The sequence below is a fragment of the Balaenoptera acutorostrata genome, chromosome 13, assembly GCF_949987535.1.
Source record: "Balaenoptera acutorostrata chromosome 13, mBalAcu1.1, whole genome shotgun sequence".
In the NCBI taxonomy this organism is placed as follows: domain Eukaryota; kingdom Metazoa; phylum Chordata; class Mammalia; order Artiodactyla; family Balaenopteridae; genus Balaenoptera; species Balaenoptera acutorostrata.
Genome location: NC_080076.1, coordinates 13,854,300 through 13,991,047, shown reverse-complemented (window position 1 = coordinate 13,991,047; position 136,748 = coordinate 13,854,300). Strand labels below are relative to the sequence as shown.

The following is a 136,748-nucleotide window of genomic DNA, read 5'->3' as shown; positions in this document are numbered from 1 at the left end:
AACAGGTTACCATGCCAGGCATGATTTACCTAATACTGCAGTAGAAGGCAGAAACTACTTTTGATGGTTACTTTGGCCTACTTTAACCACTCCCAGAGTCACTTCACCTAGTGAAGACTAGTAAGGTAAATTTGCTCTTTAGGGACTTCCCTGGCAGTCCAGTGGTTAAGACTCTGTGCTTCCACTGTAGGGGGCACGAGTTCAATCCCTGGTCAGGGAATTAAGCTCCCACGTGCCGTGTGGTGAAGCCAAAAAAAAATTTTTTTTGCTCTTTATTTACTAAAACTTGTGATTAAATTAAAATTTTTTCAAAGACCCAAGTAAATTAGTTTGATAGATTCATTTTCCATTACATAAGTTGTTTAGGTTTTGAAAAAGTTTTACCCTCTTCATCCCCACTGTTGTCTGTTAGTACACATTTGATTCTTATAGCAACTAGCTTTGACATGTAGTTTGAATTTCCAGGCTCCCTGTAACTAAACTTTTCATACTGAGGAAAGCAAAATAAGAACTGGCATTTCTTGAAAATAATAGGCTTCTACTGTTATCTAAGAGAAGGAAATCCTTCAGTTAACCATGGACCAATAAAAAAAAAAAAAGAATTCAGGTTTCTTGCTGAAGCTACGGAGTCTTCATAAGGAGGTAAATGCTACATATCAAATTTGGAGACCATTTTGCTTTCTTTGTCATACTACAGAAACACTTAATATTGTAATCATCCTCAAGAAATTATGAAGAGGTGACAGAAGACTAGAGATGAACAAATGTCCTGATTTTTAAAAATGAGAAGCCAGTAGATTTTATAAAATGTGGATTCCCACATAGTTCTCAATTTATATAAAGCCTCTTCAAGTTGGCCCTTTCTGACCACCCAATTCAAAGTAACCGTTGTAATTCCTTCATCAGCCTGGTTTATCTTTTTCATGATTCTTACCAGCACTCATTTTCTTATTTTTTACTGTCCGTCTCTCTCACTAGACTCAGCTCCATGAGAGAAAATGTTGTCTATCCTTTTCAACCAGTGTCTCTCCAGTACTTGAAGAATGCCTGGTATATGGTTGGTACTCAACAAATATTGATTGAATGAATTAATGGATTGTTGAGCTTGATATCAATTCTATGCAAGTTTTCTAATTAGATTAAAAGAGTGATTATGAGGATAATCAGAAGTCCCCAAAACAGTATGAGTTTACTGAGACTACATTCTGAACTAACCTAATGTCCTTTTCGTAGAGCCATTATATTTTGATCAGGAGAATTGTGTAGTCTTGTGCATTATGAGCTCAGCAAAGTATTTGACTGTTTCTCTTAATGTCTTTATTTATTTCCAATGTAGAAAATATGGGTAAATAAAAGTGCAGATTAAGAGCTGTGCCATGTGCATACGGCCTAAAAAGCTCTCGGAGCTTGTATTCATATCTCTGGCTCCCTGGGCAGCGCCTTTAACAACAAACCTTACCACGTTTCCTAAGTCATTTGTAACTGTAGGGAAACTACCCCTTTCTAAGGATTATAAAGTCATTCACCATTCAACCTGTGTATTATTTTTGGAGTACCTATGTTGTGCTAGGCATGGGATGCAATGAATGAGACCAACAGAGAACAGAGCTTGCAGCCAGGCAAGGAAACAAACAGGTTGAGAGGGAAGGGCTGAGGAGGGCTTACCTTAATTAGGGTGATTACTTTGGAAGGCCTCTCTAAGGTGACATTGAACCTGAAAACTAGGAAGAATGGGCTTTAACTATTTGGAAATAGGAAGAGAAGAAAGAGCAGTATATGCATAAGCCTTGGTGTATTTAAGGCATTGGAAAAAGAAGGCCAGTGTGGCTGGAGCATTTTGAAATGAGATGGAGTATCAAAAGATGAAGTTGGAGAGGGGTATAGCCAGATCACAGAAGGCCTTGAGCACTATGATTAGAAGTTAGAAAGGGAAGCCTTTGCATAGTTGAAGTAGTAGAATGACTTGATCCAATTTGCATTCCGATTAGGTATACTTATGCTTTGTAAGAATGCTTTGGAAAAGGGTATGAGTCGAGGCTACAGACAGAAGCTAATGCAGCAATCTAAGCAAGAGATGATGGCAGCTTGGACAAAAATGGAGGGAAAAAGGCTGATCTGAGATATATATATATATATATATATATATATATATATGTATACTTTTTTGTGTGTGTGTGGCTGTGTTGGGTCTTTGTTGCTGTGTGCGGGCTTTCTTTAGTTGCGGCGAGCAGGGGCTACTCTTCATTGCAGTGCGCGGGCTTCTCATTGCGGTGGCTTCTCTTGTTGCGGAGCACGGGTTCTAGGTGTGTGGGCTTCAGTAGTTGTGGCTCACGGGCTCTAGAGTGCAGGCTCAGTAGTTGTGGCTTGAGGGCTTAGTTGCTCCGCGGCATGTGGGATCTTCCCGGACCAGGGCTCGAACCCATGTCCCCTGCATTGGCAGGCGGATTCTTAACCTCTGCGCCACCAGGGAAGTCCCTGAGATATATTTTGAAAGTAGAATTGGCATGACAGGTTGGGTATGAAGAGTGAGGGAAAGAGAAAAACCGAAGATGTAACTGAGATTTCTGTCTAGAATAACTTGAATAAATAATGAGTGATAACAATAGTAAGGAAGTAAGGTAAAGAACAAGTTTTAGGAGTGAATCTACAATTTTGTTTTAGATGTGTCAAATTCGAGATGTCTGAGAGTTACCTGTCTAAATATCAAGAAGTTAGTTATACAGGTCTGGATCTCAACAGAGGTCAGGATTGAAAATATAGATTATGGAGTCAACAATATTTGACTAAATCCATGGAAGTAAATGAGATGGCCCTGGGGAGAGAGTAACTGTGGAGAAGAGTATCCAAGTCTGGGACACTCCCATATTTGGAAATTCAGCAGAGCAAGAGGAACTACTAAGAGGTTCAAGAGGAGTGAGGTAGGAGGGAAACCAAGAAAGTGTGGCATCTTGGAAGCCAAGAGAAGAGTGTTCCAAGGAGGGTCAATTGCTACTCAGCAGTCAGGATGAGGATGGATCTGAAATCCGGTGGAAGATTAAAGTCACTGATGACTTCAATAGTAGTTTCAGTGGATTGGTGGAAATAGAAGCCTGATTGGAGTGGGCTAAAGAGAGACAATGACTCGAGATGACAGCTCTTTCAAGAAATGTTGCCATAAAGGGGAGCAGAAGTACTGGTAGCTAGAAAGGAACATGAGGTCATGTAGGTACGTTTTTTAACATGAGAAATTAGATCCTGTTCATATGCTGGTGAGAATAAGCCAGTAAATTGAGAGATAGTGATGATGCAACAGCAACAACAGGCAACAACTGCGAGAGTGAAATCCTTGAGAAGGCAAGAGGGGGTGAGATTCAGAGCACAAATGCAGCCTGGCCTCTTTTGTAATTGGAGAGAAAGCAGAGAATAGATACACTTGGAGGTAATTTGGTAGATTTAGTGGTGGGAAGGTTTGGGGGTTTCCATTAATTTCTTCTCAGTGAAGTATGAAGCAAAGATATTAGCTTGGCTGGCATGTGGAAAGTATTGGAGGTTTGAGGAGAAACAAGGTAGAAATGGTTGTCTCCAAGAATGGTAGAGTGAATTATTGAGGGAATTGTAGGATTGCCAAGCAATTTTGAAAGCCCATTTGAGAATACTAATTATGAATTTAAAGAAAGACAGTTAACACAATTGTGGGGTTTTTTTGTTTTTTTTGTTTCTTCCAGACAAAATTAACTGTTCAGGAGCAGATGTGAAGATACACAAAATAAAGTATAACCAGGTCTGGGTTTTTCTAGATGCATAAGAGGAGGAGAAAAGACAAGGACATTAAAGCTCTTGCAAAGAAATGATTATAGTGATGGACCATAGACTAAACTGGGAAAGGGGGAAAATGAGATATTGGAATGAGGGGGGAAATAAATAATCTGAGGGATGGGTCTCAGTAAAGTAAACAACATGTAAGTGAACTGGAAAGATACTTCCTTTGAGAGTAGAAATGGAAAGCAAATAATATACCTGTTCTATCTCCAGCCTTTAAAGTACAGAGGTTTGTGGGAACAAAATTGAAAAGCCTCCACTTTAAAGACTAGCAGGGAAGGTGATGTCTTAGGGGTAGTCAGGTTTCAGTTAGTATAAGATGAACAAGAGACTCTTCAAGAGAAGAGGTTGAGGAGGTAGATAAGAAATCTGAAGGCACCGTGAGTTCCCATGTGCCCAGTGGGTGGTGGGGAAGGGTTAGAGATTAAGTAACTTTAAGGAATGTTCAGAGTAGCTCAGGGGTAAGAGCTCAGATCAGAAAAAGCTTGGGCTTCTGATGAGTGAGGTAAGTGGGTTTGTGAAATGCAGTAGACTGACAGTCTCTGAGAAAATGGGTCCATTGGGCACCTGTACTCTCTGAAAGTCAAAATGTTCCTGATAGTGGCAAAACTTCAAGTTACTCACCATTAAGTATGCTAGCTAGGGTTTTCGTAGATATTCTTTATAAAGTTGAGGATGTTCCTCTTCTATTCCTAGTTTACTGAGTTTTTATCGTAAATAGGTGTTGGATTTTGTCAAGTGTTTTCTTCTGCATTTATTGATATGATCATGTGGTTTTTCTTCTTTAGCCTGTGAATGTGATGGATTTACATAATTGATTTTCAAATGTTGAGTCAGCCTCTCATACCTAAGATGAATCCCACTTGGTTGTGGTGCATAATTCTTTTTATACATTGTTGGATTCCATTTGCTAATATTTTGTTGAGGATTTTTGTGTCTGTGTTCATGAGAGATATTGGTCTGTAGTTTTCTTTTCTTGTAATGTCTTTGTTTAGTTTTGGTATTAGGGTAACATTGGCCTCATAGAATGAGTTAGGAAGTATTCTCTCTGTTTCTATCTTCTGAAAGAGATGGCAGAGAATTGATAGAATATCTTCTTTAAATGTTTGGTAAGAATTCACCAGTGAACCCATGTGGGACTAGTACTTTCTGTTTTGAAAGGTTATTAGCTATTGATTCAGTTTCTTTAATGGATATAGGCCTATTCAGATTGTATCTTGGATGAGTTTTGGCAAATTGTGTCTTTCAAGGAACTGATCCATTTCATCTAGGTTATCAAATTTGTGGGCATAGAGTTGTTCACAGTATTCTTTTATTATCCTTTTAATGTCCATGGGATCTGTAGTGATGTCCCCTCTTTCATTTCTGATAATAGTGATCTGTGTCTTCTCTCTTTCTTTCTCTCTTTCTCTCTTTCCTGGCTAGAGGATTATTGGTTTCATTGATCTTTTCAAAGAATCAGCTTTTGGTTTTGTTGATTTTTCTCTATTGATTTCCTATTTTCAATTTCAATGATTTCAGCTCTCTTTTAATTTCTTTTTTTCTACTTCTTTGGATTGAATTTGCACTTCTTTTTCTAGTTTTCTAAGGTGGAAGCTTAGATGACTGATTTTATATCTTCTTTTCTAATATATGGATTCAAGGTTGTAAGTTTCCCACTTAGCACTGCTTAATGCTGCATCCCACAAATTTTGATAAATTTTATTTTCATTTTCATTTAGTTCAAAATATTTTAAAATTTCTCTTGAGGTTTCTTCTTTGGCCCGTATGTTATTTAGAAGTTGTTTAATCTCCACGTATTTTGGGATTTTCCAGTTGTCTTTCTCTTACTGATTTCTAGATTAATTCCATTGTGCTCTGAGAACAGATACATCTAACTTCTTTAAAATTTGTCAAGATATGTTTTATGTCCCAGAATATGGTCTATCTTGGTGAATGTTCCATGTGAGCTTGAGAAAAATGTGTTTTCTGCTGTTGTTGAATGAAGTAGCCTACAGATGTCAATTATACCCAGTTAATTGATGGTGTTGTTGAGTTCAACCATGCTCTTATTGATTTTTATGCCTCCTAAATCTGTCCATTTTGAGCGAAGTGTGTTGAAGTCTCCAACTATAATAGTGGATTAATCTATTTCTCCTAGCAGTTCTATAAGTTTTTGCCTCATGTATTTTGATGCTCTGTTATTAGGCACATACACTTTAAGGATTGTTATATCTTCTTGGAGAATTGACTCTTTATCATTACGTAATGCCCCTCTTTATCCCAGACAAAGTTTCCTTTGTCTGAAATCTGCTCTGCCTGAAATTAATATAGCTACATTCACTTTCTTTTTATTAGTGTTAACATGGCATATCTTTCTCCATCCATTTACTTTTAATCATATGTGTCTTTATATTTAAAATGGATTTCTTGTAGACAACATATAGTTAGGTCTTGTTTTTTGATCCACTCCGACAATCTCTTTTGATTGGTACCTTTAAACCATTGATGTTTAAAGTGATTATTGAGGGACTTCCCTGGTGGTCCAGTGGGTAAGATTCCGTGCTCCCAATGCAGGGGGCCTGGGTTTGATCCCTGGTCGGGGAACTAGATCCCTCATGCATGCTGCAAGTAAGAGTTCATATGCCGCAACTAAGAGTATGCATGCCACAACTAAGAGTTCACATGCCGCAACTAAGAGTCTGTGGGCTGCAACTAAAGATCCTGCATGCCGCAACAAAGATCCCGCACGCTGCAGCTAAGACCCAGTGCAGCCAAAATAAATAAATAAATAAATAAATAAATAAATAAATAAATAAATATTTTTAAAAACAAAGTGATTATTGATATAATTGGATTAATATCTACCATACTTGTTACTGTTTTCTATTTGTTGTCCTTGTGCTTTGTTCGTAGTTTTGTCTTCCACTCTTTTTCTTCTTTTTGTGGTTTTGATTAAGCATTTTGTATGATTTCATTTTCTTCCCTTTCTTAGCATATCAATTTTACCTCTTTTTTTTAACTTATTTTAGTGGTTTTCCTAGAGTTTCCAGTATACGTTTACAGCTAATCCAAGTCCACTTTCACATAACACTAGAATGCTTCACAGGTAGTGTGGGTCCCTTATATTAACAAAATAATCCTAATTCCTCCCATCCTTTGTATCATTGCTGTCATTCATTTCACTTATATATAAGCATACATAAGCAATATATATAATATATACATAAGCACACATATGTATATGATGTATACATAAGCAAACATTGTTGATATTATTTTGAAAAATCTTTATCTGTTAGATTAAGTATAAGAAAAAAGTTTTTATTTTACCTTCACTTATTATTTCTTCAATGCCTTCCTTTATATAAATCTGAGTTTCTGACCTATGTTACTTTCCTTCTCTCTAAATAACTTCTTTTAACACTTCTTGCAAGGCAGGCCTATGGGCAACAATACCATCACTTTTTGTTTGCCTGAGAAAGTCTTTAATTCTCCTTCACTTTTGAAGGGTAATTTCACTGGTTACACAATCCTAGGTTAGTGAGTTATTTCTCAGCATTTTAAAAATGTCTCTCCACTCTCTTGTTTGCATGATTTCTTAGGAGAAGTCAGATATAATTATTATCTCTGCTTCTCTAAAGAGCAAAGATTTTTTTTTCCTCCAGCTTCTTTCAGGATATTTTTCTTTATTTTTGATTTTCTATAGTTTGAAAATGATAAGCGTATATGTAGTTTTTCTGGCATTTATCCTGATGGGTGTTCTCTGAGCTTCTTGGATCCGTGGTTTGGCATCTGACATTAATTTGGTAAAATCCTCCATCATTATTGGTTCAATTTTTTCTTCTGTTTCTTTCTCTCTTTCTTCTCTCCCGATATTTCCATTATACATATGTTATAACTTTTGTAGTTGGGTGGTTTTTTTTCAGTCTTTTTTCTGTTTGCTCTTCAATTTTGAGGTATCTACTGATATATCCTCAAGTTGAGATTCTTTCCTCAGCCATGTTCAGCCTATTAATAAGCTCATCAAAGGCATTCTTCATTTCTGTACAGTGGTTTTTATCTCTAGCATTTCTTTTTCATTCTTTCCTGGGATTTCTGTCTCTCTGCTTACATTGCCCATCTGTTCTTGCATGCTGTCTACTTTATCCATTAGAGACCTTACCATATTTATCATAGTTGTTTTTAAATTCCTAGTCTGATTATCCCAGCATACCTGCCATGTCTGGTTCTGATGCTTGCTCTGACTCTTCACACTGTGTTTTTTGTCTTTAGTATGCCTTGTGGTTTTTTCCTGATAACCAGACGTGATGTACTAGGTAAGAGCAACTGTTGTAAATAGGCCTTTAGTAATGGAGTGGTAGGTGACAGGGGAAGAGAAACATTCTAGAGTCCTGTGATTAGGTCTTGGTCTTTAGTGAGCCTGTGCCTCTGGACTTCGAACTTCGCAAGTGTTTGTCAGCTTTTTCCTCCCCTCTTAGGTGGGACAGAATGGCAATGGTGGGCTGGAGTTGGGTATTTCCCTTCCCTGGGTTAGGCTCTGATAATACCCAGCAACTTAGGCTCTGAGGTTAACTAGTTTCCTAAGGGCAAGCCTTGTTAGGAAGAACAGAGCACTCTGGTGTATTTCAAAATTGTTTCTTCTCCCCTCCCCCTGCCAGAAGCACAGGAGATTTTTCTCTGACATCTGCTGTGACAACCTGGTCAAGCTCCTGGAGGTAAAACTCACAAAAGAGTAGGGACCCCTCTATGACTGGGTCCCCCTGGAGTTTTTAACTCTCAGACTTATCCACTCTGGGCCTCCAGCAATTGATCAATTACAGTTCTGGTTTTTCTACCCCTGCCCTGGTTCCCACAGAGGTTACAGCTTGTGAGTTTCTGCTCTGGTAACTTGTAATTCTCTGTATTTGCCTGTCAGTCTCTCCAATTTGGGGGGCAGTGGTGTGCCCTGTGACCTCCCTTCTCTTAAATGGATTTAGGAAGATTCACTGATTTTTTCCGTTTGTTCAGCTTTTTACTCATTGGGACAGAGTGGCAACTTCCAAGCTCCCTACATGTGGAACCGGAAACAGGAAGCAGTCCAGATTTTGTTTTTTAATGCAAAACACAGAAAAGAGGGTAAAAGTCATATGGGGCAGAAGGGGAGATGAGAGAGTTTGGGCAGAAATGTTATTTGAAGAGAGAGTGGCCAAAAATTTTCTCAAACTAACAAAAAACATCAAGAAGGACAATGAACTACAAACAGGATAGATTCAAAGAAAACTAAGCCTACATATGTTATAGTAAACCTGCTGGAAAGCAAGTACAAAGAGAAAATCTTAAAAGCAGCAACTGTAAGACTGATAGTTGGCTTATCGACAGAAAACAAAGCAATTATATTTTTTAAATGCTGAAAGAAAATAACTGCCACCCTAGAACTTCAAATGAAGGCAATTTAAGATATTTTTAGACACTGTCCCCCTAGAAAAACGCCCCCAAAACAGAATTTGTTACCAGCAGACTCACACCAAAGAAAAACCAGAAAAAGTTACTCAGGCCAAAGGAAAGTGGTCCTAGGTGGCATCTTAGAGATGCAAAAAGGAATGTGGAGCAATAAAAAAGATAAATATGTGGGCAACTTTTTAAATGTCTTATAGGATTTAAAATATACATACCCAACAAAAAGAGCACAAGGTGGGGACGGGATGTGATTGATGTTAAAGCAGTCTAAGTTTCCTGCATTGCCCAGGAAATAATAAAACTACTACTTTGCATTAGACTTTAACAAGTTAAGGATGCATGTTATAATCTCTAGTTTAAGTAACCATTAAAAGAATGTCAAGCTTGTAGACAGGAAGAATAGAATGATTTTTTTTAATCTTTTTTTTTTCATGTAATGGTTTCAAAATATATTAAGTAAACAATTACAGAACTAAAGGAAAAATCTTCATATAATCATAGTGGAAGTTTTGTATGTTCTTAACCCACTCCTCTCAGAAACTGACAGAACAAGCAGTTTAAAAATCAGGAAGGACATGAAAGATTTGAACAACACAATTATAAATTTGACCTGATCATCTTATGAAGAAGTCTGTTGCAAAAGACTTGCAGTTACAAAATACACATTTATTTTCAAGTGTACATGGAGCATTTAACAAATGACGATATGCTGTGTCACAGAGCAAATCTTCTCAACAAGTTTCAAAGGACTGAAATCCTACAGAATATATTATCTGACCACAGCAGAATTAAGTTATAAATTAATAACAAAAAGGTAACTAGAAAATGCCAAATGTTGAAAATGTAAGCAATGTGCTTTCAAAAGAAACCATAGGTTAAGGAAGAAAGAGTAATGAAAGTTGGAAAACATTTTTATTAAATGATGAAAATTCAAAAATATCAAGCCTGTGAGACAAAACTAAAGCCATGCTTAGAGGGAGCTGTACATAAGCTTTAGATACATAGATTAGAAAAGAAGAAAGGCTTAAGGTCAATTATCTCAATTTCAAGAAGTTTGAAAAGAACTGCAAAGTGGAAGAATCAATAAAGATCAGAAATTAATGAAACAGAAAACTCAAAATACAATAGGGAAGATGAACAAAGCTGAAAATTTGATTCTAATTAATTGAACTCTGATTAAACCCCAGCAAGACTAACCAAGAAAAAGAGAAGGCATAAATTACCAGTATTAGACACTAAAAAGAAGAAACCCCTACAAACACTACATTAAAAATATGAGATTTTATGAATGACTGTATACCAGCAAAGTTAAAAGATTAGATGGAATGAACATATTCCTATTTAAAAACAAACACACATATGAAATACTTACCAAAACCAACACAAAAAGAAATAGAAAATCTCTGTGTTCTATATCTATTAAATACAGTGAACTTGTAGCTTAAAACCATGCCACAAAGAAACCCCAGTGCCCAAATGGCTTCATCGGTGAATTCTACCAAATATTTAAGGAAAAAAATAACACCATTTATACACCCTTTCAAAGTTCTTCCATATACCTCAATCTTATCCAGCAAAACCCTGACACCAAAACTTGACAAGACCCAATTCAGAAAGGGAATGACAGGCCAATCTCTCTCACAAACATAGATATGAAATTTCTTACTATATTTGGGTGTCATTATGGGATAGTACTGCACCTTGATTTATCTGTGAGTGAACACTGATTTATCAATGGTTTACTTTTGTTTAAAAAGTGTTTTATAGGCAAGATGAGTGGAGGAGCAAACCATAACAGGGTAGGTAATAAAAACATTTGTATTTACTAGTAAGCTTTTACTGAAAGATTCGTGGTCTTACGTTTACTTAATAACTTCGCTTTTTAAGTGTTTGCTTTAGCTCTGCCCAGTAACTATTTTGTATCACCACGTGAAAAAAAATTACATAAGCTGATTAATTCTCATTCTTGCAGACATTTATAAGCATTTCATTAACCAGATAGTGTCTATTTTCGGGTGCATAAATAAAGACCATTAAAATGTAATGCTACAAACCATCCACTAGAAACAAAAATGATAGCCACATTTTTATTTTACCTTTTTGATTCTGAAAACTAAACAGTTCCTGCAGAAGTGGGAAGTAGTGGGGATTTCCAGGGTGAGGTGTGCATTATCCATGTAAAATAATTTCAAATAAACCTACAATGCCTGTATTTGCATAATGTGTTTTATTTTTCCCCAGCACAAATAAAACAATTCACTGTCACCTGATTACTTTTTAAAAATTGGAAATGTTTACCTTTAATAAATGTTAAAACATCTATTATTTATTTATTTATTTATTTATTTATTTAAAGTTATACAATTTTTATTTTATTTATTTATTTATTTATGGCTGTGCTGGGTCTTCGTTTCTGTGTGAGGGCCTTCTCTAGTTGCGGCAAGTGGGGGCCACTCTTCATCGCGGTGCGCAGGCCTCTCATTATTGCGGCCTCTCTTGTTGCGGAGCACAGGCTCCAGACGCGCAGGCTCAGTAATTGTGGCTCACGGGCCTAGTTGCTCCGCGGCATGTGGGATCTTCCCAGACCAGGGCTCGAACCCGCGTCCCCTGCACTGGCAGGCAGACTCTCAACCACTGCGCCACCAGGGAAGCCCCTCTATTATTTAAAATGAATTTTACATTTATTACATATAACCAAAATTTAATTGTACATGTGCCTATAAACGTGGGACTTATAAAAATCATAAATAACACTTAGTTTCTGTAAGTGATGAGCAATCTCTTTAGCTATAGTGTATGCATCCTTCACTTGATAGAGGAAGATAGTATTTGATTTAACTTACTTCCATGCTTCTCATAATAATGCTATTCATATAGGAAAGATAATGTCCTCAAGCTCATTTTAATGGATCTTGTTGATGACAAGTGTATTCTACATTAACCTTTATAAAATATTTGAATTATTTGAGTGATAGTTCTGTAAATACAGAAAGAGAGTCTTTAAAATTACTTTCATTTTTTTTCAATTAAACTTGTTTTAGTAGATTTAATATGTTAACATGGGCATTCTGTTGTTCAGAGTGCTTCCAAAACCAGCACACTCACCTCTGGGGCTTTCCAAGCAGAAGTTTTAAGTCCCCTAAACTTTTTTGAAAAAAGAAGGGGTTGATGTTGGAAATGTGCCAGGAGTAACCCTTGGTATTTCTCATAAAGTGCCACAGTGAAAGTACCCTCTCCCACAAGTCAGTTCCTTTTATCAAAATCATAATCTCACACACTACCATTTCCAGAAAGCCTGTGTCCACATTCGAGACAACAGTAGGCCAGATAAATATTTTTTAATCTGTTATTTTTTACCATTCCTGTACTTACTTCATCTGGAGTTTTAACATCTGTTTACCAAATTTACAGACTTGTCAGTTAAAATGTAAAAGTACTTTTTCCTCAGTGTAAATAGCTTAGGAACATCAAAAGTTAAAATTAGCAGTTTCTCCTTTTCCTTTTGGAACTCACCTAATGTTAAAAATTAGGTGCTTTAACCTAAGTGTCCATCAACAGATGAATGGATAAAGAAGATGTGATATATATATTGTATGTATACAGATACATATACATACACACACAATGGAATAGTACCCAGCCATAAAAAATAATGAAATAATGCCATTTGCAGCAACATGGATGGAACTAGAGATTATCATACTAAGTGAAGTTAATCAGACAAAGACAAACATGATATTGCTTATATGTGGAATCTAAAAAAAATGATACAAATGAACTTATTTACAAAACAGAAACAGGGGCTTCCCTGGTGGCGCAGTGGTTGAGAGTCTGCCTGCCGGTGCAGAGGACACGGGTTCGAGCCCTGGTCTGGGAGGATCCCACATGCCGCGGAGCGACTAAGCCTGTGAGCCACAACTACTGAGCCTGCGCATCTGGAGCCTGTGCTCCGCAACAAGAGAGGCTGCGGCAGTGAGAGGCCCATGCACCGCGATGAAGAGTGGCCCCCACTTGCCACAACTAGAGAAAGCCCTCGCACAGAAATGAAGACCCAACACAGCCAAAAATAAATAAATAAATTAATTAATTAATTAAAAAAAAACAAACAGAAACAGACTTACATAGAAAACAAACTTATGGTTACTAAAGGGGAAAGGGGGAGGAGGGATAAATTTTGAGGATGAGATTGACAGATACACACCACTGTATATAAAATAAACAACAAGGATTTACTGTATAGCACAGGGAACTATATTCAACATCTTATAATAACCTATAATGGAAAAGAATCTGAAAAAGAATATATATATAACTGAATCACTTTGTTGTACACCTGAAACTAACAAAATATTGTAAATCAACTACAGTTCAATTTTTAAAAACCTGAAAAATAAATTGGTGCTTAGTAAGGCAGAACTCACACTCCAGAGCCAGATAGCCAGGGCTTGAATCCCAGCTCTCTCACTTTTTGGCAAATGACCCTAGGGCAAGTTATTAACCTCTATGCCTCAGTTTCCTCGTCTGTAGAATGGGACTAATGACAGTATTTCTTACAAAGCTGTTGTGAGGATTCAGTGAATTTGTAAGTGTAAGGATGCTGTTAGTGTTTGATACTATTATTGTCTCTCCAGAAACTTCCTCTGCTTAGGTAAATAAATCATGTTTCTGATTATTGTTTACAACATGGGATGGTATTACTCTGTAACTTGTTTCCTTTACTATGATATGGAATTGCTTTGTCAAAGGATATTTGCACTTTTATTTTTTTTTTAATCAACACTGCCAGACTGCTTTCCAAAAAGCACAAAAGTAACTGGGCAGTGTACCAATCAAGCTGCACGGGAGGGAGTTACAAAGTAAAGCAACTAGCATGATTACAATAGCACAAAGGTGGGAGGGGGAAATGGAAGTATGTCATTCCAAGGTTCTTACAATATACGTGAAGTGGCAGAATTTTATCTGAAGGTAGACTGTGATGTCACAGATACATATTGTAAACCCAGAACTAAAAAGAACAAAACAAGAGGTATATAAAATAAGCTAACAATGGGGAAAAACCAGAATCCTAAAAATACTCAAATCATCCAAAAGAAGGTAAGAAAAGAGGGAAAAAAGGAGCAAAGATGGAACAAACAGAAAACAAATAGCAAGACTTAAGCTTCACCATATCTATAATCACATTAAATGTGAATGGCCTAAACACTCCAATCAAGAGACAGAGATTGTCAAACTGGATAAATTGAAAAAGCAAGACCTAACTACATGCTGTCACTTTAAATAGACATAGATAAGTAAAATGACAGAATTAGATATACCATGTAAATGCTATTCATAAGAAAGGTGAAGGGCTATACACTATCAAAGGTTTCAGAAACCAAAATTTAACCACCGATCAAGGAGGACATGTAATAATGATAAGAGGATCAATTCATCAAAAAGACATAGTAATCCCGAATGTTTATGCCTCTAATCAGAGCTTCAAAAACATGAAATAAGAAAACTGACAGATCAAGAAAAATAGACAAACCCACAGTTTTTGTTGGAAATTTACAGTTTTCTCACAACAAGTAGACAGAAAATCAATATGGGTATTTCAACCAATTTAACCTAATTGACATTTATAAAACACTTCACCAGCCACAGTGAAATACAGTTTTTCCAAGTGCACATGGAATATTCACTAAGATACACCACATGCTAGGCCAAAAGTTGACAAGTTGGTGGTTCTGGAACTCAAAACAATACATTCTATTGACCTGAGGACCAGTTTTCACTCAAAAAAGTTATCTGTGCAAAGGCTTGGGTGTACGTGTGCATCCAGCATCCTCACCTGGCAGGTGAGGGCAGACGTACTCCTAAGCACGTGAGGCGGGGGACAGAGACAGCGTGGCGGCTGACAGCTCGGAGGAGGCAAGAGGAAGTGGCTTCTGGCCGGAAGACCGAACGAGGGATATGATGAAGCGTGCTCGACGGGTTGATCCTTTCACTGAGCCCTGTGGAATCTCCGATGGAGACCCTCTCCTCGTTAACTCTTGGTCGAGGTGCACCTGCTTTGGGAGGCCCCGCCGGGAAGCCTGAGCGCGGGCGCGAGGCGGGCGCGAGGCGGGGGTCAGGCCGCCGGGCTGTCTTCCTTCCCCGGGAATTCGGCCCCGACAGTCCTGGGATGCAGGCCGGCTGCGTCTGTGACCATGAAAGACACCTGAAGGCAGGTCGCAGGCAAACCTGCGTACAGGGGCGCACAGTGCGGCAGAGGACGCGGGCGGCGGGCGCGGAGAGCACCTCAGGTCGCCCCCGCGACCCTCACCTCCCGGCACCCTCACCGTCCCCCCCGCCCCCCACAAGGCGCGGAAAGCGGACACCACCCGCCTCGTTTGGGCCCCACCTGGCGGGCGGGCGGGCGGGAACAGGTGCCCGAGGCGGGGCGGGGCCGGGCGTCGGCGGGGCGGGGCCGGGCGTCGGCGGGGCGGGGCGGGGCGGGGCCCGGCGGCGGCGGGGAGGACCGACAGTGAGGCCCGGGGCTGCTGCGCCGCCTGGGCAGCAGAGGCCGCAGAGCGGGCCGCCCAGCCCGCCCCTCCGCGCCATGGCCCCGCGCGCCCGGCGGCGCCGCCCGCTGCCCGCGCTGCTTGCGCTCTGCGCGCTGCTCGGCCGGCTGCAGGTAAGGAGGGCCGCCCCGGCTACCGCTCCCCGCGCGCCCGGTCCCGCGCCCGACGCCTTCGCGGGAGCTGGGGAAGGACGCGGCGCGGCGGCTGCCAGACGTCCTGAGACCTGGACGGAGCCGCAGGTGCTGAGGATTTGGGGACGGAGAGGGCGGAGAGCTGGGGGTGCTGCGGGGTGGACGGTGGAAGGAGGGAACGGGCGAGTGGAGGGGAACTGGGGTGCAGAACGGGGAGTTGCGGGACCCCAGCACCCGGACACGGGCGCTTCCGAAAGTCCCACTTAGTGGCAGGCTTTGGTGGTGTCGTTTATTCTCTAAACATTTCTGGAGCGTCTACGAGGTGCCCCCGCAGTGTAGCTGCTGCGGAGACAGCGGCGTGGACACAGACCCTTCCCCCGCGAACAGAAGAAGAAGCGAGGGAAAAATTCGGAGCCGCGGACGGTGCCCACGTTAAGTAACCATCCCACATACGATTTCTCCTTTCGGGCCATTTTGAACCCGCCGGAGCTCCCGGTCCTTCCCTCTAACTGGGCTTCACACCCTCTCCCCGCCTCAGCTTCGCTGGTAGTCTGAAGACTAGAGCGATGCTCGCCTCCCGGGCGTGTGGTGAAACAGGGTTTGGTAGTTTCTTCAGAAAGGCTGACATCGGATTTCTTTCTTATGCTCCCCTCTGTTTTATGTCTCCCTTCTCCCCTCCGACTCCTCCCTACAGTTTAAGGTCCACCGGCTCAGGTTCTGGCCCAGAATGACATAGAATCACTTGTTCTCAGAACCCCTCCGATGGTGTTAGGACAAAATAGTGTTCACAGTTGGAGAAACCCAGGTACCTGGGGTGCTTCAAGCCAGTAGGGGAGCCAGAAACAGCCCCGTCCTCCATGCGCTCAGCCGGGCTGGGACGGGGACGGGCCGGCGGGCACAGCGGGCAGTGGTTAGTCTCACTGGGGCCAGGCCCTGCTGGGGCTCCCAACCCAGGAGGCACCCGGGGCTCCCCTGGTGGCCCACAGGGCTGATAAAGGGCGTGAAGAGGTCTGGGGGTGCCAGAACAAGAGCATTTTCCCATGTCCTGTTGTCCTTCCCACCCCAAGTCCTCTCAGAAGAGATTTCTTTACAAGATCATTCGGTACAGTTGCCAAATAAATAAAACCAGTTACTGGTTTTCTGCCCTCCCCAGCGGAGAGCTGTAGTGTAGGAAGCCCAGCACCACAAATACTATGAAAGCCTTGTATACTTGGAAGTCCCTCAGAGGGAAGGGTAAACGTTGGTGGTTTTCTGGGTTTCAGCAGTTTCAGATTTCCCTTCTCTGTAAAGATTGGCTTAGGCTCTTGTTAACAGCTTTCGGGGGAACAGCTCGAAACCCCAAGAAGACAAGGGGAACAGCACTTGGAGAACTGTGTTTGGAGTGAGGAGAAGGGGGAAGCCAGCCTGGGATTAGAGCCTTGACAGAAATAACAGGAACGTGCTGTAAGGCTGGAGCCGACAATTCTCAGGAAGATTCAGTCTATTTCGTTTCTACTGGTATGAGTCTCTAGGAATGGTTGAGGGCAAAGAAGGCGGAAAAGCCTGCTGGAATTTTTCATTTTAAACACTTCAGGTGTTGCTTAATTAAGTGTTCAACAGGTTGGACAGGGTGCTGCCTTATTTGAACCACAGCACTAGGGCTCCAGTGAACAGCTAGCCACCTGAGAAAAACCTGCTCACTACACAGTTTAGAAAAAAGCATCTCACAGTGTTATTGCAAAAACTACATATGTACATATATGTGTAAAATGCAGTACGTTCTAACATGAACTCGTTTGCTATCAAAACATTTATTTCTCAGAGCTATCTTTCAGCAAGTGCTATCTTCCCCCCCACCCCTTTCCCTTTTGGCTACTTATATTATGTGCGTTTTAAAATCATACCTAAACAGGAAACAATCAAATGATATTGGGATAGCTCTAATCAAATGATATAAGTTTGTGCCCAGTCTCCCCAGTGGAAATCCATTAATTCTGAAAGGTGGAGCTAGATGTAATGTTGCAGTATTATCCCCCAAAGATACTGTGGCTACAAGCACTCTGTTCAATTACTGCTTCTTTGGCCAACCTGATCTATTAGTTCAAAGAAAGGCATTGCATTGGCGATTAGTTATCACACACTGGGCAAGGCTTAAAGAACTGTTGAGTGTGGAGGATGGGGGAGGTATTGGTTTTGTAAAATAGTTGGCAAAAACAGCTTCTGGAAAGTGCTTATCTGCAAGTATTGTATTTAGGTTTATTTACATTATATTAAATCGATTTAAACTTACCTGGGGGGCTGTAAGTTTTGCCTTTTAAAACATCTCTGTGATTATATCTCTCTGCGCCTGTGTGAGGGAATCTGAGTTCAGACAGAAGAAGAGTATTTGCCTACCGAAAAAAACATTTAAAATTATGTTGATAGTTCTGCTGTTTATTCCAAGTAAGAAACTAGGCTGTTTTCTTTGAGGTAATTGATCACACAGCCGTGTTTATCCCTAGTTATCCAAGACCTAAGGGCAGATTCACTCGTGCCCAGGCCAGCAAACATATTTGGGATGTAAAACCTTGTGCTGGTGAGAAACAAGGCGAAGACATAGCTGGGTCTTCACAGGTCACAGTCCAGTCGAGAGGACGAGACAGGTGAAGCAGTGATAATAATAACGCAGACTATGATAACGAGAAGCGCAGAGGGTGGTGGAGGGAAGGAGGGAGTATAGTTGGAGGAATCAGGGAGGACTTTTGGAGGAGGGGGCTTCTGAAGCAGTCTTCGGAGGATGGGTAGGAAATCAAGGGTCAGAGAGGGAATGATTCCAAGAGGCTGTTGTGGGGAAGAAAGCTTTCTATCTGAGAGGGTGGCGTCAGTGGTTTAGGCCTAAAGGAATCTTGCCAAAAAGAGAAAACCCACATAGTTTTATGACTTCATCGATAGCACAAAGCTATCTGTACAGCTAGCTTAATTCAAGAAACCCCACGACAGACAGGACATTAAACATTTATAGTTCTTGAGATAACACTTGTATGGCCCTTGTTGAGATGGTAATGTAGACTAATCAGAAACAGATAAGCCGCAGGGCCCTGGAAGGCCTGTGGGGAGACCCCGCAGAGGAAATCCCCTGGGTGGGACTGGGTAGGTGGGTGCCCGCGCCTGCCCCGCCTGTCTTCCTGCCCTGCCAGCCCATCCTAGTGGGAAGGCTTGGCCATAAGTTACTACTTTGTTTGGAGAACCACAGCCTTGGGGATCCGTGTCCTTCTCGTTCATTTTGTTGATAAATATTTCAAATGCCTTCCCTGTCATTTCCTTCCCACCACGTCCCCCGAAAATGGTACATCTGTCACATGGACATATTCTCCGTGTTGATAAGGAGACGTGGGCTTGCTTTTTCAGTTACCTACCAGAAATGCATATGCCAGGAAAACTGAAACAATAGGCATGTCTTTGAAGGTCAATAAATCAGTGTTTTATGAGGCCATGAAAAGGGGAGTTCCAAACCAGGGCCTCCTTTGCAGAGAGTATTGTTTGAAGAAGGTGCCACGTGAACTTTCTCTGCCAGATCAGTATTAAAATTCCCCCCATGCTGCTATTTTCCTATCTTTGAAGCGCATGGAAAAAGATAGTGGTGTTTTTTTCCACATGGTGTGTCCAGAGGATGCTGTCTGGGCCGGTCTCGCTGTGGATGTGGATCTGCATCCCGCCCTGACAGTTGCCCTCTCTACAAATGAGTCACCCCCCCAGGGCATCTCCCCTCGGGCCAGGTGGCCGCCAGGACAGCTGTGGCCTGTCTGCTGTCTCCCTGCAGCGGCCGCACCCCAGCCCGCAAGGGAAGCATACCTGACCCCACCTCCCGGCGCCCAGAGCCGGCGTGGGTGGGATCCGCGCGCCAGGTGATTCTCCCTGCGAGCGCCTGTAAATTCTCCACCTGGTTTGTAGGAAGTCGGGCACCTAATCTTCGTGTTTCCCTCTGGCTGCCACGTGGGAGCTTCCTGTAGGACCCACTGCTAGGAACACAGATTAAGCTCAACTCCTCCTTTCTACCCCCCAAACCCAAGCCCCGAGCCTGAAGAAATCACGAGTGAGACAGTGGACTTCAGCAGAACAGAAGAGCGGGTGGGTCTGAAGTTCTCAGCGCGCTTTTGAGGTTTAACACTGAGTGGGCGGCGGGCGAGGTTACGCACAGCCCAGCGGGTTCCTCTGCCCTGGTTCCGAGAGGCGCCGTCAGGCTGTTTCCTGCCCACGAGCCCGGCGGGCGCGGCTCCCCGGCGCCCTGCCCTCCCTCTCGCCGGGCTCCCTGGCGACCTGCCCTCCCTCTCGTGGGCAGCGGCTGCTGGCCCCGCTCATCGCCCGGCAGCCCCGGCAGCAGTCTCAGCGCGTCCGCGTGCACGTGTGCTAACCCGCTGTCTTTGTCCTGTGCGCCACCGGCGCCCTCCAGCCTCGGATTTGTGTGGGCTGCCACGTCCAGGGCACAGCACTCAACAGTGAGAAAGAGGACTGCGTTTGTGTTAGATGTGCTCGTTTAGCGCAACGAAGCGAGCGCCTCCTCCAGGTGGGCCGCCCTGCAGCAGGCTAAGGAGACGGAGAGCAGGGGCATAGCCCTGGTCTCCGGGAAGCGCCCGGCCTAGGTGCGTGCAGACAGAATGCAGTGGGACACTCGTGCCATCAAGAGGGCTTTCAGAGTGTGGTGGGCGCCCAGGACAAGAGCGCTTTAACCGGCCTGGAAGTGTCGGCGGAAAGTACCCCCTTTTCCTTACCAAAGCACAGAAAGAGGGGCAAGGGGGCAGCATGTGGGCTAGGTGATCAAGACTGGTTTGTGCTCTGCCTGGTGGTGGGAACGGTGGGGAGGCCAGACCGAGGGCAGTGTTCCTGGGCTCCGAGGGCCGGCGGGGGGCGGGAGACGGAGCCAGCACTCGAGGGCCTTCTGTGCAAGGAAGATAGTTTAGATTTTATCTCCATGTACTGTGAGCTGGGGAGGGACGTGATCAGATGTGGAGGTCACGGGGAAGGGTGCCATGGCGCTGGGGGGAGGAGGGGGTCCGGGGCGTGGTAAGGAGGCCACAGACCCTGCTTTGGGGAAGAGCTGGTAAAGGCTTGAATCGGGTCAGGAGGGTGGCAAGAGAAAGAAGCGCAGGAGCGATTTCAGAGCCAGCAGGCTGTGCTGGGCGCCGAAGATACGGGGCAAAGGATGTGGTTGGACCTATTATTTAAAAAAAAAAAAAAAAATGTGGTAGATGTCAGAACAGAACAACTGACCGTTTGATTGTATTGTTTCACGGTTTATTAAGGAAACTTCTGTCTCAGTCCAAATCAGAATCACAGCAGGTTCAGGTTCAAGTAAAGAAGGATTGGTTTTTTTCCCCAAACAAACAATAAAGAAGGTTGCAGTTTAGGATATGGAATCGCATCTGCTTTGGATTATTTTACTGGGAGGCAAAGGTCCTTAGACCCCACTGGGGTAAAAAACAAGCTAAGAGCCCCAAGGCGTTGGCTCTGCAGGAAATTTGTGTGCTCTGGAATTCAGAGCCGTTTCCTGACCTAAAGGTGTCTTTGAATCAGAGGTTCAGGATGTAGGCAGAGTTTTAAAACTCAGGCCTAAAGAGATAAGCAGGCAGTGACCCCCAAAGAGTCCAGCGTCAGAGCTGGTGTGGCCTGCGCCGTGGTCTTCCCACGCTGGCCTCAGATAGGTCACCTGCCCCCAGCAGAAGCAGTGTTTACCTTGGACCCACAGCTCAGCAAAAACTTTTTGCTTGCATGAGACACCTTTTCCTGGTGGCTATTAGTGCCTCAGCTGAGTGTTTCCCTTCCTCTCTGCCCACTCCCCTTCTGCTCCCCACTGCAAAAAGTCCTAGGCTAGCAGGTGACACAGAGGCCCGTCTGGCACAAGCAAAGTCAGAGAGCTGCCAGGTTTCCAAGTGGTAGGAAGAACCGACTGCAAAAACTACCCTTTCAGTTCATCGGAGTAATAATAACTCATTACATTTCCTGTGCAGTGTTGAGAGTACAAGAGCCACTTCCTCCAGCTACCAGAAATTTGAAGACTTTCCATTAAAAATGAGGAAGAAAAACTCTAACTTTTTGTGAATGTGATGGTTAAACCTGGCAAGCAGGGAGAGTGGACATGTGCTGTCGCACAAATCCTATTAGCACTGCAGTGTTTGCCAGCCTGGGTTCTCGTTACCCACCCCCAGAATGGGAAATGAGCCACTTTTCTAAGGTTCTGATTTTTAAAAAATATTTGTTCCTTCTTGGAACATACTTAGCAACTAACTTAGAAGTGTATCCTTAAGTAGCACAAACAGCAGCCAAATTCATATCCAGTTGAAAAAAAATCTGTCAAGGGTTCTCAATTTTGTACCCAAGGTAGGAAAACAGGATCATGTCTGAAACGTTCATGGTAATTGAGAATCTGTTCCATTTTTCAAGCCTAGTAGAGATTATTCACACCCACCCTTGCTATTCCAGTGCATTATTTAACAATTCCCAGTGGCAGGAACTTCCCTATAGCAGAATCTAATACTGTGTCACAATTTGACCCCGTTTCCTCAAATTTGTTCTTTCATGGGGGTAAAGATCAGTTGGCCAACGTCTTCTTTATTTTTGTGTTTCTCTCGTTGAAGATTGTCAGCCCACTACTTCCCCTTGCTCGGGTTATTCATGCTACTTCCTTTAACCTCTCTGTCAGCCTTTTTTCCTTTCAATTCTCTGGACCCTGGTTTTGCACTTCCATAAGACCCTCTGGAAAACATCAGACTTACCCCACAGCCTGTGCCCTGGAGAGTTTCCCCACCTAGTAGGGAAAATAAGACACCCCGTCTTCAGTCCTTGCAGTTAGGTGGCTCTAAAGCTGCCAAGAGCAAGACGCCGCGGGAGCGCAGAGCGCACAGGGTTGCCGTGGAGAGCTGGGCAGGTGGCGCTTGTCTGGGCCTGGAGGGACGGACATGAGTCTGAGGGCAGAGTGAGCAGGGGAAGGGGCAGAGGTGGGACAAGCAGAGCCAAACAGGAGAAATTCAAGTCCTGTCGGGTTGTCTGGAGCCCAGAGCTGGCCAGAGACCAGGAAAGGCCAAGGCCAGTTGGGGACGGGAGGGGTGCTGATTAGTCACGAACAAACCTCAGGAGGGAGTTGGACTCTGCCCTGTGGAGGGGTGGGGGGGCCCTGGACCCAGCGTCCGCAGCTGGGAACTTGTTAGAAATGCATGTTCTCGGGCCCCACCCCAGGCCCACTATATCACACACCGTTTAACCACCTCTGCAGGGGATTCTGACACACACTCGAGTTTGAGAACCATTGCTGTAGACGTGGGATTCCATAAAAAGATTTTGAGCTCAGCTGTAAATTAATATATATGGTTAATGTACTAAAAGCACCTGCCTCTTGCTGAATCCGTCCTGTGTGCCAGGCACATGCTAGGTGCTTTACATAGATTTTCTCCAATCCTCACTCCACCTTGCCAGGGAGATGAGAAATGTGAGGCACAGAGAGGTCCAGTTTGCACAGCTCATAAGTGGCAGAGCTGGAACCCCTCCCAGGTGTCCGCCCCAGTGGCATGGCCTTAACCCCTTAGGGAAACTGCTTATGCAGTCGCCTATCGGACAGGTAAGCAGCAGAGAAAGAAACTTCCAGGACGTGGTGGGGGGCTGGGCAGAAGCAAGCTCTTTTAGCATTTTGGGAAATAGCATAACCAGTTTGCATTCGTGGGGCTCAGCTCAAGGAGGTACATTCATTGAGGCCTTTCTGTTGTTAACTGTCATTGAGCAGAAAGAAGAATACTATGACCTTAAGGCTGAGTTCAAACAGGCACCCTGAGCATTCTCAGCATAGGGTCCAGGTGCCAGTTGCTCCCTGACTCAGGAGGAAAAGAAATGTGACATTTTGAATCATCTCTGCCACTTCCTGAAGCAAAGGCATCTCTGACTCCTCTATGCCACACACACCCCCATCAGAAATAAACTGTACTGTACCACTGACGATAGCCCTGCTCCTGCGTTTGTCAAGACAGTTCACGGGCCATGTTTATCCCACTTCTGCCACCTGCCAGGCTCTGTCCTGGACGGGGTGGGGTGGGGGGAAAGTGCCCCTTCTGATGGGCTTAGGTTTTCTGTGTCCCAGTTGGGATCCCTGTGACCAGGCCATTGAGGTCCTACTTAGGTGTAAAATTACAAATAACCAAAGCACTAGAATGCACAACCAGTCATCTTAACTGCATGGAGCAGTCCTCACGGGCAAGGGAATGCGGGTGTGACCGGCACCCGGCTGCTCTGTGCCTGAACAGCGAGTCCAGGGTCCAGGGTGGCCTGGTGAAAGGAGCCTCATCCAGTGTGAGAGGCATTCTGTTCCCAGCACGAGGGACAGCGTAAGAGGCTGGAGCAGCTGTGTTGTGTGTTGATGAGTCGGACCTGTGTTCTCTCTCCCTATTAGAAAAGACAATTCGAGCCCAGGAAGAGATTTCTGATCTTGATTTTGCAACCCCTTTCCCCCAGGGTGTCTCTAATTTTGCCCCCAACTGGTGCAACCTTTCCAAGTCCATGCTTGGGAGTGTGAATTTGATTCAGAGCTAGTAGGAAACCATCATAGTTTTCTGTAAAGGGAAGTTATAAGATCACAACAGTCCTTCAGGAAAAATTATTCATTAATTTACCTAGAATGCGAGCATTTGCTCTGTGTCTGGCCCTATGCCGGTCGGCTTATCACTAACTGTCTGAACGGGCTGCCTTGTCTCTTTGTGAGGAAGCAGAAATATAAGGAAGGGGGGCTTCCCTGGTGGCGCAGTGGTTGGGAGTCTGCCTGCCAGTGCAGGGGACACGGGTTCGAGCCCTGGTCTGGGAGGATCCCACATGCCGCAGAGCAACTAGGCCCGTGAGCCACAATTACTGAGCCTGCGCATCTGGAGCCTGTGCTCCGCAACAAGAGAGGCCGCGATAGTGAGAGGCCCGCGCACCGCGATGAGGAGTGGCCCCCGCTTGCCACAACTAGAGAAAGCCCTCGCACGGAAACGAAGACCCAACACAGCCAAAAATAAATAAATAAACGAAGTAAACAATGCCTTAAAAAAAAAAAACAAAAAAACAGTGCTCTGGTGTATTTCAAAATGGCTCCTTTAAAAAAAAAAAAAAAAAAAGAAATACAAGGAAGGGAAAGCCTCAAGCGTGGTGCCTGGCACGCAGTAGGCGTTGCACGAGGGCCGGCTCTTTCCCCTCACCCACTCAAGACAAATGGTGTCTGTCTCCAGCGATGGGCGAGGTGGTTCTCAGTGTCCATTATGTAAATGGAGACAACTGTACAGCGTTTGGGAATATGAGAAAGTTCTGGCTCTCGGTCTTTAATGTAATCTCTGACCTTGCTACTCAAAGACCAGCAGTGTCAACATCACCTGGGAGCTTGTTAGAAAATCTGCATTTTAAAAAGATTTCCAGCTGATTCTTTTTCACGGTAAGGATTGAGAGGCACTGCTCTGTGAACATGGCAGTGGAGGAGAGTCAGATTCCCGTACCTGGCACAGTGCAGCGCTTAAAGGTACTGAATAACTTTGGGTGGTTGAGTTCGTTTTTTGTATTTTTAAAATTCTTTATTGGAGTATAATTGCTTTACAATGTTGTGTTAGTTTCTGCTGTATAACAAAGTGAATCAGCTATACATATACATATATCCCCATATCCCCTCCCTCTTGCGTCTCCCTCCCACCCTCCCTATCCCACCCCTCTAGGTGGTCACAAAGCACGGAGCTGATCTCCCTGTGCTGTGCAGCTGCTTCCCACTACCTATTTTACATTTGGTAGTGTATATATGTCCATGCTGCTCTCTCACTTCGTCCCAGCTTACCCTTCCCCCTCCCTGTGTCCTCAAGTCCATTCTCTACGTCTGCGTCTTTATTCCTGTCCTGACCCTAGGTTCATCAGAACCTTTTATTTTTTTTTTTTTAGATTCCATATATATGTGTTAGCATACGGTATTTGTTTTTCTCTTTCTGACTTACTTCACTCTGTATGACAGACTCTAGGTCCCTCCACCTCACTACAAATAACTCAGTTTCATTTCTTTTTATGGCTGAGTAATATTCCATTGTATATATGTGCCACATCTTCTTTATCCATTCATCCGATGATGGACACGTAGGTTGCTTCCATGTCCTGGCTATTGTAAATAGAGCTGCAGTGAAAATTGTGGTACATGACTCTTTTTGAATTATGATTTGTTTTTTTAAAAAGTGTAGGTTAGTTGTGGCTGAGACAAGAGAAGATGAAGCTCAACTGTGTTAAAAAAAAAAAAAAAAAAGGAAGAAGAGGGACGAGTTCGAACAAGTCCAGGGATAGCACTAGGTGTGGGGTTTAAACTCTTGAAAAGCAAGATAGATGAAGGGTGCCGAGCAGGGCAATGATTATTCCAGAGGCCGGGGCAGTGGTGTCTGGTGCCCCAGCCACCTCGATGGGGAGGGTCCCCCTGCTGCATCTCCCCCCAGGTCCAGCATCCTGTGGGCACCTGCTCAGTCGCCAGCACTGGCTTAGTCCTTCCAGGAACTTCAAATCTAGTTGAAGTCCTTGGATGTGGCCCTGTGAGGACATCAGAGGGTGTGAGATGGGGGATACATGAGATACATGGTGGGATACAGGAAGGGTGGAGGGTCTCGTGGGTCAGAGTCCCCGGGCAGGGCTCCCCAGGAGAGGTGGGACGGGCCGAGCCAGGAGGGAGGGCTGGAGTTTGGATTGGTGATAGAGGCGGGGAGAGCCGAACAAAGCATGGGGACAGGGTTGACACAGGAGCAGGCGTGGTTAGTAGAGTGGCGTGTGGGTGGTCAGCAGGCCCGCGGGACACAAAAACAGGTTAGGGGGCTTGGAATGCCGGCAAGTTAACCAAGGATGCTGAGTGGGGGGTGACCCTGAAAGTGGTGTAGGGCCGTCTGTTGAAAAATGCTGGGGACAGGCAAGTGTGGGGAGGGGGCGGTGTGCTGAGGGCCTAGCTGCGAGCTTTCAGTCTACCAGGAGGAGCAGACACACGAAAAACAACCGTAGAGCATCAAAGGGATTGGGACAGGAGACAGTCCTGGTGGATGTGAGACCACCTAGCGCAAGGGGCTAACCAGTCTAGGTGTGAGATCTGAGGTTAAACCAAAGTGGCCAGTGTGGGCGAGTTCGTGTGTCAGACTAGTTGACTCAGGCTCCAGGGTTGAGTAGGATGACACGGGTTGGCTGGACGAAATGGAGCGGGATGGGGGCCAGGGGCCGCAGTGTGTTTTAGGCCTAGGATCCAGGGCAGGGCTGCGAGGAGACAGTAGGAGGAGTGGGTTGAGGTGGGACTGAGCACACGTGCGGGCCCGGGGGGCCTCGCTGAGGAGCCGGACTTCATCTTGGCCTTGAACCATCTCTGACCTTGCCACTCAGCAACCAGCAGCAGTGTGAGCATCACCTGAGAGCTTGTTAGAAATGCAGGGTGAGGCCCCGCCCCAGACCTACCCAATGAGGATCACCTTTTAATGAGATTTCCAGGTGATTCTGTGCACTTTTAAGAGGCGGGCGGGGGCAAGTCTAGTCCCTACCCCGGCCACTTTGGGGGCTAACCACCTTATTAGCTTGGTCCACCCCCAGTATGGAGGCAGAGCCTAGGAGGGTCCTTGGCGTCCAGCAGACCAGCACACGCTTGGAAGCACAGGGGCCATTAGCGCTTACTACAGGAAAGAAGAGAAAGCAGTTCTCATCTCAAATGAATAAAAGTTAAACAAACAAACAAAAAATTCAAGAATGGCAAAAAAAAACATCCTTTCGCACTGGGAGAATAAAGGGGCATTCACTGGAGCCTGTGGGGTGACGATGTGAGGACAAGGCAAACCCATCCTAATTACTGTGTTTAGGAAACTAACCTTCCTTGGGCCTTCATTTCAGGTAGCCCACGGCTGCAGACTTTTCTCACCCTTTATCTCCCCGGAAGACAAAGAAACTCGCAATTAAAGTTTTGAGATGCAAAGTTATTTCTTCATTTTCTCGTAGGCCCTATGTTTTCTTGTCTGGGAGCAGAGATAATAAATACATTGAGAGGAAAGTAAGAAGGAGAGTTGAAGAAAAATCAATAGACCTTTGATATGCTCCTGTCTAAATAAGTGCAGCACTTTTTTTCTTAAAGGAGCTTATCTGGAATCAAGGTGGTCAGAGAAAAAAAATACTGATGGGGCCATAAAAAGCAACTTTCAAGACAGCTCATGAAGTCACCTGTAACGTTTGCTAAATCGAAATGGTGGATATACCAAGACTTCTAATAGGCCACAATTACTCTACATTTTTAAGGGTTTTTTTTTTCCTTTTTTTTTTAATCAAACCTGACCTGAGTCAGATTTTTTTTTCTCTGTATAATATCTATTTTTTAAAAATCTGGTGGCAAAACAGTGAAGACAGTAAATTTTATGTTATGAGTATTTTATCACAAACGTAAAAATTAAAAACTCTTATGACAAATATTGTATTTCCTGCCTGGTGATAAAAATAGTATGAAGTGCTTATTATTTAAAACGTTATGTCCACTACGAACCTAAAGTCAGCATCACACAGTCCTGGAGCTGCAGGTGCATATTAACTCACGATCTGGGTAAATTATGTCATCAGTTGTGTGAGTTTATACTCCAGCCTCTCCTCGCTGCGCTAGTCACACAGGCCTTCCTGCTGTTCCTGGTCAAGCCAGGCACACACCCTCCCGGGACGTTTGCAAATGCTTTTTTGTCCACCTGAACTACTCCTCTACCTGACACTCGCTATTAATTTGGCTTGTTCCCTCACTTCATGCAGGTCTCCACTCAAAAAGTCATCTCATCTGATGAGACTCCCACTCATAATCCCATCACCTCACTTATCCTGTTTTTTTTTTTTTTTTTTATGGCTGTGTTGGGTCTTCGTTTCTGTGTGAGGGCTTTCTCTAGTTGTGGCAAGTGGAGGCCACTCTTCATCGCGGTGCGCGGGCCTCTCACTATCGCGGCCTCTCTTGTTGCGGAGCACAGGCTCCAGACGCGCAGGCTCAGTAATTGTGGCTCACGGGCCTAGTTGCACCGCGGCATGTGGGATCTTCCCAGACCAGGGCTCGAACCCGTGTCCCCTGCACTGGCAGGCAGACTCTCAACCACTGCGCCACCAGGGAAGCCCTATCCTGTTTTATTTTTTTCATCGCAATCATTCCAACCAGATTCCGTTACATGTTTGTTTACTGTCACTCTTCTCCCAAAAAGTACAGTATAAGCAAGGACTCTCTCTGTCTAGTATCTACTGTATCCAAAAAACTTAAAATTGTCTCTGGCACATAGGATGTGTTCAGTTAACCTTTGAGGAGTAAGTGAATGCATATTTAATTTGTTCCACTTTTAGGTTGTAGACTCACTGAGCACGTCTTACTTAAATGCTAAACCTCCTTGATTGTTTTCTAGAGAGCCATGCAGTGATGCTGTTTAGACTGGGAAAGTTCTTCTTAAACAGGAAAATCAAAGATTTCTTTCAAGTTGGTGAAAATGAACCCAAGGGTCCTACAGCCCTCTAATAACCATTCCAGTCCTATATAATAAGTCGATGCTGTTGACAGCTAAATTGAGTCCTGTGAACAGGTCCATGCAAAATGAAATTACCCTATACAAATGGGCAAAGGACTTGAGTGGACATTTCTCCAAAACTGGCCAACAGGCACATAAAAAAGATGTTCAGCATCATTAGTCATTAGGGAAATGCAAATCAAAACCACACTGAGAGACCACTTCATACCCATTAGGATCGCTATTACCAAAAAAATGGAAAATAACAAGTGTTGGTAAGGATGTGGAGAAATTGGAACCCTCCCGCATTTCTGGTGGGAATATATTAAAATAGTGCAGCAACTATGGAAAAAAGTTTGGTAGTTCCTTAAAAAGCTGAACATAGAATGACCATATTTGTGTGCCAGTGTTCACTGCAGCACTACTCACAATAGGGAAAAGGTGGAAACAACCCACGTATCCATCAACAGATGAATGGATAAACAAACTATGATGTATTCATACAATGGAATATCATTCTGCCATAAAAAGGAATGAAGTTCTGATATATGCTACAATATGGATGAACCTTGAAGACCATGCTAAGTGAAATAAGCCAGACACAAACAGACAAATACTGTATGATTCCGCTTATATGGGGTACCTAGAATAGTCAAATTCACAGACACAGAAAGCAGAATAGAGGTTACCAGGGGCTGGAGAAAATGGGGCATTGTTTAACTCCAGGGTTCCCAGGTGGAGGGGAAAATGGGGAGTTACTATGTAATGGTTAAAAGAGTTTCTGTTTGGGGTGATGAAAATGTTCTGCAAAGAGACCATGGTGACGGTTATACAACATCATGAATGTAATTAATGCCACTGAATTGTACACTAAAAAAAATGGTTTAAATGACAAATTTTGTTTTATATATATATATATATATATATATACACATACATATATATATGTATATATATACAAAATTTTTACCCCAATAAAAAACAGTTTTTAATTAAAGTACCCCCAAAGTTTTTTTAAAAAATGGGTTTTCGAAGGACTGGCATAAAAAGACCTAAATTCAGTGTTTCACGATGGAGACAGCCCTTTCTCATCTCCCTGAGATAAGCCACTTTCTTTGCTCCTCCTGCAAGATCCAGACTCCCTACCTTGTTTGTTCATGCCAGCTCTTTACATGGCTATTCCTTCCATAAGACACCAGTCATTCCCTCCATCAGACACTGTTCATTGCCAAAAGGAGTTCGCACCTTCTTATTGGCCCTTCTCATTCCACCACTCTTTGCAATACACTCCATGGCACTGCTAAAAATGACCCCCCCTTTCTTCTACAGCTGCCTCTTCCCAGAGCCCCACTCCCCTGCCTCTGCATCTGCCCCAGGTCTCCCACTGCTCCTCCTCTCCCCCTCCCCCCGCCCAAGCCCCATTCTTCACTCCTCTGCCCTTGCCCCTGCCCTCTGGGCTTTGTGCATCTCCCTCTGTGATTCCTTCCCATGTATCCCAGGCCGGGTTCCCTCCCCTTCCCAGTCCGTGAACAGTGAGGGTTGCATCCAGGGACTTGGTGGAACTTGATCTTTCCAGTGCACCAGGTCTTGTGTTGTCCTGTGGGTCTCTATCTGTTAGTTTTCTCTCCTCTCTATCTGCCTGTGTCCTCTGCTGCTACACACTTTGAGAGGGTAGGGATGGACTCATTCCCTTGTCCTACACAAGCCAATCCCTTGCACAAATACTGATATATGAGAGCTCAGTAAAGACAGCTTTGAAGGTGTGATGATAGCAGAGCTTTTTAAGAGACCGGTGCTTTGTATTATTAAACCCTAGACCAGGCCGAAATTTGTCTTCTGGTCATAATCATATGAAAAGTCATCTTACAAGGTAAGGCAAATGACTCAGGCAAAGGAATGACTGGCCTTACTCTAGTGTCTGCATAGTGAGGAAATCAATTCACAACCCCTTCATGGGGAGTGGTCTGTATGCGGGGAGGGGGTTGATTCATATTAGTGGGTTTTCAACGAGACCAGCAGTAGTTGACCAGCTGTGATGAACGCCTTCAAGTTGGAGTTCTGAATACTCTTTATCACTGGAAACACATTCATAAAATGCATTTTAGAATGCCCCAAATCCCTTAGTAGCAGGTCAATTATTATAATAGTGTTCATGATGGTCATCATTTTCTTCACATTCTTCTCAGACACATCTTTTCATATTGTACCAATCAGAGAACAGTTGAGCCTCACTTTTTTTAATATGTAAATTATTTATTTTTGGCTGCATTGGGTCTTCGTTGCTGCGTGCGGGCTTTCTCTAGTTGTGGTGAGCAGGGGCTACTCTTCATTGCGGTGCGCGGGCTTCTCCTTGCAGTGGCTTCTCTTGTTGCAGAGCACGGGCTTTAGGTGCACTGGCTTCAGTAGTTGTGGCACCAGGGCTCCGTAGTTGTGGCTCTTGGGCTCTAGAGCACAGGCTCAGGCTCAGTAGTTGTGGCACACGGGCTTAGTTGCTCCACGGCCTGTGGGATCTTTCCGGACCAGGGCTCGAACCCATGTCTCCTGCATTGGCAGGCGGATTCTTAACCACTGCACCACCAGGGAAGTCCCGAGCCTCACTTTTAGCAGCAGAATTTTTTTTTCAAGAGCTGTGTGTAAAATATATTTCTGTAAAGTGAATTGTAGTATTTTGGACACTCAGGGAGTTTTCTATTTAAACCCTCTGATTCTCTGTATCCACTTCCATCATGACTTAGACCACATACCTGGCTTGTATAACGTGGGATTTTCACACTCTTAACATGTTCCACAGTTCAGTGTTCTCCAGGAAGTGTGCGTGGTGATCTGCTGGGGTGCACGGGAGATCCCCAAAGCTGCTCCTTTATTTTGTCTCTTTAATTGATAACATACTATCTTCATTGGTGCCTGTGTAATGTTCTGAAGTATGAAATGTGAAGCTTTCGTTTGTGCAAAAGAAAAACAAGTCTGATGTTTTCTCTGTAAACCTGTTAGCTTGAAATTCTGTATGCTTGAAATTCTGAGTTTTTCTAAAATGAAAATGTCTAGAAGGGCATTTGGTCATAACTCGATTCTGTCCCAGTTGACAGAAATCACTGACAGAGTCTAGCAAACGCTTTATCAGCAGAAGCTTTGAGTAAGCTCGCTCCCTCCCCATCCCGGCTTCCGTCCCCATCACCGACTGAAGCTCCAGACAGAAAGCCACTACCATGACTCAGGCCACCTGCCACCATTTCAGTCTCATGAGAAAGCACTTCTTTATGTGAAGTCAAACATGCTTTAAAAAAAAAATAAATCTTTTGGATTAAAAATATGTTTCTCTGGGAATTCCCTGGTGGTTCAGTGGTTAGGACTCCACGCTTCCACTGCAGGGGGCACGAGTTCTATTACCAGTCAGGGAATTAAGATCCCGCAAGCCTCGAGGTACAGCCAAAAAAAACCCCCCAAAGATCATGTTTTTCCAATTGCCCAGCTGAAACACTCTGCTGTCAGCTTTTGTCATCAGAGCCATGTTAAAACTAAATAGGGATGGTACGCTCAGGAAAATTGCCAGGTCTTCAGAATTTTTCTACAAGTCCCTGGTCTCTTTTCCACCCTCTTTCCTTTTTCTGTCACACTCCTTTCCCTCCAGCCCCCCACCAGGGAACGATCTGATAAAAGTAATTGATGTTCACCGGTTCTGCCCAGGTGCCCACAGTAGCATCCCCCCTACCGACCGCCATCCAGGTGCGTGCCCCTGTGCTGAGTGAGTGACACAATTCCCGTCCCACCTCATTCCCCAGCCACCTGCTAGAAAGGTCCTTCGCTTCAGAGTGAGAAAGCAGAGCCTTCATTTTTCCTGAGTATTGCCACTTGCCATTGCTACATCATTTTCCATGAATTATACCATCTCATCCTCACTGCAGTGGGATGGGTGCAATTATTAGCCCCATTTTACAGGTGAAGAGACTGAGGCTTAGAACTGACTTTTTTCCCCCTTGTCCTCAAATTGTAGAAATGTAGACAGTTTTATTAAAGAAATGTCAGGCATTCATCTATCCAGGCCAATCTGGAAGCTCAACTCTAAGAGCTGCCCTGGGTGGAAGAATCCTGTCCTGAAGCCTGCCCTGCCCTAACCAACCAGGGGAGCTACCTGGCCAGGCAGCTTCTTCCATCTTCACCAGCGCGCTGGTACCATGCTCCCTTCTCCCTGTGTCCTTCTGGCCCTGGCCTCTGGTCTGGTAAATCCCTGCATTCTGGCATGTCAGACTTTACTTAAGTTAGTGTTTCATTTCTCCATTTTCTCTAGAAACCTGCCTTATCTGATGTGCAAGCTCAAAATGATTCCTCTATGATATCCACTTCCAGTTCTGAACCGAGAAGCATGACAGTGGATGCTTTCTTTGCAGTAACAGACATATAACTGTGCCATGTTCAAGGGTAGTAAGCCGGATAAAATAGAGCAGGGCCACTGGAAGCTTCTGGAGAAATGGAGCTAAGAAAGGGACCAAACTGAGCAGGTCCCCTAGAACATCTCGGTTGAAAGGGTCTGTGTTTGGATTCACTAACTGAAATGTTTTTTCTGTTTTTTTAATTAATTATTTATTTATTTATTTATGGCTGTGTTGGGTCTTCGTTTCTATGCGAGGGCTTTCTCCAGTTGCGGCAAGCGGGGGCCACTCTTCATCGCGGTGCGCGGGCCTCTCACGGTCGCGGCTTCTCTTGTTGCGGAGCACAGGCTCCAGACGCGCAGGCTCAGTAGTCGTGGCTCACGGGCCTAGTTGCTCCGCGGCACGTGGGATCTTCCCAGACCAGGGCTCGAACCCGTGTCCCCTCCATCGGCAGGCAGATTCTCAACCACTGCGCCACCAGGGAAGCCCCTAACTGAAATGTTTTGAGGGGAGAAACTTAGACCTCGTCTCTGGCCTGACTGCTCAGCCAGCTAATAAAACAGACATTCAAAGAAATGGACAAGGAACAACATTTGTTTTTCGGTTCCTCTGGTCTGTGACTGAGACCTTTTATTTGTTTGTTGTTCATTTATTTCTAAAAACAAGAGGCTTCAGAGAGAAACAATTTCCTGGTGTGAGACCCTCATAGTAAAGCCGCTTTCTTGGTGTTCTAGGGAACACAGGTCACTAGTAATTGATTTCTATTCTATTCTGGATTAGAGCACTTTTCATTCGTGACTTTCTTTAAGGATATTTTTTTCAAGGGCAGCAGAACTATTAGGTGTTATTTTCACATTCAGTAGTTTCTCTCTTAAGAAAAACCACATCTTTCAGTTTGACTGTAACATTCAGAAATTTGATACCATCTTTACTTAATTTACAGCCAAATTCTCAAATATAGTCATGGATGATATTTTATAAAATGAAATCTATGGAAAATCCCTCATTTGTTCTTCTGGGTTGGGTTCTTTTCCCCTTGGTTTGACAGAAGGAGCCAAGCTTCTTTCTGTTTTGTTATATGTCAGCATGAATTTTTAGTAGAGCAGAAAAGTAATTTTAGTATTCATAATGGCTTTCACTACAATTGGGTTGATTAACAGCACGAAAAATAAATATTTAAGTCAACCTTCCCTACAGGATTCTGAATACAGATCCTCCGGTCTCTGCAGCTCAGCTCACAGAAATGTTTTGTTTCTTCAGCTTGGGGTTTCTCAGGGTTAGACCCAACATGGCATTGCATTGGGAAATAAATCCACGGAGCTTTATAAAGACAATTTTGATTTACAATTTATTATCTCCCTCCGGCCTCCCAAAGCCTTGCACAGACTGTGGACATGCTTATTCCAGAAGAGTTTGTCAGCCGTTAAAATTAAATACCAGCCCGTATGCCCTGAAACAAATATACACATGACACAAAACACACAAGAAAGTGAGGCAACAGCTGGCCAATAAATCATATGTATTGTCTTGCCATTTTAACTCCTTTATTTAGACTTTCCAAAGAATTTATATGAGGGGAAAGGAAAGGCAGGGGATGTAAAGGATAATTGCTATAAACAGACTCTAGTGTTTCTTTATACATTCAGGGGAAGTCTGTTAGAAAGCAGAAGTTAGTCGATGTAAACTCTGTGGGCCAAACATTACTTTTGTAGTTTATTGATTAAGAACTGTGGTAGGACATGGCTGGTTTTCTACGAGACTTCTAAGTACCATGCATGAATCAAATCGTATTCCCCAAAAGACAAGTGCTGCAACAGACCTGATTTTGAATGTATGTGACTATATTCTTTATTCAATAAATAGACATTTTAGAAGTGGTTCTGCTTTATTTGCTTAATGAAACCAACAATGGCTCAGAAGCTCTATTGTTTTAGAGGGAAACAGGTCAATCCTGAAGGCAAACTAGACAAAAACGTAGGTAACTCAAGGTTTGTACGTCTCAACTCGGTCACCAAAGGCCTTCTCTTGCTACATCTTGGGCCAAGAGAGGAGACTGGAGGTGGTTTACAAAATCACCCCATGAACCGAAAATCTGCAGCCTTCTGCTGAATCCCCCCATTCCCTGGGAGGTTGCTTCCAAAACACTGAAGCAGGAACATGTTTTTATCAAATTACTGTCTTACTAGGATTGCTACCAATAATAAGAGCTACCACCTCATAACCATTGGGAGCTTGGTCTTGGGGGCTAGAGTCAGGCCCAAATTCTGAGCTGTTGGGAGGGAAGGGCCAGAGGACCAGGAGGGGCTTGAGCAGCCTGGAGGCTCTCCCAGCTGCTGTTGAGATGGGAGATGTCAGAGCTAGAATCTGTAGGAAAAAGAAGGGGTCATACCGTATGCTAACACATATATATATTGAATCTAAAAAAAAAAAAAAAGGTTCTGAAGAACCTAGGGGCAGGACAGGAATAAAGATGCAGACCTAGAGAATGAACTTGAGGACACGGGGAGGGGCAAGGGTAAGCTGGGACGAAGTGAGAGAGTGGCATGGACATATATACACTACCAAATGTAAAATAGATAGCTAGTGGGAAGCAGCCGCATAGCACAGGGAGATCAGCTCAGCTCGGTGCTTTGTGACCACCTAGAGGGGTGGGATAGGGAGGGTGGGAGGGAGACGCAAGAGGGAAGAGCTATGGGGATATGTGTATATGTATAGCTGATTCACTTTGTTATACAGCAGAAACTAACACACCATTGTAAAGCAATTATACTCCAATAAACATGTTAAAAAAGAAAAAGAAGGGGTCAGACTGGGAGGGGCTGAAGGGCATCCGTTCATTCACATCAAAAAAACGCCAGTCTGGGGATGTACTTGGCAGGCTATCCAGACAGAGGGAGGCTGGTGTCAAGGAGATCCAGCTCAGGCTAACCGGAAACCGAGCCCAAGAAGGTTGGACGCGGAGACTTGGGATCGGGGAGGCAGGCAGGCAGAGCCCGTCTGGTCTGTATCATGGAGGGACAAGTGCGCAGGGGATCAGCAAAAGGTGACAGGCCAGGGTGTCCAAGATCTGGATTTCCTAATAGTTACAAATGCGGGGACTGCAGTGCAGAGAGCAAACCACAGGGTTCCTGGACGTGGAGCTTGGGATCAGAGTGAGACCAGCACAGGGCAAGATTTACATGCTGTGTGAGGTCCGGGGAGCTGCACATCCTCTAATAAGAGGGTCATCCTAGAGCTGCAGCTCTGCCAGTGGGGGAAAAGAAGCAGAGAGCTTCTTAGAAGCAGAGAGGCAGGACAAGAGAAGGAAAAAAACAACAAAGGCACATCTTGCCTTCTGAAGGTGTAGGCCTCCTACAGAGAGTTTTCCAGATTCTTATTTACCCACAAACCACATTTCCTTAACCATAACTATATATGTATGTTGCCTTTTGAGTTGTATATTTATTGCCATTTTGAAGGTTTGAAGGTGTACTGCAAAGTATCTGATGTAACTCAAAAATAAAGTAGGGTTCAGTTTAAGCTATACCTTAAATTAGATAAATTCCATAATTTTCTGCCTCACCATAGCCAATTCTCCCAGTAGCAGAATTGCTTATGCATCTTAAAAGATCTGTAATCCTAGAGCTGTGTCAAGCAGACATATCAGTTTTGGAGTGATGAAGGTGTTCTGGCATTAGACAGCAGCGGTGGTTGCACAACTTTGTGAATATACAAAAAAAAAAACACTGAATCGCACCCTTTGAAAGGGTGAGTTTCATGGTATGTGAATTATATCTCCATTTTTTAAAAAAGAAGACACGTCCAGGTGTAAAGGCACAGTAAGCTTAGGAGACAGATGTGGATTCTAAGGAATAATCTGTGAAAATCTGTTTAAGAGCTAGGACATCTGGTCACCTCTGGAATCAGTAGCTCCCCCATTTTTGCTAGGAGGTTTTACGCTCCTGGGTTAGACGGTGGATGGGTTGAATGAATCACTGCCACTCTCCTTAACGTGTAAACAAGTTGTCCACATATTCAGGTCAGTGATGCTCACCAGGTACCAGGATTTGGAGCCCAGGGCACAGCCTGTAGCACCTGACAGAGCAGCTGAGCTGCTGCTTTGGGGGAGTCCTTTTACCAAATTCCCCTAAAAAGAAGCTGTGTGTGTAGTACAGACAAAGTCTGTGCTTATCTTACAGAGACTCTTGCAGCTTTCTTATGGGTCAGAAGCAATCGACCTTTATCTCCAACCACACATTTCTCTTGTTTGCCTTTGTCATCAGCATCGCAGGAGCGCTCACATATCATCAGGCTCAGACAGATCCTGTTTGTGAGACGAAAGTTGCAGTGACCGAATTCAGCTTCACCGTTTTGGCTCTGTGCATCTTTCTTCTGTGTGCACACATTACCGTGCCAGGCGCAGAGAAACAGATTCCTATAAAAACAAAGAGAAAAAGAGACCCGAAAGGAGAGGTGGGGTGCTTTCTGTTACATCATTCTTCCTAATGTTCAGTGGGCTCACTGCACTATCCACCAGACCCCGTCATGTGATGAATGCTCAGGGAACATCAATCCATGTTATCAGGGGTCCACAGAGAGTGTTAGACAGGTCTCGGAAGCAAGTCCAGATACAACCTTCCTGGCACACCTGGCTCCAGAAGCACATCTGACCTTCTCATCAGCCTCAGAGTAACTGTTCCTGGCCCCAGCCCTCCTGGAAGCCCTTTACCTGGCCTGGGGGAGGTCGGAGAGGTCCATACTGGGGGCCTCCTGCACACGCTACTCAGCTAGCCTGGGCTTTTCTGGGTGTGGTGCTCTCTCTGGAAAACTTCCTTCGTAACTGAGGTATTGTGAGGATGCACGGCTTCTTCCAAGCTACACTATTTCTACACCTCCCATCCAAGCTCGTTAATAGGCAGGTGAAGCCCTCTGATTGCTCTGACCGTCCTTGGTCTCGTCTCCCGGGACTCTGCTGATGGTCTCCACTGCCAGCCCCACCCGACATGCCACTTCAGGCCTCAGTATCCCTGTTTGAACATCTCATACTCTGCCGAAGACGGCTTCCTTGCCCTGCCCCCCACTTCCACGGGCCAGTTCCTTTTTCCTCATCTGGCTGAGTTCTTTTTTATCCTGTGAGCCTGTGCTCACTTGTCACACTCCTTGGGACACCTCCCCTGGCCTTCAGCCGAGGGAGGGACCCGCCTGGCTCCGTCATAGCACTCACCCTGGTGCGCGGAAGTCCCTTGAGGGCAAGGTTGTAACCTTGGATCCCTGGGACCCAGCAGGAAGCGGACCCTTGGTATGCACAGTGTGAAGTCTGAGCAGCTGAGCCCAAAGCTTCCACTTCATCGTTCAGTCTGTAACTCCACTGCCTGCCTGTCAACAGGAATGTGTGGGGTTTTTTTCTGACACTGAGAAAGCTGATAAAGAAAAGAGCTTTTCTGTGGCAAACTGATAAGAATCTGAGTGATTGTAGGGGACTTGGCTTTTTGTTTTGCTCTGCTTAGATGAGCAGACTTGGAAATTAATATTGGTATTAGAATCATACAGAAAGGAGACAAGGTTCCAAGAGCTGAAGCAGCTTGTCGGGGATCCCTCAGCCAGCGGGCGGTGGGTCAGGGCTCCTGGCTCTAAGCCAGAAGGCTTCCTGTAACCCCTTGCTATCCCACTTTTTCAGGTTCTCTGCATGTTTAAAATTTTAAAAGGTAAGCGGTATTAAGCATCTTTTTAAAATCAGAGCTAGCTTGTAAGACCACAGCTGGCCTCCCCTGGTATAAGACACGTATTAAGAGGCCCCACTCTGTCCTCCTACAGTTGTATGACCAAAGTGGACTGAGCAAACTGTCCACCATGTGATGACACAGAAGTGGGACCAATTTCGTACGTGGGTTGTGTAAAGCGGTTTTCAACCTCCTGTGTACCATTTGTAAATTTCCCTTTCATCCAGCCTATTACCATGAGCATGACCGAAATTGTTTTAAATGCTTAAATGGATTTTGGTGCCAGAATCATTGGTTTTGTACATTGTTAGGGAGAAATGGGCTAGAATAGGAAAGTGACATCTTTGGGAGGGAGGTGGTATTATCAGGACTGTTTATGGTGATTTCTTACACTTTTCAGAAATGTGAGTCAGTAATTCACTTTTTGTTTTCTCTAGAAAGAACTTGTGCCTAATCTCTACCTGATGCGCATTTTCTCTTTAGGTGACTTTTCAGATCACCTCTCCGTGTGCTAGCGAGAGGCATTACGAGCATCTGGGGCGATGCTGTCGCAAATGTGAACCAGGTTTGTGCTTCGAAACCTCCTGTCATTGTCCTCCAGAAGTGGGTGGGGTTCTTTGTTTAATCTAAGGACCCATTTCTATCCTGCCAGACAAAAAAAAGAAATTGGGTAGGTGTTTTACGGCAGTGACAGGTAGTGGTGTTTGTCACTCTGAAGACAAAAAGTTTTCTCTCAGTAAATGAAATCACTTAAAAATCAAGAGCAATTTCAGAAACTGGTACTTGAGTTAAGTACGTGCTGGACCATGAATTAAGTATCAGCTTTACAAAACGCTGTTTCTTGAGAAGGCAGGATGGTTTTTTTTTTTTAAATTATTTATTTATTTATTATTTATGGCTGTGTTGGGTCTTCGTTTCTGTGCGAGGGCTTTCTCTAGTTGCGGCAAGTGGGGGCCACTCTTCATCGCGGTGCGCGGGCCTCTCACTATCGCAGCCTCTCTTGTTGCGGAGCACAGGCTCCAGACGCGCAGGCTCAGTAGTTGTGGCTCACGGGCCTAGTTGCTCCACGGCATGTGGGATCTTCCCAGACCAGGGCTCGAACCCGTGTCCCCTGCATTGGCAGGCAGATTCTCAACCACTGCGCCACCAGGGAAGCCCCCCAAGATGGTTTTTGAAACTCTGTTTTAGAAGTTTGTGATTCAGACTCTCAAAATATGAGATACAACTCTTATTTTAAAGTATTATTTTGGGAAATTCCCTGGCGGTCCAGTGGTTAGGACTCGGCACTTTCACTGCCAAGGTCCCAGGTTCGATTCCTGGTGGGAGAACTAAGATCCTGCAAGCCATGCGGTGTGGCCAAAAAAAAAAAAAAGTATTATTTTCACAGAAATCAGCAGGGGATGGGGGTGGTAATCTATCCTAGAATCACTGCTAAAAATTGCCGAAACCCTGTTATAACTCCTCCGCACAATACCTGCTGAGGGGTAGATGGTGGACTGGTCACCACTTCCCCAAAGTTGTTCTACCAGAAGGTGACCAGGTGTTTCTATGGCCTCAGTGAAGCCCCACGTCCAGAGGGTCCCCACTCACTCACTGCTCTGGGGAGAGGAGGAGAGCTTTGAGGGAAAGGTGCTTACCTTATAACAAGATCCTTTAGATATTTCAGCTACAAATATTTTGGGGGGTTCGTAGAATGAAGATCCAGTGATTTTCATGCACGCATGTGTGTGTGTGTATGTGTGTGTATATTACTCTCTAATCAAACTAAGTTAACCGTGAGCCCACAGTATACTTGGGACAAAAGAAGTTAACTATCCAGGTTGACAGTAGAGGGGTTTTGAAGATGGGAGGGGAGAGGTGAGAGGAAGTTCCTCTTGCTTAGCCCCCAGGGAACCCCTCAAGTTCTGCAGGCACCAGTTTGAAAACCATAGTTCTTTTCCTTAGTCGGCAGAGATTTGGGTTGGAAGGGGTGATCTTTTACTTAGAAGATCTAAAAGACTGCCATGAACACAGGCACAGCAAACCCAGGAGAGGTTATGTGAGCCAGCCAGGAGGCCTGAGGAGCCCTCACTGTGAGATGTGGTCTTATCTCACGTATCAGTCTACCTTTGGGGGATGTCCTGGGATCATGGTCATGTAAGGGCTCCAGTAGATTGGTGCTCTTTTTTTTTTTTTTTTGGCCACACCCCGTGGCTTGCAGGATCTTACTTCCCTGACCAGGGATTGAGCCTGGGCCCACAGCAGTGAAAGCACGGAGTCCTTACCACTGGACCACCAGGGAATTCCCAGATTGGTGCATTTTTGTTGATTTGTTGGCTTTTTTGGGAGGGAGTATTTTTGATTGGTGCATGTTTCCCCTTCTAATTTAAGGAAAGTTCTTGTCTTCCAAATGCACTGCTACCTCTGAAAGTGTCTGTCTGCCCTGTGGCCCAGATGAATACCTGGACACCTGGAATGAAGAAGATAAATGCTTGCTGCATAAAGTTTGTGATACAGGTGAGTCAGTCATGTTGGGGGCTGTGTGGATAAATGATATTTTTAGATACAGCAATACTGTCTCTTTTAGGGGCCATGGGAAGAAGTTTTGACCACAGAGCCCCAGAAAGATGTGCTTTGGATCCCAGAAGGATTGTGTTAAAATTCTTCATGTAGAACTTCTGTTCTGGAATAGTTTTGTTTTGTTTTTATTGAAGTATAGGTGATTTACAGTGTTGTGTTAGTTTCAGCTATACAGCAAAGTGATTCAGATATGTATATATATCTGAATATTTATATCTCCGATATTTCCTGTAAAGGGGTTATTAGAAGGCTGATCAGAATCTGGGTTTTTCTGCTTGTTTTTGACAAAACTCCTTAAAAGGTGAGCATAATGTGGTGATGTCAGTACTCACAAAGTAGCTGCTTCTCTCTCTTTTGGGTGATATTAGCAGCTGTTGATGATCATGGCCTAGATCCATTTTCATTAGGGGCTGCAGAAAGGTGATGTTCTAATTCCATCATCCCTTCTTCCTTTATTGGCTGGAATGCTTTCTAAAGAGAAACTTCCCTCATCAACAGGTTGTTACCCTGAAGTACAGTATATACAGGAAAGGCAGAATGACTGCTTGTAACTTTATTTACCACTTTTCAAAATAATGACTCGATCACCAAGTCGTCTCCAAAGGATTTGTATGAATATTATGAACTCATGCATTTACGTATTTGAGGTGTTTTAATCTGTTGCGGTTACTGGTTTTACTGGTGCTTGGATTATCTCACCTCTCCCAGGTGGCCCCCAAGTCTTTCGATGTGGCCCCCGGTGTCTTTCTGAGCTCTCTTGCTCCCAGCCTCATCTTGGCTGTTTCCTGCCCTGAAGCTGGAATCAGCCATTTCTCCAAGGATTTCTCCTTGCTTTCAGCAGAACATCTTATTTAGCAACTTCAGTCTGGGTGCTGGGAAGGCTCATTGCTACTGGATTGATCCTTGTATATAGGTTTGTTTTTTTTTTTTTTTCAGTAGACAGAACTAGGAAATAAGCATTTTTCTAAACATCGTAATTTTTCTAAAGTGTTAGAGATAGCTGGCAGATTTTGTCCAGAGAAGGTAACATGGAAACTCCATTGAGCAGAAGCATCTGATCAAGTCTTTTTTCTTTCCCACTGCTTAGTAATGAGCTTGACTCATTGCTGTCTCTTGGAAAGAAAGATTCACTCTGTCTACTGCCAAAATTGATTAAAGCCCCAAACCTAGTGCATTAAGATATTTAAAAATATGTCAAAATTGTTCATAACCACCCAGGCTTATATGCACTTACTTTTATATATATATATATACATAAATTTATTTATTTTATTTACTTATTTTTGGCTGTGTTGGGTCTTCGTTGCTTCATGCAAGCTTTCTCTAGTTGTGGCGAGCAGGGGCTACTCTTCGTTGGGATTCGCGGGCTTCTCATTGTGGTGGCTTCTCTTGTTGTGGAGCATGGGCTCTAGGCGCAAGGGCTTCAGTAGTTGTGGCTCGCGGGCTGTAGAGGACAGGTTCAGTAGTTGTGGCGCACAGACTTAGTTGCTCCCCGGCACGTGGGATCTTCCTGGACCAGGGCTCGAACCCGTGTCCCCTGCATTAGCAGGAGGATTCTTAACCACTGCGCCACCAGGGAAGTCCACATGCACTTACTTTTGAGTGGGATACTGGAATTCAAATTTTCCAAGGAAAATGACACTTGTCCGTATGTTCCAGACAGTATGTCCATGTTTATGCAAGTTGGTCTTGGTGCTTCAGAGCTGACCTGGGCCTCGGAGAGTGGACACAGAAGGGAGTGGAGACTTCTCAGGTTCACCCAGCTCTGGTCTGAAAAGAATGGGAACAGGAAGCATTCCCTCCCTGCTGGTTATAACTTGAGACAGTGAAGGAGGGAACAGGTTTCTGGTTTCTTTGTTTTCTCTTGGAACTCTGTCCTAGGCAGTTCAGGCTGCTATAACAGAATACCACAGACTCAGTGGCTTAAACAACAAATATATATACCGAACAGTTCTGGAGGCTGGAAGTCTGGGATAAGGGTGCCAGCATGGCGGGGTTCTTGGTGTGTTCCCTATTCCTTGTTTCAAGACAGCCACTTTCTCGTGTCCTCACATGGTGGTGAACAGAGAGAGAGCGGAAGCAAGCTTTGTGCCATCTCTTATTATAAGGGCACTAATCCCATTCATGGGGGGGCTCCACCCTCATGACCTAATCACCTCCCAAAGCCCCCACCTCCTAATATCATCACGCTGTGGGGGGGGGCGGTTTTAGGATTTCAACATATGAATTTTGAGGGGACACAAACATCAGTCCATAACAAACTCTGATAAGTATTCAGAAATATAAAGTACAAGGGCTGTTTGGACAATCCAGGTGAGATGGGGATGTATAGGAGGAGTAGGAGGTCTGTTTTAAATAAATGTTATTGTGTTGTTTCATGTATGCATGTGTGTGTGCAGGTGATTCTTGTTATTCACGGTAGTTATGTTCTATAAAGTCACCACAAACACTGAGCTAGCAAATACTGAACCACCACTCCTGGGTGGGTGAGCATAACCTCATTTTGTATGTGTTTCTGTTTAAAGACACCTTATTTAAGAAATATTTTGATTCATTAACAATGAACTCACAATAAACAGCCTTGAACAAAGTTTATCTAATGTATGGATTTTCTCCAGAAGACACATCATCGCCTTCTTGGACTTAGAAACACTCGACAGCACTTCAGCCCTATGCTTGGGGGCCATTTTAAACAGTGAACTCACCAATAAAAAAACACAAAAATGCCCAAAATAGGACACTAAATAGACCACAAAAAGGACTCTGATTTCCAGTGTGAGAGCTAAAACTAGAAGGCAGTGTCACCCCGTTTGCCCTTGGCGGGGGACATGCATGTCCAGCCAGTGACTCAAAATTTTCGCTGTTCTGCATGTGTCGGAGAATAACTGCAAAAGCGCCAGGAGTTATTGATTTGGGGGTTACGATTAAATTTTAACCAGTAGGCGAAATTGCCAGTATGAACCAGCGAATAATGAGGGTCGACTGTGTGTGAGCATTTACCTCTATTCCACAAAAACTGGAAAGGGCCAGGAGGTTTGAGATAAGGAGAGAGCGCTTTGCTATGTGTTGTGAGAAAAGAGACAACGAACGTGTTATCCTTAGTTTGGGGGGAGAGATTAATTTCCAAGTATGTCGCCAGGCCCAACCTCCTTACTTTGCCCGTATCTAATCCCACAGTGACGCCTGTTTTCAGGACTGAATAATCCTGCGGCCCTGCAGGATCCCAGGATGAATCCCCAGTCTCCAGAAACCCAATTCTCTTAGGTCTGATCTAGCATTGGTGTTAAGAATGTTTATCACATTTGAATTTACTAAAACTCGAGAAGCTGTGAAGTCGACTATTTTGCATTCGTCAAAATAGTCAATGATCAGAAACTCCCCAGGCCTTAATCTTCCTACCAACATGAAAACTGACTTTTCAAAAACCACAAGACTCTTAATTATTGAGAGAGAGAGAAAAAAAAAAACACAACAAAACCTTCTGGGATGTTTTAGTGCCAGCACAGGAAGTGTGAGGGGGAACTTGGGAGTTCCTGAATCCCGGCGTGCTGAGTGATTCATCCGTGCGCTGCGTCCGTGGGGTCTGGGTGGTTTGGGGCTGGTGGTGCTGGAGAGCGAGTGGCACGAGGTGGAAGGTGTGTATCCGCCCTTGCTCCCGCTGCCTCACCGCCCCGTCTTTCTCTCCCGCAGGCAAGGCCCTGGTGGCCGTGGAGCCCGGCAACCGGACGGCTCCGCGGCGCTGCGCCTGCACCGCCGGGTACCACTGGAGCGAGGACTGCCGCTGCTGCCGCCGCAACGCCGAGTGCGCGCCCGGCTTCGGCGCCCGGCTCCCGGGTACGAGCCGGGGTCCCGCGTCTGGCGGCGCTCCCCAAAGCCGTGCAAGTACCCCCAGGCCAAAGCGGCCTCTCAGACGGCTTCCCTGAGTCATCACACTCTGCGGGACCAGGGGGCGCTGGAGGGGGCTGAGGGTTCCCTGGGAACGGACCCCCGGTTGTGCGCCTCCAGGGGAATGTGAGAGCTCGGCCCACGCGCTCTGCTCAAGGCTTCTCCTTCTGAACCTTTCCATGCCCACTAAGGGGGGAACCGGATCATGTAGGGGTCCCCAAACTTTTTTTAAATCATGTGCACCCTCTTTGGAGAATTTTGAAAAGCCGTGCACCTCCTGCCAAAATTTTAAATAGACAGCTAAACATTTTTATTACAAATTGAAAGAGTCGCTTAAGGATTTAGTTTCCAGGGAATTGGAACAGCAGTAAGTTACACTTTCTAAAATATTCAGCGGAATCAAAACATGGGATAGCAACTGAATAGCCATCATCATCCATTTAAAAATGCACGGATCGTCTTTAACTGTTGGAAATTTTATATAGTTCTTTTCTCTCCTTTGATTTGTATCCATTTCACCTTCCCCACAGAGTTTTATCCTAATGTATTTTTAAGCTCGGGGGGTTTATACTAATCACCTTTTCATACTCTTTGACATGAAAAAAAATGCACCTATTTGAAATTTTAATTTTTAAAAATTTCTTGTGACTCAGGGTTCTAACCTTAAAAACATTTCTTCTGGACTGAGTTGTTACTACAGTTATTATTATACACAGTTGGTCCAAAAGATGAATATATTATATTTTGCTATACTATAATTATAAAAGTAAAACACAGGGTTGGGAGAATTAAAAATATTATTCATTTCATTTCGTATGGAGGAAAATGTCCATCACAGAGTCTGACACAGTCAGTCCTTCAATTAAACCAGACAGGCTTTCTCGTGGGAAGAAGTCTGACGATTTTTTAATTACTAAAATAAATCTCCCTATGACAGCCTGCTCCCTTCTGAATTCTGGTTCTGAGATATAGGCAAGACCCAGAGCCTTTCCAAAGGTTTGTTAGCTGCATGAAGAAAGGTGCTGGTCCCTTTCTGCTTTTTTTTTTAATTTCTGGTCAGTGTTCTCTCTGCTTTGCTCCTTTGGAAATGGTGCATTCTTCAGCAATTGGTGGAGGGTAGAGGGGGTGACGTGGATGACTGAAAATTTTACCCCTGCCTTGCAGTATATTTGAACTCGGAACAACCGAACCTGATCCCAAATACCCCATATCTGTTGTCACACCCTTGCCTTTAATAGATAGGGAAAGGCAGAAGCTGTAATGAGGCGCTCTGAATGCAGGAGCTTTCCATCACCAATATTTTGACTTGTTGCTTTGTTTGGCATCTCAGAAGTTTGGCACTATGGTAGGATTTGGAGAAGGTATGAAGTGTGCCTTCTTTTGTAAAGTGGGAGTGTGATTGTGAAAGGAAAAAAGAGAAAGGAGAATGTGCAGGATGCCCCCAGCAGGTCAGTGTTACGAAGAGCAGACATGAAAGCCGTGTCCCTTCAAGCTCTTCGTGCCTTGCAGCCCCTTTAGGAAGTCGCTTTGTTTTTAAGGGTTACTCTTCCAGAGGGTGTTTATCTTTTTAAAAGCTGTTTGAATTAATACGAGTGACTAGATGTTAAATGCACCTTTGTTGATATCATTTCAAGGCAAATCAAATTGCTAGAGTAAGGGGTGGGTACCCTACTTATTGAGGCAATTGCAGAAATCAAGAATGTACTTCCCACTTGACTTTGGACAAAGAAAATGTAATTCCTTATTTTAGGGTTTTATTCATGAAAATAAACCACAGAAGTGCTACTAATTTCAAGAGTAATTTGTGGTTTTGGCACAAGCCAGTTGCTTATTATGATATCACATGGTAGCCAATGTCCTTCTTTACTGGAATTACCAAAGGGTCATCATGTGTCAATTGCAGTAAAGGTAATAGACATAGGAAATCTGAGACATTTCCTATTTTGATAACGTAGTTAATGCGGAATATGAGGGAGGTGAAGACAGCTTACTAACCAGGATCAATTCCCGCTTGCAGTGCTATGGCTTAAGGCGGGGGTCCAAAATCCATCCCACCACTTGTGTTTGTGTAAATAGGATGTTATTGGAACACAGCCCCATCCATTTTTTTTTACTCATTATCTGTGACTTCTTTCACACTACAAGTAATTTGCAGAGACCAGAAGGCCTGCAAAGCCTAAGATATTTATTGTATGGCTCTTTATAGAAAACTGTTACTACCAGCCCTTGGTTTAACAGAAAGAGACCTATAGTGTAGGTTGGTTCGTTTTTTTCTTTTTTCTTTTTTTTGAAAACTTTGTCACACTCTGATACTTAGACTGGTGAGAGTATTGATCAGAAAGGGTCAAGACAAGAAGTTTCCTTTAAAAGCGGTAAACGGGCTGCCATTCTCTGTACCCAAAGCCTGGTGTAAGCCCCAAAGGGGAGACAGGGGAGAACAGACAGGTGCTTGATTAAAACAAAACAGATAGCAGGCTCCCTGGCCAGGAAACAAAGGATCAGTGACCAGGACGGTGGCTCTGACCGTCAGAGGGTCCGGACCAGAGAGCTGGATCTAATTCAGATCTAATTCAGATCTGGCGTTGGCGCCCTGACACTGAGCCAGTTCCCCTCTGGACACAGTGCTGTCACCTGCTGTGGGGTCTCGGGCCCTCTGAAGTCTGTGAGGACTTCAGCCACCAGCTGCAGGTGGTGAGGGTGGGAATGGGGAGGCAAGAGGTGGGGGGGCGCTTCTGATCTCTGGTCCTCTGGACCATCCTCCTGGCCGATCTCTAAGTGTCCTCGTTTGTCTTGTGTTCTTTTGTCCGTTGGTCTTTTTGACAGTGCAGCTCAACAAGGACACGGTGTGCGAGCCCTGCCTCACAGGCTACTTCTCTGACGCCTCTTCCTCCACAGAAAAGTGCAAACCCTGGACCAAGTAAGTGACAACGAAGGAACCCGGAGGGTTTGTTGATTTTAAACCCAACTCAGCCTCTGCTGTCTCATCTGTTTTGAAAACAGACTGATTCAGTTTGATGAGGCTTCCTCTGGAAGCCAGGTTCACAACAGGAAAAGTCTGTCAATTGGGCGTGAGGGAAATAAACCAGTGCAGCCAATCTTCACCCTGATGTGTGACAGGAGTTGTGTATTGCTTGTTAGATTCAGTTTGACTGAAGCTTTGACTTATAGTTGCAGCTGCTTTTTCCCTTTTTCTAACCTTATTTAGTTGCAAATTACTTAGGATGCATGCATATTATCGCTCACCAGTCCCACTTTTCCCAGCTTCCCAGCATCACTGGTTTACTTGTACAAAGATGTGTGTGTGTGGTGTATGTGCAAATAGAAGCCTCCTGTTTAAATAAATGTTTACACACTTGAGGGTTTTTTTTTCCGCATAATATATCCTGAAGGAAGTTCATTCCATATTAGTTCACTTAGATCTTTGTGGCTTTTTACAGCTACATAGTATGTCATCATAGAGATGTACCATAATTTATTTAATAAGCTCTCTATTGATAGTCATTTAAGTGGTTTGCAGTCTTTTGCAGTAGTAAATGAGTTTGCAATGAATCATCTTTTCTATATACTATCTCATGCTTATGTGAGTATATCCAGAGTGAAATTCCTGAGTCCTTTCATGGCATGCTTGTTGTTGAATACTCATAATCAATGTCATGATTCTTTCAGTTCCCAATAAATTAATTCTCGTAAAATATTTATTTTCTGATCCACTTATCCAAGTTTTATTTTGAAAAGATTTTCTGTGTTTTCAGCTTCGAAAGGGTATTCATCCAAAGTTTATCACTTAGCTATGGTAATTGAATTTGGAATCTTCTTTACTGAAGACACCAATCTTTTCTCTTTTGGACCATGCTCTCAGAGTAGTTCTTAGAGAACACTGGCAGTAGTAACTATTGCCTTTGTCCACCTTAATGATGTGTGGATAGACACTGGGGATTCAAACATCCACAAAGACCTGGTTCCTCTCCTGAATGAGCTTGCAATCGAAAGGGATAGAATCTTTTGTAGCTTTTTTTTTTTTTTTAATAAGACTATAAAACCAAAGCACTTACCTACCTTTCCCCTCACAGCTGTACCATTCTTGGAGAGACAGAAGCACTTCACGGGACCGATAAATCAGATGTGGTTTGTAGTTCTCTTCCACCTACAAAACCACCAAATGGTATGTTGAATAGAGCAGGTTGGTTGGGTAGACGTGCCCCAGTCTAGTCAGCTCTTCTAGATTTCTCCCGAATTACATGCTGTATCCAGAGGCGTCCATTTCTCCCTTTTCATCTCGTCCTATCCGTGGTCAGCTCAGTATTTCATTTTTATTAGTATTTTAATTCCAGATATGTTGTTTATTTGATAATTTTCTACTGTGGAATGGATAACTAGTAATTTATTCGTATATGCCAAAAAAAGAAAGAAAACTGAGGTGCAAACATAAATTAAAATGCCCAAATGTGATAGGATGGTGGTGGTCACAGTGGTCAGAGTAGGGTACCTATGGGAGATTTTGGTCACCAGCCAGAGTTAGCAACTTGTTAGAAGATAGTTATCATTATTTCTGGAACATCCTGTGGATCAAATCAATCTCAAGTACAGTTTCATTGATTGACAGAAAGTTGACAGTTAATGGCGGAAGCTGCTTACCCAGGTGAGTGAGATGCTGTGAAGGTGGGTCCAGGTATCACAGCACAGGAGGAGGCATAAGTGGCAAGAAAACCTTTCTAGTGAGGCAAGAGAACCTAGGCCACAGAGCGATGGGGTTGATGAACATTGACTAAGAAAATCAAGGCCTTAGCTTTGACATTTTGGCAAACAGGAGAACATGAAAGCGTTCTGGATAAGGAATTGCACAGTCAGAGCATCATTTTAAAAAGGCCATTAAGAGAACATTAAAAATAACTGAGGGAATAAAAAATTGTCTTAAAAAAGACAGAAGGAGAGGACTTCCCTGGTGGCGCAGTGGTTGAGAATCCTCCTGCCAACGCAGGGGACATGGGTTCAAGCCCTGGTTCAGGACGATCCCACATGCCACGGAGCAACTAAGCCCATGCACCACAACTACTGAGCCTGAACTCTAGAGCCCGTGAGCCACAGCTACTGAACCCGTGTGCCACAACTACTGAAGCCTGTGCACCTAGAGCCCAAGCTCTGCAACAAGAGAAGCCACGGCAATGAGAAACCCACGCACCACAACGAAGAGTAGCCCCCGCTCGCCGCAACTAGAGAAAGCCCGCGTGCAGCAGCAAAGACCCAATGCAGCCAAAAAAAAAAAAAAAAGGAGAGGAAAGGCAAGAGTCCAGAAACCAGGTCATGATGTAAACCAAGAGCTTACAGTATAAAGGTACTAGCATTTAAGTGATCAAGGGAGGGATGAAAAAAATGGTTGAGTCCACATTGTGTTGTAGATGAAGTACCAGAAACACTTCGCAGGATGGCTGTGGCTCTGTTCTCATGACCAGCAAAACCTTGGTGCCATGTTGTTATTTGGAGAGAGATTTGATAAGGGGCTTCCTTTTGCCTCCAGAGCCCGTCCCTGGAGAGAGTGAAGTGTTCTGTAGGTAAGCAAAGATGACGGATGGTGTGGTCATCCCTATTAGAGTTATTCTAAAGTAGAAGCATTGAAGTACGGTCCTGGGCTGGCCCCTCAGAGCTCTGGCAGCCGGCAGGGCTGGGCTGCATTGTCCACGTCAGCCTTCGGAACGGGAGCGCTCCCTGGCAAACCTACAGTCAGGGTCGGGGACCTTCCTATTGCTCGTATTCCACGCCAACATCCTTGATTCTGGGGTTTGACTGAAAGGGTTATGTTTTTAAATGGAGAAAGTAAAAGTAAACAATCTTTAATGCCGTTTTTCTCATTTTCTTCCAACACAGAACCCCAGATTTACTTGCCCAGTTTAATTATTCTGCTTCTCTTCATATCTGTGGCATTAGTTGCTGCTCTCATCTTTGGTGTTTACTATAGGAAAAAAGGGAAAGCACTAACAGGTACTGTGTCTATGGTGGGTTTTGAAAATGAATCTTAAAGCCAATAGATATATTTCTAGATGTATGCTTTGAAGAGGCGTATATTGCCCTCTGACTGCCTCTGGTGATCTGTTTAAACTAAGGTGGCACACACTTTATACCTAATTCATTGTTCTCTGGCAAAACAAACAAACGAACGAACGAACAAAAATCCAGTGTGCCTGTTTACGTATATGCAAACAAAAATATTCTAGGTGCAGGAAACCAATGACTGTTGTATAGATTATATAGTGTCAGATATACAGAGGTTGCATTTATCCTAGAATACAAACATTTTTAATTACTTAAATTTAATTAATTACTTAATTAAGACAGAGACAAAATGTTCAGGTAAATGGCAGATGGAAAGTTTTGACTGGGGTGTTACCCTGATAGGTGAATTTAAAATGCTGAAAATAAGTGGTCTTATATTCAGTAAAATGCAGGTGCTCATTCTTAGAATGAATAATCAAGTGTCGTCTTGTTTATTGGGAATAGTTTTTCCACAAAAAAAAATTGTTTGATAGTGTCTTTTAACATCACATCCTGTTTGACTTTTATACTACAAAGCTAAAAAGTATAATTCTTAAGAAAGTGTTCAAGGCTTCACTAGGTTTCCTAAACCTAGTGCACATCATTGTCTTTTGAAGCACCTGTGGTCTCACCATCCTTTCCCATCTTCAGTTGCTCACTTGTTTTGTCCGCCTTTGCTTTGCTGTGATTCCATCAGTTCTCTCACAGCCACATCCATAGACTTCATGAAATCCTGCATCTCTTACTATTTCCATTAACATTCCATCGCCTAATGTAACACTGGGCAACCAAAAGATTAAAGAGGGAAGATGGTGACTGACGATGCCAGTGTTAAGCAGAGAGTATTTGAAGAGGAAAAGTTGGAATTAACTTTTTAAAAAGTCTATCATTATTGAATATTGTTATTTAATGCAACTTCACCTCCCCAACATCGGAACTGGGGATTTGAATAATGCATGTTCAGAGATGCTGATGGATTGCTCACTCATATAGCCATGGTTTCATGAGATAAACAGACTCCCAGTGTTTTATTCTTTAGTTTTTTTCTCTGTGATAATCTCTTTTGGCCATATCTTACCAATGCCAAAGGCAATGGACCTGCCCATCACTGAGTCGGGATGTGGGACTGTCAGCTTTCTCTTCATCCCTTCATTCAACACATATTTTTTGGCCACCAGGGACTGGACAGACACTGGGGTCTCAATACTGAGCAACACAAACAGAGCCAGTGCCCTCATGGAAGAAGCTTCTCTGTGAGCAAGGCAGGGATTGGCCCATAGAATGAGGCTGAGTGAGGAAAGGGAGGTGCAAGAGCTCCAGGGGGTGACAGAGTTGTCTGTCCAGCCTCGGGGTTGGCCAGGGCCTCCCAGGGCAGAGGCAGGGGACCTGAGATCTGAAAGACAAGTTGGAATGAACTAGCCCAAGGGGAGCTAAGGAGAATCAAAAGCATTCCATGCAAAGAGAATTGCATGATTGGAGGGAGCAGAGCAAGTTGGGGGTATTGGAAGGTTAGCGCAGCTGGAGCAGGAAGTCAGAACCAGTGTGACGTGAAACTGCTAAGAAGTGTGCTCCCATCCTGAGCAGAGGGAGGCAAAACAACCCTGTGGTTTTAGTATTTGGCTATTTTAGTAGTTAAAGCAAATTTGGGGGTACAGAAAGAGTGGATGCAGACCCACCAGTAAGGAGGGCTTTTGCAGTCAACCAGGAGAGAGATTATCATAGTAGTTATGAGTAATTACCACCTCTGTGTACAAATGTTATTTTTAGTGTCATCTGTAACTGTCTAGTCCGGATCCCTAAAAGGAAAGAGCTGCAACTTTCCTTTTATTTGGAGTATCTTTAGTTTTATATAATTTTAAAGTGATAGAAAATAAGCACGAATAATAATGACGATGATAGTCGTAACTGACATATTAAATATTTATCATGTACCAACACTGCTCTACACATTTTACGTGTCCTAAGTCTCCACAACAGCACTGAGAGGGAGGCATTATTATTTCCCCCATTTTATGATGCAGAAACTGAGGCTCAGAGAGGTTAAATAGACCAGGCAAAGTCACATAAGAGGTATCATTACCGATTATGATGACGTCATTATCTTCCAGTGGAGAATGGACAACCTCTTAGCTTTAGTCTTTATAGTGAATTCAACATCAAATATTCAGTGGAGGTGGGATAAAATTTTATCTTTGTATTATATACATTCATAGATTTTTTTTAATTCATAGATTTGACCTTTTAAGCTTCATCAGTTCTATTTTAAAAAGTTAAGGAAGATATACTTTGTACACGCCACAGAACATATTCTTTCTTCTGAGAAGCAGCAGGGTGTAGGGGAAAAGGATTCGGGGCCTGCTGGAATTCAGTGGAGCCTGACACAGCCTTCTGGCATGCACTTTACTTTTATCATACATATATTTGTGCTAAGTCCTCTAGACCCACGTCACCTTTTTTCCCCTACAATACCTAACAGGGTCCATAAGAGTCAAAGAAAAATTGCTAGGGGCATGAGAATGTCTGTAGTCAGAACAGCAGCTCTGACAGCCCTCAGATGTGCCTGAAGGTATTCGATGGAACATTAGGGCATCATATTTGTCTTTACATAGATCAAAAAGTTCTGTTTTTGATAGGAGGAGGAAGATGCCTTCATAGTCTTTAAGTTGGTTGATTTTCTTTTAAATGTTTCACTCTCAGATTTGCAGACGATTGTGTTTAAAGACAATATTGATCTGACATAGTGGTCAATAATACTGAATTAGAAATAGGAAATAATAATATGAAGCGCTTATCCTTACTTTGTTTTTCTAGCTAATTTGTGGCACTGGGTCAATGAAGCTTGCGGCCGCCTAAGTGGAAATAAGGTAAATATAAAAGTCTTAAGTGCCTCCTTTAAGTACTGTTAACAATTTGGGGGAATTCCCTGATGGTCCAGTGGTTAGGACTCGGCGCTTTCACCGTCAGGGCCCGGGTTCCATGCCTGGTCGGGGAACTAAGATCCCACAAAGCCAAGTGCACGAGACCAAAAAAAAAAAAAAAAAAAAATTGGCTGATATAACTATTATTAGTCAAATAGTGAATGGGTACTTCCTTGAGAGGATGGAACCTCAAATCCCAGGATTGATCCCCACAGAGTAACCCAAAGCCCAAGTCAGTGCTCATCCTAAATGCTGTTTTCTTTGTATTGCATTCCATTTCTGTCATCTCTGTGCCCATGTACTTTTTATATTATTATTTTAGTGCCAATCTCTATTGCCTAGGACAGATTCCTAGGAGGGAAGAACGGTCACATTCCTGTATTCTGTAGTTATTTTGGTGGCTTTTAATTTTGGTATAACTTCAAAATTGTTGGAAAGCAGTGAGATAGTACAAAAACTTCCACCTGCCCTATACTCAGATCCACCGATTGTTTATATTTTCACATTGCTTTATTATTTGCAATCTGTACGTTTGTATATGCATATGTATATTTTTTCTCTTGAACCATTTTTTAAAAATTTATTTATTTAATTAATTTATTTTTGGCTGCATTGGGTCTTTGTTGCTGCATGCGGCTTTCTCTAGTTGTGGCTAGCAGGGGCTACTCTTTGTTGCGGTGCGCGGCCTTCTCATTGCGGTGGATTCTCCTGTTGCAGAGCACAGGCTCTAGGCATGCGGGCTTCAGTAGCTGTGGCTCGCGGGCTCTAGAGCACAGTCTCAGTAGTTGTGGCACATGGACTTAGTTGCTCCCGGCATGTGGGATCTTCCCGGACCAGGGCTCGAACCTGTGTCCCCTGCATTGGCAGGTGGATTCTTAACCACTGTGCTACCAGGGAAGCCCTCTTGAACCATTTTAGAGTGTGTGGCAGACATCATGTTCCTCTACCCTTAAATACTCCCATGTGAATTTCTTGAGAACAAGGACATTCTCTTATATAACCATAGTACCTTTATCAAAATCAAAAAATTTAGTAGTGGTACAATACTATTATATATCAATAATTTACATTTGATCTTAAAATTTCATTAATTATCCCATTATATCCTTTAGGTCTAGGTTCTTAGGTATAAAGATATATAAATTTTTTTAAAATTAATTTATTTTTGGCTGCATTGGGTCTTCGTTGCTGTGTGCAAGCTTTCTCTAGTTGCAGCGAGCGGGGGCTACTCTTCGTTGGGGTGCTCGGGCTTCTCATTGCGGTGGCTTCTCTTGTTGCGGAGCACAGGCTCTAGGCACGCGAGCTTCAGTAGTTGTGGCTTGTGACCTCAGTAGTTGTGTCACATGGGCTTAGTTGCTCCGTGGCATGTGGGATCTTCCCGGCCCAGGGCTCAAACCTGTGTCCGCTGCATTGGCAGGCGGATTCTTAACCACTGTGCCACCAGGGAAGTCCCTAAAGATATATACACTTTAAACCTTGAGTTCATACTGATTTCTCCAATTCTGGTCCCAACACTACAGGATTTATTGTAGTCTTTCTGTAGCTGTATTTGAATCTTCCCTTCTCCAACAATAAGAAACCCAGCTCCTATTATTCTCAGTATATTTACTCATTTACTCAGTTCCAGAATACACAGAAAGTAGTTTCAGAATCACTAAGCCATATCACAGCAAAAAGCAAAGCTACTAACCAGAGTTCCATATTTGTTTACAGGGTTTTTTAAAAATTTAGATTGAGGGTATAGACAAAATCCTGTGTTCTAAAGTTATTTGGGTCAGCTCTCCCCCTTGCTTCAGTGTAAACATGCTATCCCATTGGAAATGCAGTTAGACTCATCTGATTCTGGTGGTACTCTATCTGAGGGTTCTCCCCACCCCCTAAACTTAAATAACCCAAATAAAGCGACATAGTGAGTATTCCGTCTGTACTTGTTATGGTGGAAATAATTACTATAAACACCATTTTCAGCCACGTTTAGCAGACCCATGTTCTGACATCGCTGGTATTAATGCTCTGCCTTCTGAATTTAAATCAGCAGGAGTCCTCAGGCAGCAATCTTAGCTGCACTCGTGTGGAAGCCCCGAGTCAGCGTGAAATCTGTGAGGGTGTCTTACTGCTGACTCTGGAACAGAAGATGTTTTCTGAAGATACGTGCTGTCCTGACAGTGGAGGTGCGTGTGCAGGTGGCGGTCCCTGTGCGCCGGGAGAAGACGCCGGGATGCTCACCCTGGTCAGCGAGATTGAGGGGGACCCCTTCAGGCAGATTCCCACGGAAGACGAATACGTGGACAGGCCCCCCCGGACCCCAGACTCTATATTGTTCCTCACTCAGCCTGGAAGCACATCCACACCGCCTTTCCCTGAACCCCTGGAGGTGGGAGAGAATGACAGTCTAAGCCAGTGCTTCACTGGGACAGAGAGCTTCGTGGATTCCGAAAGCTGCCACTTCGCCGAGCCTCCGTGCAGGACTGACTGGATTCCTATGTCCTCCGAAAAGTACTTGCAAAGAGAAGTGGAAGGTGGCAATTGCCCCCACTGGGCAGCTAGCTCCAACTCTGCAGATGGCTGTGCAGGCTGCAGGAACCCCGCTGGGGAGGACCGGGAACCCCTGATGGGTTGCCCCCAAAGTGGACCCTTGCCCCAGAGCGCCTATGGCATGGGCCTTCCGCCCGAAGCGGCTGATGGGGCAGAGGCGGGAGGCCAGCCCATGGATGGGGCTGATGCACGGCTTCCCAGCTCGATGAGGGGAGGTCCTGGCTCTGGAGGCCCTGCCAGTGACCAGCCACCTGCATCAGGTAAGTGACTTTGCTAGTTTCTCCCTTCTGAGCAAAAAAGCCTGGTCTCTGTGCAGTATGTGGGGACAAGTGTCACATGCCGTTCAGGAAAGAGGGACGCTAACATGGGAAAAGTTCAGCTCGAGCATTTTCTCCTGATAAGCCTCTTTACAGGCTGGGTTTTGAGTCAGTCCACATGTTGGGTTTGTGGATTGTACCCCTGGGGCTCTCTCTCTTGGTTTATATGTGCCCCATGCGCTTTTCCATTCAGGCTTCTCACAATGGGATTAGACCTCAAATCCCAGCATTGACCCCTGAAAACAATGCCAACATTGACCGCAGGACTGGCTGAAGTCAAGGCATTGCCTCAGATTTCTGGGTTTGGCTGCAAAAGCGATCTAGGCCTCAAATTTCTTTAAAGCGACCTAGGCCTCAAATTTCCCCCAAAAAAAGCTCTTATAAGTTTCAGGACAACAAACAAAATTGTTTAGTTAATCGTTGATTAATTAATATTTATTGAGTGTAGCTTGTTGATTCCGGGCCAAATTAATGGGGCAGTGGCTGTCCTTTGATGCTTTTTATGAGAAGCCCCTTTTATAAACACTGCATAGGATATATTTATGGAACCAGGAGGATGGTTTTACAATTTAAAATCATTATAGAGATTTATTGCTGCACCACTGCTTGAGTGTGAATAGGCCACCAGTTGTAATATTATAACTTTTTTCTGAGAAGGTAAAACATCCTCTGTTTTATTATGTAGTTACAGGGAACTTTTCTGCTGATGGTGAGGGCTTCCTCTGGTTCCGGGGATTGTTTGCTGTATTATGGGAAGGGGTGGTCAGGGATCTCTGAGAATTTTCTGAAAGCTATAGACCCTCTCTCCAGAAAAATGAATATATGCATATGTACTATTTAAGGGGCTTCACAGAATCCTCCCACTCTCCAAAACCACAAAGCCCGTTCATGGACCACCTTTATCCTGGGATGCTTTTTCTTTTTCTTTCCTGCCTCTTTATTTAGACTGCCACTGGGTCTAGCAGCTGGTCTTTGAATTATTTTATAACTATGAGGTAGCTCAATCGGGCCCTAAATGGAGACTGTTTTGCCCCATGCTGATAATGGCTCCTGGCTTATTGGGTAGAACAATGAATTTGAATCTGTTCTCCAAGGTTTGTGGTTTTGCTGCAACTACACAGATTCACTGATGGGTAAATTCTCTATCAGTTCTCAGTCAAACTGAAAGGAGGAGATAGGCCTGGGGATATTTTTCAAAGAACTGATATGTTTTTCCTCCAGAAGACCTCAACTTTTTTTTTCAAAGATTTTAAGTAATTTCCGTGTCTAAAAGTTTGGCTCTGGTTCGTTTGCATTGGTCTCTTTCTTTTCTACAGGTTAATTTTCTTCCCAATGGTTGCACACACAGAGAGAACACGAGTATTTGGGGGTGTGGGGAGGAAGGAGGCGGAACCTCAGTGTGGCAGCTGCCACGTCTTGTGACACTGCCAGGGGACAGACCTGTTTTTCAGTTGCTAACATCAGGAAGGTGATGTTTGCTGCTGTGTGAAAAGCAGCAGCAGTTCTTGGAAGAACAGCACTGGCCAAAGTGAAAGAGATCAATTTTTTCGTAGTGTCATGAAACCAAAAATGCGGATCCGAGCTCTCCTATAAGGAGTTAAAGCAGTGCCCATCTCTGCTTTTTTTATCTTTTTTTTTCTCCAGCACTAAACATCTAGGCGTGGAAAGAAGGAAAAAAAAAAAAAAGTGTGTTATCAACTAAGTGGTATTAATTTGCAAAAAGTTTACACTGCTTTTTCTGTCTTAATCTGGTGCTCAGCCATATAAAACATCCATAGAGAGTTGCCAGCAAGTGGGCCAAATTCATGTTCGCCTGAGGAGAAGTAGCAGCCAGATTGATTTTTGAGGCTGTGCAGGTCTCTCCATAATTACTTCTACATAAACAGGCCTTCTGATTCCTGGTCAAAATAGCACTTTCTCATTATTGCTTTTTTTTAATTGTCATAGTTTATCTTCTATAAAATGTGTGAAAGAGGATGGAGCTTGGGTGAACGTTATAGGTGGGGTTCATCCTACACGATCTCCTGAAAGCCACTGTGCTCTCAGGACTTGAGGGAGGTGACCTTTTTATTGGCTTTTGGATTTTTATATGTGAGTATTTAAGAAGAAAAAAACTTACAACCAAATCAAGTGGTTTCTGCAGAAATGACAGGGTTGGGCGCCACCTAAGTAGGGAAAAGTATCTCCTTTACACCCAGCTTCCTTTTGAAGAGGATGATTGTTCTTCAAACAGCTCCACAAGCCTATCTTTCAAAAATAATACCCGACGGTAAGTCTGTGTTAGCAGTGTCACAGCTCTAAAGCACAAGGAGAGTTATCAGCAAAAACCAATGAAAGGGGAAAACATACTTGTGGTTTTGTTTTGCGTAACCATGTCTTGATTTACGTCTTAAATTATCCTGATGACATGACGGTGGTTACCTTGGTTACAAGCCCTTTCACCTGGAGTTTGGAGAATTCTGTGTCTAGAAAATGATGTCATGTGAAAGAACAACTTCTTATGATTAATGTGTCACTAGTTGGCCTGTGACTTGCTTCTGGCTCCTGAGATCACTTAATTGGTTCAGACACTTCTGAACTGGAGAGAGGTGTTTGTTCCCAGGGCCCACAACAACTCTTCATGAGCACCAGCTACATGATTCTCTATCACATCTTTACTGAGGTTCCACTGAGACACGGAGACTTGGAAAAGCTTGGAAAACAAGTAGGGATTGGTGCTAGGGAATGGACAACACAAAGAGAATCAATAATTTGAGAAGGCAAGGCCCTCCATGGCCAGCCCCCCTAACCTGCAGCCTGTTGGTGCTCTTCACCTGCTCACCCACCTAAGTTTGGCCAACGCCAGCCTCAGCCATTTTTAGTGGGAATCTCTCACTTTCCTGCTTCTGCATTGTAACAGGCCTCCCCTAGTGTGGCCACTCTGTCCCCACACGGTCCCCTTTTCCAGAGCACCCAGCTCCTCCTGACCTTCAAGCCCCAGCTCAAATGCTGCTTCCTAAACCAGGGATGCACGTTAGCTGCCTGGGTGGCCACGCTCCCCTTCCGTGCCCTCGGCAGCCCCTCGTAATTCGTCTTGGCATCTTTCTCACCGAGCCCAGCACGCTCATACCTTTATCAACAGCCGTCTCTAGGCAGCCACGAACAGTTAGTTGGTAGGAACTGCTGTGACCTTCACCACTCCCGATCTTCCTCGTCTCTCCCATGGCAGCTTACTCACAGTGTAAGTGAATAAATGTTCATAAGCTCATTCATTCATTCATTCATTCCTCCATCCATCCAGTCATGAATAACTAAAGGAATAAGAGCCCATAGCTTCCTGTTTGTTCCCTGACTCACTCTCAGCCTCCTACCTCTTCGGTCTGTTCAGGGGAGCAGGGGGCCAGGCAGGGGATGGAAGGATGGCCGCTAGCTGTCCTGGGCAGACTTAGGTGTCCTGGGCAGAGGAGGCAGAGATGGCAGAAACAAGGATGCGCTGGTCCATCCAAGTGGCATAGACACACCTAGGCTAATGCCTGGGAGCCAAGGGCACTGGAGGATGAGGGTACACGCCTGACTCCATTGTCCCTCATCCTTGGTCTCCCATCCCTGGGCCCCACCCCGTCCTGAAATGACTATTCTTGACCATCCACTTCCATCCTGAAAGACAGATAAACATTCTCTTACCCCAGTTTTCTTCCCCTTCCTCCCCTCTCCCTGAGCAAAGGACAGTCCTCTGTTTCTAACTTTCTTCTCTCTCCTGTTGCAATGCCATCCACTAACTTGTGTTTGACTTTTAGCTAAGTATCGTAAGGGCAGGTATTAGCTCACTGATTCTATAAGTTAAAACTCTTTTTTAATTCAGTTATTTGGTAATAAAATTCAGCATTCATTGATGCTAAAGGTCAATGCATTATTTCAAAATATAAGAAAAATTTGTTCACTGTATCTTTTAGTGTAGCCCTACTTCCCTTCCTTCTATTCTAATGGGGCTCATTTTGGAAGGGTTTCGTTTGTGAGCCATTCTAAGTAATTTTCAAGCATGATTCAGAATGGAACTATTAAATACTGTTTCCCTTCCCATATCATCATAGACCCAGTTTCTTCCAAATGCCTGAAACAGATCTTGCATTTCCATAAAAAGGAAAATCACATGAGAAGCATATGGGTTAAATATAAAATAAGTTTTTAAAAAATTCCAAAAGAACCCAATATAGCCTGGGTAATTTGAGTGGATTTGTGTATATTTTTAGTTCTTTTCCTTGGAAGAAAATCTACATGACAATTGGGTGATATTATTTGCTATAGTTCTTGTGATTTAATATTCATACGTTATGCATTTTAAACAACATAATAAGCCTTTGAGAAGACAAGTATGCATTACCTTGCTTAAAAAATGTAAATTGTGTCAAGGATTGAGTTCTTAAAAGGAATTTTGTTCTCTCTGCCGGAGAAATAGGGATTCCACGGGGTCTGCTATGCAAAGCAGGGGCTTAGCAAACTATAAACATCTTTCTGGTCATGATGAGACACTTCATTTATTCATTGTTTCTGTTGACTTAAAATGCTATTTTTTTTTTAAAGGATTTTCTTATTTATTTATTTATTTATTTATTTATTTTATTTTTGGCTGTGTTGGGTCTTCGGTTCGTGCGAGGGTTTTCTCCAGTTGCGGCAAGCGGGGGCCACTCTTCATCGCGGTGCGGGGACCGCTCTTCATCGCGGTGCGCGGGCCCTTCTCTATCGCGGCCCCTCCCGTCGCGGGGCACAGGCTCCAGACGCGCAGGCTCAGCAATTGTGGCTCACGGGCCCAGCCGCTCCGCGGCATGTGGGATCCTCCCAGGCCAGGGCTCGAACCCGCGTCCCCTGCATTAGCAGGCAGACTCTCAACCACTGCGCCACCAGGGAAGCCCCTAAAATGCTATTTTTAACTCTCTCAAGTGACCTGAAAATTTTTCTAGCTAAGTGACATTAAATATTAATGTTAAGCCAACCAACCCATTTTAAATGTTAGAAACTCTTCAGGTGTTCTAATTTAATAAAAACCCTCATGTCATGCTAGTTCTCAAATCATCCTTTTGGGTAGCCTTCACATAGAAGTCTATCAATCCCCTTGTGTTCAGAGGCACATTAAGCCTGTTCTGACATCCTGAAGGTTGCATTTTTATCAGTGACATTATAGGTATTAGTTACCAGGTGCTGGCTAAGTGCTTCGTGTAGGTATTACCTTCCCACTTCCTCACAGGAATCCTGTGGGCAAGGTCCTCGCCCAGGACCACAGAGCAAGTCAGCGATGAAACCATGACTCAACTATCTGATTCTGAAGCCTATGCCTTCAACCATGGCACTGTCTCCCCATAAATCAGTGCCAATGTTACTGATTTCATTTGTTTACCGTGCACTGGAGAATCCTCACTGTGCTGTAGAATAAGGGCAAACTCGGGCTGGGATCATTGGCTACTCAGGCTGAGCACAGGGCAGTGGCCAGGCCAGGCCCAGAAGGTTCCATGGGAAGGGGCGCTAGTGTCTGTGCAGGAGGTGATGGCTACTTTGGCCTCTGAGTCCCCTTTCTTCTGCCAATTGTCTCAGGAAGTTACTGTTTTCACTATCACCGATTCTTTTGGGAGGAAAGCTCTTTCTTCCACGTGCCTCCAACCCCATCTTTTTTTGAAAGTAAAGTAAAATTAAAATAAATGCCAGAGGCAGCTTGCTGGGGAAAGCTGGTGGAAAGACAGCTTCGGAGAGTAGGGAAGAGGGAAGTGATGGGCCTGGCTTTGCTCGTATTCCCATAGGTCTGTGGACTAATGGGACCTATGAAAGCCTTAAGCCTTCTTAAGGCATCTTGGACAAGCCTCATGCACCCCATCCCTCCCTTTCCACATTCCCCCCTTAACCAGCCACCAGCAAGGGAGAAGGTCTCCCCTGACATCAGAACGTCCTGGGGTTTCCTTGGCTGTCAGTGGAGAGGGCTACCCCTTCCGGGCATGTACCAGCTGCGGAACCCCCGGCAACCATGCTCATGAGGGGGCCCGCAGCACCCACCTTGCTGACATGGGGTCCTTTTGACTCGCCATCCCTGGGCCTTGCCCTCTCAGGTCCGTTCACACAACCGTGTAAAACCCTCTGAAAGGCAGAAAGCTGATTTCAAGGAACGATTGCTTGTAAACAAGGACAGTTCAGGACTGAGGCGTAACACAGGATAAGGATATTACCAACTCATTCAAAACCTTGACCTACTCTAGTGCTACATTCAACTAGCTGCTGACTTGCATGATGAGAAATGAGATGGTGGGGGATTTGTGTAGAATTACATAGATGAGTGTTCAAACCGGAGACAGTCAGAATGATGGATTATTTCAGCAAAGAAAATAAAAGTTGGTTAGATTGCTAGAGGTAAGTGCCCTTTCAGTCTTCAAGGTATTTTGAAGTCCTTCAACAAGACAGGGATGGAAACATAACATGACCGCTCAGTACATTTCCCGAATCTCGTTTCCTGGGGAGTTCCATGAGCACAAACATTACATTCTGGGAGTAATGATGCCAGCATTGCAACTGTGAGAAATTCTGTGCTATTTCCCAAGCATTTTCAAATCCATCGTCTTGTTTGACCCTATGCCATCCTGCTGGCTATTCACGCATTCATTTATTCATTCATTTAACATTTATCATATGCCTGCTCTGGGCGGCTTCACGCTGCCAGGCTAGCTGGGCTTGAAAACTGATGCTCGTTTCATAAAGAGCAGACCGAGTTGTTAGGTAGTTTGTCCCAATTCCACAGCTAGTGGATGCCGAGCCAGGGCAGGACCAGAGCTTTCAGGGTCCTGCACTCTCCTCTGTCCCAACCCCATTTCTGTCCCTCCTGTACTCGGGCCGCCACTGAAACCACCACCCTTTTAGTCACCAGTCATGTTCTTCTTTTTTTTTTAACATCTTTATTGGAGTATAATTGCTTTACAATGGTGTGTTAGTTTCTGCTTTATAACAAAGTGAATCAGTTATACATATACATATGTTCCCATTTCTCTTCCCTCTTGCATCTCCCTCCCTCCCACCCTCCCCATCCCACCCCTCTAGGTGATCATAAAGCAACCGAGCTGATCTCCCTGTGCTATGCGGCTGCTTCCCACTAGCTATCTATTTTACGTTTGGTAGTGTATATATGTCCATGCCACTCTCTCACTTTGTCACAGCTTACCCTTCCCCCTCCCCATATCCTCAAGTCCATTCTCTAGTAGGTCTGTGTCTTTATTCCTGTCTTGCCCCTAGGTTCTTCATGACCTTTTTTTTTTTTTTTTTTCTTCAATACGACCCAGCAATCCCACTACTGGGCATATACCCTGAGAAAACCATAATTCAAAAACAGTCATGGGGCTTCCCTGGTGGCGCAGTGGTTGAGAATCTGCCTGCCAATGCAGGGGACACGGGTTCGAGCCCTGGTCTGGGAAGATCCCACATGCCGCGGAGCGGCTGGGCCCGTGAGCCACAACTACTGAGCCTACGCGTCTGGAGCCTGTGCTCCGCAACAAGAGAGGCCACGATAGTGAGAGGCCTGCGCACCGCGATGAAGAGTGGCCCCTGCTCGCCGCAACTAGAGAAAGCCCTGGCACAGAAACGAAGACCCAACACAGCCAAAAATAAATAAATAAATAAATATATTTAAAAAAAAACAAAAAAACAAAAAACAGTCATGTACCAAAATGTTCATTGCAGCTCTATTTACAATAGCCAGGACATGGAAGCAACCTAAGTGTCCATCGACAGACGAATGGATAAAGAAGATGTGGCGCATATATACAATGGAATATTACTCAGCCATAAAAAGGAACAAAATTGAGTTATTTGTAGTGAGGTGGATGGACCTAGAGGCTGTCATACAGAGTGAAGTAAGTCAGAAAGAGAAAAACAACTACCGTCTGCTAACACATACATATGGAACCAGTCATGCTCTTAAGAGAGTGAAACACCACTCTAAGCTGCTAAAAGCTCTTTGCTGTTGAAGTTGAGACAGGTGAGACTAGGATGCCACGGATGTTAGTAGATTACTTGCAGGTGAGTCTGCATTGTGATGAGGCTGGAGAAAGAAGACTGTTAGGCAGTTTTCATCCCTGAAGCCATGTCAGTCATAGAGGGGGGAAAAGAAGCAAGCCTGGAATGCTCACATGAGGAGGAACTGGGAGCTGGTGTTTGTAATGCAGCCAGCCTGGCACAGAGGGAGCATGCAGTAAATTCCGGATTTGAGGTGTTCCATCACTATTAGTATTGTAATAGTGACCTAGCTTAATCTTAATCTAGCTTCACTTAACCATAGATTAGCCCACATCCTCCTAACCTCTGTAGAGTGGCCTGACGGAAGCCGACAGCACACTGATTACTCACAGCTAATGGGTCACTCTAGGACACCCCAGACCTTCTGCTGCCGCCCAGAGAATGGCCACGCTTACTAAAATCCACAGGTCTGCCCAGTCCTATGAGCGTGAGTTGATCCTGTTGTAATTTAAAACTTTAACTGTTGCATTAACTGGTTAAAAAAAAAAAATGAAGTTGATAAGCATGAGAATTATTTCAATGAAAACTATTAAGTGCTTCAGGAAGATTCAAAGAATGAGCTGCTAAAATCTTTGTGCTGTTGAAGTTGAGAGGGTGAGGTGATAAAAGGCTGAGGCAATAAAACTCTAGAAGGATTCTGCACTTAGACTGCTTGGCAGCTGGCTTGGTTCTCATTTCACTTTAAAGAAACCAAAATGAGATCGGAGGCAAAGCCTGACAGGTATAATTGACACAGTCAGCAGACCTTTTCTCAAAGGGACAAGCCTCAGTTCTCTATCAGAAAGTGGGTGTTGAAAGTTTTATAGCGGGTGGCAAGTGGCTTGAACACCAGGGAAACATATCATAGAGTCCACATTTTAGGAGCACCGGTGGGTAGCCTCTGCAACTCAGAGTTTTACCGAACGTTGAGTTCTTTATCAATAGAGAAAATTAGATCGGCAAATGTGTCTGCAATATTGAAACATGTCCAACTTATAAGATGTTACCTCCAAAAAGAGTAACATTAAATTAGAGCATCAGTGAGGAGGGAGGGGGAAACAGAGCAGCACTCCTTATAGCTGTCTGCCACCTGCTACAAAGTTTCCAGAGCCCAGTGAAAAGTGCATATATGAAGCCCGTTGTGCAAAAATTAGTAAGAATTTCAAGATGGGGCTTCCCTGGTGGCGCAGTGGTTGAGAATCTGCCTGCCAATGCAGGGGACACGCGTTCGAGCCCTGGTCTGGGAAGATCCCACATGCCGCGGAGCAACTAGGCCTATGAGCCACAACTACTGAGCCTGCGCGTCTGGAGCCTGTGCTCCGCAACAAGAGAGGCTGCAATAGTGAGAGGCCTGCGCACCGCGATGAAGAGTGGCCCCCGCTCGCCGCAACTGGAGAAAGCCCTCACACAGAAACGAAGACCCAACACAGCCATAAATAAATACATAAATAAATTTAAAAAAAAAAAAAAAAAAAGAATTTCAAGATGATGACAACAGAACATTAAACAAGCACGGGGCCCTTCTGAGCACAGGGCCCTGTGCGACTGCACAAGTCACATGCCCCTGAAGATGGCTCTGCTGTCACTAACTGTTACTGGCAAATAAGTAGAGCTTTTTAAAGTTTAGTCTGTACCAGTTTACTACTCTCATAAAAGTCAGTGTGAATGGAACAGACTTGGACTTGATCGAAGGTAGTTTTTGTCATTAATTGTACTTTCGATGAAGAAACACATGAAGAATAAAATTGTTTGAGAATCTCATACTCTTTCTAGGTAGCTTTTCTTTACATCCTAATCGTTCAGGAGTTTAAAGGCCTTTTTTTGGTTCTCCCCTCCCTACTGTGCCCCCCACAAGAATAATATTCTTGATCCAGTCTATGGATCGAAGAATTACGAAATGTTTCAATATATTTCTTAGGAAAAAGGGTTTGAGTTCCATTTGGAAAAAAATATAGAAAATAAGGATATCGATCCTATAGAATATATCAAAAATATATTGTTGACCATGAGGCAAAGGCATGGAATGACTTTTTTTTTTTTTTTGGTTTTTTGGCTGCATGGCATGTGGGATCTTAGTTCCCTGACCAGGGATCAAACCCGTGCCCCTTATGTTGGAAGCGTGGAGTCTTAACCACTGGACCGCCAGGGAAGTCCCCTGGAATGAAATTCTTAAGAAGAAAAGTTTAACACAAAATCTTGATGTGTAAGGTAATGGTTAAAAAAAAAAATAGGTTTTTATCTGAGTTCAGACAAACTGAAGATTCTGACGAGGAAGGTAAACAACAATGGAGTCATGATGATGATTTGTTGGAAAATAAAATTTTAAATGATGGAGAAATTATATATACCATGACATAAACAGATAAATCCATATGAAGAGGACAAAATAGATATTAAATTCAAGACCATAGATCAATCACGCAGTGGCTAGCACTGCCCTGTGTGTAGGTTTACATGATCTTGAAGAACAACAGAATCATGATGTTCTTCAATGTTGTAATAATAAAAAGCTAAAGGAATTATACCAAGAAAAAAATCATACTTTAAAGCAACTTAAATTTGCTGCTCTTACTAAATAATCATGGTATTCTATTTTTTATTTTTATATTTTTTATTTTTTTATTTTTAAACAGTACATTTTAAATTAGAATATGGTTTATGGTATACACATATTATTTTTGATTTCTCACTTTGACTTTTCCTGTTAACTAGTGATCCCTCAACTAGGAAGACTTCTGTGTTATTATGCTCATTCATGCTGCTGCTGCTACAGTAGAGACCTTATATCAGCTCTCAGCTAGTAGTTGTTGAGTTACTTGAAAAAGTCATCTACAACTTCACCTCTTCAACATCTTTTTAAACTTAAAACATATAACTTGCATTCACACACTGATTTTTTAGTATAGCGACATATGTGTTGGCTGTATATATAGTTTCCTGAGCCTTTTTCACGTTAACCACACCATCTTAATTTCCAGGCATAACAAGTCTGACTGCAAACTCCTTCTGCATTTTTAAAGTCTCTTTTTCATTTTTTCTTTTAACAGCTGCCTTGTCCCCGCCACCACACACCAGTTCAGCAGCTTGCTGATGCCTTTTGTTTTGCGTTTAGTGGCTCACATTTATTTGGGTCCTTGCAAAGCATTCACTTTAGTTTTCTTAGAAACATTTGCCTTTTTTTCACACTTACATTTCACACCTTTACATAAAGATACAGACAGACCTTGGAGATACTGCAGGTTCAGTTCCAGGCCACCGCAATAAAGCAAACACCACAATAAAGTGAGTCACACGAATTTTTTTGGTTTCCCAGTGCATATAAAGTTATGTTTACACTATACTGTAGTCTATTAAGTGTGCAATGGCATGTCTAAAAAAATAATGTACATACTCAGTTTAAAAATACTTATTGCCAAAAATGCTAACCATCATCTGACAATGCAGGGTTGCCACAGACTTTCAACTTGTAAAAAACGCAGTATTTTCAAAGCACAGTAAACCCAAGAGCAAGAAAACGAGGTACACTTGTATTTCATTACATTTCCTAATAGGTTCAACTAGTTAAAAGCAGACTTAAGAACTAACTTGGTAGCTGGTGAGAGCAGAAAGACATAGGCATAATAGAGAGTAGACCTGTAGCGTAAAGTACGCTTGATGTTATGAGCACCTGTCTATGTTTCTTTTTAATTTTTATTTTATATTGGAGGATAGTTGATTCAGTGTTGTGTTAGTTTCAGGTGTACAGCAAAGCGATTCAGTTATGCATATACATATATCTATTCTTTTTCAAATTCTTTCCCAATTTAGGTTATTGCGAACATTGAGTAGAGTTACGTATGCTATACAGTAGGTCTCTGTTGGTTATCTATTTTAAATATAGTAGTGTGTATATGTCAATCCCAAACCCCCAATTTATCCTCCCCCTCCACCTTTCCCCTTTGGTAACCATAAGTTTGTTTTCTAAGTCTATGAGTCTGTTTCTGTTTTGTAAACAAGTTCATTTGTATCATTTTTTTTAGATTCCACATTTAAGTGATATCATATGATGTTTGTCTTTCTCTGTCTGACTTAACTTCACTTAGTATGATAATCTCTAGGTCCATCCATGTTGCTGCAAATGGCATTATTTCATTCTTTTTAATGGCTGAGTAATATTCCATTGTATATACGTACCACAATGGATTCTCTTTATCCATTCATCTGTTGATAGACATTTAGGTTGTTTCCATGTCTTGGCTCTTGTAAACAGCACTGCAGTGAACATTGGGGTGCATGTATCCTTTCCAACAATAGTTTTCTCTGGATATATGCCCAGGAGTGGGATTGCTGGATCATGTCTGTGTATTTTAGAGGTAATGGAGAACATGGGTCAATCTGCCTAGTTGGTGAATGGAATACTAGCTGTACTTGCCCAAGTCGCTTGGGAGAATTAACAGGCAAATAAATCCCTGCCACCACCCATCTAGGAACATCCCCAATACAACTGCCAACGGGAGAAAGAGCGTGAGTCACAAATCCTTCCTTGTGACTTTCAATTTGTTGCTCATATTTGAAATCTCTGTTTTCATTGAAATCCCCGTAATGGGCCACTGTGCCTGTCTCAGGATCTCTGAAGGTACCCTGTGGGTGGAGGGAAGGCTCCTGGTATTTCCTGAATGCTGTTGGTATTTCAGTCAGACCATCCAAAATATGCCTTCCACATTTGGGAGAAATCTCTTCATGGAGAGTAATGACAGAAACGATTTTATTTGTGTAATTATTATTAAGCTTTGTCACAACACAGAAGAAAAAAAAAAAAGATGAGGTTAATAGTGAGGCACTGTTTTTATGTTCGCCTTCCCTGGTCAGGCTGAAAGATTCTGCTTGTGATGCTGAGTGTTGGGGCATTACTGCATCTGCTTGGTTTGTGGCATTTATTTTCACCTGGGTCATTTGTAGAGCATCAGTCTTTAACATAGGAGAATAAGAGGTAGTAGGTTTCCTAACAGTTGTTGAACTTTCTATTTGTTTTTCAAAAGGCCCACTAATTAAAGACTGGCTAAATCCAGTCACCCACAAAAAGTGATGATAGAACCCCCTGAGGACAAAACACCTCCCAGGGATCAGAAGGAAAGAGTGATTTGTAAGATTGTTTTTGTTTGGTTGGTTGGCTTTTCTCCATTTTAGTCTTGTGAATCTCTTTTTTTTCTAGGAGTTTAAAAAAATGTTAAGGAAATTAATTTCTGCTAAATACTGAGCCCGGGTGGCCCCATGGCCCTCCAGGGCTGAGCTTAGGGACCTCTCCAGGGAGGGTGAAAAGATGCGAAAGAGTCTGGTCAGAGAGGAGGCTGGGCTGCGGTGGCCTCCAGGGTCCTAACGGGCAGCAACCTTCGCTGCAGCCTTTGCTTCCCTTCCTGATGCATTTGACCATTGCTGAGCCATTGGCTGTGTTTGCTGTGTATCCATCACGTGCGCACACCCTTTTGCAACATCTGAATCCCGTCTGTGATTCTGCAATGCGGGCGGGCTCTCCTGCCAGTGTCCCCCGAGGTCAATGTGGCCAACGACAAAACTTGAGGATGGCCCACTGTCGTGCTTCTCTTCCCTCGTCTTCTTTCTCTCTCCCTCCCTTCTTCCTTCCTCCACCTCCGTCAGGCCGGGTGAGACGGCAAAGGAAGGAACCCCGGGGAGCGCCCCATGCATTTTAGGAGACGGGTGGGTGAGGAGGGGCCGCCCGTGAGAGGGCTGGGGCGCCAGCGCCCCTCCATTCATTGGGAAACTTTCCTCTCACAAGACCAAGTTCTCGCCCAGAACTGATGATGACTCACCCTCTGCGTGTTCTCTCTTCCTCTCCCCTTGTAGGAAATGTGACTGGAAACAGTAACTCCACGTTTATTTCCAGCGGGCAGGTGATGAATTTCAAGGGCGACATCATCGTGGTCTACGTCAGTCAGAACTCGCAGGAGGGGCCGGCGGGGCCGGGCGGCGGCGCGGGGGAGCCGGTGGGCCGCCCGGTGCAGGAGGAGAGCCCGCCGTGCTGCGACTCGTTCGCCGGCCTCGGGCCGCGCTTCCCGGACACGTGCGCCGGCCTCGAGGTGGGCCCGGGGCTGCAGGAGCGAGGCGCCCCCGGGCCCGACAAGGCCTCGCGGCCGGTGCAGGAGCAGGGGGAGGCCGAGGCCGGCGCGCCCGAGACGCGGCGCTGAGCAGCCGAGAACCCGCTGCGATTCGCAGCGCCCCTCGGAGCCGCGATGCAGCCGGGCGGGCGCGGAGCTGCGGGCCTTCCATCCCGCCCTCTGCGCCGCGCACGTCGGGAGCCGCGTCCCCACCTGACGACGCTGCCGCGCACCCGCGCCTGGGCGGGGCTGAGGGCGGGGCCTGGGATGGGGCGGGGCCGTGGCCCCAGAGGTGTGCCTTGCCGCCCCTCCGTTCGGTACACCTGCGTCAAATGACCGGACGTTCTTTATCCATTTTGTTCTAAATAGAATCGGGGACTTTAAAAACAAACAAGCAAACAAAAGTACATTTGTTATTACTACTCACTTCCATCCACAGTCACGTGGCAACTAATTGCACAGGTACACGTTGCTCTCCTCGGTTACTCCACTTTTTATCTCCTTCTATAGTTTTTCTTCTTCTACTTCCAGCTCCCATTGTTAGTTCATCAGTAGTTTGTCTCTTTATGGCATCTGTTTTTATGGCTGTCCTGTTCTATTTGGGTCTGTATCCCTCCCCCCACCCCGTCCTCCATATTTGATATTTGTATTTCACTGTCTCTCATAACGTTTCTCTTGATACTGTCCGCCCTTTTTTCTTTTTACTATTTAACAATTTTCTTGAAAAGTCTCCTAAGGGTGATGGTCTTCTTTATACGTTTTCTTTTGGTCCCTTCTCACGAGTAGATGCCTGTGTTTGGGTGACGGCGAGAGTGGGGAGAGGTGAGGAATCTGCACTAAGCACTTTTGGAAGAAGGCTGGAAATGTGAAGCCTGGGGGAGGCTCAGAGAGCAAGAGGAGGGACTTTTAGCGTTCGGAAACTTTTCTGAGTTCTCAGTTTTCTAAACGAAGGAAAAGGGGAAACCCCATTTTCCCCCTGAATGTTTTTTAAGTTTGTGTCAATTTCTAGGCAGCACTAAGTTGCAATTCGTGTCTGCCTCCTTTACTCCATCTCAAAATGGTTCATTCCCCCCGGGTGAATGCAGTACCCTTCCCAGCAGAGGCAATCAGGTACTTGGGAAACTAAATCTCTAAATCCAAGTTGCTGCACTTGGCATTCTTATTCTTGATGTCTCCCTGGAAAAGATGTGGAAAATGAGTAGGACATGGGATGGCCTGCACACACGGTGAAAGGAAGGTGCCAGGAAAGTTCAAGAAAGGAAGAATAAAGTTGTGCATTTGTTTTCTTTCTAAACAAGAATAGCATAAATGTGTTTAGGCAGTAGGCACCATTTTCTTCCTAAAAAATCGTGTATCTGTAATTTAGCCTTGTAGAAGTGGAAAACATTATTTTCCATGCGTTTACATTAAAAACCAAATCCTTATATTGTGAATTTAAGAAAACTTATCATAGAGGTGCTTTTCTCTTAGCATCAGTGCTCTTGTGAGGAAACATACAATGTGAGTCAGATTGAAAGGAATTACCTAGGATGTTTCATCTGTTGTGGCCAGTGAGCATTTGTTCTCCTCAAATACTAAAATTAAAATATCTAAGCACATTAAAATTAATTTTGCAGATCTGGTTGGTTTTAAGAGTGCTGATAGTGGTCACTGCCCAGACTTTAATGGCCACAAATGCCCAGCTGAAGGGAATGATCGTTGATCACTGGTTTCTCCCTGTTGGTTGCAGGTCTCTTGGAAATGCTAGAATAGTAACCATCAATTATGACTTTTAATGGAGAAGCGGAGGTGGTTCTATAATTTATGGGGCTTCTTAGCGGACATGAAAAACTGCAGGAAATAACTGTGTTGCCAGGATGATCCATTGGTGGGAATTTACTGTCTGTGCTGCCCTTTTAGTTCACATCCATCCAAAGAGAGATGTTATAAAAATGGAAGAAACCATTAAAACTTTTGACATGTTAAACAAAGTATAGTTCACAAAGGAGAAGGCTGAGCTAAAGACCCAAGTTTCTGCTGTGACTGTCATCATCTCACTGATACTTTCCTTTTTTTTCCTATAAAAAGGCACTAATTTTTGACATTTTCCCAAACTAGAGATAACATAAGGATGCTACAGTGAATGTTAAAGTATCTTGAGCTCCTTAAATAAAAGGTGCTAAATAAATACATAAGAATCTACTTTCAGAAAAAGGTAGTATTCTTTCCCACGCTGATCCCTACTGATTCTATATTGATCCAAAGACAATTAAATGATAGGAGGTATATAGCAAATATAGGTCTGTGTCTGTGTATTATAGAGATGTATATGACAAATGTAAACAGAATGAAATGAAGACAATAATGAAAAACTGGGGAATGTGATAAAGAGATTATTAAACTTATATTTGATGATAAAAATTTTTTTTCATGGCTTGTTTAAACAAAGCTTTTTGTGAAATAATGATCTGACGTCTTTCTGATCTCTATGATGTGCTGTGGTATCAAATGTTAGTTATATGGTGTCATTGGTAGAAACCTCAACAAGAGTTGGGACAGAAAGTGCCTTGTTTTAATAATATATCTACCATTGATCTCATAAGTAAAATTCTTTAAAATGTAGGTTGGCTAGGCAGTGAAAGAGTTGAAACGGAAATGGAGTCTCGTGTTTTCTACCCACACCTAATTCAGCTATCAGAAGTAGGAAGAATTAATTTCTTCTCTCTACCTGCAAGCACAAAGAGTAGTTTGAATGTGAGGTATTGGAACCTTCCTATGGCAAGGGAAAAGAGGGCTCTTGCTGTGTAACAAGCTACCCCAAAACTTAGTGGTTTAAAACAACCACCATTGATCTAGCTCCCAGCCCTGTGGGTTGGCTCAGCTCGGTTGGTTCATGAGGCCTGGACGAGCCCAGCTGGGCTTGCTGACCTGCGTGCGGCTTGCAGGCTGACTGGCTGGGGGAAGGCTGGCCGGACTGAGCCCTGTCCACGCGGTCCCTCGTCCTCCCAGCAGGCTGCCCTGGCCTTCTTCTCATGGTGGTGCCTGGGTTCCGAGAGCAAACAAAACCATATCAGGCTTTTTGAGACCTAGGCTTGAACTGGTGTGCTATCACTTCTGCCACATTCTGTTGGCCAAAGTAAGACACAGGGTAGCCAGATTGAAGGGGTGAGGACACAGAGTTGCAGGGTGACACTGAGAGAGTGGTAGATACAAGGAGGGGAGAATGGGGCCCTTTCGCCATCTCTACCACGGGAACATTGTTCATAATCAGATGGTGCTGGGGAGAGTGCCGCTGGGAGCAGGAGAGGAACGTTTCCCAGCCCCCAATAAGTGATTCTTTCTCTGGTGACCAGATTCCTTTGATACAGAGTACAGTCAATTCCTACAAATGAGAGACTCCTACGTTCATATTTAAGTATTGAGATTCCTTCCAAAGCCAAATATCCATGATGAGGGAACTGGGTCTATGGTACTACTGCATTCCATTGGCACAGATCGTGGAAAAGTGACGATTTGTAAAGTCAAGAAAACTGGTGAGATCCTTTGGGTAGAAGAACCTGCTACATAAACAGATAAACGATGTCCTGTTCACCCTTTAGGCTGATTCAACAAACAAACTCTTTATGGTTAGGTACTGGGCAAAAGGGTGAGCTTGAGCAGAAGTAGTGTCTTCAGTGGAAGAGGCATAATTTTGAAATGTTTGCTCTTTGACAGTCTCTGATGGCACATGACTCTCCTTGGCCATCTGCTTTGGGGAGCTCTGGGGTGCTCTGGGCATGAGTTGCATAACCTCTTTTTGCGAGAAAGGATAAATCATTCAAAGGCCTAAACATTCGGTTGGTGAGTCATCATTTTTATTTAATGTGCTTTTGATGCTTGGGCCCCGAGCATCCCTGAGAAAGGAGATGAAGATAGCTGCAGAGTTCCAAGGAGTCTGGGATGTCCTAGATTTCTGGGGAAGACATATTGCTGTGCTCCAGGGCACAAGGAGGGGTTATCTGTGGAATTCCTGACTCCCCAGGGCTATGCTGGTGAACAGACTACTTTGCAACTACTAAAGCCTTTCCAAAAATAGGTGGGTAGGACTTCCCTGGTATCACAGTGGTTAAGAATCTGCCTGCCAATGCAGGGGACATGGGTTCAAGTCCTGGTCCGGGAAGATCCCACATGCTGCGGTGCAGCTAAGCCCGTGCACCACAACTACTGAGCCTGCGCTCTACAGCTCGCAAGCCACAACTACTGAACCCACGTGCCACAACTACTGAGCCCGTGTGCCACAACAACTGAAACCTGTGCACCTAGAGCCCATGCTCCGCAACAAGAGAAGCCACTGCAATGAGAAGCCCGTGCACCGCAACGAAGAGTAGCCCCCACTCGCCATAACTAGACAAAGCCCACGTGCAGCAACAAAGACCCAATGCAGCCAAAAGTAAATAAATAAATAAATAAATTTATTAAAAAAAAATACGTGGGTACCTGAAATTGGGCAGGGGTGGGGTCAGCAGTGGGCACAAGCATGTAAGGTGGAATCACTGAAGCCAAGCTCAGAAGTGCAGGGGGGCCACAGATTCTGGAAACCCTGGACCAATGCTCCCATGGCAGCCCCTGCTAAGGAGCTGAATTAATATAATGAAATGGGTTATTCCTTCCTTCATAACTTTATTCTATTTAATTTAAAAGAATTCCTTAACCCTTTCAGCCTACATTATGGCTTGATATCACTGTTTATAGTGAAAATTTCTCTAAGAAACTTTTTGTATAGAAATAGTTATATTTATAATTTAGACTCTTCAAATATTATAGCATAATACCCTTGAGATCCATCCAAGTTATTGGGTACATCAGCAGTTAGTTCATTTTTATTGCTGAGTAGTATTCTGTTGTATGGATTCTTATTCACCCACACTTGGATTCTTTCCGGCTTAGGGCAATTACAAATAAAGCTGCTATAATAATTTGTGTGGACATGTGTTTTCATTTCTCTTGGGTAAATACCCAGGTGTGGAATTGTGGGATCATATGGTAAATATATATTTAACTCTATAAGAAACTGTGAAATTGTTTTCCAAAGTGGCTGTACCATTTTACATTCCCTTCATTTCATCAGCAGTGAAGGAGAGTTCCAGTTGCTCCGTATCCTCACCAGCACTCGGTAGCATCAGTTGTTGGTTTATTTTAATTTTAGCCATTCTAATAGATGTCACTGTGACTTTAATTTAATTTACATTTTCAGCCCATGACTGAGCATCTTTTCATATGTTTATTTGGCCATCTTTATCTCTTATTTGGTGAAGTGTGTGTTCGAATCTTTTGCCTATTTTTTAATTGGGTTGTTTATTTTCTTATTGTGTTTTGAAAGTTCTTTATATATTCCGGAGATGAGAATATATAGGTTTTTAGGACCTTTTATTTCAATGACAAAGAAACCATGGAAAAATACATATTTAAAGCTTTTAGAGCATTCTGAAAGTATTTAATACCGTTAGTAAAAAAGTAAAGATGTCGCAATTTTTCATTTTATTAAAAAATTAAGGTTCAGGATATGTATAGCAGTAACATTTTTTCAGAGTAAATGTTTCTACAATAAAACCTCTTTTCACAGTGGGACTCGCAGTGTCAGGGCCCAGAGCCGTCGCTTGCTCTGTGGGCTGCTATGTCCTATAAGGCTTTATGGAATGCATCAGTCACGCTTCTAGGGAGCACATTCACCCATGGAAACTGTGAGTTTTGTGTTTTACATGCTGGTATAAATGTCTTTATTTGGTTGGAAACGTGGAATGTTTTTCTGTTGATATTTTCTGATTTCATTATTTTATATATTAATAATAATATTATAATAATGAGGTGCTGGGAGAGGGAAACCATGAAAACAAACTCCAAATGCCGCTGTCACCTATGTCTGGAAATGGAGCTGGTAGCCATGGGATAGATTTTGTTATCATGGGAAAGGTGGTCTGGTCTTATGAAGTTAAGGCCAGTTGGTATCTGTTGGCTGGAGTGTAATGGGATCCGTTGTGCCCTGACAAAAATGCTCCACAGTTGCCCTTGGTCTGCAGAGCTAGTGGAGGGGAGGGCAGTAAGGCCGGGCTGCATGGAGGCCCAGCAACCTCCTGAGACGTTCCACACTCAGGAGCTTCGTGAAGGGTTAAGAGCATCCATGTGAGGTCCCCTGGGAGAAAGGACACCAGGCGTTCTTAGGAGCACTGGGCTGGTGCTGAACTGTTGGGGCTGACCGGTGGACACTCCTGCAGGCCCAGCCACGTCCCACTCAGCTCTGGGGACAGTGGCTGAGCATGAGCGAGGTAAGTCCAGCATTATCCCTGGAGGCTCTCCTCCCCTCAACAGCACACAAGTATCTATATGTGTGGGACAGTGCTCGACAGTGACCAGAGGCCGTGACAGACCACAGCTGAGCTCACTAGCTTTTCTCATCTTCTCTGGGGTATTTGGAAGGAGAACATTTCCCCTTGGGAACAAGTAAGACCTTGGGGTTCTTGGATGCCTGGAGGGGGAGGCTTTAGATGTGAGCTGTTTGACATATGGGGGCTCCAGCAATTAATAGGAAAAAGAAAAGAGGTGCAGCTGTATTTATACTTGCAGCTGGTGAAGCAGGCATGCCAGAGATGGACAGATAATAGAAAAGAGGAATCAGGACTTTATGAATTTGACCACAACTACCCCAAAGAGATCAAAACCTTTCACATGGACTCCACGGCCCCCAGCCCTCCAGGTTCATCCCACACCACCCTCCTCCATTCCAGCTGCACTGGTCTCCCAGGGCACATGCTGCACAATGGTGCAGTCAGAGAAAAGAGCATGTGCGAAGGGGTAGGATGTGTGTTCCCCTGGTCCTGACTTCTTCCCTCTGAGATAGACTGGGATGGTATTAGTAGCTCTTTTTTTAACCAATCAGAAAACAAGGACAATCTAGATGGGGAGAGGCCATGCCATGGAGCAGGGGTCACCGATGAGAATGTGTCAGAACCAGGGAGTCTTGTCTCTCTGTGTGTCTGCCCCCCATCCTCCTGCACTCTTCCTTTCCAACTTCCCTGACCTCTTCTCTGTCCCCTCGTTCTGTGTCGCTTTCTCCCTCTTTTCCTGTTGCTCAAGCCATTCTCTGTCACTCTCTTAGAATGTGACTTTTTCTTGGAAATTACCCTGTTTATTCGTCTTGCACCGGTGAGCATATTGCTTTCATGTCAAGGCAAAGTCCAGATCCCATCTTCCTTAGGAAAGGACCCCTCAGACACAAAGGTGGGGTTTGGACTCGAATCTCACCATTTCAACCTCTGGCTGCATGTATGGATCCATAGCATTGTGTTTTATTTATGTTTTTAATTAATTAGTTTATTTTTGGCTGTGTTGGGTCTTCGTTGCTGCGCGCAGGCTTTCTCTAGTTGCGGTGCGCGGGGGCTACTCTTCGTTGCGGTGGGCGGGCTTCTCATTGTGGTGGCTTCTCTTGTTGCGGAGCACGGGCTCTAGGTGCACAGACTCAGTAGTTGTGGGTTGTGGGCTCTAGCACAGGCTCGGTAGTTGTGGCGCACGGGCTTAGTTGCTCCGCGGCACGTGGGATCTTCCCGGACCAGGGCTGGAACCCGTGTCCCCTGCATCGGCAGGCGGATTCTTAACCACTGCCCCACCAGGGAAGCCCAGCATTGTGTTTTAAATGGTTGTTTAAACCCTTAAAGCCTGCTCAGTGGTAGTTGAAACCAACAACTATTTCTGACTGCCTCAAAGTCAAGCTTGCACAAAGGAACCCACTGTGGTGAAATCAGGTCAATTCAGGGAGGGATTTCAAAAATGAACCTTAGATGTTGGAAGCGCAGGAAGGAGGCAGCTCCAGAGACAGCCCCTCTGTTCTTGCCCCCTCACGTTCCCCCTCAGACTCAGTTTCTCTCTGTCTCCCTCGTAGCTTTGCTATGCGTGGTGCAGGTAATAGCTGCTCTCTTCCCAAATCTTCAGCACCCAAATCCTTTCATTTCCAGTGTCCACTACCCACTGGCCAGATGTATTTGTGTGTATGTGTATATGTGTATAGATAAACCTTATAGATATAAACTACACCCAGTTTATACATAAGACAGTTCCAAATTCCAAGAGATACACTTTAGGTATCTCAACACAACTTTCCAACCAGAATACCATTCATAGATCACATGGATCAGTCCAATCAGTGGCCAAGGAGGGCCACTAACATAAAACAAGGCACTTGTTTTTTTTTGTTTTTTTGTTTTTTAAAAAAAAATATTTATTTATTTATTTTTGTCTGTGTTGGGTCTTCGTTTCCGTGCGAGGGCTTTCTCTGGTTGCGGCAAGCGGGGGCCACTCTTCATTGCGGTGCGCGGGCCTCTCACTATCGTGGCCTCTCTTGTTGCAGAGCACAGGCTCCAGACGTGCAGGCTCAGTAGTTGTGGCTCACGGGCCCAGTTGCTCCGTGGCATGTGGGATCTTCCCAGACCAGGGCTCGAACCCGTGTCCCCTGCATTGGCAGGCAGATTCTCAACCACTGCGCCACCAGGGAAGCCCAAGGCATTTGTTTTATGAGACAGTCAGGCCTGTGGGCAGAAATGTGTCCAGAGGAAGATGGAGGAGGCTGGACCCCTGAGCCATGTGTAGCCCCGACTGCTGAGGTCTGATAACATAAGCAAACACAGTGAGGACAAGATCATTATAGGACTTCCATTCTCTTCCAATTTCTGTTCTATCAATAATGACTCAAGGAAAGATACATCTTTCTAGTTGGAAGACACAATTTAGGGTTCTGCTCTGAAGATGTTGGTGGAAAAGTGGGACTATTTAGAAAAGAGTTCTTCATGTGCCTTCCTTTTTAAAATAAGCATTTTTATTAAGCCAGAGCTGGCTATGCTTCTGAAGGTAAAGTAAGGATAGAGCAGTAATTCCTGACAATATATTATTCAGCCATAAAAGAAGAAGGCAATTCTGCCATTTGCGACAACATGGATGGACCTCGAGGGCAGTATGCTAAGTGAAATAAGTCAGACAGAGAAAGACAAATACTGTGTGATGTCACTTGCATGTGAAATCTAAAAAAGCCAAACTCACAGATACAGAGACCAGAAGTAGTTGCCAGGGGGCTGGAGGTGGGGAAATGGGAGGTGCTGGTCAAAGTTACAAAATCCCAGTTATAAGAGGAATAACTTCTGGAGATCTCATGTGCAGCGTGGTGACTCTAGTTAGCAATACTGTATTAAATACTTGAAAGTTGCTGGGAGAGTAGATCTTAAATGTTCTCATCCCAAAAAATTATGTGAGGTGATGGAGGTGTTAACTAAGTTTATTGTGGTAATCATTTCACAATATGCATGTGTATCAAATCATCACGTTGTATATGTTAAACTTAACGCAATGTTATATGTCAGTCAATAAATCCGGGGAAAAAATAATTCCCGGTGATAAAAGAAACAAACCTTAGGCGCCATGAGAGTTCACATGTCAGGACTGAGGTGCAGTGTGACAGCAGAGCCAGGGGCCCTAAGCTCTGACCAGAATCCTTGCCCAATGCTGAGCTGTCATTCGTCACTAAGCCCCGGCCTCTCACACTGACAGCGGACTCTGCGACTCTGCTCTTGACCTTCAATTCCTGCTGTAAGTAAATCCACTTGTGGCGGCCTCCGGGGGAGGAGCAGCAGTGATCACTGACAGTCCTCTTACAGGAAGACAAGAATGTGGGTTTGACTCAAGGTAAAGAGAGAGCCTCACCTCACGTGGGTTATAGGTAACGTCTGGGCAAATAACTACCATTTGTTGAAGCCACCTGCAAAGTTATATACATATATATATATAATCCCATTTAATCATCACAGCAAATCCAAAGTGACTATTGTTATCTTTACAGTAGAGAGAATAGGGTCAGTGAAATTAATGAACTTCCACAAGCTCACAAAACTCGTGTGTGGGATTTGCACCCAAGCCCCAAGGTTTGCGTTCCTGCCCACTATTATAATGACTTTGTGGATTGTGGTCATGTTTATATCCACTCTGTTTTGCTTCCTCTGAAGTGTTCTGTTTTTGGCTATAGCAAAGTTATGTACACTAGAGTAGAACTGATGTATGTGGAATAAATCAATGATGCGAATATTTTTTTAAAAACCCCAAACCCTCTTATTATAATCAGACTTAGTTTCCCAAATTCATTAGTGAGCCCTAAAACTTTGCATTAGACACTTTATATCCTAAGCATACAGTCTGTTGGCCCTGTGTCCCCAAAGGGATTCCTTTCTGTGAATAGGATGATGCTGGTTTTCCTTTTTTCGCACCTAGAGCAAGTGTAGACTCACAGGCAACGTCAGAAGGATGAGCAGCCCCACTGACGGCAGCTCATGGGCACTTGTCTGTGATCGTATCCACTGGGTGAATGCTGCAGGGCCCTATACATCTGTGTCAATGACTGTATGTTCATTACAGCATTTACGATAAATAATGAAACAGCCGCCATGGCATGGTTGAGAGATCTTTAAAGTTGAGCAAATACGAACTCAGCAGTTATCTGACACTTCATATCTGAGCATCCATGGATGGTGTGGGTGGCGAGCAGATGTCCACGGGATCGAGGACCTCTTCCAGGAGGGGCAGATGGTGACCTCTGTTCTCCGAGAGCACTCCAGTCAGTCAGGGCCCTGTCAACCTGTGCATCTGTCTCCTGCTCAGACGGAACAAAGCAGCTATAGCAGAACATCTGGGCTAGTTATTTGAAGAACAAAGGACCTGCCCACCTTACCCACACTTGTTTGCATCAAGAGTGTTAATGAAAGCTTATTCAACATCAGCATGATACTTAGGAAGTCCCAAAATGACTGGTTTTTAAATCAGTTTTATTGAGTCAGTATAATTTAGTACCTGCAGTAAAATTCACCTTTTCTAGGACTGCAGTTCTATGAATTCTAACAAATGCATGTCGTCATGTAACCACCACCATAATCAAGACAGCATTTCAACATCTTTGCAAAAGTCCCCCCTTGCTCCTTTGTAGAAAACTGCCCACCTCCCACCAGCCCCTGCCACCTGCAGATCCGTTCTGTGTCCCTAGAGCTTTGCCTTTTCCACCATGGATGGAACCATACAGTGTGCAGCTGTTTGAGTCTGGCCTCTTTCACTTAGCACAGTGTTCGTTTTTGCATGTGTCAGTAGTTTGTTCCTTTTTATTGCTGAGTAGTATTCTTTTTGCCTGGATATAGTTTGTTTATCCGTTCACCAGATGAGTAACATTTGGGTTATTTTCAGTTTGGGGTAATTGTGAATAAAGCTGCTATAAATCTTCACATCCAGAATTTTGTGTGGATATAGTTTTCATTTCTCTTGAGTAAATACCTAGGAGTGGGATTGTTGGGCTCTCTGGTAAGTGTGTGTTTGCAATATGGCAATGTGTGAGAGTCAGTTACTCACCCTCCCTCCTCGCCAGCGCTTGGTATTGTCCACAACCTGGCTCTAAACACAGTTTCAAATGTTTACTAATGACGAGCGGACTTTATATTGTTTTGTTTCCTAAAAGCAAGGCTTCTGAGGGCTTTAGATCTATCCGAAGAAGTTAATAATGAGGTAAATTATTCTGGGTAATTGCCCTCTTAAATTATGGCTTTTTCCCTCTTATTATGTAATTAAAACTTTTACAACCAACATCCTTGATACCCATGCAGTAAGTAGTCTAGCAGTTGATCCTGTGTTCAAGAGGTATTTTTAAACATTCAAATGAGGTTATACTTTCATTAAAAGGAAGCTTTCAACTTCCTTAATGCTGTTTTGAAAAGAATGTGAAGATTCCTGTGCTCTGGGGAAAACTGAAACCATAATAAGAACAATGGTAACCTTGGACTGTTCTCATTTCTCTTGTAGGAAATGGCTTTTTTTTTTTAAAGCTAGCTGTCTATATGATACATGTGGTTTATCTGCTTCCAGAATTCTGCACAACCAATTTAGAATACATACTGAGTTGTCCCCAATTTGCCTCTAATTCCCCTCATTGCCCAACTGATTTTTTCCTAGTCAATCCAGGCATGCTACAAACAAATTTTAAATAATCAGCATTAGTGCAAAGGGAACATAATTAGAGAATCAACACTTTGTAATCAAAATAATTATGTAAACCAATATCAAGACAGAGGCTCACAGCTTGAAGTAGTCACCATCTTTGGAGCATGGGTTGGGCAGTTCTTGGTTACCCAGGGATATTGAGAGTAATGTGACGTTGTGTCGGCCACAGGGTGACAGGGAAGCACGTGGAGAGCCACCTGGGCAGGACTCTCCCTTCCCCCTTGGCAGCAATTCACAAGCCAAGCGAACATTATTTGTAAAATCAGCACTTTACAAATAAAACATGGAGGCTTCTGTGATGATTTTAACTAATTGTCACTGGTAGAATTGTCGAGTGTTTGAATTACTAGGTAGGCAAGGGGCTGTCCTGGTTTAGTCTCGCTAGAACGGCCTCCAGATGGGCCCGTTATCTTCAGGCCTGAAGGGCTGACCCGCGAATTGTCAGTCAGGTTCTGACTCTGAACTACTGAAGCCCCACAGAAGCTGAAAGGGAGAAGATGGAAGTTTCACAAGTGGCTAGAGTACTCACCATATCCCTCAGAATTCCAACAGAATTGTTTCCTCAGTGATTGATCCCAAATAAGAGAGGGAGATGTGAGGAGAGGTTGGAACTAACGTTGATTAAGCAACTACTATGTGCTAATTTGTGCTAGAGTCTGTTTCATGAATTTTCAAATTTAATTCTATCAACCACTCATGAGGGAAGTGTTATCTCCCATAACTACGTAGAGCTGGAGAAATTGAGTCTCAGCGAGGTTAGTTAACTTACTCATGTTGCTAATTAAGTGACAAAACTCAGTCCCACCAAATCCGACTCTAGAACTTGTTTCCCACCACCCCACAACTGCCTCCCTGAAGACCTGACAGCATCCCTTCAAAAACCTGCCTTCGGGCTTCCCTGGTAGCGCAGAGGTTAAGAATCCACCTGCCAATGCAGGGGACACGGGTTCGAGCCCTGGTCCGGGAAGATCCCACATGCCACGGAGCAACTAAGCCCGTGCGCCACAACTACTGAGCCTGCGCTCTAGAGCCTGCGAGACACAACTACTGAGCCCACCCGCCTAGAGCCCGTGCTCTGCAATGAGAGAACCCACCACAGTGACAAGCCTGCTCACCGCAACAAAGAGTAGTCCCTGCTCACCGCAACTAGAGAAAGCCCACGCACAGCAACGAAGACCCAACACAGCCAAAAATAAATAAATTAAATTAAATAAATAAATTTATAAAAAAAAAAACAAAAAAAAAAACCTGCCTTCACTTGGTGTCCCAGGAATACGCAGGCTCCCCAGTTAACTTTTCAGATAAACGAGAAATACATTTTCAGTATTTGGATGGCCCAAAGATTGCATGAAGCATGAAGATTCTAAAAATTATTCCTTGTTTATCCGAAATGCACATGTAACTAGGCATCCTCCGTTTCTATTTGCTAAATATAGCAACCCTGGCCCTCACTGATGCTTTTGGGCCATAATGGAGATGCCAGTAGTCTGCAGGTCACTCTTCACTGCAAAAACATTTTTTCCTGTTGTATATTTTGGGTGGTGGAGTGAGAAGGATGGGCTGTAAAGGAGAGTTCCATGTGAGCACCATCACATGTGTGAAAATAACAAGCATGTCCCTCTTTAAGGATCACAGAACTATGATCGGGCTGGAAAACGCCGGGCTGGATTTCCATGATCCCCACGTGCCTAGTTTAGAGCTTTGCAAAGTTTGTTTCTGTGGAGTCCTAGCCCATGAGCGATTTTGTGGAAAAATAACTTTGGGAAATGCTGCATACGGGACCCCCTGGGAGAGTCCTGGAGCACATTAGATCATTGAAGGTCCTGAGAAATCCTATAGGAAAGACTGCTGTTAACTTTCTGAAGCTGAGAGCTTCTCAGTCTCTCCGAAGACAACAGTTGGAGCCCCTGCCTGTGGGATGACTGGTAACCCAGACCTTCCTCAGGTTCCCCTCTGAGAGTGTTTCTGAGAATCTGCAAGGAATATGTGTACGTATACCTTTTTATTTTGGGGGTCTCAGAATGGAGTTGAGCCACCAGTACTCAGTTGCTAACACCGAGCTTACACAGTCTATAAACCCTTAGAGGTGTCGGCTCTCTGGGCCGGGCTGTCTCCACCTACATGTCACCTCTTTCCACCTTGTCACCTGCTTGCTCAGGCTGCTGGGCTCTGCCATATTGATTTGTCCTGTGTGTAGACACTAGCCTGCTCCTTTATTCCCCTTTTCCAGCACAGAAAAGACAGTCAGCCTGGGAAACCAAACAACTCCCAGAGCCAGTAGCTCAATCGCCTGCTCAGTGCTCCCCGTCAGTGGAGGGCTGGTAGATATTTAACAACTGGATGGAGGCGGCTGATTTCTCATCTTTGCACTTCCCATGGTGTACATCCCACCATGGCCAATTTCAAGCTGCCAGCTGTGATTTCATTGAATGGAAGTTGGGAAGAGATGTATGGTAGCACACCCTATGTAACCTGATACAGTATTTCCACCAACTGACACATTAGACTTCGAGAATATAGATAATAGAAAAAGTAGTAAAATAATTATGAAGTGATGAGCTCGAGTATTTATTAACTTTGTTTTTAATATAATTTATTTAGTTACACATTTACATAATTTAATTTTTAATGAAGGTCATGTTTATCAATTAGCTTGCAAAATTCCTGAGAAGCTTACAATCATCTACTGCAAGTCCACACAGCCGGCTCCGGTACACACACTACTGCCTCTTCAAGGTGACGTCCTCCTTGGCCTTCAGCCTGGCTCCATTCTGCATGACCTGTAACTCCCACCACCCACGCCTTCCACTTCTCCCACCTCCACCCCAAGCAAAGGAATGCGCTTGAAACCATCTTTGCCCTACCCAGAATCCAGGCTCAACTGCTTCCCCCAGAAACAATCTGCAGATTAGTGATGACAGATTTTTATATGACCTAGAGGTCCTTTTATCTTGAGCTACCCTATTTCAGAACAGGATATTTGCTCTACTTTCCACAAACAATCAGCGTATTTTTCCCAAAGCAAAAGAATCATCTGCCTCCAAAGATGACTTCTAGCCTCTAGCAGGGAGTCAGCACAATGGAGAACCATTGAGGCTTTAGAGTTTGGGGGTCACTTTTCCCCCCAGGATATCAAGGACTTCAGGATCCAGTCTTAGATGGGGCCCCAAGTCTCTCACTCAGGGATCCCTGTCCTCAGTAACTATGGAAGAAAGGCTTTTCCCATGTAGGAGGCCCATGGGGGTGTTGTAAGTTGAATTGGGTTCCCCCCAAACATGTTGAAGTCCTAACACCTGGAACCTATAAATGTGACCTTATTTGAGGAGTGGGAGGTTCCTGCCTCCTGTCTTACCACTGTGGACTGCATTGCCCCAAAGAATGTAGAAGCCCACCCAGGACTAAACAGATCCCTCTAAATAATTAACCCCTGGGTGGTTCTGTCCTGATCTTAACTTTTCCTTGATTTGTAACCCATGCAAATGGGAATTCACCTCTACTCCAAAGGTTTGTCATTAGCCGTGAACAGCCCTCCTCCTCCCCACCCCCCCATTGCCTCCCAAATAAATCACTTCCCAGAAGGGGCCTCAGAGTTCTGGAAGTCTCAGGATTTAAAATAGTTTACCTTGGAAATTCTTAATTCAGTTGACTTTTTTTTCATAGCAGATGTTATATAAATATTTGATTATTAAAGATATTCTCAATTTGCATAAATGTTTATACCATGTTAAAGGAGATGAGAAGAGAAATGATATAATTACTGCAAACTAATTTTACTAATTATTCAGAGTGTGACATAATCAGTGGTTTCAAAAGAGCAGAGAGAGGGAATTTCCTGGCAGTCCAGTGGTTAAGACTTCACGCTTTCCTTCGATGCCTGGTGGGGGAACTAAGATCCCACAGCAGTGTGGCCAAAAACACAAGAAGAGCGGAGAGAGGCCCCGAGCGCCGAGCGCTGAGGATTCGGGGTGCACGGGGGACCAAGCACTGGGTGTGTGAGGTGGGGCAGCAGCCAGAGTCCTTCACCAGCGAACTCAGGAGCCAGTGGTGTGGCTGAGCCTTTCCTGGTACTGGCCTGCAGTGGTCCCCTGCCCCCAGTCTAGGTGGCCAGGCCCACTACCCCTGGAGTTCTAGGAGGAGATGGAACTCCTGAGCTGACCTAATAAGCTCAGAGGAGGTTGTTGACCAGAAGCCATCACCTCTTTCCATATATTGCATTTGATTATTAGGTCTCAAGTCCTTTTTATTCAATTTATCCTATTATAGACTTTTTTTTAAAAATAATGCCATTGATTTGTTTGAAAATGAGTCGTTTAGCCTTTAGAATGTTGTACATCCGGGGCTTATCTGATTCCTTCCTCGGGCTGTCATTTAACTAGTTCCTCCAACTGTTTCTCCTGTAAAAATAATATTTACAACTAGCATCACGATTAGATTCAGGTTTAATTATTTTAGGCAATTCCTGGGTGGTGGCATGTCCTACTTACTGCATCTTGTCGTGAGATATGTTGTGTCTGACAGTCTCACGTTCTTCTGATGCCTGTGTTCTAGATGGAGCTGCAGATTCAGCTGGTCTGACGATCACTCCATTAGAAAGACTCTTATTTTTTTTTAATGGGAATGTTTTATTGTCTTTTCATTCTAGTCAGCAACAAATATTCAAAAGGAGGTCAATACCTCAGAGAAGAGGAATCTGTATAAGGCAACTCTAAGTAGTCTGTGGTCATTTTTTTCTTTTGTATTTACTATTTTTTTATTGAAGTATAGTTGATGTACAATATCCTATAAGTTACAGGTGTACAATATAGTGATTCACAATTCTTAAAGGTTATGCTCCATTTATAGTTATTATAAAATATTGGCTATATTCCTTGTGTTGTACAATATATCCTTGTAGGTTATTTTATACGTAATAGTTTGTACCTCTTACTTCCCCACCCATGTATTGCCTCTTCCCCCTTTCCTCTTCCCACTGGTAACCACTAGTTTGTTCTCTGTATCTGTGAGTCTGCTTCTTTTTTGTTACATTTGTTGTATTTTTTAGATTCCACATATAAGTGATATCATACAGTATTTGTCTTTCTCTGACTCACTTCGCTTAGCATAATGCCCTCCAAGTCCATCCATGTTGTTGCAAATGGCAAGATTTCATTCTTTTTTATGGCTGAGTAGTATTCCACTGTATATGTGTGTGTGTGTGTGTGTGTGTGTGTGTGTGTGTGTGTGTATGCCACATCTTCTTTATCCATACATCTGTCCATGGACACTTAAGTTGCTTCCATATCTTGGCAATTATAAATAATGCTGCTATGAACATTGGGGTGCATTTATCTTTTTGAATTAGTGGTTTTGTTTTTTAGAAAGCCTTTATCTTTGCGACGGTCTTTCCTAAAAGTTTCATCTCCTCCTGCCCTCAAAGGCTCACCTGATGGTTGCAGCATCCACCAGTGAGCGCCACTTAGTTCTATTATTTCAAAGTGGCAAAATGGCAATTATTAAATTCTATTATCCCCTCTAAAGTTATCGGCTAGAAGTCTTTTGTTAAAACAAAAAACCTCTCCTCATCAACTCTTGGGCAGGAATCCATTTTAGTGCTATTCTTAAGTGTGTGATATTGCTTGATTAATGTTTACGAAGGTACCTCTAAAGAAAAGCATGATTTAAGCATCCACAGCAGCAGAGTTGGGGGAGAGCCTGGCCTCTGTGACTGTGTGCTTGATGCCTTTCTCTTCTTCCTTGGTCTTTCCAAGGTTAAGCCCTTGGTTAGTGCTTTAAATTGCATTTCCTGCTACATCACTTTGGACCTTCCTTTAGCAGTTGTACTATTTGATCTTTGTCTTTAAACTCTATGTCTTGATAGTTTCTCTCCTCTGCCTAAAAATATATAGTCATTTTCCCTATTCTGGGGGAAAAAAATCCTTCTCTTGTGCCCTAGTGCTGAATTCGTCAGCCTGGCATGAGGCTTCCTTCTGACCTGAGCCTCCCCGTCTCTCCAGCTTGGCTTCCCTTCGTCTCTTCTTACACCTCATGCCTTGGCCCAAACGAATCCTATTATCCCCCCAAAACGGCCTGTGCATTCTTTCCATCACTCTTTTATTCATACCTTCTTCTGCCAGTAACATTCTTCCCAATGTTTGTCAACCCTACCTGTGCTCAAAGACTTGGTTCAAATGCCATGTCTTCATGAAACCATTCCTGGTGATCCTGCCAGAAGAAAAAGATCCTGACCCTGATCGCCCCAGGAAGTGTGTACCTCTTCAGGATATAATCTACTAAACTTTTGAAGAGGATCAACTAAGTGAAAAATGGATTCAAAGAGACAATAACAGACATACACAAAATGTAATGAAATAGAAAATACAGATTAAGGAATAAAGAGGATGTAAGCATACCAACTATTCTGGTGAACAGAGTTGCTGGGCTATGGATCCATTTCTCAGCTTCCCAATAGCTTGAGAAAATGAGGGAAATGCTTAAATTCTGTGATTTTCATTACTGAAAGAAATCCCTTCAGTTCTGTGGTGTTTTGAGAAATTTTTCTTGGCCCCAATTTCTGAAACAGACTTTCCTGTTGGCTTTATATAGGTGGTGTAGTGAAGAATATTTTATAGCAACTGCAGAAGCAAATTTCATATGACCATTTCCTATAGCAACATCAGATAAAAGCTAAGGCAATTAAAGATAATCTTCTAATGGGCTAATCCAATATACTTCAAATATCGAGGCTTCTGGTGTTCTAATCTGATCAAAGGATAAAACTCAGAATACTTAAAGGAATAAATGGAATGCACAAGCTATATAGACAATCAGCTCTGTTTATCACATTACCAATCCAGTGATAAGAGCTGAGTGAATGCTAGTTTAAACTGAACCTATTGGTGAGAATCTAGAGTGCTTGTCTCCTGTATTGCTGCATGAGGGTAGATGCATATAATTTGGAAACCAAGTAAGTAGATGGTAGGGTTGATTACCCTCTAAGGGAGTTGAGAAGTTAATCTCTCTTTTCACTCAGATGGGAGGTCATTCTGCCTGTAATTAGCTGTCCAGAAAGCCAGCAGTCCCCTAAAAAGGCAGTTTTTTGGCTTCTAAAATTGAACACAAGGATCTCTAGAAAAAAAACATTTTAGGGCCTAGAAAATTTTCAGAATTAAAAAAAAAATTCCTACAATAATATAAGACCTCGGTGGTGTTCTCCTAGAACAACTGGTTCTCTGCAGTTTGGCTCCTGTCTGCCTCCATGGGAATGGCCCCATGCAAGCTTTCTTTAAGGAATTATTTCGTACCATCCAATTATTCAACATTGGATTTTGGAGAATATCTGACAAAGATGATGATTTGCTTGCTTTAATTTATAAAAATATTCTATTCTGAAAGATTTCAAAATACACAAAAGTGGAGATAATGTAACAAACCCCCAGCTTCAACAATTATATATATATATATTTTTTAATTTGCTTCTTTTTAATTATAACAGTACTAAGCACACATAATAAAAAAAAAATCAAAGAATGCCAAAAGACATTAAATTCAAAGTCCCTTCTACCTTCTACCCCAAGATAACCACTTTTACAGTTTCTTGAGTACCCTTTCAGAAATGTTCTGTGTATGTATGTGTGTGCATTTGTCCTTTTAAAAGTTTGATCATAGTGGGGTTTTTTTTAGAGTTTTTATTTTTTCCTCTTTTTTGGCCATGCCCTCGAGGCTTGCAGGATCTTAGTTCCCGACCAAGGATTGAACCCTGGCCCTTGGCTGGGAAAGCGCAGAGTCCTAATCACTGGACCACCAGGAAATTCCCATGATCATAGTGTTTTTATATATTTTTTTCTTTTATGCATACTGTTTTTCACCTTTTTAAACTAATAATATACCTTGGAGAGAAAGCCATATATTCATGTATAAATGCACTTCATACTTTTATTAATAACACTCTTATGTACTCCTAACTATGTACCTGCAATTGCTTATCTTTCTTTACATATTCTTTACTCTTAATTCTCAGAACAGCTCTACAAGGCAGGTACTATTATCCCATTTTATAGATGGGGAAACTGGGTGGGGAGGTAAAGTAACTCACCTGAAGTTACACAGCTGGTGAGTGTCAGAATCTGTGTCCTTAGCCACCACACTAGCCTGCCTCTGTGTAACACAATGTTGTACATCTGTGTGGTATTCCATTGTGTGGACCTACTATGCTTTATTCCTGTGGGTGGATGTTTAGGTTGTTTCCAATTTTTCTTGCTATCATAAGCAATACTGCTGTGACTTCCATTTAAACACAGATATTTGAACTTGTATTTATTGCCTCTCCCCACTGAAACCCACCAATGTGACAATAAAAGTGTACACACACATACACACACACGGACAAAGATAACAGGGAAAACAGATGAAAGCTCTAACATTTGGAAGCTGAAAAGCATATGACTGGATGCAGATGGTAGTTGACTGAGAGCAGATCAGAAAAAGTTGAAACCTTCACTGGTAGCAGGTGAAACCAAGAAGCAGGTCTGTTGGTGTTTTAGAATCCCAGAAAAGCTCGGGCACCTGGAGCCTCTGAAAGAAAGGGTGCAGGTGGGGCTGGGTTTAAAATGTTTGAGATGATAACACTTTAAAATGTTAATAAAACAGAATATAATCAGCCTTCCAAATCTATGGGTTCTGTATCCACGGAGTCAGTCAACCTCAGATGGAAACTATTCAGGGGAAAATATTCCAGAAAGTTCCCAAAAGCAAAACTTGAATTTGCTGGGAATTCCCTGGCGGTCCAGTGGTTAGGACTCCGTCCTCTCACTGCCGAGGGCCTGGATTCGATCCCTGGGTGGGGAACTAAGATCTCATAAGCTGCGTTGCGTGGTCAAAAAAAAAAGAAAAAAGTCACCACAGAACTTGCTATGCACCAGCAACTATTTACATAGCAGTTACATTGTATTAGGTATCATAAGTAATCTAGAGATGATTTAAACTATACAGGAAAATATGCGTTGGTTACATGCAAATACTATGCCATTTTATATAAAGGACTTGAGAATCCAAGGATTTTGGTATCTCTGGGGGTCCTGGAACCAATCCCCCAGGGATTCTGAGGGATGACTGTATTGTCATGCCTTTAAGGAAGGATTTCATAAAGAAGACACAAAAGGCGCTAATCATTAAAAAAACAAAACTGGTAAGTTCAACTACACTGAAAGAACTTCTCTTCATCAAAAGACATCATAGGGGCTTCCCTAGTGGCGCAGTAGTTAAGAATCGCCTGCCAGTGCAGGGGACACGGGTTTGAGCCCTGGTCCGGGAAGATCCCACATGCCACAGAGCAACTAGCCCATGTGCCACAACTACTGAGCCTGCGCTCTAGAGCCCGCAAGCCACAACTACCGAGCCCACATGCCACAACTACTGAAGCCCACGTGCCTAGAACCTGTGCTCTGCAACAAGAGAAGCCACCGCAATGAGAAGCCTACGCACCACAACAAAGAGTAGCCCCCATTCGCCGCAACTAGAGAAAGCCCGTGCGCAGAAACAAAGACCCAACACAGCCAAGAATAAATAAATAAATAAATAGTTTAAAAAAAATTTTTTTTAAAAAAGGCATCATAAAGAACACAAATGAAAACCAGAATGGGAAAAAATATTTGAAACACATGTAACTTACACAGGACTAGTATTCAAAATATGTAAAGGATTCCTGGTAATAAGAAAACAAACATTTAAAAAATAAACATAAGACTTTAACAGGTACTTCACAAAAGAGAAAATCCAAATAGTTGATAAACATGTGAAAAGCTACCCAATGTCATTTTTCATCAAGAAAATGCAGAGTAAAGCTACAATGAGAGATCATTACATACCCAACAGATTGGCAAATTTTGAACATTTCTAATAACAATGGTTGATGAGGAAACAAAGACACAGGCACTTTTTACACTGCTGGTGGGAATGAGAGTCAGGAACAGCCCCCAAGGAGAACAGTCTGGTGTTATGACAAAGCTCAAGGTACGCATCCCCCATGACCCAGAATTCACTACCAGCTGTATATCCTAGAGAAACCTTTGCAGACATGCAACAGGACACACGAACAAAGAGGGTCCGAGTGTCATTCCTCAAAATATCCCCAAAGTGGAAACAACCCAAATGACTGTTAACAATAGAATAGATAAGTTCTGGCATAGTCCTTCAGTGGGATTCTATGTGACAGTGAAAATGAATATACGATTCATACAAAAATATGGATGTACTATATAAAAAATAGATAACAAATAGGGACCTACTGTATAGCATAGGGAACTCTACTCAGTATTCTATAATGGGCTATATAGGAAAAGAATCTAAAAAAGAGTGGATATACGTATATGTATAACTGATTCACTTTGCTGTACCCCTGAAACTAACACAACATTGTAAATCAACTATTCACCAAAGAAACTTTTTAAAAATAATAATAATATGGATGAACTGCAGAAAAATGTTGAAAAAAAGCAAGACACAAAAATGCAATATGATGCCACTTATAAATCTTTTGAAACGTCTGGTAAGAGCTGAAAAATATTCTGATAACTTTATTTTATCTAGTTGAGCAAAACACAGAATCTAGAAGTCCCTCAGGGAAATACGTGGAGCCCAAGCTCCAAGCTGTGTCCCGTGGACCTTTCCCAGCATTTCTGTGAATCCCCGATCTCAAGAGGTCTCCTGGCCCTCTGCGTCCGGGCTGGTTCATGCTAATCTGGCCGCCTGCCAGAGCTCTTCTCATCTCTCTGCTGCACCACCCTAGGCAAGAGCCCAGCGGGGCTTTTATTGCCCAGCCCTCTCCCCAAAGGCGCACGCGTGCGTGTGTGCGCGCACCGGCACAGCGGACCTGCTGACATGTGGTTGGGTGGGCAGGAGGGTGGACGGGGCCCTGGGCTTAGACTTGGGGTCCTGACACCATCACCTAAAGGCTATGTGATCCTGAGCAAGTCACTTAACCCTTTTGCACTTGCACTGTCACCCCCAAAACAAGCATATTAACAGAACCCACTTCATACTGGCTCTTGTGAGAAATAAATGAGGTAAACCACATAGGGTGCCAGGCACAGCGTATGTGCCTAATAAATATTCAATATTATCAGCACCTGCAGAGGTACAAATAACGTAAAGGAATGTTATCCGGGCCTCCAATGCTGGGCATTTCTCGCGGGGCGGACTTCTCTGCAGCCTCTGTTATCTTTCTTGTCACTCCCACCCCCAGCCAAGTCTTTCCCAAGGCTGTGCTTTTCCAGTTCTGGACTTGCTTCGCCCCTAGGCTCCATCTCAGTTCTGTTATTTCTGAGAGCAGTGTAGTCCCCTCCTCAGCCCCTGGCCTGCCTCGGCACAGCCCACGGTACCCGTGTGCCCCTCTAAGCGCAAGGCCATCCACTCCGGGTGACGGCCAACAGGTGAGGCTGAGACGCTTCAGTCTCCCTGGCTCTCCGCCCCCCACTGCCCATCCCTCTACGTGGACTGAGCAGGAGGGAATTTATTTTCCCACGGAAATGAAGGATGCCACTGCCCTTCAAATGGAGAGGCCGCTACAGACACCTGAGGTCTTAAATAACAAACCTTTCATTCTCGCTTGTAAGTAAGCCAGTCCAGGTCCCTGTTTGATTTGCATCCACTGTCCTCTCAGCTAAACAATTCCCGGCGGGGTGGTGAGACTTTGCTCCTTCTGCTACTGTATTTGCAGCTCTCGTCCCTCTGTCGCTGGGTGGCGGCAGTCTGTGGAGTCCAAGACTGGTCAGGCCTGAACCTGAACCTGAAGGCACACCGTGTCCCTCTTCCTCAGGAGGGCAATTAAACTGGGGGAGCGACAGAGGGTTCTTATTACAGGAGCGTGGGAGCTCTGGTCTGGCCCACTTGGTACTGAGATTAAAGTGGCCAAACCACAAGGCATGTCTCTGCGTGTTGCTTTTTGGATTTTTTTCCCCTGTAAACTAGAAAAGAAAAGGACCTCAAGCCTTGGCGATAAGAAAATTCATTTTGTAAAATGCAGGCCTCTGGGAGCAGGTAATCATAACGTAGGAAAGCTGACACGTCAGGACATTTGCTTTAGAAGCCAACCATGCCCATCTCCAAGCAGGTGTGAATTGGTTCCACATTCAGGAGCAAAACATGTCCTATTACTATATTTTTTTTCTAAATCAAATTAAACGTGGCCCTGAGCCTCCACTTGACAAGGGTAGTGAGAAGTTCACTACCAGCCAGGTTATGGGGTGCCTCTCTGCCTACCTGGGGAACCTCTCTGGCTACCTGGGGAACTGTGAGTCCAGAAAATGTGGGGAGAGGCCTTTGGTTTTTAGTCCGTCCTTGATGGGGCTCTGGGTCCTCACAGGCTTACTGTCCCAGCTCCCGTGGTCCTCAAACGTGGGCTGCCGCGTTCTTCCTGAGCGGAGCTTGCACACAGAAGTCTTTAGTCTCATGGTTTAGGGACTGGCCTTCTGGTTATCCCATTGGAATATCCCACTGGGTGCTGTATAGGAAGGGGGTGGGAGGAGAAGTGCACCCCACTCGGGCCTGGAAAATCTAACCCCTCTCTCGAGGGTCACACCGGTGGTTCCTCACTTCCTCAGCCCCCTCAGCCCCTTAGTCGGCTGAGTAATGGTCTCCTAAGATGTCCACATTCTAATTCCAACCTGGGAGTTCCTCCATGGGTGTCCATTTCTGCCTCCCATGGCCAGGGGGCGGGATAAGCCCTTTTACTCCCCAGGGCGACTCCTTAGAGATGTCTGGAGCTGACCCTTGTTCCAGTCCTCAGCACTGAGTTCAGAAACATCCCTGGACCAGGCTGTGCTAGCCTGAATCTGAGGATGCTGAGTGAACTGTGTACTGTAGCCTGTATAACTCTGAGATGGATCAGGTGCGCCCAGCGCAGGTAAGATAGTTTCCGGCATACACGCAAATTAGGCTACATCAACCATATATGAATGGTTAGGTTTCCAGAAGGTGTTGTGTGACGCTCATTCTCTCAGACCAAATGTGCACACCTTTCCCTGATGAGGACTTAATAATCTAAATCTGGGCTGTGGCCATTTACATCTAAATGATTTAAAATTAAATCAAATTTAAAATTCATTTGCTTGGTGGCACTAGCCACATTTCAAGTGCTCAACAACCATATGTGGCTGGTGGCTACCATGTTCGACAGCACAGGTTCGGAACATTTCCATCATCTCAAAGTTCTGCAGGACAGCTCTGATCTAGATGCTTGTACCTCCATCTTTGATAGTATTTCTGATTTTCCACAGGTCCCCTAGCTGATCTGACCTCCTTCTTGATTCTTTAGAGATGAAATCCTGTTGATGTCATACAAACCATCTCTGAATCTGCTCTTGTCAGAAGTTTGTGAGCCTGTGTTAACATTTGTCATCACAACGTAGACCATCATGCTTCATTTCTTAAGTGCTAGCTTTTCTGACATTTTTGCCGATTTTATATTTTATGCATAATATTTCCTTTCTCAGTCACAGTGATGAATGAAAATTTGTCAAAATTTGGAGAAAAATGTACAAAAACTAAAGAGAGCCATTAGAGAGATGCATTAGCTCGAGGTGTGGGTACTGACTGGCGACTTCTGCTGGCCGTTAGGCAGACATGGATATGAGTTTGGTTATTAATGAGGGTATCATTTATGATAAAGGAGTTGTGACAGCAAGCGTTACAAGTAGTCATTATATGCCAGTGTTGACTAGACACACTGTAATCGCTACAGCCAACATACTTGATATCAATGTCTTCATAGCTGGATATTCAAATAAATTGGTAGTTAATGAAGCCATGCCCATAGAAGATTTCAGTCTAGAGTGAAAAATCCATAGTCCTAGTAGAAGGGGATCACAGTGCGGATTTTTTTCCCTTTTCTACCTATGCTGGAGGACTCCTATCAAAGCATCTCAGACTATAGAAATTGCCTTCTCCAAGTGATTTTCAGGGGGGCAAAACCTGTTCTCCTAAAACACTACTTTTAACTATTCAATTAAATCCTCCTTGAAATGTATTTTTGTTAGTCAAATAGCGGCATCATTACTGCCCAGGCAATTCCCCGAGGATCCCCATTAAGGATATTTCTGGGAGTCTTTTTCCTGAAGAGGTAACTCTTTAAAAGTTATGCTCAGACACCTAGAATTTCCCTGAAAGATTACAGGAGAATACTCCTGGCAGGGGTTTGACATTACAGCACGTGCTAGCCGGGCCAATAGTTACTACCCATCATCTTATGCAGGAAGGTGCTAGCATACTGTATGAATTTAAATTGAAATTCAGAAATATGGCTGGTGTGGTAATGAAAAGATTTTGACAGAAGCAGTGTGGAGCCCTTGACAATTACAGTTGAGAAAATATAGTGAGATGGCTGGAACATCGATTACAAAATAAACTGCCAACTTGACATTTTTGGAATTTCATATATTCCAGGATTCCAAACGGGAAGACAGACTGCTCTAGTAGTCAGACTTATCTTTCAGTATATTGAGTATATTGAGAAGCCAAAGTTAAGGCAAAAACATAGTACATACTGGACAGAGAGAAGCAGGCAGACATGGGTGCTGGTTGACTGCTGTAGTAAAGGCAAATTCTTGGGGCCAAAGTTTCCAATCTTTTATGAGGTATGAGATAGTAGGAGGTTAAAGACATTGGATCAATCGTTTATTCATGCATTCATTAAATTACTTATATATTCAATTGATTATCTGTTTGTGGAAGAATGGAATTTTCTCTCCCCCTTACAGCCTGCCTTCCTTCTGCTAGTATCCCAGTGTGGAGAAGGTTCTGGAAAGACAGCCGAGCTAGGCAGACATGTTAAATATGATAATATATATTTAGTGGTCAGTCTTAGCAAGAAGGGTTGGTCTTGTTCACGTCTTGCTCTGAGAAACCCAGAAAGTCTTAGGACTTATGCTAAGCAGGGCAGCAGGGTGGGATGGAGCTCTGCCTTCCTGGACGGAGCAGGATGAATGGCCCCCATGACCCTGTGGGCTGCTGCTGGGATGATGCCGGGATCCTGGGGAAGGGGCGGCAAAGGAAGGAGAAAAGGGAGCAGAGAGAGCAGGGACCCTCTCAGGAGCCCAGTGAGGGAGGCTCCCTATGAAGGGACACAGATGGAAAAGGAAAGAAATGTCTGGCCCCATCTTTTGGGCCAGACGGTTCTGTAACCAACACTTGGAAAATTACCGGGAATCATGAAAGAGGAAAGCTAGTGTTCGTGACAAGTATGAATTTATTCAGGAACTCTTCAAACATAGAAAAGGAGTAGGAATAATATAATGAAGGTCTATGTAGCTATCAAACAAGTTCAATAACCAACAACATGTGGCCAATCTTGTTTCTTTTACACTTCAACCCACTTTCCCCCATCCTCAATGCATTATTTTAAAGAAAATTCCAGACAAATATTTCATCTGAAAAATACACCAGTTTGCATCTCTAAAGATAAGACTATTTTTTAAAATTTATTTATTTATTTTTGGCTGCATTGGGTCTTCGTTGCTGCACGTGGGCTTTCTCTAGTTGCAGCGAGCGGGGGCTACTCTTCATTACGGTGCGCATGCTTCTCATGGCGGTGGCTTCTCTTGTTGCGGAGCATAGGCTCTAGGCACGCGGGCTTCAGTAGTTGTGGCGCACGGGCTTAGTTGCTCCATGGCATGTGGGATCTTCCTGGACCAAGGCTCGAACCTGTGTCCCCTGCATTGGCAGGCGGATTCCTAACCACTGTGCCACCAGGGAAGTCCAAGATAAGACTGTTTTAAACATACCATAATATTATCCCATATAAAAATAATAATTCCTTAATATCATCAAATGTTTCCAATTCTCTTATGAGCTTTTAACAGTTTGTACAATCCAGGACCCAAACAAGACTCATACATTGCAATGGGTTAGTATGTCTTTTATGGAGGTTTTAGTCTCTCTCTTCCTCTTCCCTCTCAAAAAAAAAAAGGGAAAATCGTCGTGCCATCTATTTATTTAAATACACTGCGTCATTTGTCCTATAGATTCTCCTACATTCTGAATTTTTCTGACTGTATCCTTGGTGTCATTTAACATGTTTCTCTGTTCTCTGTATTTTTTGTAAAGATACAAAATACCTTCATAAAATTTTTGAAATATTGGCTGGAATTCTTCTATAAAGAGTAACTTGCCCTTAGCAAATATTTGGTTACCTTAAGGTATCACTTATACAGAAAAGATAAGATACACACTTGATTCTTTCCCCTTATTTACCAGTTTTCAGAATAATGAGTGGTGCCCTAGCAATCTTCTAAAGCGACCAATAGAAACTTTTTATGAACTCATGGATTTTTTTTTTTTTTTTTTTTTTAATTTTTGGCTGTGTTGGGTCTTCGTTTCTGTGCGAGGGCTTTCTCCAGTTGTGGCGAGTGGGGGCCACTCTTCATCGCGGTGCGCAGGCCTCTCCTGTTGCGGAGCAGAGGCTCCAGACGCGCAGGCTCAGTAGTTGTGGCTCACGGGCCTAGTTGCTCCGCAGCATGTGGGATCTTCCCAGACCAGGGCTCGAACCCATGTGCCCTGCATTGGCAGGCAGACTCTCAACCACTGCGCCACCAGGGAAGCCCGAACTCATGGATTTTAACATAATGTATGTGTTTCATTTTAGTAGTTATTATTCTTTTTGATGCTCAAGTTTTCCTATCTTTGGCCAGTGGGAACCACTTCAAACTAGTTTCTGTGTCCTTCAGGCAAAACTCGGTAGTCTTTGAGAGCTTCCTTGATTTCTTGTATAAGAAGATTTTCCAGCTTGGCTTATGCATCCCCTGACTCTGAACTGGAATCCACCATTCCCCAAGGAGCTTGCTTCTTTTTATTGGGAAACAGTATTTAGAGACCCACATTTAGCACTAGGGATACTCATAGTTACTGGGTTGGTCATTGTTTTTAGACCTTTTTAATGGAATATCTAGGAAACATTTATTTTTTTAATTTATTTTTGGCTGCATTAGGTCTTTGTTGCTGCACGCGGGCTTTCTTTAGTTGCGTTGAGTGGGAGCTACTATTTGTTGCGGTGCGCAGGCTTCTCATTGTGGTGGCTTCTCTTGTTGCGGAGCATGGGCTCTAGGGTGCATGGGCTTCAGTAGTTGTGGCACGGCTCCAGAACGCAGGCTCAGTAGTTGTGGCGCACGGGCTTAGTTGCTCTGTGGCATGTGGGATCTTTCCGGATCAGGGCTTGAACCCGTGTCCCCTGCATTGGCAGGCGGATTCTTAACCACTGCGCCACCAGGGGAGCCCCTAGGAAACAATTTTTAAAAAGATACTGTACATTCTGAGTTCATACTGATATTTGCCATTCAGAATTAGGATTACAGAATTTTTGCTTTGATTTTTCACATTCTTTTCTCTTATACTGAAAATCTTGCTTCCTAATACCATTAACATAATTCCTTATTTGTTTTATCCTACAAATATGTTCAAAATATTAGTTCAAAATAACAATACCACATCTTTACCAACAATATGGTTACTGAAAATAAGTTTTCTTTGCGGGGTTTTTTTTCTGGTTTTTGTTTGTTGATATTTAAGGGATCATATATATGTATGTATATATATATGTATACATATGTGTGTGTATATATATATATACACATAATATAATAATTAGTGTTTTAAAGTCATTTGCAATAATGACTTTCCGTGTGATTAAATTATCAGGTCAACGTACAGTTAGGTTCAGTTGTTTCCCTTTGCTTTTGAGTTTTTTTAAGCTTTTTCCCCATTTTGATTTAATTTTGCTTTTAAATTGTTAAATATATACACAGTTAAAGGTCATAGCCATAAAACAAGGTATCTTTAGAAAAGTCTAGTTATCATTCCTGTTCCCTCTCTTGCTTCCCTTTCTCTATAATAATATATTTTGGGGGGTTTTGATTTGCCTTCAATTTTTTTTATATAAGAAAACATGTATCTGAATATATATTTTTTCATTCTTTTGCCTCTTAGAGAAAATGTAACCTATTACATACATTTTCTGCACCTCAGCTGCACCTAAAAATAACTCCCAGTCCTTTTCAGTACATAGAGAAATGCTTCATTCTTTTATAGCTACACAGTATTCTAATATGTGATGTGCTTCGGTTTACTCAACTGTTTCCCTATTGATGGACATTTGGGCTATTTCCAGTCTTCTGCTTTTACAAATCGTGTTATAGTGAAAAGTCTTGTGCATATGCATTTCTTATTTATTTATTTATTTATTTATTTTAAACTTTGGGTTTATTTATTTATTTATTTTTATGGCTGTGTTGGGTCTTCGTTTCTGTGTGAGGGCTTTCTCTAGTTGCGGCAAGTGGGGGCCATTCTTCATCGCGGTGCGCGGGCCTCTCATTATCGTGGCCTCTCTTGTTGCGGAGCACAGGCTCCAGACGCGCAGGCTCAGTAATTGTGGCTCACGGGCCCAGTTGCTCCGCGGCATATGGGATCTTCCCAGACCAGGGCTCGAACCCATAACTTCTGCATTGGCAGGCAGATTCTCAACCACTGCGCCACCAGGGAAGCCCTGCATTTCTTATTTTTGAGAGCAGATCTTTGGAATAGATTCCTACAAGTAGGATTGCTAAGTCAAAAGGTAAATGCATGTAGTTTTGCCAGCTATTGCCAAATTCTTATCTATAGGAACTGCATCCCTTAGCATTTCCACCAGCAATGAGTATGTTCTCCCCTTTTGGATTTTTGCCAAAGGGAGTGGCAAAGTAGTCTATCAGTGAAGCTGAGTTTTTATTTCTTTTTCTATGATCTGTATACTAAGAATTTAATTCCAAAGAAGCAGGACTCCTTTTGGACAGTAACACCTTTGAGGTTGTCAAAGCAGAAAAATCACTCCCTGGCTACATTATATGGTATTGAATAAAGAAGTTTTTCCTATAGCTGGGCTTGAATTGCCAAGCTCTCATTCAGAGTAGCTCAACCACGGGGAGTTTATACAAAAGGAATGGCCAAAATTCACGGAATAAGAAGCCTCAAAGGGCTCTTTTGAGCAACATGTGCCATTGGCTATCTTTGGAGGCATTTATACCCATCAAATAATCCATGGGCACTTTTTGAGAAGATTGAACCTGCTCTGGAGTTAGAAGTTCTTGGCACAATAAAGAAAACAATGGTTGAAACTGAAGGATTAACCGGGTAAAGAACATGGTCCTTTCAGTCAAAACTTTATGAAATTCTTACTCTTAAAAGCTCCATCTCATCCTGCGTATGCAAAAGAACCCCAGAAGGAATATTCACAGCATATTATATATATTACCTGTTTGGATTTCAATACTGTATAAATGCTTGCAAAAATATAGATTTGCCTTTCCCTTTCTTTTTGTTTATTTTTGATCAATTTGGCATTCAGTGCTATACCGTGGATCTTTTAAGTGGGGGACTGACTTTACAGAAAGGGTCAGTATCACATGTTTACAAAGAAGCACTCACTGAGGATTTGTTTCTCTTGCACTTAATTTTACCAAGTTGCCAGTTAGCATGCTACCAATTTACAGAGCAGTCAACATTTAGTGATGATCTTCTGTGGCGTAGAACTGTGCTAGAAGCTGGGCATACGAAGATGACTAATGCCTGGTTCCTTCCCTAGAGGAACTTACCATGTGGTCTGACAGACTGACAGGTAAACATGTAAGTTAGAAGAACCTCTGACATGGGACCGTTCAGAATGTATGGTAATTGTTTACATATATTTCTGCTAATAGAGTTTACTCTTTCTTAGACACAGCTTTATTGGGTTAAAATTCACATACCATATAATGCACCCATTTGAAGTGTACAGTTCAGGTGTTTTGTGTGTTTCTGTGCATTCACAGAGTTGTGCAATCATCACCACGTTGATTTTAGAACGTTTTCATCATCACAAAATGAGGAGAAACTCCTCATTTTCCTCCAACCTACTCCCCAGCCCTAGGCAACCACTAATTTTCTGTCTCTACAGATTTGCCTTTTATGGATCTTTTAGACAAGGAAATGAAAATGAAGTCACACAATATGTAGTCTTTTGTGACTATCTTCTTTCACGTAGCGTATTTTCAAGGTTCATCAGTGTTGTAGTATATATCAGTGCTTCATTCTTTTTTGGGGAGGCAAATAATATTCCATTGATGGATATGCCACATTTTTTGTAGTTGTTTACTGTTCTTTTATTGAGGTGACATTTGTATACAATGAAATGTGCAAATCTTAAATGTGGCTATACCACATTTTTTTATTCACTTATCAGCTGATGAACATTTAGGTTGTTTCCACATTTTAGCTACATATAAAGTTGTTAAGAATGTTTATGTGCAGGTTTCTGAGTGGACACTTAGTGAAATTACTGAGTTTAACCTTTTGAGAAACAAGCTCACTTAAGGAAGGAGTGCATCTTCATAGTCCCAGTATCAAGCGCAGTAGTAGAAATGTATAGTAGGTTCTCAACTCTGTGCTCAAAATTGGCATCCCATTGATTTTCCTGTGTTTTGGAATTGGGAGGGACCTTTGCTGTCAGAAGGCTTATGCTCTGAGTCAGGTGACCATCCAGCCCATGGTTGTGATGTGATATTATACAGTTCACAGTTCTCCATCTTGTTTACATGGTACCATGAGAGCCTTTGCCAAAATCCACATACCTGAGCTCTGTGACTGCCCTGATTTGCTAATCTACTAGTAATCCTATGAAACGGGAAGCTGTGGTTAGTTTGGCCATGCCTAGAGCTGAAAACGGACGACTTAATGATGGATTCTAATCTTTAGCCTGGAATGAACACTTCCTTGTCTATCCTTCCCAGATTCCACCTTTCCCCTTTTTCTTAAATGATGACATCGTACTTGTCATTGGGATTTGTCATTTCTCTCTCATCTATCTGGTTCTTCAGATACCACCCTGCACTCACTTCCAGCACCCCCCCCCCCCAACATGGTTCATCTGAGCTTGGTGGCCTGTCTGCTCTCACTGTCTCATGAAGTCAAGATGTTAAAGCTGGAGGGCCCCTCCCTCTCTGGGTTTCACATCTTTTTTTTTTTTTTTTTTTTTTTAAAGATTTATTTATTTTATTGATTGATTGGTTGCTATGTTGGGTCTTCGTTCCCGTGCCAGGGCCCTCTCCAGTCGCGGCAAGCGGGGGCCACTCTCCATCGCGGTGCGCAGGCCCCTCAGCATCGCGGCCTCTCCCGTTGCGGAGCACAGGCTCCAGACGTGCAGGCTCAGCCGTTGTGGCTCACGGGCCCAGTCGCTCCACGGCATGTGGGATCCTCCCAGACCAGGGCTCGAACCCGTGTCCCCCGCATCAGCAGGCAGATTCTCAACCACTGTGCCACCAGGGAAGCCCCTGGGTTTCACATCTTGAAGCTTATTTTTATTTTACACTTCCCAGTAGAAAGATCATTTTCCATGATACAGAAACAAAAGCACTATTGAGTAGTTGAGTTGAAGTTCTGAGTAGTTCTGTATTCCTTCGGCAGGTATTTACACTGTCCCTCAAGCGGGGGAGTGGTCTTCCTTGTTCCTTGGCTCTGATTGATCAACAAAGCCCTTGGGATTGGCCACAGTATTTTTCACCAGCCCTGATGGCTGGAGTCTTTAGAACTTCCTGACTTGGTTCTTAAAGGTCCAGGCACCTCTTGGGTGGCTGGCCACAGGTAAGTCACCCGAGGACTATTTGCCTGTGGGCGCTGTCTTAGAATAATTTCTGTGGTGGGGATGCCCCCTTGTTTCTCTTTTCAGTGGGTCCTAGGGCTGCTCTCCTTCTTAGCTGCCACCAGCCGCTTTTCCCCAGGCTTCCTTCTCCCACTTGGGCACTGCAAGAAGAAGCCCAGCTGTACATCTTTCTTGCTCCCCTCCAACTCTAAATAAGCTTAGAAAATATTTTTGAAGCCATCCAAGGCAATTTAGTGCCCGTAAGGGCAGGAAAACAGTCAGAGGAGGGGATTAAAAATAACAGGAAAATTATAAGAAAGCTTTAACATCTATAATAGTCATCCTGGGAACCTATTGTGACAAGATTAAATCTGGATCTACTCTTTCTTAGTCCCCTCATGGGATCAGCAAGTCAGCTCTCCCCAGCCCCTCTATCCCTGTGTTCATTTGTAGGGAGCCCCGTGAGTCCTTCTTCTTATTTATACCTTCCTGCCTTAAATGAAAGATACAGATATTAGGCTATTTGGTTTACAGATCAGAAGTCCTCTCCAAATCGAATAACTTTTTTCTTCATCTAGTTTAATTACCTTCATCAATATGTCCCCCTCCCATCTGAGAGCTGGCTGAGCAGCCTTACTGACTTCTGCAGACGCCACCCCATCATGTGGACTTCTATGAATACTCCATATAACTATATGTGTGTGTATGATGGATATATACAATTCTTCTTATTCACAGTAGTTTTGGTCTCTAAAGTCACCATGAATGTGAATTGGTGAAACCTGAACCATTGGTCCTAGGGAAAATACGGGCTGAGTTTCCTTCAAGCCTTTGGCCACAACATTTTCTTTCATCAGTGGGTCAATACACTGCTTTATGTGTGTTTCTGTTTGAAGACACCTTACTTAACATCCGTCGTTAGTTAATTACATCGAACTCACAACAGCAGCGCTGTAACTCGCGCCTGAAGGAAGCTTACCCAGCGCACGTGTTTTCCCCGAAGGTACATCACAGCCTTCTCGCACCGGGGAACGCTCAACAGCGCACTCCAGCTCTACACCGGGGGGCACTTAAACCGTGAAATCCACAAAAAGCACAAAGGTGTAAAACATGGGACACTAAATAGAGGGTGAAAAGGACACTTGTTTACAGTGTGAGAGCGGAAACAAGAAGGCAGAGCCATTGTCTTGTTTCCCCTCAGCTGGGAAGGCGTCACATCAAGTGATTCAATTTTTTGACCACTCTGCACATCTGGGCAAATAACCGCAAGTATTGATTTGGGGTTTACAAATAAATTTTAGTGAGTGTGCCAGTTTGCAAATACAGTCAGTCCTTCGTATCGTCTGATTCTGATCTGCAGTGGGTTGAATCCATAGATGCAGAACCTGTGCGGATAAGGAGGGCAAACTGTACTGCGCCATTTCATATAAAGGACTTGAACATCCATACATTTTGGTAAATCCACGGGGTCCTGTAACCAATCCCCTAGCAGATACTGAGGGATGACTGTACAGAATCCACGAATAATGAGGTTCAACTCTATACACACATGCACACACATACATACATACACACACTCATACACACACATATACACACTCATACACACATATATACACTCATACACACATATACACACTCATACACACATATACACTCATATACACACTCATACACACATATATACACTCATACACACACATATACACACTCATACACACATATACACACATATATACACTCATACACACATATACACACTCATACACACATATACACACTCATACACACTCATACACACATATACACACTCATACACATATACACACTCATACACACATATATACACTCATACACACACACACACACACACACACAACTCCGAGGGCAGATTTCATCTGTCTGTGTTGCACCTACCATGGCACAGGCCATGGGGTTATGTCATTTGGTCATCAGTGTGTACACTATACCTTGCCCAGCGCCTGGCACATGGTCCAGTGAGGTCAATCACACACCCACAGAGAGACTGCACTCCATCTACCATCTACTCCAGGTCCATAAAGATTAGATGTCATTTTATAAAACGCTACCAAGTCTATTTAAAGTTGCCCATCACATCTTCAGCTTCATTAGATATATAATTTTTACTATTACAGTTTTTACATTGATGTAGCTCTTTATGGATCAAAAACACATTCACGTAGTTTCCAAGCTTATAGTGTCTATTGTACACAGATGGATTGCTGATGTCAATTCCACGTGGCATCACTGTGGAATTTTATTTTCACTTTTAATAAAACCTAGAGAAACACTGTGGTGAACAAGGTACTCCATAGGCCCAGTTTTGTGTGTTTTGACTCATTAGTAGTCTGGTTCTGGTTCTATAGCCATTTGGATTTCTAGCCCCCAAAGTGGAGAGATGTGTTCACTAACTGGATTGGGTAAAGAGTTCAAGATCTTTCGGAGGAGAGAAAATAGGCATATCTCCACCTAGCGGTCAAAAGTAAAATGTGGGAATGTTGAGATGGGTTTAGACCATTAGGTGTCAGTGTATGCACCTAAACTGGGGCTGCTTTTCTTGTGAGTCAAATGCTGGGGAGAGGGGAAAAAAAAAATAGAGCAGTCAAGGAAAATCCACCAGGATTACTGTGAAAAATATAAAGGTAGTCCAGTATGAGCTTTGGAATCATAAATTTGAATCTAAATTCCAGCTTCACCACTAAAGAGGTATGTGATTTGGGGCAAGATCTTAGTTACTCAAGTCTCAGCTTCTTCATCTGTAAAATGGGAATGACAACACCGACAGCATGATTAGTTTAAGAATTAAACAAAATAATGCATATAAACCAATCAGCACAGCGTCTGGAGCATAGAAGACAGTCAGTCAGTGACAGGTATCATTATTATGTCTGTTTGAAAGGAGAGATAAAGTATTTCCTTAACACTTAAGTGTTGCATACATGCATGTGTTATCAGTAACAAGGCAATACGGACTGTAAAAAATATAAGTAATGAGTGCTATATGCTTTCGTGCAGTAGGATCTATTGAATTACCTGTCAAATAGATAATGTATTAAATAAGAAGGAATCCTAGATAAAAAGACTGAGAGGAAAGTTTCTACATATTTCGCATTGACTCTCCATTTCATGGAAATGCACAGATTGTGTTAAATGGGTCATATTTATTTTCTTTACACCCACTAAAAATGAAGGGCAGTAAGTTAGTGACAGATATAAACTGGAAGGGTGTTCCCAATAAATAGTGGACCCTTATCTCCTTTCTAAGGAAACAGCATGTCTTTAAAATATATTTCTGGGACTTCCCTGGCAGTCCAATGGTTAAGACTCTGCTTCCACCTCAGGGAGCACAGGTTTGATCCCTGGTCGGGGAACTAAGATCCCGCATGCTGCACAGCACGGCCAAAAAAATTTAAAAATTTAAAAAATATGTATTTCTAATCCTATTGAAATAATAGTGCATATCATGGTCTTATCTGATGTTGCAAACATAGCCTCATATTACAGAGGTCTGGATGGATGAGAATGTGGGAACTCAGGAAAAGAACCACCAGCATCACCGAGGTGGCCCTGTGTCCATCACCTCTCCCTCACCCTTGTAACTGGCGTTGGTCTTGTGGTTTTCTGCCTGCCATTGTCCCTTCCTATTTCTTGTGAGTTAAATGTACCCCCAAAAAGATATGTTGAGGTCCTAACCTCCGTGCCTGTGAATGTAACCTTATCTGGAAATAGGATTTTGCAGATGTAATCAAGAGTGAGTTAAGATGAGGTCACACTGGAGGAGGGTGAGCCCCAAATCCAATAGGACTGGTGTCCTTATTAGAAGAGCAGAAGAGACCACACAGAGCAGAATGCCACGTGAGGACACCAGCGCGCACAGAGGGAAGACGACGTGAGGACACAGCGCGAGCACCGTGTGAGGCTGAGGGAGAGACTGGAGTGATGTGTCTACAAGCTAAGGAACGACAGGGATGGTCGGCAACACCAGAAGCTGGGGAAAGTGCAAGTATCCTCCCCTAGCACCTTCAGAGAGAGCACGGCCCTGCTGACACCTTGATCTTGGACTTGGAGCCTCCAGAGTTGGGAGAGAATACATTTCTGTTGTTTCAAGCCACCAGTTCATGGTACTTTATTAAGGCAGCCCTAGGAAATGAATACACTACTTCTAGCAGAGAGAAGTTCCAGAGTGGAATTTCTGGTGGTGGGTGTTTATCTGAACAGTTTTTAATCCCCTGAAATTCTTTTTTTTTAATTAATTAGTTAATTAATTAATTTATGACTGCATTGGGTCTTTGTTGCTGTGTGCGGGCTTTCTCTAGTTGCGGCGATTGGGAGCTACTCTTCGCTGCGGTGCGTGGGCTTCTCATTGCAGTGGCTTCTCTTGTTGCAGAGCACGGGCTCTAGGCGTGAGGGCTTCAGTAGATGTGGCACGCGGGCTCAGTAGTTGTGGCTCGACGGGCTCTAGAGTGCAGGCTCAGTAGTTGTGGCACACGGGCCTAGCTGCTCCGCAGCATGTGGGATCTTCCCAGACCAGGGATCGAACAGTGTCCGCTGCATTGGCAGGCGGAGTCTTAACCACTGCGCCACTAGGGAAGCCCCTCCCCCCCCCCCCTGAAATTCTAACCTTATAAAAGTATAGTGAGCTACCACTAAACAAGAAGGATGAGAGGATTGAAATCATTTGTGTTCAGACCACATTAAGCAACAGGTGATGTGCAAAGAATCTAAACATTTAGGATCTTTGAACAACGCCAGCCCGCCTGGGTGGGGAAGAGACAGGGATTTTCCTCTCTTGATGGCTGAGAGCCAGCTTCTGAAGCCTGGGATGCCGGGTCACCTGTCTGCTTCTGTTTTCATGAGGATAATGCTCACTTAATCTGCGCATGCCTGATCTTTTACGAAAATTTCCAGGACATTGCCTTGTTCTCTCCTCTCCTTCCCTGCTACTTTCCCAGCTGCCAGGGACTCCATCCCAGTGTAAACAGGTCCACTCCGCTCCCCTAGTCAAGGGTAAATGGAACTCAAGCTACTAGGCTGTGAAGAGCCTCGCTCAATTAACGTCCAACTTGTTTAAATCCATAATATGTTAACTCGGCTTATTTGGATTTATGAAGTGCCCAATCATCCTGTTGACACAGCGCCTGAAATAAGAAGCAAACGCCAAGCCCCTTACACAAAAGGGACTCCCTTGGCAGCATACTGCTGGTATTTGAAAGCACTTCCGCTAGGTGGCGCTCCATTGAATGTTGGGCCCAGGATCCTGGCGCTTCCCTCTCGGTGTCGGCAGGTAATGGAAGCAATCCCGGAATGAATGAGGAAGTCCAGAAGGCAGTCCTAAATTGCCCTGACAGATGTAGAAGACGACGTTACTTACCCTTAATCTTATGATTAGACAGAACCTCTGACTGCTTCCCTCATTGATAGCCTCCTCTGTGATCAAGTTCCTTCTACCTCCGTCCCTTGAAGGGCTCCGGATCAACACACAACCAAACCATAAGGGCAGGTGGAAACAACTGAACGGGGCTGCGGGGCTAACATAGGAGATGATTCTCCATCGGGCTTAGCCTGGTGCCCGGCGTGGAAGTGGTTGGGTGGTCAGGGAAGGCTAATGTCAGCATCTCATGAGTGGATGCCCCCTGGTGCTGGCGAACCGGCGAGAACCCTTTGTGCCCATTAACACCCTCTGGATCGTTCAGAGAGGGACCAACTGAGAAAGCTGGGATGTTTTCATGTGACAGGATTAAGTGCATTTCCGGTTGGATCTGAGCCAAGTTCTTGCATCCGAAGTATTTAAACATGGAAGTCAGACAGGGTCAGGCTAAAAATAAAAAGGACTAAAAAGTTTAACAAAACAAAACAAAGCAAAAAACAATGAGAAGAGTTCTCTGGCTGCCACCACCGTGTACCTTGAAAGAGGCTTCGCCTTGTATCGACTACAGAAGAGTTTGCGTTTCCTAAGTGACAATGGTTCTGTCGGACACCAGCTTCCTGACGTCCTCCCGATCCCAATTTCCGAGGCTGTAAGTTGGCAAAAATAGTTCTTTTCTTGTGGTGCTGTGATGAGGCCAGGAAGTAAAACATGAAACTCCCTAGCAGGTCCTCAAGAAATAACTCGCTCCTTCTTTCCCTGCTGCTCTTCTGAGAAGTTTGGAGGAGAAGGGCTTTATAAACACAAGAGGTTGACATAATCAGTACACACCAATCACCAAAGCAAAGCTGCCAATACTCTGGTACAGATTTTTGCCCTACTTACAACTCGAGCAAATCCTGTCATCCCCACCTTCACCAGCTTCAGTGTTGGTTGTTGGTTTATGAACAGTGGAGAGGGACTCAGGGGTCTCCCTGTTGCTTTCCAATTTGCCAGCAGAATGGCTCTGGGGACAGAGCCAAAAAGACAAAGCCAGGTGTGCTGACTTCCTTAGAATAATCTGAGCACCGGAGGCTCATGGCAAGTGCTCAGTCTGCACCATCCCAGGGACAGGGTGAAATAGACAAATCTGATATTGGGTACCTTCAATTTCTTCTTATGTATCCCTTTCTTTACTCTCTCATTGAAATTGCAGGCCCCCATCGCCTTCCCTTTTCTCCTCTGTTAAAACTTGGTCTCAGGAAAAAAATTGATTATCAGTAACCTTATGTCAATGGACATTTGTACACTGCTCTTCACTAGATGAGATTTTCCTCATTTATTCACCACCAAGAAGGTGGCAGGAGTGTTTTGGAAGACAGGGTGTCTTCTGGTGTCCCTGAAATCACCCCTGAAGGACATGTCTGCCCTTCACTCTACGTAGGCTGTTGGAAGCGTGAATGTGTTTCAGAAGCCTTTCCCCGGTAACAGGTGGAGGTTTGGAATAGTTGGATAATTGCTACTAGAATTCCTGAAAAATTGCAGCAAATATCCATAAATAAACATTAGATATGAAACACAGATGCTTGGCATTTAACATATTTTAAAAACACTTTACCAATTTCTTTCCTCTTTGCCAATCATTAGAGTTGCCAAGTGGCTCTTTAAGATTTGACCCGGCCCCGCCTCTGTAATGATGAGACCAGCTCAAGGAAAACACCACCTGAATTCAAACAAGCCAAATGTATATTTGTGCTTGCTTAAATCTCCAGATTTTATTCCACTGCCATGATGAGCCCGTAAGGAAAGGGTAGCCTTAGGATGAAGGACACATGCTTGGCTTTGACAGCTGAGAAGCAAGGACAGGAATGGCAAGTATGGAGCTCCGTGTGCCTGCATTCTCTGCTTCCTTTTCCATAGCAGGGATTACTAATCCATCTCAGCCTTCCAATTAGAGCTTCAGGTGGTCCCTAGTGAGAGGGCCAAAGCTGTATTCCAATTGTTAAATTCTCTAAGGCAGTGCAGAGCAGGTCTCTCAAAAGAAACTACTGGTTGCCCCTAAAATTCCTCCCAACTCCATGTTGTCTGATGCCTAAAATTCTGTCATTAGAGCACCCCTTCCTGGAGTCCATAGCTATGGTGCCTACAGGGGCAGACACTGTGCTAAGCCCTCTACATGTGTTTACTCATTTAATTTTCATAATCTGCTCTTATCTCTATTTTACAGATTAAAAAAATCGTGGCTCAGAGAATGAATTGCCCAAGGTCATACAGCCAGTAAGGGACAGAGCCAGGATATCAAAACTAGGTCTTTTTTTTTTTTTTTTTTACAAAAAATAAACAAATTAACTTTAAAAATAAACAAATTAACTTTATTAAGTTACACTTCAGTCCTTACATTGACTTGTTTATGAAAATATCAAAAACTAGGTCTACACACTACTAGATATAAAATAGATAACTAATAAGAACCTACTGTATAGCACAGGGAACTCTACTCAATACTCTGTAAATGGCCTATATGGGAAAAGAATCTAAAAAAATAGTGGATATATGTATATGTGTAACTGATTCACTTTGCTGTACCCATGAAACTAATACAACATTGTAAATCAACGATACTGCAATAAAAATTTTAAAAAACAACAAACTAGGTCTATTTTATCCCTTAAGACCCTCGCTTTCTCCACTGTATCCATCACACGGCCTTCAGTAGGTGAGGATTTGAGAAGGCAGGTGAAGAAAGCATGCGAGGCAGAGGAATTAAATTCCTGAGACAGAAGAGAACAGAAGGCAGGCTGCAGGGCCAGAGATAAACCCCCCAGATTTCACAGTCCTACCTTGGGCTGGTCTTGGTTTGAAATAAGAGAACCTCAGAGTGGAAGCTGACATTTCCCCCAGAATCAAGGTACCTGCATCGAACAGGATTCAGCAGACTTTCCCTTTAGGCAGCCCAGAAGAGAAGCAGATGGCAAATATCTGCTGTGTGATAAAGGGTAACCATAGAAATGTAAATATCAGTGTTGGTGCTGTTGTTATTATAAAATTATATATTATTATTATTCTCTTGATACGAGTGAATGTCACATATAATGGGCAGAAACTCCTAGAATGTTATGCTTGTGCCAGTGGTGGACCTCATGTATTTCACACCTGGAGTGGATTCTTTTCAACAACTCCCCTATCATACAACAAAGTTAGTTTTAATAATAATCATGAAATTAAAGTATCTATAACAACAGAGAAAGAAATGCAGGCAATGACATTTTTCTTTTGTTAAACTTCACATAAATAATCATGGTAGTTAAATAAATTAATGAATAAATAAGTAAATAAACAGTACATTACCCCAAAAAGGGAAAAAGTAAATACTTTTAAATTAGTCTCTTTTTTAAAAATGCCAACTACTTTATTCTTTTCTTTTAAAGATTTTTTTGAAGATTTTTTTTTTTGATGTGAACCATTTTTTAAAGTCTTTATTGAATTTGTACAACATTGCTTCTGTTCTATGTTTTGGTTTTTTGGCCACGAAGCATGTGGGATCTAGCTCCCCGACCAGGGGGTCAAACCCGCACCCCCTGCATTGGAAGGCGAAGTCGCAACCACTGGACCACCAGGGAAATCCCTTTTTTTTTTTCAAAGAAAAGGTGAAAACCCTTTGCCTCCAAGCTGGTAATAAACAGAACATTACAGTTTTTGTTTTTGAGACTTCTGCAGATTTGTCAACGATTTCATCAAAATTAATCATGAATATTCACATTCAGTACACAACATAGCCAGACTTGTCAATCTAGTTCATAGTTGATTGAGGAATATTTTTCACTCATTTTAATTCCTGAAGTTTTCTCTCACCTGTAACAAGGGACATATAAGTAGTTGGGGAAAATCTGAAGCATAAAGATAATTTTGACAAAGACCCAGCTCAATCTCATGTCACAGCAAATTCCAGAATCGACAATGCAACCTCCTTCTTCAGGATCGATTCTAGCAGCTTTCAAAGGTCTCTGCAGTTGAAAGTTTTTCACTAAAACCCATCACCAGGAAACATCACAAATTTCTGTTGTATTTGGTTCTCAAGTTTCTCTTCTGCCAAAATCAGGGAAAGTGTCGGAATGACGGCAAACTGGACTTATTTGAACTACCAAGTACTTGTCCAGATTCTGGCCACAGTAACTCAGGCTTCAAACACTGCCCTTTCATCTGGCAAATGTAAGATTGACATCTTCAGTCATTTCTCCTAACATTTCTTCTTTGAATATGATTTTCTTTGAATTTGATTTTCTTTTCTATATAAACTACATATATAGTTTTCTATATAACTGTCCATTTCCTCACCTTTTTTTTTTGGCAGAAGTAGCAGCCTCTTTCCAGTTTCTTCGCACTGATCTTCCAGGAACAATTTCGAAGCACTGTGTGCCTTGTTCAAGGTGGATTCTGACAGTTTGCAAATATTTTTGTACGCTTACATAGAACAGCAGAATTAAAGTCACTCAAGTTCGCACCTCTGTCTACCATCACCCCCATTGTTAACGTCTCATGCCCTGTTTGGGAACAAACGCATGTAGCTGAGTCCAGGTGACAGCCAAATTAACTTCCACGTGGAATATGTTAAAGCATAAACAACACAAATGTGCTAATTGAGGCTTAAGTATAGAATATTAAACTCTACAGTAACCACAACTGTTTAGAACGTAGACCAACAAAAGATGATTTGGGGAGGAATCTTGTATCATTAACATTTAGAATTGCCAGTGCATGGTGATAATGAAAGGCAGACCAACTTTTAGATGGTTTTACTAGCGTTTTAAAATTCTCTACAGCAGGGGTCCCCAACCTTTTTGGCACAAGAGACCGGTTTCATGGAAGACAGTTTTTCCACGGGGGTCGGGGGATAGTTGAGGCAATAACGGGAGCGATGGGGAGGGATGTGGAACAGCCGATGAAGCTCTGCTCCCTCAACCACCGCTCGCCTCCTGCTGCGCGGCCGGTTCCCAACAGGCCGGAGGGCTGATACTGGTCCACAGCCTGGGGGTTGGCGACCCCTGTTCTACAGACAACGCTCCCTCCCCTTCCCCCTGCACCAGGCAGGCTGTTCCCACTCGCCTGCCTTTAACTCACAACCTTCCACCAGAAAATTCAGTGGCCTCATCCCTGGGGTTTGGATCTCAAGACCAACCCCTTTTGCTCCCACGACCCCATGACTTCTTACCGTCAAGCTAGTTTCATTGCACAGGATTCAACAGATTTAAACAACGGAAATCCCACAGGTGGATTTTTTTCCTGCTCAACCTACCACCCTTTCCCTGGGAAGGGACCCGCGGGTATCAAAGTCCAGCTGGCCTCCCTCTAGTCTCAAGGCTCATCTCCCAAAGCCAGCTCTTCACAGGGAAGACGGGCTTTCCCTCCAGCTCCCTGGACATTCTCTTTTTTCCTGGCATTTGGAAAGTAAGGTTCTTGTCCCCTTTTAGCCACTCATTTGGGATCCTGGCAAAAACGACTTTTTCTATTGCTTCCTCACATGCAAACGTTTAACTGAGTAATTTCTAAAGCCCCTGATAGTGTCCTCTGGGGCTGGCCGTGAGGTCAGATGACCTTGGCCGCAGGTCCAGGGCGCCTGCAGACGGTGCCCACGTGGGGAAAGGTCAGCTCCCGGCACCGTCTCTCTCGGAGTGTTCCCCGTCCCGGGGGCTCTGCTGACTTTTCAGATTATCACGTTTCCTTGTTTGGCATCCTCAGAACGGTTGGGCCCTGGAGACTTCCAGATGTCTCTCTTTAACAATCAGAGCCGGATTTCCTGGGCAGTGCCCTCCTCATACAAACATTCTTATTTGTCACGGCACTGCCATCAGACTGTGCAGGAATGATTTCTAAAAGATAACTCCCACTCTGTTCCTAGGCTACACGACTGCTAAGGGTTGAAATTACCCATGGGGGTGCATGCAGCTGCCCTTAGGGACAGAACTGGGACTAAAACATTCCCATCCCCAATTTCTTTTTCACTCATCCACCCCCCACTTCAACGAGCTTAGCTCAGGCCTGGCCCAAGCCCAGTAATCCTGGTCACACGTGATACCTAGCATGCACTCAGCTGGAGAGTATAAACAGACACAGTGCCTTGCCTCTAAGAATTTACGATTCAAAAGTCAACTTGTACGTTGAGTATCAAGATGTCTTTAGAAATAAGAAAAAGTAGTGATAGCATAGAAATAACTTGTTTCTATGACTTTGTATGTTTTTATATCAGGACATAAAAATCTGTCATGTATGTATGGCAACAACATATTTAGGAAATGGTCCAAACAAAGCTATACACCAGGGATGACAGATTTGCGGCACATGCCCCGAGAGTCCCTGGGGATGTTTGTGGCAGATGGTGACTTTATCGTGACTCTCTTCCCACTTAGCACACAGATGCAGCCTCAGAATCTTTCCTAACACAGCACTCTGCTCAGTCACACGTTTTCTCACCAGATTTCAACTGGATTTGCCATCCCTGCTACAAATTTTAGGTTTATTATTCTAGGAAATATGAAATGAGTGAAGTGTGGATGGTTGGCCCTTTCAGGCAGCTACTCCCTGGTCTACCTTACCTTCTCTTTTCCCACTCACACCTCCTCCCAGGCCCCAGACAGGTGCTGGAGTCAGCGGATTGCAAGGAAGTGCGTAATCATGGTTTGAAACAGAAGTTACACACCTGAGATGTAGCAAACATTTGCAGGAGTGCCAGCATTTCACTATGGAAATGATTTATTTGCAAGGTACTCCTTCCTCCCACCCCAGGCCCCGGGCCAGATAAGACTCCCTGTCACATGATTCTAATTACCCCATCCCTTTGAGAAAGTAGCTTGAGAAATTATTTCTCAGAGGTATTTGCCATTTCTCAGAGGACTGCATCTTGAAGACTGAGTCAAGTTGCTTAGAAATTGTTCATGGGAAAATTTCAGCCATAGGAGTAAGCAGTGAGGGAGGTACCAGCTATGTATCCCCTTCCACAACATTCTCTCTCCCTCCCCTTTCAGCTTAGTCTCACTGTCAACATTAGGTAATTCCAGAGTTAAGGATCCTTGAGCCCTGTGCTGGGTTGAAATTTCACATTCCCCCAGAACCTCAGAATGTAATTAAGGTAAGGATGGAGATGATCGGGTTCAGGTGGGCCCTAAATCCAACGAGTGTATCCTTTTAAGAGAAACACGCAGCGCAAGGCCACGTGATGCACTTACAAGCCAGGGAATGCCAAGGGTTGTGAGCAACTGCCTGGAGCCTGGAAGAGGCGAGGAGGTATTTTCCCCTAGAACCTTCAGAGGGAGCGTGGCCCTGCAAACATCTTGAGTTTGGACTTCTGGCCTCTAAAACTGTGAGAAAACACATTTGTGTTATTTTAAGCCACCCAGTTTGTACTAATTTGTTACAGCAGCCTTAGGAAGTGATTACGTTTTCCAAATGCTCTATCTGCTCCCAATTCTTTACTCGGGCTCTGCTCTTGGGAAAGAGGAAATCCAAACCAAGACAGTAGGTATAAATATCCTGAGATTACAGACTGGGGCACAGTTCTGCTCGCGAAGCAGCTGTGGGCGCCAGCACCTAGCCGTTTCGCTGTAGCCTTTCCGAGCTATAGCCCCTCCCCTAAGCAGCCTGCTCTCGAGCATCAGGGAGGCTGGATGTAAGCTGAAGGCCCGCAGCAGCTTTAGGAGCTCGGCCAATGACTTGAGAAAGACGGGGGCAACCGTGGGCTACTGGGTGCTGGAAATAGGGACGTAAAAACATAGGATCCTTTTTGTATGCGATGGTTGCAGTGAGAAGGACCGTGGGGAAGTGGGGCTTAATTTCTTATACCTTGCCTAAACAGATCTTTAACAGGCTTAATCACCAGGTGTTCTATTTCACGTGTATGGTCGTTGGTTGTGAGGATACAGTTAATCAGAACATTTTGTCCGAGAAAACTGCTTTAACAATTAATAGCTCAGAAGGCAACACAAAGGTACTTTTCTTTCTCTTGTTTGATATATTTTTCAAGGTAACATTTCTTACTATTTTTTGAGAGCTCCTGGGTGCAACCGATATTTTGTCTTTAGGGGGAAAAATCCTCAAGCCGTCTTGCCTTTTCCTTAATTTACAATTATCACTAAAAATAATTGGAAAACATTAGCGACTTACGCTGTATGTTTCCATAAACTCAAATAACCAGTTGGCCAATACTCCTTCATCCCCTTTGGAAAAGAAAAATACCTTTTCCAATAAAGCAGTGTCCCCATGAATGATGATTTACATCTCCATGGCACTGTTTATTCCCCTCTGGTGGATGGGAGAGAGGCCATTTTCAGAGCACTGGTAGATTCTAGACAGGACAGTCACCTGGTGTCCTGTGCTCCCAGCCAGCAGGGGCTGGTGTCTGAAGACATCAGGGGTGGAGGGACCAACAGAAGCACATGAAAAGGAGGACAGGACATCTGCCAGCGGAGTCTCTGTGTCTTTGGGTTGCTGCATTTTCATCCACCTTCTTCCCTGGAACAAAGCCCACCTATATGTGCTCATCTGCCTGTTTGCTCCTGGTGCCTCTCTAAGGATGACTCAGAGGCACTGGTGAGCTGAGGACTTTCTGCAGGCTGGCGTGGCAGCCATTCGAGCTCTGTAGCAATGATCCGCAGGTAGAGGAAGGCCTGACTGCGTGGGAAGAGAAGGCAGTGAGGCCTCTGGCCTTTCCAAGAAAGGCAGCAGGTGACATCATGCCAAACGAAAGACAGATTGAAATCTTGGGGCTGCTTGCACCTCCTTTCTAGTAGGATCCACTGCCCATCCCACTAACGGAAGAGCTACAGGAAAGCACAGAAAATGGCTGAATTATTGCCACCTGCTAAAGTGGGTTCAGGAAGGGCCATTGTGTATTCTCAAGATATGCACCAAACATATGCTTTATTTTCATGATTTCTTTATTTTTTAATTAATTTATTAATTAATTTATTTTTGGCTGCGTTGGGTCTTCATTGCTGCATGCGGGCTTTCTCTAGTTGAGGTGAGGGGGGGCTACCCTTTGTTGTGGTGCGCGGGCTTCTCATTGCAGTGGCTTCCCTCTGTTGCAGAGCACAGGCTCTAGGTGTACAGGCTTCAGTAGTTGTGGCACGTGGGCTCAGTAGTTGTGGCATGTGGGCTCAGTAGTTGTGGCACATGGGCTCAGTAGTTGTGGCTCGTGGGCTCTAGGGCAGAGGCTCAGTAGTTGTGGTGCACGGGCTTAGTTGCTCTGCGGCATGTGGGATCTTCCTGGACCAGGGCTCAAACCCGTGTCCCCTGCATTGGCAGGCAGATTCTTAACCACTGTGCCACCAGGGAAGTCCTGTATTTTCATGATTTCTGAACCATATTTTGATGAACTGGAGTGATTTATTGGTTACATTCCAAATAGAGGTTAATTTGCCCCACTCTGGGTTTCATATTGCCTAGGATGCAGTGTGGAAATTCAGTCACTCCAGAAGGATGGTACCTCCCAAAAAGTCAAGAGAGACTCCCGGAGCTGCCCCGGAAACTGCCATCGTATTGGGTGGGGGGAGGGGACAGGAGCCCCATGGGGGAGTGACCATGACCTAGTCTGGATCTTGACCTGGCTTTTCTACTAACTAGCTATTAACTACTAACTAGCTGTCAGCTGCGGAAACATCCCTCCCTTGGGCTCTGGTTAGCTCACCTGCTGGATGGGCAAGCTGTCCTGTGATTCCCCAGGTGCCAGCTATTCCTACTATTTCCTGATCTTGAAACCCTTTAAGCATCCTGGTTACCCTCAGACCGCTGGACAGAGGCCCAGTGGTTCTCTTGGATGGTTCAAAACCTTCCTAGCCCTGGAAAGCTAGGAAATGAGAAAGAAGAGAACTGTATAGCTGGCTGGTCGCCCCTTCCCAAATAGTAAGCTTGAACAGCCACCTTCCTGAGGAGTGGAGAAAACAAATCAGTTAGAAATAAGGGGTGACAGGGCTTCCCTGGTGGCGCAGTGGTTAAGAATCTGCCTGCCAATGCAGGGGACACGGGTTCGAGCCCTGGTCCGGGAGGATCCCACATGCCGCAGAGCAACTGGGCTCGTGCGCCACAACTACTGAGCCTGCGCTCTAGAGCCTGTGAGCCACAACTACTGAGCCCAAGTGCCACAACTACTGAAGCCCATGCGCCTAGAGCCCGTGCTCCACAATAAGAGAAGCCGCCGCAATGAGAGGCCTGCGCACTGCAATGAAGAGTGGCCCCCGCTCGCCGCAACTAGAGAAAGCCCGCACACAGCAACGAAGACCCAACACAGCCAAAAATAAATAAATAAAAAATAAATAAATAAATTTATTTAAAAAAAAAAAAAAAAAAAAATAAGGGGTGACAGTTCAGGTCAGGAAAGAACTTGCAAGGACAGCTTCAGGAGGGCTGTGAAAGAAGATGAGGGCTGTGGATTTCCTCTTCATAAACTGTCACAAAACTAGAGAAGCAAACTAATAATCATGTTGTCTACGGCATGATTCTGTCAACTGCAGCTGGGAAGGGGCGGGAAGAGAAAAATGCTACCCTCGGCTTCCAATTATGCTATGATAACTGTTTAAATTTTATTGAGTAAATAATTATCTCTGTGGGTTGAACAAAAAAACACAACACAGCATAACACCCATTAGTCATCTGTCTGAGGTAAGGCTTAAATATATATTTAACATATGCGTTTTTCTATTCAGCGCCTTGATGCAGAGCAAGGCATGAGCTATTCATACCTCCAGTGGGTGAATGACTAGTTCTTTTGATACATTAGGTTTCTGTTTTCATCTCTTATTAGAATTTTTGTTTGGGGTTTTTAATTTATTTTGAACCAAAGACCAGAATGGAGGGGAACATACAGCCTTCTCAATGTGACCTAGGTGAGAACTGGGTGTGTTTTGTAGAAGAGGTGCAAACCCAGTGGGGTTTCCCTGGGTCCAGCTCACAAGGAACCAGGGAAGTACATGAATGTGCCTGGAACAAGAAGGGAGGCGGACAGTAGAGCTTCAGACACACTGGTTTGTTTTTTTAAAGAGTCGTTAGAAGCCCTTTTATAATGTCTCTGCTGGGCTGAAAACGAAGGCTTTGTGGACAATAATAGCAGAAGCAATGTCAAGAGAAAGGGGAGAGGTGAGCAGTATTTTTCCCTTTTGATTATAAGTCAAATCAAAGCCTGGGTGTGTGGTTGATGTCGATTCGGCTGTTGGTTTAAACCACAGCTCTCTCTCTGATTAAAAAATGAAGGAATGGATCGTCCTCTGGGGGTGCTGGCCTCCGATGGAAGGTTTCCTACTCTGGAGTTGCTCTTGGTCATGACCACATCTGGGTCTTCTCGCCCAGCTGGTACAGGTTTAGGGAATTTAAATTGCCGTGGCTGGAAATGGGGGTGATAATGGGGACTTGGGGCTAAAAATAGTAGAGACCTGTCTGTCCTAGCCCAGTGGGGGGCTGTGGAGACTCTGGCAGAGAGATGCTGGAGAACACAGAGACGGGGTCCCTTGGTGAAGATGGAAAATTATATGTTGTCATGCTTTAGACAAGTTTAGATAAAGCTGAGCCATTTGATGGTGACAGGGAAGAACTTTCATGGAAATCTTGGGCTACGGGTGGATTACCTCATCATAGGACACCACTCCTTAAAGAACCCCTTCCTCTTGGTTTGCTACTGAGCCTAGTTCCTCATGGGAAAAGAAGGACAAATATATAGGTTTTTGTGCTGTCTTCACCCTTGTTGGCGAAGCCGTCTAGTTCCAGTTTGAATCTTCTGAAAGTGTAAATTGGTGGCTGTGGATGCCCACCCAGGTGTTCTTTACCTGGCCCGCGCACCTGTCTCCCAGCTGCTCAGGGCACCCGGGAGCTGCCTTGCCTCAGAGGCTACCCCCTACTCCCAGAATTATGCTGCCCCTGCCAGCAGCAGCCTGATGAACTGCCAGGGCACGATGGCAGGGGTACAAAAAGCTGGTCCCCTTACATCAAGATGACACAGCTCTGCCCTGCAGCTTGTGTTCCAGAGCTTTCTTCAAGTTGAATGAACTTAGATCCCAATAATTCCTTGGAGAGCTTTGTGCAGGAGGTCATGGTGGCCTGGACAAAACATCCCAGCCTTCTGGCTAGGATCCTGCCTTCAGGACTAGAGGCCTGATTCTCTCCTTGGTGAGGGAGCTGCTTAAGATTTACTCTGACTGTGTTGGGAAGGTATATCTGCCCTGCATAACCTGCTAACCCCAACGTGCAGCTTTGTAGGAGAATGGTCCTGAGAGTCGAGTGAAGCAGCTGACACAGGGAGAACAGCACTGTATCCAAGAAAAGACTTGTTACCAAAGCCAGAGCTTAAGGCAGTAATAACAACTTTGATTTATAACAAGAACTATTTGTACATAATCACTAAAATCTTGATTGCACATTCAACAGTACACTTAAATTAGAGGCAAACCAAATCTGGTAACAGAATCTTATTGCAAACAGTCCCATTTAGCCCTTTCCTGCAATAATCTGGGATTTTGTAGAGCACATTTCAGTATATTGAGCGTTGCCTTTGATGACCGTGGCTCATCCTCATCCTTAAGGAGCTCCTGGTTGAAGGCATAAAACAGTAAACATGATATAATGGCCGTTCTTTAAGTACAGACTGAGATAGGAACAGGGACGGGGGTGCAAATAAATCAGACAGAAAAGGTCAGGGAAAACATCAAAGACGAAGGACTAGGGGAAGGAGAGGAATCCAGATACAAGAGAAGGAATGCCAGGCAAGCTGGGATGGGAGAAGCTTTAGGGTCACTTGTGAGCTGCATTTTACAGTTAAATTCAAATTTAAATTCATAAGCACAGACTGCATATGGGCATTTAAGGTGTGATTGCCACCTGGCATCGTCCCTTGCTATCCTGCAAGGCCCCAGGACCTGCCCCCTACTACCACTTGGACCCCCGCCCGGTCTTTCCACCCATACAGACCTCTTTTCCAGGAGGTCAGATTTATCCAGTGCATCTCCACCCCTACCTCTGGGCCACGATACTCACTGTTCCTTTGGCCTGAAATGCTTCCCCCCACCGCCCCAGTATTTTCATGGGCTGTTCCTTCATCTCTTTCAAATCTTTACCCAAATGTCAATTTCTTGGCGAGGACTTTTCTGTCCTTCCTATTTAAAATACAGCTCTACTCACACCTGGCATTCTCTATCCTTTTCCCCTGATTTATGTTTTCAAAGTATGATGCTATGTATTTTATTTGTTATCTATTTTGTAACCTGTGTGTGGGCAAGGACTTATGTCTGTTTTGTTCACTGCCATACACCCCTGGCCTAGAACAGTAATTGACTTGTGGTAAAGATTCAATAAATATTCAAGGATTAAATAAAAATAATCTCTTCAGCTATACTAATTTTCTCTTTTACCTACTCAATTGAGGTGTGTTTTGTTAACTTTTATAATTTTTCATTTTTCAAATTGACTTTTTTTCCCATAATCTTCCTGGTCATTTTATAGTCTCTTATTGCTTACTTATTTTGTGATTCCTTTGTTCCGCCTTTAAACATTGATACATCATTATTTTATATTTTTGTGTCCGATTAATTCATTAACCTGAAGGAAGGGAGTTTGATTCTGTGGTTCATAGTTTCTGCTAATTCTCACGCATGGTGGCCTGTTTGCCTGTATTTTTCATGTTGGTTGATTCTGAGCTCATTGGTTGATCTTAAACTGGGGGACTCCCGAGGGCCTAAGATGGGGATGCTTTTATCCAGAGGGGACTCCAGCACCCCAGACTAACTCGAATCTCCGTTTCCCTTCCCCCCATCCCCTTTCACTGCGGCCTTGGCTTAGCCGGATCATGACGGGGCTAACCCTGGTGGCCGAGCTCAAGACAGCTCTGCCTTCCTTATTGGCTTGTTCCCCAGTGTTCCCACTCTGGGTTCGTCTCACTTTTTTTCCCCCTTAACATGAGCCCCACAATGCAATAAAAAGTCTGTTGTATACAGGAGTTAGGTGTTGGATAGGATACAATACTGCTAGACTACGTCTCGTTTGTCCTTCTCCCAGGCACTTCCATTGAATTCTAAGCTCTAGTTGGGGTGGTGCTGAAACTGTCTCACGCCTCTTGGTTACCTCTCAACACAGTGCTTCATAAATAGGAAGTGTCCCATTTATAACTCCTGGTGTGTCGGCTAACATTAAACATCAAATCGGGCAAATCAGCATGCTTCAGTTGCGCTCCTTTACGTCAGTGCTCTAGTTCCATGTGGCATGGCCTTCCCTAATTGTTTGAGCTTGAATTCTTCTAAAGAGCTTCCTCCCTTCGCTCACAAGGATTAATGCAATGTGGTTGGTACGATCTCACCCGCCACCTCCGAGCCTGCTGCCAGCCGTGGTTTGGAGTGGTTGGGCCTGCATCCCGGAGGCCTGTTTGTTTGTCCTAGTATTCATTACTACTTGGCTCTCCTCCCACTGGCTGCCAGTGCAGAGTTATTTATATCAAATCAGGGAAGCCTTGGTGAGCTTTGCCGTGGTAACTCACATCCTCAGAATGCCTTGCCTCCCTGAGGACTTCACACGTGGTATCCTCGCAGGAAACCCCTACCCCCGGCCCAGGGGGATCTCCTGGTTTCCCTGGGAAGTGGCAGCTGCTCCGTCCATCTGCTCCGCCGATAGGGCCTTTGCATTTAGATTAAGAGCTCTGGCCCACAAAACATACAGTGGAACTTATCCAAAGAGGTCGTGTCAGCTGAGTCACGGAGAATAGCATTTAAACTGCCGTCCTGGGGATAGGAGAGTGTCTCCCAGGAGTGGAGCTAGAGCGCTGAGTCACGCCTCTCAGCCCAGTGTTACCTGCTCTGTGTCAAAGTGTCAAAGCTTCCAGAAGGAGACACTGCTTAGAAGCCACCAGTCTCCCCCATCCCAGGCTTGCTCTGTGAGCTCTGCAGTTCTGAGACCCACGTGCATCCCCTCCCCGCTCCGCCCCCTCCCCGCCCCCCCGCCCCCCCCCGCTCCGCCCCCGCCCCCCCCCCCTGCACCGCCCGGAATGATCGAGGCTCATCAATGTCACATTCTGGCTTTAATTCATCAGCCCTCATTTTTTCCCAACCAATACAGCTTCATTACAGTCAGCGTTTCAGTTAGACACAGGATAAACCCAAGCGAAGGTCCTCTGATGTTCTGGCAGCAATCTAACTCAATTAACAAATTAACACGAGTCTACAGGCACAGATGGCTCAAGAAATTAGATCAGCTCTGAAAGAAACCAGGCTGGGGGGAGGAGAGGGTCGATAATCATTTTAAACGAAACGGAACAGACCATTGACGGTCAAATCCATACTCTTGTTGGTGCCCACAGCAAGCAGCGTCAGAGACATGACACTGGGAAAAGGGCCAGTAGAGAGAATGCATGGCCTGGCAAAATTCTGTGCTGAAAATAAAATTTCAAATCAAATTAATTTGCAAGTCTGCCCCACACTATCAAATCATTATGCAGGGAAGCTGCTACAAGGAGAGCTGCTTCGTCCTCTAGCCTCTGGGGAGGAGTTTCTGCCAGGGGAATATTGACATTGCTCCACTAGCCCAGTGTTGAAATTCAGAGGGTGCAGAGAGGTGGCCAGTGTGGGCGGCAAGTTTCAAAACATTCGTTTTGAAACACCCACGGTGCCTAGCATCACAGGCTCTGTGGCAGACAGAATCATCGGTGCTGTTTAACATCCATGGAAGATTGTTCGGATTCTCCCAGTGGGAGAAGACCATTCCAGTTCCAGAAGAGCAAAACTGGCTTCTTTTTCTCTTCAGTGCAGCACTTGTCTCGGTGCACTGTAATTGGTCGGTTTTCCCTTTGCTCTGAAAGATTCCCTCCTCGTTCTCACAAGATTAGTCAGAATAAATATTACAATTTGGACTTTAAGCTTAGAACAGCCAGAGGTTAACTATCCCATCATTTTCCTTTCTGGAGAAAAGTAAATAGATTGTGGTTTGTGAGAGTTTCTCCAGAACTTGATGGCGTTCTTTGATAGAGAAACTGTTCCTGTAGACCGGCAGCTCATTCCAAAGATGAAACCTGATACGTAATTTTTATTCATTGGTGAACCATTTTAAGGGATTTATTTCATTTGATTTTTATCGTAGAATATGAAAAAATTAGGAATAAAAAACCAAAACCTTTGAAATCTGATTAACCTTATCTGTTTTTCTCCTGTTCCCAAGCCTCCAATATTCTGCTCCCGTCTTAATTATCGGCAATTGGTCTTACTGCTCCACCTAGAAAACAGAAGTTCGTTTCTGATTCCGTCTATGTCCGCCTCCCCCAATCTATTAGGCTGCCTGCATTGGTCCCCTCTTGCTTCAGTTTCCTTCCATTACTCTGATGACCTGTCCTTCCTCCCCATACAAGGTATCCCATCCTCTCCTATCTACTTAAATCTTTGCTTCCATGAGTCTCTGCTCTCTTTTGAGCACTGGGTCCTTCCCACGAGCATACAAATGTGCTGTCATATTTCCTCTTTTAAAAAACCCTCCTGACCCCACGTCCCCTTCCAGCCACAGTCTCACTTCTCTGCTTCCCCTTCACCTCCTTTCTTCCCATTTTCTGCTAAACCCACTTAAACCAGCCTTTTGTTCTCATTACAACAGTGAAACCACTCTTGTCTAAGTCAAAATATGGTCCCCAACGCCAAAGTCCATGCAGTATCCAGTGTCTGAGTTGAGGGTGGTATCTCTACCAGGCCAGTTCTGGGAAATGTTTTGGGGCATCTTTCCTGTTTCAGAAGCCATTGTCCAAGCCTGGTTCTCTAAGCTTCTGAACGTTGTTGGCACCCTTTTAATAAATTCCATTTTGGATTACATTAGCTAGAGCTGGTTTCTGATGTTTGTAGTAAAGAGCCCTGAACTGATTCATTGGGGGAGCTAGACTGACTTGGTTCTGTAGAGTCATTTCTGGAATACAATGATTTGGGGGATTTCTCCGGGCTCTGCACCACCCGGAGGGGTGGAGTAGTATTGTAGTTCCATCTGCTGAGGGCTGAAGAATGGCCTATTACCACCATCAAGACAAACCAGCCTCTCTTCCCAATGGTGCTTCTCTTCCTCCATTTCACGGTTGACCATGTTCGTTATGTCCAGATTTGGCCATTCAAAAATGGGGCAAACAACCTAAAAATTAAAGTGAGCAAATGATACGAACAGAAAGGGGTTCATAGAAGCAGCACCAATGGCCAATAAACACATGCAAAGATAGTAAAAATTAGTAATTAGGGGCATGCATATTAAAACCCATCAGATTAACAAAACTAAGTCTGGTACTACTGAGCTGATGAGGCGTGGGGCAAGGGGAACTAGAAGATACAGCTCTCTTGAACAGCAAATGGGCAGTAATTAGAAAAGTTAATGCTGTGCAGACCTTTTGACCACGGCTGTATAGAAACCCAAAGGAACTTGCACAAGACTATATGCAGCACCGTTGTTTTTAATGATGATAAACTAGAAACCACCTAAATATTCATCCTTAGAGAGTGGATGAATGGTATATACATACAAAGGAGTATTTTTTTTAACATCTTTATTGAAGTATAATTGCTTTACAATGGTGTGTTAGTTTCTGCTTTAAAACAAAGTGAATCAGTTATACATATACATATGTTCCCATATCTCTTCCCTCTACAAAGGAGTATTAACAGCAGCAAAAATCAATGAACTTGAGCTACGTGTTCAACATGAATAAGTTTCACGGACAGTATGTGGAACAAAACAAGTTACAGAAAGAAGCATTCAGTATCCTTGTAAAAGTTAAAAAAAAAAAAAAGGGAAGTAATGCTACATTTTCTTTAGGGATACAAATGTGCATAGTAAAGTATAAGATACATGGGCATGATGGACACTAAATTAGGAATAATTGTTATTTCTGGGTACAGGGGTGTGAAGATGGAAAGAGGAGGTATAGTAATGAGCAAAAGGCTTTTATGTTTAACAAGTTGGGTTGTGGGTTCACCTTTTTCACATATCTAAAATATTTCATAGTAAAAACTTAATGAAACAAAGGGATTAGGAAGAAGGGGTCAGCCAGAGAGGGTTTCCCAGGTCACTCAGGGGCAGCTACGGGTTTTGCAAACAGTGATTTTTCTAGAAGTTGCCTCGGGATTAATTTGGCCAACATTTCCACCAACATCACCCCGTTTCCTGTTTCATGAACTACTGATTCTATTGATACTAAATCTGCCTCCTGCAGCTTAAGTTACATGATTTGTTGAGAGGAAATGTGAGCAGCTAACAGTCACTTTGGTTCATTTCATCTTCTCCTTTCCATCTCTTTCCTGTTATGGATTGGATTTGTTTTGGAGAAAAAAAATAGGTAACTGATTTCTGGCAATGTTTTCTTCTTTCTAAGTTCTTGGTCTTGTGCTTACTAGCCTTCTCCAGCAGCAGTGGAAGAAACAAAGCATTTGAATAAAAGAGGAGGTAGGCTGCTATTGCGGGCTTATCGACATCATTGTCCTGTAACAAAAATGATGGGAAAGTTCCATAGCCCGTCCATATCAGGACAATGGCCTCTTTCTCCATGAAGAGTCCATCCATAGGTTGGGCAGTTGTAATACAAGGGTAAGACAACACTAGGATGTGGAAAGGACACAAGTACAAACTCTCTGTGGAAATGAATTACTCTTTATCAAATCCTTTCAAATGCCCATGCCCTTTAACCCAGCAATTCCACTTTTGAACACTAACCAAAGGAAACAGTCAAATGTTATCAAATATTTATGCCCCCAAATTACAAAACAAACCTAAAGTTCCCAAAAAAGGGCCAGTTAATAAAATTATAGAAAATCCAAATAATGTACAATTAAGCAGCCATTGAATATGACATGCATAAGAGTGACAGAGGAGACATAACAACAGTTTAATTGGAAGAAGCAGGATATGAAACTATAACTACAATATCAACTCTAGTCTATCCATTTATCTACCATCTGTCTGTCTACGCAGATACATAGGAGAAAATCAGAAATAAAATATATAGGACTGTTAGCGGTAGCGATCTCTGGGTAAAGAAAGGGATTATAGAAATTTAAAAATATACTGTGATGCTTTTGCCAAAGTTTTATACAATGACTATGTACTACTTTAAAAATTAGGGGAAAAGTTATTAAAAGAAAAGCACATTGGATTGAGAAACAGTTAAACGAGGTGGGTTAGAGAATGCTCTTCCACAATTCTCTTCTGGGTCTCCTTGTTCCAGGCTGTAAGCAGAGACCTTAATATCCCTTCCTTGCCCTGGTAGGGAAGCCTGAACTGTATTTGACAAGATGCTGGAGGCTCAGTGTGGACAACTTTGAGAGTATAAACTCCAGAGAGATCCATTCATGGTTGGGGCGGCCGGAGGGGTCCCCAAAATACAGTGAGTTTTACCTCCAGGAGCTTAATCAGCTTCCTCCTGCTTCCAGCCAGGGGAAGGGAAAAAGGGACCATTCTGAAATACACCAGAGCATTCTGTTCTTAACAGAGCTTCTGCCTTCAGGGGAAACTAGTTAACCAGAGCCTAACCAACTGACCTGGGGAAGGGAAATACCCAACTCCAGGCCTCTCTAGTCATCCTATCCCACTTAAGGGGGGAGAAAAAAAAGTGAGAGACACTTGGGAAGTTCACAATCCAGAGGCACAGGCCCCTGAAGACCGAGACCTAATTGTAGGACCATTGACCATAGCCTCCCCTCCCCCTGCACCTCACCATCACATTACGAAAGGCCTGTTCTGGGAATTCCCTGGCGGTCCAGTGGTTAGGACTCCTCGCTCTCACTGCTGGGGCCCCAGGTTCCACCCCTGGTTGGGGGACTAAGATCCCACAAGCTGTGCGGTGTGGCCAAAAAAAACCACAAAGGCCTGTTTACATCAATTCCTTTGACCCAGTATATCATGTCTGGCTATCAAGAAAAAATTGTAAGGTATGCCAAAAGGCAAAAAAACAAAAAAAAAAAACCGCACAATTTGAAGAGACAGAACAAGTATCAGAACCAGACATGATAGGTATGTTGGGATAATCAGACTGGAAATTGTAAACAACTATGATGAACACGCTAAGGGTTCTAGCGGATAAAGTGGACAGCACATAAGAGCAGGTGGGCAATGTCCACAGAGAGATGGAAATCCTAAGAAAGAACCACAAAGAAATGCTAGAGATTCAAAAATCACTAACAGAAATGAATGCTTTTGGTGATCTTATTAGGAAACTGGATATGGCTGAGGAAAGAATCTCTGAGCTGGAGGATATGTCTATAGAATCCTCTAAAACTGAAAAGAGAACAAAGACTTAAAAATAAAACAATATTCAAGGACTGTAAGACAACTACGAAAGGTATAGCATAATGAGAATATCAGAAGGGGAGGAAAAAAGGTAGAGGAGAAATATTTGAAACAACGACTGAGAATTTCCTCAAATTAGTATCAGACACCAAACCATAGATTTAGGAAGCTCAGAAAACCAAGCAGGATAAATGCCACCCCCAAACTACATCTAGGCATATCATTTTCAAATTACAGAAAGTCAGAAATTAAGGAAAAATTCCCGGACTCCCCTGGTGGCGCAGTGGTTAAGAATCCGCCTGCCAATGCGGGGAACACAGGTTTGAGCCCTGGTCCGGGAAGATCCCACAGGCCACGGAGCAACTAAGCCCGTGCACCACAACTACTGAGCCTACGTTCTAGAGCCTGTGAGCCACAACTACGGAGCCTGCGTGCCACAACTACTGAAGCCTGCGCGCCTAGAGCCCGTGCTCCGCAACAAGAGAAGCCACCGCAGTGAGAAGCCCGCACACAGCAACGAAGAGTAACCCCCGCTCACCACAACTAGAGAAAGCCTGCGTGCAGCAAGAAAGACCCAACACAGCCAAAAATAAATAAATAAATTTTTTTTTTTTTTAAAAAGTGAAGGAGAAACAAATACCTTCTCAGACAACCAAAAACTGAGAATTTGTTCCTAGTAAACCTGCTGTGCAAGAAATGTTGAAAGAAGTTCTTTAGAGAGAGGGAAAATAATCCAGGTCAGAAACTTGGATCTGCATAAAGAAAGGAAGAACATCAACATCGAAGGAAGAATAAGTGAAGATAACATAAACTTTTACTTTTCTTATTTTTAATTGCTCTAACAGTTAACATTTTGTTCAAAAAAATAATAGCAACAATGTATTCAATTATATATGCTTGTGTGCATGTGTATATATATATATTTATATACATATATACTTATATATAAGTGGAATGAATGACACCAATGATACAAGGGACAGGAGGAAAGAATTAGGATTATTTTGTTCTTATAAGGTACTCGTAATACCTGTGAAGTGGTATAGTGTTATTTGAAAGTGAACTTGGATTCGTTGTAAAAGTATATTGCAAGTTCTACACCACACACCCAGACTTCTGCAGGGGCATAGTTTATTTAACTGTCTGGTCCATCTTTATTACTCATGACACACCATCATACAAGTGACTCATAAAAATTGGATGCAAAGGAGGGTAGTGTCATTTTTAATCCCTTTAATGTAATGTGATGGGGAAATGAATCATTTATCACAGCAGACAATTGAAAACCACTCAGAAAGAGTGTTCTCTCCTTCCTAAAACTTGGCAGCGGAAGGCTCATTCCCACAGTTTTCTGAAATCTTTGCATCTTTTAAATCTTTGGCAAAGGAAACATCAGATAATTTAAATAACAAAGTTTTTGGGTTCTTTTATCTGTTTTTCGTTTTCAAGCTTCCTCATCAAGGGTCCTAAGAAACAAACTGAAAACGAAATGCAGGTGAGTTGGTCGTTCTGCAGCTGTCAGCATTTCGGGACTTCACTGCAGTGTGAAAAGAGAATAAATTACCTGCTGGCTACCCAGAAGAGAAGGCCCAAGTCTAATTCATTACCCATATTTAACAAAAATACTCTTCTCATCTCTAATGAGGACCTCAGAATATTTTGCAAAGGGAATTGAAACTTCACAGTGACCCAAGGGATAGACATAGTTCAGCTAAATTTGCAACAAAGTAGGGCAAAAAGCATAGGAGACAGGGCCAGGTCAGCCAGTTGGGCCATCTAGATTGGCGGGGCCCCTGCTCCAGCACCTTCCCAAGGCAGCTCGGCCTGAACAGTCACACCACGGTGGCTGCGTGCAAGTACATCAAATATCACTACCCTGAGAATACGCTCATTGTCTCTTTGAGGCTCGTCCTGGTCCCCGACAAAGCCATGCTGGTCCTTGCACTGCTCACGCTTAGCACGGAGAAGCAGCCCAACAGAGGCCACTGTCAAGAGCCACCACGCTGTCTTCAGGAGCACAGCCAAGGTGACACTGTGGCAAAGCGGCCACTGGCTGCAGAGACTGATGCCACCGGTATTATGTGGAAGGCTCCTGCTGCTATGATACGTCGCCAGCTTACCAAGTGAGGAGATTGGATCTGCTCCAGGCAAACCTAAAACCCCCAAAACTAACCAACCAACAACAAGGGGAGTCGTTAAAGCTACTGAAAGCAAACGTCTCCAGCCTTGTTGGTGCATTATGGATTCACATGGCAAAGCACAAGAATGTTTCCAAAGGGTTTTTGATTCAAGGATAAATAGTGGTTCCAGGAGTCTGTCCCTTCAGCGTCCAGGCCCGGGAGAGCTTCCAATAAAGAATCTAATAGGCTGACATGAGTTACCCGAATCCAGCTGCTCTTTGCTAACTTTCATTGGCCAACTTCTTCCACCTTTGGTCAACAGGGTGTGAAAATGGGTGGACAGGCCCCAGAACATTGCATGTCACCTCCATCAACGCTGGGGCTGCTTTTGCTCACTGGTTTCTCCAAAAGATCTGTGTGGAGATGGCGTGTTGAGCTGTGCTCTCCACGGGGCTCCTACGCCTCCCCCTCGGCCTTCCTGCCTCCCATTTTGGGATACCTGCTGCCCTGGAGGACACAGTCCCTCCCTCCCTCCCTCCCTCAGGTTTGGGGTGCGTGATAGAATTTCTTCTCCTTTGCATTCTGTCAGCAGTTTGTTGGGTGTCTACTGTGTGTCCAGTCCAAAGCAAAAGGAAAGACTTAGGTATACTCAGTTCTGGAAAATGTCTTATGTTACGTAGGTCCATGTATTTCATATAGAAGCATCCCCCAGTATTTAACTCTATTCACCTGAGTTTTGGAAAGTGATAGCAAGAAATTAGATAGCAAGTGGTGTTCTGTCTCCAAACAGCCCTATTTCCAAAAAATTTTATCTAAATCATTCAATTCCTGAGTAATGAAAAATAACATATCAGAAAAAGGAGGAATTGGTAAGATGCTTCCAGAAGAGCTAGCAAACCAACATCACAGCACAATATTAGTTATCTCCCTAAGGCTTTATTTCCAATTTTTAAAAACATTAATTTGATACAGGGTCCCTCCCAGGAATGGATTTTATGTATTTGTTAAAAATGCTTTATTGTGTCAAATATTAAAAATAACCATAACTGAAATATTAAATCTTTAAAAATAATACAAAATTCCCATGACCTAACAAACCAACCATTTCATTTGCCATATTTCCTACTAGTCTTTTTTTAATGTATTCCTATTTTATACATAACTGCACAACATAGATGGAATTTTATTGTCTTTCTCCCATTTTTACCTTAAATCATAAGCATAAATCACAAATTTCCCATTTTTACCTTAAATCATAAGCATCTATATCAATTTCATGCTTATGAATGTTTACTGATTCATGATATTCAATCTAGTAAATATGCCATAATTTACCTACCATTATTTGTTGTTATAAATATCTGCAATAAAGATCTTCACGTGTGTATCATTTTTTCCTTTGGTGGAATATTTCCTTAGGAAAATTTCTACAATTAGGATTATTGGTCTAAAGGGTCTTTTAAATATTATTTTATTATTTTTGGTAAATTAAAATGTGTTTTGTTTGGAAAATTTCACAACTGCTTTTGAGGTCATGGGGGCACGAGGGTGTTGCAAAACCCAAGGCTGGTGATCCTAGTGGCTGGCGTTGAGTCTGCTCAAGCTATATCACTGGCATAAGGACATACCAGGCTGACCTTTACACACAAAGGAGGGTTTTTAGGAGGCAGACAGAAAAAGAGACTCACATCTAAAACAATACAGACATGGCATACAAATGACTAGACTAGAAAAATGATCTTTTGCCTTCATTGATTTTTGTTTTCTGCTGTTGTATAGCATGTTATGAAAATAGAGTTCCCAGCTTTCATTTATCTGTGACTCATCAGAAAATCTTTTCAACTATGTTCAGAGCCAGCAGTGGGCCTTATAAAAACAGGCACTCAACAAATATTTGTTGAATTGAATTGAAGGGAACTGAATTTTTATAATTTAAAAATTTTCCGATTTCTGCATTGGACATATAGTGTGAGCAAGAAATAGACCACTGTTGTTGTAAGCACAGAGATCTGGGGGGGTTTTGTCACTGAGCATAACCAAGACTCTCTGGGCTGATATACCACTTGTCGTGTGCTTTCTATGAAAAATGGCTAAATGTACAAAGGTATTGCATCATTGTTTATAGTTGCAAAATAAAAGAAACTGGAAATTATTAAGTAAAGGATGCAATTCCACTCAATTTATTATATAATCATTAAAATGAATGTTTATAAAGACCTTGAAATTACATGGAGAATTCTTATAGTGTAAGATTAATTTTAAAGGGAAAACAATATAGATATAGATACGTAAAAACATGGTTAACATTACATTAAAATTTATACGTATGGAAAAGAAATAAAAGCAATGCAACAAAATAACGATAGCTTTAAATCTGAGAGAACAGAGTTGATTTTTGTCCTTTTTTCTACTTTTCTTAATTTTCTAAGTGTCTTTTGTTTGTTTTTTATAAATTTAGTTTATTTTTTATTTATTTTTGGCTGTGTTGGGTCTTCGTTGCTGTGTGCGGGCTTTCTCTAGTTGTGGTGAGCAGGGACTACTCTTCATTGCAGTGCGCGGGCTTCTCATTGCAGTGGCTTCTCTTGTTGCGGAGCACGGGGTAGGTGCACGGGCTTCAGTAGTTGTGGCACAGGGGCTCAGTAGTTGTGGCTCGTGGGCTCTAGAGCACAGGCTCAGTAGTTGTGGCTCACGGGCTTAGTTGCTCCGCGGCATGTGGGATCTTCCCGGACCAGGGATGGAACCCACGTCCCCTGCATTGGCAAGTGGATTCTTAACCACTGTGCCACCAGGGAAGTCCCTTTTTAAGTGTTTTTAAAGTGCGTGTCATTCTTTTTTTTTGGAGATTATTTTATTTTATTTATTGGAGTATAGTTGCTTTACAATGTTGTGGGTGCATCATTCTTATAATTAACAAAACTTTTGCAAAAGACCACTTTCCTTGGGAACCCATTTTTTCTTATCTACTTCTTTTATAGTTATTTCTTCAAGAAATGTTTATTATTGAGCACTTTCTATGTGCTTCTTATGGTTCTACACACCAGAACACAGTTGTGAACAATACAGACAATAATGTTCCTGTTCTCATAGAGCTTACATCTAATGGAAAATTATAAGCAGAAAATTTCCATAATAATCACTTACGTCAATCATTTTGAGACTTCTTGGAAGGAAAGGAAGGAGAGCGGTATCTATATAAATGGGAAATTGGACCTTGTTTTTTCACCAGATGTTTAAAGATCTGGGTTATTCATTTTCTGTTTTAATTAAAGTCATTTGCTAACACTTTTTTAAAAATCTGCAATCACTCTTAGGAGTTGTGTCTATGTTTTGCAGTTTTACTTAATATTAATAATTGTTACTAAAATATAGAAAATAAGTTCCAATCAGAATGTTGCTAGAGAGTAACCAGTGTTCTCATCAAGATACTGACCATGGATATGTACAGTATGTGACAGGTATACATTTACTGGAATCCAAGTTTCACAGAAATGTTCAGCTTGATTCTCTGAACTCAGAATCAAAAGCTAGACTCAAAATAGCTGAAAGACATTGTCCCACTGCTGCAGGAAATGAGGGTAACAGAGATTTCCTCTAGCTCTTAGGTCTATCTTCCTA

General features: G+C 43.7%; 1 protein-coding gene across 4 annotated transcripts; it reads left to right on the top strand.

Annotated features, from left to right (window-relative positions):
* Nucleotides 1-15,796: 15,796 nt before the first annotated feature.
* TNFRSF11A (TNF receptor superfamily member 11a) lies at nucleotides 15,797-77,423 on the top strand. 4 transcript variants are annotated; one of them, XM_057526775.1, is made up of 10 exons: nucleotides 15,797-15,871; nucleotides 39,905-39,986; nucleotides 41,792-41,917; nucleotides 45,671-45,814; nucleotides 48,689-48,782; nucleotides 49,936-50,027; nucleotides 51,728-51,841; nucleotides 54,704-54,756; nucleotides 56,846-57,605; nucleotides 77,337-77,423. In XM_057526775.1, exons 1-10 carry the CDS (start codon nucleotides 15,797-15,799, stop codon nucleotides 77,396-77,398), a joined length of 1,602 nt encoding a protein of 533 aa, XP_057382758.1. In that variant the 3' UTR covers nucleotides 77,399-77,423. The 4 variants fall into 4 exon arrangements, with proteins under 4 accessions (XP_057382758.1, XP_057382755.1, XP_007192126.2 ...); XM_057526772.1 differs by lacking the exon at nucleotides 77,337-77,423 and adding an exon at nucleotides 71,505-74,120 and having other exon boundaries at nucleotides 56,849-57,605; XM_007192064.2 differs by lacking the exon at nucleotides 77,337-77,423 and adding an exon at nucleotides 71,505-74,120.
* Nucleotides 77,424-136,748: the final 59,325 nt, after the last annotated feature.

Bases quoted from the DNA above. Each gene is read 5' to 3' on its own strand.
- TNFRSF11A (XM_007192064.2), top strand. From the start codon at position 15,797: ATGGCCCCGCGCGCCCGGCGGCGCCGCCCGCTGCCCGCGCTGCTTGCG. The intron at 45,815-48,688 runs GTACGAGCCGGG...TCTTTTTGACAG, and splicing joins CTTCGGCGCCCGGCTCCCGG to TGCAGCTCAACAAGGACACG. The intron at 48,783-49,935 runs GTAAGTGACAAC...TTCCCCTCACAG, and splicing joins AAGTGCAAACCCTGGACCAA to CTGTACCATTCTTGGAGAGA.